A 140529-nucleotide genomic window follows, 5' to 3' on the forward strand; every position below is an offset into this window, starting at 1 on the left:
AAACTATGGATTCTTCAAAGTAGCCAGCCTTTGACAGCTTTGCACACTCTTGGCATTCTCTCAACCAGCTTTACCTGGAATGTTTCCCAACAGTCTTGGAGGAGTTTCCCCATATGCCGAGCACTTGTTGGATGCTTTTCCTTCACTCTGCAGTCCAACTAATCACAAATCTGAATTGGGTTGAGGTTGGGTGGTTGTGGAGGCCAGGTCATCTGATGCAGCATTCCATCACTCTCCTTGGTCAAAATGTCACACCTGCTCCCACTCCCCTCTCTGGTGCTCGAGGGTGCCAGGCGGCCCATCATTATGCACACCTGTCACCATCGTTACGCGCATTAGCACTTCATGGGACTCACCTGGACTCTAGTACCTTATTAATTGCCTCCCCGATATCTGTCACTTCCTCAGTTTCAACCCGGTGTCTGCATTGTCATTTTGTTCCCCTTGTCCAGAAGCTGTCCTTGTTTTGTTTCACGTCTATTATTTATAAAATATTCACTCCCTGTACTTGCTTCTCGCCTCCTAGCGTCTGTCCTCACAGAATAGACACCAAATATTGTAAGCATCAGGGAGTGTTTTTTGTTTGGGTTGGTGACGTCGGGTCCGGGTGCCACTGCCAAGGCACCGGGGATGCCTCAGCCGGCAAGTCGGACTCCCATGTCATGCCTCGGCCGGCTCCCATCCAATGTCCAATGGGGGGGGGGGGGGTACTGTCACACCTGCTCCCACTCCTCTCTGGCGCTCGATGTGGCCCATCATTACGCACACCTTTCACCATCATTACGTGCATCAGCACTTCATGGGACTCACCTGGGCTCAATTACCTTATTGATTGCCTGCACTATAATATCTGTCACTTCCTCTGTTTCTTCCCGTGTTTGCATTAATGTCATTTTGTTCCCCTTGTCCAGACGCTGTCCTTGTTTTGTCATGTCCGTTATTATAAAATGTTCACTCCCTGTACTTGCCTCTCGTCTCTGTCTTTCCTCACACAAATAGCACTTACACAGCCTGGAGGTGTGTTGGGTCTTTGTCCTGTTGAAAAACAGATGATAGTCCCACTAAGCGCAAACCAGATGGGATGGCGTATCACTGCAGAATGCTGTGGTAGCTATGCTGGGTAAATGTGCCTTGATTTCTAAATAAATCACAGACAGTGTCACCAGCAAAGAACCTGCACAACATCACTCCTCCTCCATACTTCACGGTGGGAACTACACGAGGAGATAATCCGTTCACCTACTCTGCTTCTCACAAAGACACAGCGGTTGGAACCAAAAATGTCAAATTTGGACTAAAGCACAGATTTACACCGATCTAACGTCCATTGCTCGTGTTTCTTGGCCTAAGCAAGTCTCTTCTTCTTATTGGTGTCCTTTAGTGGTTTCTTTGCAGCAATTCAACCATGAAGGCCTGATTCACTCAGTCTCCTCTGAACAGTTGATGTTGAGATGTGTCTGTTACTTGAACTCTGTGAAGCATTTATTGGGTCTGCAATTTCTGAGTCTTGTAACTCTAATGAACATATCTTCTGCAGCAGAGGTAACTCTGGGTCTTACTTTCATGTGGCGGTCCTCATGAGAGCCAGTCTCATCATAGCGCTTGATGGTTTTTGCGACTGCACTTGAAGAAACTTTTAAGTTCTTGAAAATGTTCTGTATTGACTGACGTTCATGTCTTAAAGTAATGATGGGCTGTTGTTTCTCTTTGCTTTTCTTGCCGTAATATGGACTTGGTATTTTACAAATAGGGCCATCTTCTGTATACCACCCCTACCTTGTCACAACACAACAGTTTGGCTTAAAAGCATTAAGGACAGAAATTCTACAAATAAGGCACTGTTAATTGAAATGCATTCCAGGTGACTACCTCATGAAGCGGATTAAGAATGCCAAGATTGTGCAAAGCTGTCATGGCAAAGGGTGGCTACTTTGAAAAATCTCAAATATTTTGATTTGTTTAACACTTTTTTTTGGTTACTACATGATTCCATATGTATTATTTCATGGTTTATGTCTTCACTATTATTCTACAATGTAGAAAATAGTCAAAATTAAGAAAAACCCTTTAATGAGTTGGTGTGTCAACTTTTGACTGGTACTGTAGGTTTCAAGCATCTCGAACTAAACAAAAAACAGATACGTTCAGGACAATTCACTTGTTTTTTAGTTTATTAGAAATGTACAGATTATGAGATTTCATTACGATTACCTTTATTTTTTTACTCTTTACAGTTTTTGCCTGTGTTAAAAGATATTCTCCCATCACTGATCTCCCAGGTGAAGAGGTGTATGATACACAGAAAACAGCACGGGGCACAACGCCACTGTCCGAACCACACGAGTGTGTGTTCGCTGTGCATGGCATGCGGGATGCATGTGTGTCTAACATTCCCACTAAAAAGGGACCCTATACTAAAGTGTCCATTAAGATGGGGGAAAGGCGTAGCATTGTGAAACAGCCCTTTCCCCTCAGACTTGAGATGAGTTTAGTTCTAACCAGTGGCAGACTTCAGACCCTATTCACGTACCCCTCAGACCTGGAACCCACCGTGGGTAAATAGCTCTGACCTCCCAAGCACAATATGAACATATAGCTTTAAAAAAAATAGCATGAAAATATGTTTATATATAAGCCTCTATTCTATAAACAGGTTGACTGAGAGGTAAAAGGAGGACATTGTAACGGGGAAGAAAGTATTTTATACTGGCCCAGTGTGTGTGTAAGAGCTGGCGATAAATAAATCAACGGAGGGAACCCAAACAGGTACAACATCACTACGCATTAAGCCAGTCTAGCAGGACATGTGCAAAGGCAATCATGATTGGAACGTTGCATATGACAATCTTTTGGACATGATTCGACTGGGAAAAGATCAAAGATCTCATCCCCTACAGGTTCATCAAATATCGATCACACAGTCAGGCGGATAGTGAAACGACGGGACCCGGTGGATAAATGAACATGGAAGAGCTTCCTGGTGTCCAGGATCACACAAGCCATGTGTGTGGGTCCAAGTAGTCCCTCCCTGTTTCAGTTCATTTTCATCCGTTTAGTTCCTAATTAACATGACCCAGATCCGTCTGACAGACGATCACCGAAGTCCTTGAAGCTAAGAAATCAAACTAAATACGTGGAGTGCCATGGTCAGCCTGTGTCACTTAGCTAAGTGTTTAGCTAAGTGTGACCGTTACTTTGTTTAGCACAATATATTTTAAAAAATCAGGGAAACGTTCCCCAGTGCCCCCACAAACCTACAGCAAGTGCAGTTTGTCGTTTTCACAAAACATTTGTTCCCAATCTAGCTAGTCTGCTTCGAGTTGGCATATGTTGAAGAGCGAACTTTGTATGGATCCCACTGTAGTGCCATTGAGATGAGCTTTGTCTAGCGACTGAAGCAGCCAGTGGCTGCAATAATATATATCATGCCACTTCAAAGGCTTTTCCCACTGATAGCAGATCATACACCTTCCCCTTTGGCATCTGTTCAACACCTTGGCTCCTGACATATTAGAACATGACAGGCAGAAGAAATAAAATGACTGAAATGTCACCTGGGAGGAAGTGGACTGCTGTGTTTGAGGACCATTTCACAAGTTAGTGAGTGTGTGTGTGTGTGTGTGTGTGTGTGTGTGTGTGTGTGTGTCAGTCCCAGCCAGACAGAAGGCAAGTGAGTATTCTCACAGCTCTCCCTGGTCCTCTGAACAGGAACCATCATACATGAAACAACGTCAAAATAAGCAAACATACATGATAATGTAATTCATGACAATAATAATAATACAAAACAATGGGCATAATAATAATAATCACAATTATTCCAGTGTAAGTGTTTTTTTTCTTAAGTCAGTAATTCTTGTCCCCAGAGGTACAGGCCAACGGATTGGCATAAAAAAAACTAAACAAAAAAAATACATTAACAATACAACATCACCTAGTCGTCAGTCCACGATGCCAAGACATGCTGTAGTGTACCAGGGTGTCTGAGGGAGTAGCAAGGGCCCTCCTTAGCAGAGCCTGGGACTACAGAGGAGGTGGTGTCTGAGGGACAGAGGGGTAGAGCAGTGTGTGTCTCTCTTCCAAGGCCTGGCCCCCTTGTAGGCCACACTGACTGGCCCCAGCTCCGGGCCCAGCCTACCTCGGTCTCATGAGGGTTTGAGGCGCTGCACAGAGAGGGGAGTTCCCCCCAAAAGGAACAACGGAGTGAGATCATAGTGAGATGATGAGAGCTGAGCCGCTGTTGTTCTGTGCCATATCCATCCCCCACATGGTCCACACTCCTCTTCAGAGTCCCCTCCCCCGCAGAACTGCACTCTCTCAGTCCACTCAGGTATAGTAGCGAGAGCTGAGGCATTTCTCAGCTTCGTTCTATTGTCATATAATATTACCACATGGTCTTTCCACGCTCTTCATTCCCTACTTTCAATTCCTCTCATTTCATCTTTATTCATCCTCAGAGATCTTCTTTTCGGTCTGCAGCCAATATAGCTTCTCCCGTTGGCTGGTATTTCGCTCTCCCTTGTGATGCCAACCTTCCAAGTCACGTTCATCACATGACTAGGAAGCTTGGAAATCGAGGCTTCCTCCATCCCTCTCTTGCTCCCTCTCCCCTCCCTCTGTCAGTCTTGCAGCTCCCCTCGCCACTCCCCTGTCCGTCCCCTCTCTACCCCCGTCACTGTTTCTTCTCGCGGGTGGTGATGGTGACCAGCTGCTTGGCGGCCTTGGCGATGTCATAGGCGCACTGGATGACCTGCTGGGTGAGCAGCTGGTAGTCGACGGCGGGCGCTGAGGAGTCCGAGGGATCCGCCTTGCGACACTCCACCTGGAGGCGGGAGGCGCTGGACGCCAGGAGGCGCAGGGAGCAGTGCACAGCGTCTAGGGCAGGCCGCTGAGACGGAGAGAGAGGGATGGGGGCCACAGTCAGACACAGAGGCGACAACACTTACTGCTCAAAGCTAGAATCTGTATTTGGTCCCAAAGAATGTGCAGTATATATTCTGCTGTTCTATTTCGCATGCACCAACAATTTAAACGGTTTATTGTTTGAAGCAACTTCTTTGTTGTTGCAACGATAACTGGCGGTGTCAGCGTCACACCATACAGAATCTAGAAAGAGAGCAAAATCTTACCTTGGGAAAGAGAGAGGCCATTTCAGTGACAGCAGAGTGGATCTTCTCAGAGCATGGAACAAAACTGGGGAAACACAAGACAACCTCTCGTTACCACCAGATACAACCTCTCGTTATCACCACAGATACAACTAAAGCCAAACTATTGTTACCACCACAGAGCCTCCCTGGACTGTGTCATGGAGCGAGTCTTGTAGTCGGGGCCCTACCTGTCGTGTTTGAACTCTTGTGCGGCCCTCAGAAGCTCCTGGATGTTTTTGGTCACCTGCTCCGTCTTGAGGATGACGTCTTCGGTGCAGGGCAGGGTCGGGTCCGGCTCACCCCCTTCACCCCCACCCCACTCCTCCGAATCCCCCCGGCCCTCCTCTTCACTGCTGCGCCCCCTACTTTAGGAAACACACACAGTACAATCTCTACATTAGCCTGCATTTCACACATTGAGCAGAGGTAAGCCTCTCTGAAGTAATAACCACAGTAAATACGTCCTTGAGAAAGACAAACAGTCTGCTAGATGTCTAGGTACACCCTAGAGCCCGGCCTGTCTGCCCCTCCTACATGTTGGGAGACTCCAGAATGACCCGGTCACTGGGCAGCAATCTGCTCCAGATATCCCCCGCCTTACCTTAGCGACAGCTCATACATCTGAGTGTTGTCATAGTCACTATCAGTGCCACTGCCGTGCTTCTCTCCTTTAGGACCCTGTGCACAAACAGAACACCTTATCAGCGTCAAAAAGGTAGCAGTAGTGATTCTAACATCAGTGAGAGTATGGTAAGGCCTTTATTGACCAACCAAAAGCAAGCCATTCACACAAACATTTCCACTAAGCCACAATATACAACCCTCGGCAATGCATCAGCTCACATTGGTCTATAAAAACAGTGTCGGCCAGCATTCATATGACGCCACTGATTGTTTCAGCTGGTCTGGGGTTGGTCGCGAAGTAGCCTGGAAGTCACAGATGAGTTGACCAACTGTAAAGGAGGGCGACAGTCAGCCAGTCTTACCATGTATCTTCCCATCTCCATGGAGCCAGAGAGGTGCGACCCTCCATAGGGTGTTGGACCGCCAGGACCCCCCTTCCTCACCTGGAGGTGGGACAGAACAGGAACTCAGAGGAGGATGAGAAGCAACAGAGGAACCGCAGAAGGAACACTGCCTGACAGAATGTTTCTTTTTACATTTTTGTAGGAAGATTCCGAACAGACACTGGGATGCGATATACGTGCTTGAGCAGAGTCAGCTCAGCTTCGTGCGCGGAGATACTAGCCTATATGTCGAGGTCAAATTAGATTTTTTTTCTCAAATAACTTAAACTCAACAGCCAAACTGCAGAGTAACTTTCTCCAGGACAGGCCTATACTGAAAATGTAGTTAGTGATGGAGTACAGCCCAAGTTCACTGGAATTTAAAGAAAATGTGTCTTGACCTAAGTCCTGCCAAGTAGTTAGTGAGCCACTATCCCAGACAAACTCACACACAGGAGTACATCATTAACATTACCAGACACACAAACATACGGTCAGACATACACAGAAGACGACAGAGGAGCCGGTTAACTTCCATTAGCTTGCCTCACATCACGTCTCCTCTCTAGCCACTTTCACAATAGATGACCTCCAGTAGCCAGGGCCCGTACTCATAAAGCATCTCAGACTAGAAGTGCTGATCTAGGATCAGTTTAGGCTTTTAAAATTAGATCAGCACAAATCAGCACTCCTACTCAGACACTTTATGCAGGTCCATACAGTCAGCACAGTTATAGACACTTTTTAGATACAGGCTCACTGACATAAGGGCCTATGCTGTGAGTTTTCCCAGAAAGTATGGCCAGTAGGCCACTCTTGGACTCACTGTTCCCTAGTGGAGAGCTAACTAGATGAAGACATCTATGTGAATATTTGTATGCTGGCATATGCTGTATGATACACAGATCATGTCCATACAATGAAGTCATCGTCATCTGTGGTTTTCAACAGAGCACTGGGTTTTACCACTGTGTGGTCCAATATCTATGAAGGGATTCAAACTGTACAACTTAAAAGGGGCAATCTGCAATTAGTACATCCATTTTTGAACTTTTAAATTAATGATATACAGTATCACCATGTCATCTTAAAAAAGTACTTATAAATGTCTTATTAGCAACAAATGTGAGACATACACTACCGTTCAAAAGAAAAGCACATTTGTTTTGTCCATTAAAATGACATCAAATTGATCAGAAATAGAGTGTAGACATTGTTAATGTTGTAAATGACTATTGGAGCTGGAAACGGCTGATTTTTAACGGAATATCTACATGGCCAGAAACAATTAACTGTCTTCTGAAACTCGTAAGTCTATTATTGTTCTGAGAAATTAACTCTAGTCCATGCAAGAAATTGCCAAGAAACTGAAGATCTCGTACAACGCTGTGTACTACTCCCTTCACAGAACAGCGCAAATTGGCTCTAACCAGAATAGAAAGAGTGGGAGGCCCCGGTGCACAACTGAGCAAGAGGACAAGTACATTAGTGTCTAGTTTGAGAAACAGACGCCTCACAAGTCCTCAACTGGCAGCTTCATGAAATGGTACCCACAAAACACCAGTCTCTAAGTCAACAGTGAAGAGGCGACTCCGGGATGCTGGCCTTCTAGGCAGAGTTGCAAAGAAAAAGCCATATCTCAGACTGGCCAATAAAAATGAAAAGATTAAGATGGGCAAAAGAACACAGACACAGGAAGATGGTAAAAAAGTGTCATGGATCGACAAATCTAATTTTGGAGATGTTTGGATCACAAAGAAGAACATTTGTGAGACAGAAAAAATGAAAAGATGCTGGAGGAGTGCTTGATGCTATCTTCCAAGCATGGTGGAGGCAATATGATAATCTGGGGGTGATTTGGTGGTGGTAAAGTGGGAGATTTGTACAGGGTAAAAGGGATCTTGAAGAATGAAGGCCATCACTCCATTTTGCAAAGTCATTGGAGCCAAATTCCTCCTACAACAGGGTAATGACCACAAGCACAGCTCCAATCTATGCAAGAACTATTTGGGGAAGAAGCAGTCCGCTGGTATTCTGCCTATAATGGAGTGGCCAGCACAGTCACCGGATCTCAACCCTATTGAGCTGTTGTGGGAGCAGCTTGACCGTATGGTACGTAAGAAGTGCCCATCAAGCCAATACAACTTGTGGGAGGTGCTTCAAGAAGCATAGGATGAAATCTCTTCAGATTACCTCACAAATTGACAACTAGAATGCCAAAGGTCTGCAATTGCTGAAAATGGAGGATTCTTTGAAGAAAGCAAAGTTTGAAGGACACAATTATTATTTCAATCAAAAATAATTTATAACCTTGTCAACATCTTGACTATATTTCCTACTCATTTTGCAACTCATTTCATGTATGTTTTCATGGAAAACAAGAACATTTCTAAGTGACCCCAAAGTTTTGAACGGTAGTGTACACAGAAAAATAACATTGTAAACAACTTATCTAGATATATTCTAGCATATAGAACTCTAGGGTCTATTAAAAAAAAAGATTTGCAAACTACACAATAAGAAATTGTGCATTTGCTAATGCCCTACAAAATACAAACTAAAGAGAGACATGGAAAAATGCACAGATAAACCAAACTGAAATACAATGCCTTTGGAAATGATTCAGAACCCTTGACTTTTTCCACATTGTTAGGTTACGTATTCTAAAATTGATTCAAAAAATACATTAATATTTGCCTCATATAATTTACTTAAGTATTCAGACCATCTACTCAGTACTTTGTTGAAGCACCGTTGGCAGCAATTACAGCCTCGAGTCTTCTTGGGCATGATGCTACAAAGTTGGCATGGGGAGTGTCGCTGCACAGCTATTTCCAGGTCTCTCCAGAGATGTTTCGATCGGGTTCAAGTCCGGGCTCTGGCTGGGCCACTCAAGGACATTCAGAGACTTGCCCCGAAGCCACTCCTGTGTTGTCTATGTGCTTAGGATTGTTGACAGGTTGGAAGGTGAACCTTCGCTCCAGTCTGAGGTCCTGAGCGCTCTGGAACAGGTTTTCCTCATGGATCTCTCTGTACTTTACTCCGTTCATCTTTGCCTCCATCCTAACTAGTCTCCCAGTCCCTGCAGCTGAAAAACACCCCCACAGCATGATGATGCCACCACCATGCTTCACCGTAGGGATGGTGCCAGGTTTCCTCCAGACATGACGCTTGGCATTAAGGCCAAATAGTTCAATCTTGGTTTTATCTGACCAGAGAATATTTTTCTCATGGTCTGAGAGTCTTTACGTGCCTTTTGGCAAACTCCAAGTGGGCTGTCATGTGCCTTTTACTGAGGAGTGGCTTCCGTCTGGCCACTATCATAAAGGCCTGATTGGTGGAGTGCTGCAGAGATGGTTGTCCTTCTGGAAGATTCTCGCATCTCCACAGAGGAACTCTAGAGCTATATCCTAGTGAACATTGGGTTCTTGGTCAGTTTGGCCGGGCGGCCAGCTCTAGGAAGAGTCTTGGTGGTTCCAAACATCTTAAATTTAAGAATGATGGAGGCCACTGTGTTCTTGGGGACCTTCAATGCTGCAGCAATTTTTTGGTACCCGTCCCCAGACCTGTGCCTCAACACAATCCTGTTGAGCTCTACGAACAATTCCTTCTACCTCATGGCTTGGTTTTTGCTCTGACATGCACTGTCAACAGTGTGACCTTATATAGACAGGCGTGTGCCTTTCCAAATCATGTCCAATCAATTGAATTTACCACAGGTGGACTCCAATCAAGTTGTAGAAACAGCTCAAGGATGATCAATGGAAACAAGATGCACCTGAGCTCAATTTCAAGTTTCATAGCAAAGGTCTGAATACTTAAGTAAATGTTATCAGTTTTTACATTTGAATACATTTGCAAACATTTCTAAAAACCTGTTTTCCTTTTGTCATTATGGTGTAGTGTGTGCAGATTGCTGAGGATTTTTAAAACATTTAATCCATTTTAGAATAAGGCTGTAATGTAACAAAACGTGGAAAAGGTCAAGGGGCCTGAATACTTTCCGAAGGCATTGTATGCATTGTGAATTTGCATCACCCGCATGGACAATGGAATGTAAAGGTTGGATGCAACAATGAGCACAATAAAAGACAGACAGGACAGGTTGAGAGACAGACTGACTTTACCTCCTGGCTTCCTATGCACGTTCCATACCAGTCAGAGTAGCTGGAAGCAGGGCTGAGTGAGTGAGTGTGTGCGTGCGTAAGTAGTGCATTAGCTTAGAGCGCCGACAGACTAACAAGAACGGCGGCCGTGCGCAGCTGGTGGCCATCCTAACGTCTTTGACCACAGAAGATCGACCGCCATTTTCTGTTGATTTCCACTGTTTGTCAACACACCCAACAGGTGATCCAAGCACTGCTGACATTCGTATAGGTCTGCCTGCCCTCTTAGTTCCACTGTGACCGAGTGGGTTAGTGACTGACTGACACATTGCCTTGAAGGATCCATTGTGAAGTGCGTATGGCTAACAGGGCAGGTCAAACCACTAACACCTCGTGCTTGTGCTGCATACACTAGAGGTAGGGAATGGGAAAGCTATGATTGGGGAGTGTCTAAGTTCAGGACATCTTCACTCATCAATGGCGGGAAAGCTACCTACCATCTTACCTTGACAACATGACCTTCTACACTCAAAGAAGCCTCAGAGAAACTCATGTGAAATGAATGGAGGCGAAGAGTGATTTGCTACAGTGCCGAAGGCTCAGTAGAGGGGCTAGGCAGTGTGTGTGTATGTATGCATTTTGGGCAGGTGCGTGCGTGCAGCATCTGGCCCAGAAAGCATAGTGCCAGCGGTAGAGGCTGGGGGTCAAAGATTAGGGGTTAAAGTGGAAGAGCGCTCCACTGGTGAGCGGTGTATGCATGCCAGACAGCAGTAGAGGAGGAAGGCAGCAGTAGAGACAGAGAGGGCAGGTGGTGTATATCACCATGACCACGGCCACCTGGGGGCCGTAGCGCGTTGCTCACACTTACACTGGGGTGCAGAGGCTGCAGGCGGCCCGTCAGGGAGTCCAGGCCTGGGGAGTGGGAGTGGGGTTTGGGGGTGGCGGCCCCCGGCTCGTACATAGAGAAAGCCTGTCTGTCCCTCCGGTGGGAAGGCACAGCTGAGGACACAGCTAGGCTGGAGTGGTCCCCTCCCCTACCTCCCCCGCCTCGCACCCCCCCTGGCCAATGTGCAGGGCTGCCTCCTCCCCCGCCTCCCAAACCGCCAGCTCCCCCTCCTCCTCCGACCTGGCCCCCCCGCAACGCACTGTTCTCCGTCTGCATCCGCGAGATCTACGGGGAGAGGTGGGGACGGGGGGAGGAAGGTCACCTGAATGTTTCAAAGGTCACACGGACACACATCCACATACACAAGTACTGTACAGGGAGCTTCATTTAGCTAACCACATACTAGATATGGATGGAGGTAAGACTAACAGTTTATAGGGAGTCTATACTGATGGGGGGATATAAGGGCTTAAACTGGCTTGCATGTCAATCTAGTGAGTATAACGACATGCTGGGTTCTCTTAACCAAATAAACATACATATTGGCAGTACTGGGGGTTGATCTTTCGTATCTTGGAAAATAAGAGCACTACACATGCATTGTTTATTGAGGTGTACGACGGGGGTGCTCTAGCCCACACCGTTTTACCTGTATGTACCTGTCAAACTATCAACACTGGAAGAGAACTGCTGTGCATTTTCCAAGTGTGTGTGCAGGGGCTGGTATTTCTCCTTGTGTTAGACATGAGTGATGACAGACATGGGACAATAGCTCAGGCATTCATGAGAACAGAATAACAGCACCATGGTGAGACGGAACGGAAACAAAGTGACTACATATGGCGTAACAGATGGGAGCGAAACCTGATATTTGACACAGTGAAGAACAAACTGCAGTGCTTACACCAACAGATACTGTTCTGAGCTGCACAACTTGCTTACTACAGTATAAGGACAGCTCTGGGAACAGAGTAGACCAACACTGATAGTGACAACACACTAATATACTGAGGCAGAAGAGATACATCTTCCACTATAATTAGTAAAAGCACATCTTGGGAGCATAACAACACAAACTTTTAGACATATTGGAATTCCTCCGTCTTTCCATCATGTAGGCTTCCCTCCCTCCCTCCTCTCCCTGCCATCCTCCCTGCCTTTTTATCTCGTCTCCCTACCTCTTTCTGCAGCCGGCGCAGCTCTTCACTCAGGTTGTTGTTGACCTTCATCAGCTGCTGGACTTTAGCCTCGGAGGATGCCAGGGCCTTCTTAACCTCCAGGTACTCCTGCAGAGTGATGGGCCCGTCCGACAGGTCTGACGAGTCCATGCTCTGAGGGGACACACACACAGAAATAGTTTTAATTCTATCTACAAACACACACAAGTATTCGGGAGTCGTTTATGTGGGTTATTGTCTGTGCAATAAGATGCACTAGATTTCATCATCCCTCTTAGCAGTAAATGGAGAAGTCTGAGCGCAGCTTAAAAATAACTACCGTTTCACATTCAACACAAACCATTTTTGAGAAATCTCTTTTCAACTGGAAATGACTTTGAACAGCATCCGCGTCCATTCACAGCTCAGCCATATCTGAGAAGCACAGAGCTTCTGTCTGTATGAGACCAGAACAGAGCTTCGTCACAAAGTGGACCTTAAATTCTCATTTTCCAGCAGCTTTTCCACCACGTCCTGTCTGTGGGTGCCTGCTTTAACAGGGTTTTCACCCCCCTCTCCTCTCGCTTGCCCTCTCCCCTCCTCTTGCACTCCCTCTCCTCCCCTGCTCGTGGAACAATGCTCCTCTGATTGGAGACTCAGAATAGCTGTGATGTCACTGTGGAAGTATGTGGCAGCAGTAGCAACACTGCCACTCCCGCAAGGCATGCTGGGACAGGCGGGGAGCAAGACACTGCTGGGGATAATACTGCAATCACTAGAAGAAGCGAAGAAGAACATTGTTCTGATTTAGGATCAGTGTTGCCTTTTAGATCACAATGAATATGATTACATGGACAGGGGGGACCTGATCCTAGATCCTGATCAGCACATCAGTGCCTCTAATAACTCCAAGCAGGGACCATAGCACCACTTTCTGGTCACTTCGTTCCATCCCTTCCCTCCTCCATGTCTCTCAGTACACATTTTATCCATCTATTTACTAGGTTAAAGGGGAATACTTAGGCTGTTCTCTGGTACTCTATGGAAAAACAAAACAAGCACTTTCTTATTAGGCCAGTTCCGAATAGTACCTCCCCCTTTCACTATGTTTCAGGTTGCTTGGTGCCTAGTGAACACAGCCCTGGGGGTGTATTCATTAGTGCAAACCAGTGCAAAACGTTTCCCATTGGACAAATTCAGGTAGATCCCTGTTTGCTTCCGTTTGATGCCTAATGAGCACAACCCTGCCGTCCTTCTGTGCCCTTCTCTCCTCACCTTGGCCCGGTTGTTGCGCTGCGCGTTGTTGTTGTTCTGAGTGGTCAGCTCGCTGTCCGTGTCCTCGTCCGACGCTACGCTGTCGTAGTCATGCTGGTCGTCGTCGGCCGCCAGGTCCAGACTAGAGTCTACAGTGTTGGATAAGAGCAGAGCAACAACATAGGCCCTGGCTCAGGAGGAGATAGGATGTAAGGAATCGGAGAAAGACGCACTGAGATTGAGCCACAGACATATCTGGAAAACTACAGCTCAACTAGCAATGACAACCAGGCAACCCCGCCATTTAAAATACATCTCAGTAGCTTCTCCGTTTCACTCATGGATGGATTGACTGAAGTGCGTGCTAAAACACATTCATATTTGAACTGGCTCAGTCCCTGCCCTCTCCTCTCCCCTCTGCTCCCCTTCCCTGTCCTCTCGTCCTCTCCCCTCTCTCACCAGTAGGGCTGCTCAGGCCTTTCCCTTGTTGTCTCCTCTTGGCGTCACTCAGGATGTCGATGATCAGCGTTGCGAACTCACGAGCGTTAAAACGGGCCAACTTCTGTCTACCCTGAAAGACAAAGACAGGCAAGGGACACATTCAACAACCCACCGACACAGACCTATGTCTACAGGAGCAAAACGAGGTCAGACATTTTTGGTGTATTATTGAAGCAAACACCAAATTAGAGCCACAGTCTCTGGTATTGCAGTCCTGTGGTCACTGGTCATGTGGTGTGGAAAAGCACAGTCATAGGGGCTACAGTAGATCTTAGTAAGAGAGGCACACACTAAACATTGCACCTAGCAATTCGCATGCTTGTGTTGGCATAAAGAGCCAAAAATGCAGGCTTTGTATCCATGTGGTTTCAATTCTAAACACGGTCCAACCGTGAGCACACCATCATCACAATCCATTCTCCTCAGCCTGTGTGTGTTTTCTCCCTCAGTCGCTCTGGCATGAAACAAAACACACTACTACTGACCAGTCAGCTGGCTCCAACGCTATTCAATCCAATCCTAGCTGGGGATCTCACTGTGGTGAGGGTCCTGACGTGTTAAGGCCTATGTTTACACTAACAAGCTAGCCAACTGAGGGAGGACACACAATCAAAAACAACCCCTTTAAATTTCCCCTCACCCTCCTCCACAGCTGGAAAATCTCTCTCGCTCGCCGTCTCTACATCCCACTGGCCAGTGCAGAAGCTCAGACATCCCAGTGCAGCCACAAAACTATGAATAGAATTTCATCCCTCGCTCTCCATTTCAGTCCAGACGTTCTCTTTCTTCGCCTGCCCTTCTGTTCTCCCCTTTTGTTCCCGTTTTAAATCTGTCGTGCTCCAGGAGGATTTCCCGATAGTCCCTTCTACTGCCTGCCTGTGTCACTGTGATTAACATTGCCTTCAGCCTGCTGGTATCACTAAGCTTATACAGCAGTTGGAGAAGGAGAAATACACATGGGAACTAAGATAGTCAAGCTTTTGCTGGCAGTCAAATTTGTATTCATTTGTTGTGTGTGTGAGTGAGTGAGTGAGTGAGTGAGTGAGTGAGTGAGTGAGTGAGTGAGTGAGTGAGTGAGTGAGTGAGTGAGTGAGAGAGAGATAGTAGTAGAGTGGTTACCTGGTTGCGTGTGGCTGAGTATTCGGGGTTGACAGGCAGGAAGGGCACCGCGCTGCGCTCCGTCACCAGAGTACTGTGGTTCTGAGTCGTCAGCCACACTGGGGAAACGGGGAGGAAGGAGAGAAAGAAAGAGATACATTATCCATCGATGAGTGAGAGAGAAACAAGGTCATTTCAGCTGGAAGTTGGAACACACACAGCAACACACCCTGCCTGCCTCCCACACAAACACGGTGCACAGCTCCACTGGAACAGACCACAGAACGGTTACAGACTCACACAATCTCTCCTCCTAAAAATGCCCTGGTATACCTTGAGCTGTGTGTGTGCGCGCGCTTGTGTGTGTCCAGCTCTCTGCCTCTACCCCAACCTGCTTACCTGCGGAGAGTATGTCAGACAACGCAGTCTGTGACTGCACCTCCTTCTGAGAGAGAGAGAGAGAGAGCGAGAGCGAAAGAAAGCGACTCCAGAATTCCTGAGGCACTTCTTCACCAACTCGCTCTCTCCTCTCTAAATTGCCTCTCTCTCTCTCTCCCCCCGTCTTTCCCACTCTGTCTCCCCCTCTAATTTTAGACCTCACCCAGTGCCCTTTAGCAGACTTTATTGATGCGTTTCCTTTCTAAACAGTGACTCCTTCTCCCGGGGAACAGCCTACACTACGTCCCACATGGAACCCTATTCCCTTTATAGGGCACTACTTTTTTACCAGGGCTTGGTGAAATGTAGCACACTATATAGGGAATGGGACTTGGACCCAGAGTGGCCCAAACAAATTGCATGACTCAAAAAGGGAAAGACAGAAAGGGGCGCAGGATGGAGAGATCTAGAGAGAGATGGAGGAGAGGGAGAAGCAGGGGATGGGTTACACAGGAGAGGATGAGGGGGTGTCTCACCTGCATCGTTCTCCCTGCGGTCCACTTCGTCATACACATCCATGGCAAGCTCCTCAAACAATCGATTGTTCAGCTGTCACACACACACACACACACACACACACACAGTGTACACAAGACCAAGACAAACATAAGCAATGCACACCAAAAGAACAAATACCAGCGAGGGAAAAATATACACAACTCACACGCTTAGAATAATAGAGCAAACTGCAGGACAATCATGAACAGCAATACTGTCAACACAAACAATAGCACTACACTAAAGAGCTCGGCCCTTTTGCTGCCTGGGCCAAAGGAGAATCGATTATATCATACACAGAAAATGGAGAAAGTCATACTCCTCTTGTCATAGACAATTAGAGTCACTGATAGACATGGCCCACTGCTTCAGTTTATTATCAGATTAGCTTGTGCTCTGGGTCATGTTCATTAGGCACCAAATGGAAGACAACAGATTGAAAATGGGAGTGATACCTGGACTTGTTTTCCATTTCCAAACATTTCAAAATGTTTTCCCTTCTGTCCTAATGAACACAACCCACGAAGTTTACCAGAAATATACAGCTTTAACACTAACCCATGACCCCAACCCTTTGACCACCCAGCACTACTCACCGCTTGCAGTTTCTTCTTAGCTGCCTTGGCCAGTTCTGAGAGGTCCAGGCTATGCAGGGACACAAACAGACACAATGAAACAACAACAGACACGAACAGAGGGGTGAGGAGAGAAAGGTGAGGAGGTGGAAAAGATGGAACAGGGGTGGGGGTGGGGGGGGGGGGGGGGGGGTTCAGGGCGGTGGGAGAGGTGAGACAGCAGGGGTGTCAGGTCATGAAGCAAAGGCCATGGCAGATAATCAGGTGAAATATATAGGTAACTGACAAAATAATGAAAACACTTGAGTAAATGCTTCCATACAGGTGTGGTTCCTGAGTTAATTAACATCCCATCATGCTTAGGGTCAGGTATGAAAATGCTGGGCAGGCCATTATTTTGGCTACCATGGCTATGCCCCATGGGATGACAACGCCCCATCCACAGGGCATGAGTGGTCACAATGGTTAGATGAGCATGAAAACAACGCCCTATTAAGACACTTTATGTTGATGTTTCGTTTATTTTGGCAGTTACCTCGTTCCATTTTGGTTTGACAACATGCAAAACGATAGGCCTAAGTACTTGTATTATCTACAATAAGTACTGGTGGTCGAGATACAGTAGCCAACCTGATAATGGGATAAAATACCAGCCTCCTATTTAAAAGCAAAGGGCTCTCATCACTGTTTATTGAATCAAGACCTCATAAAAGGTAATACTACTATATAAAAAGGTAGACAGAATAGTACAGCAATTCCTCCCTCCTTCCCTGACACCAGCAAGATGACGGGCCCATGGGATAAAAGAGGAAGGGGGGGGGGGTGTTGAGGGAGTGAGGGAGAAAGAGAGAAGCGAAAGATACCTCTGTGTCGGACACTTAGGGCGAGCTCTGCCTCCACAAGCGCAGCACAGACGGAGAGAACAGAAAACGAGTGAGCGAGACAAGAAAGAGACGGGCAGAAAGCAAAAGAGAGGGCCCATATTCACAAAGCGCCTCAGAGTAGGAGTGTTGATCTAGGCTCAGGTCCCCCTCGGTCTATATAATCGTATTAATTATTATCTAAGGTAATACTGATCCTGTAAGTCGCTCTGGATAAGAGCGTCTGCTAAATGACTTAAATGTAAATGTAGATCAGCCACTCAGACACTTTGTGAATACCGCCCACTAGTTCTCCACTGCTCACAAGGGTAAACTCCAAGAGTACGGTACAGTATAGTACAGAGTATAGTACAGTAAGAACAGTGTTGTAGAAGTCTTGTAGCTCAGCAGACAGACAAGCAGTCAGTTTCATTAGTGTAACAGGGGCCTTCCTCTCCTATCTAACAGTACAGACTGACTAACGGCAGGGCACAACATACTGGTCAAAACACTGCAATACATCTAGCCACTTCACTTGTGCCAGCATATTACAAGGTACTCCTAACATTTCCAGAAAATCAAAAGGCATTGCCAGAATATCATGTCACGTCAAAGACAATAATGCCCCGTAGAGCATCTCATTTGAAAACACTTTTTAGTCCAGGATTAGCCTTAAATCTGTGTCTGAAAAACCACCCCCATGTATGATAAATATCAACCACCGTGCAGATGTATAAATATACTCCCCCCCCCACCCTGTTGACCCTGAACACATGACCCTTTGACACTTACCTGTCAGCCATCTGAGGAATGATATAATGCCCATTCTTGTGATCTACAGGATAGAGTACAATAGAGTGAAACAATTGTATTGTGTAAAACAGTCATTGGGTGAAAGATGCCTTACTAGTTAGGCCTAACAGTGGGTCCATACTTGGAGCGATAATCAGCGACCACCAACCAGGCATGTTCAATGCAAGGAGGAGACACAAAGAGACACACAGGGACTTAGCGGCCGGCGACGAGAGAGCTAGTGACCATAAGTGAAAAATGGCCCAATGTTATTCAAATGTAGGGAGGGCAGCTCTTGTTAGCAAGCTTTGACATTGGCTAACAACAAAACTGCAGTCATACTAACTGCTTGAAGGATACACCCACCCAGCGAGATCTCAACGACTTGATTGCTGATTATCGCTTCAACTCTGAGCCCTCTGTAAGATCCTTGGCAGGGGTAAAAGGTCACCTACCAGGGCGTCGGCCACACAGGTAGAAGGCCAGCCTGTCTGTGAGCTCGTACTGACACTCAACCAGCCGCTCTGCCAGCTCCACCTGGCCCGCTTGCCTGCCACACACACACACACACAGTACAACAATCAGATCCTATAACTGTACATATGAAAAAAGCTTACTGACAATGCAGCAGCAACAAAAAAAAACTGACTACCTTGATAGTCACACACAAAATTGTGTGTGTGTGTGTGTCTGTGTGTGTGTGTTCAAAAAGAGTGAGCCAGGGGTGTATTCACAAGTAACAAAAGCAAACATGGCCAAAACAGAAAGGGACTACCTGAACTTGTCCAATGAGAAGCCCTTGTTTTCCGTTGCAAAACGTTTTTCTGCTACAGTGTACACTAATGAATAGACCCCTGGTGTAGCCTACCTGGCGTAGTCCATGGGTGTGCGTCCATTGATGTCCAGAGCTCCGGGGTCGGCTCCGTACACGACCAGCAGCTCTGCCTGCAGAACCTGGCCTGCCTTGGCTGCCACGTGGAGTGGAGTGGTGCCCTTCTCCTGAGAGGACAACCACACACACACACACAGACACACCACATTACTTAAAATAGGGATTTAAGGGAGTATGGACACAGCATAGACCGTTTGGACCGATACTCTACAGGTGGGAGGGTGAGTGGTGAGAAAGTGGGTAATTTGTCATAACAGGGGATGGGAGGGTGAGTGGTGAGAAAGTAGGTAATTTGTAGTAACACAGGTGGGAGGGTGAGTGGTGAGAAAGTGGGTAATTTGTAGTAACACAGGTGGGAGGGTGAGTGGTGAGAAAGTGGGTAATTTGTCATAACAGGGGGTGGGAGGGTGAGTGGTGAGAAAGTGGGTAATTTGTAGTAACACGGGGTGGGAGGGTGAGTGGTGAGAAAGTGGGTAATTTGTCATAACAGGGGGTGGGAGGGTGAGTGGTGAGAAAGTGGGTAATTTGTCATAACAGGGGGTGGGAGGGTGAGTGGTGAGAAAGTGGGTAATTTGTAGTAACACAGGTGGGAGGGTGAGTAAGTGGGTAATTTGTCATAACAGGGGATGGGAGGGTGAGTGGTGAGAAAGTGGCTAATTTGTAGTAACACAGGGTGGGAGGGTGAGTGGTGAGAAAGTGGGTAATTTGTAGTAACACGGGGTGGGAGGGTGAGTGGTGAGAAAGTGGGTAATTTGTCATAACAGGGGGTGGGAGGGTGAGTGGTGAGAAAGTGGGTAATTTGTCATAACAGGGGATGGGAGGGTGAGTGGTGAGAAAGTGGGTAATTTGTCATAACAGGGGATGGGAGGGTGAGTGGTGAGAAAGTGGGTAATTTGTAGTAACACGGGGTGGGAGGGTGAGTGGTGAGAAAGTGGGTAATTTGTCATAACAGGGGATGGGAGGGTGAGTGGTGAGAAAGTGGGTAATTTGTCATAACAGGGGATGGGAGGGTGAGTGGTGAGAAAGTGGGTAATTTGTCATAACAGGGGATGGGAGGGTGAGTGGTGAGAAAGTGGGTAATTTGTCATAACAGGGGATGGGAGGGTGAGTGGTGAGTAAGTGGGTAATTTGTCATAACAGGGGATGGGAGGGTGAGTGGTGAGAAAGTGGCTAATTTGTAGTAACACAGGGTGGGAGGGTGAGTGGTGAGAAAGTGGGTAATTTGTAGTAACACGGGGTGGGAGGGTGAGTGGTGAGAAAGTGGGTAATTTGTCATAACAGGGGATGGGAGGGTGAGTGGTGAGTAAGTGGGTAATTTGTCATAACAGGGGATGGGAGGGTGAGTGGTGAGAAAGTGGCTAATTTGTAGTAACACAGGGTGGGAGGGTGAGTGGTGAGAAAGTGGGTAATTTGTAGTAACACGGGGTGGGAGGGTGAGTGGTGAGAAAGTGGGTAATTTGTCATAACAGGGGATGGGAGGGTGAGTGGTGAGAAAGTAGGTAATTTATAGTAACACAGGTGGGAGGGTGAGTGGTGAGAAAGTGGGTAATTTGTAGTAACACAGGTGGGAGGGTGAGTGGTGAGAAAGTGGGTAATTTGTCATAACAGGGGGTGGGAGGGTGAGTGGTGAGAAAGTGGGTAATTTGTCATAACAGGGGATGGGAGGGTGAGTGGTGAGAAAGTGGGTAATTTGTCATAACAGGGGGTGGGAGGGTGAGTGGTGAGAAAGTGGGTAATTTGTAGTAACACAGGTGGGAGGGTGAGTAAGTGGGTAATTTGTCATAACAGGGGATGGGAGGGTGAGTGGTGAGAAAGTGGCTAATTTGTAGTAACACAGGGTGGGAGGGTGAGTGGTGAGAAAGTGGGTAATTTGTAGTAACACGGGGTGGGAGGGTGAGTGGTGAGAAAGTGGGTAATTTGTAGTAACACAGGTGGGAGGGTGAGTGGTGAGAAAATGGGTAATTTGTCATAACAGGGGATGGGAGGGTGAGTGGTGAGAAAGTGGGTAATTTGTAGTAACACGGGGTGGGAGGGTGAGTGGTGAGAAAGTGGGTAATTTGTAGTAACACGGGGTGGGAGGGTGAGTGGTGAGAAAGTGGGTAATTTGTAGTAACACGGGGTGGGAGGGTGAGTGGTGAGAAAGTGGGTAATTTGTAGTAATACGGGGTGGGAGGGTGAGTGGTGAGAAAGTGGGTAATTTGTCATAACAGGGGATGGGAGGGTGAGTGGTGAGAAAGTGGGTAATTTGTAGTAACAGGAGGTGGTATGGGTCTCACCGGGTGGAAGAAGTTGGCCTGTGCTCCCAGGGACAGCAGCCTTAGACATGTCTCCAGACTCCCCGTCCTCACACTGGAGTGCAGTTGCTGAGACAGAAAGAGAGAGAGAGAGAGACCCTGTGAATCCCCTCATTAGTGGTGTTTAATAGGTCCACACAGAAGCATCCAATAGTTATTCCTGTGGTGTCATTAAGGTGCTTCCTTCCTGCCTACAGGGGAGAAAATAAGAAAGGCAGGCTCTGTGTGTAGAGCCTCAGTGGAGGTAGCCCGGCCCACCAGGCATTGCCCACCCTGTGATGGACGTCACCCTCTGACCCCTGACCTGAGGGGGCGGGGCCTCACCTTACTGAGGTCCTTGGTGGTAACACCGTCGTCATCGCGGCACGGCAGCTTGTGGACGAAGGATAGCATCTGGTACTTGGCGCGGATGAACTCGGACTTGGTGGGGCTGTTCGCACACACGCGCACGGACACACACACACACACACACACACACACACACACACACACACACACACACACATAGATAGAGAGTAGGGACAAACTGGGTAAGACATCAGCTCTATGTATAAATCATTGCAGCAGGAGACACCGAGGGCCAAATCCTCTCTGATCCCATAACAGTCTGATACTAGCTAATGACCCAAGGCTGAGCTGCATCTAACACATAAGCTTATTAGCCTGATCAGACTATAACAATTGACCAAGTGAAAGTAAATCTCTTGGTGGGGGAGAGTTCCACAAACAGAGACTATAGGTAAGTGGGAATGTTCCCACCCAGGTCATCATCAATTGGTTCTCATCTGACGTTTCGTGAAATCTGTTGTGAAACAAAATAAACTTACTGGACTTTGTCCTGTGGGTTGGGTTTCCTGCGGCCGCTCTGCACCTGCGCTGGGTCAAGCAGGGAGTGCTCCCAAATCGAGTTAGCCCCATTACTGGCCAGGGTCTGCACCATCTAAAACACACACACTGGTGAGACACACGACAACACCGCCCTAACATGAAAGGATCTAATGTTTGCTTGGAACGTCCTCTTAGAGCTAATCAAAGCCTCTTCCTGTGCCTGAGGCTGGTCTGAGGCTGGCCAGCAGCAACTATACACCACCAAGCGTGGGTGCGAATACCAACCCCTGCGCCACTCTCTGCATCTACCTCCCCACTCATTTCCATCCTGTCCAAATAATGTGAAAATACAATTTTTTTAAAGCCAGTTCCTAACAAAAGTATTCTCAAATCATATCTGTCCAGCTGCTAGGTAACACTTACTTTATATTAGTGATGGGGGAGAAAAAAAGGGTGAAAAGAATTAAATAAAAATCTATAGTTACATATCGCAATATTATTTTGGACAATAAATGTATTTAATTGTTTTTCTAGGTAGCTTTAGTCGGCTGTGCCTGCACCAAAACGCCAGTATTTTTCCATCCTATAGCTTGACTGCCATCTTTTTAAATAATGGGCCAACATGTTTTCAGTGCTTTTATTTCCATGCTTGCTCGTCTCTCTGCAGCAGACATATAGTGAGCAATATGTTTGGAACATCAATTCTCAATAAAATCACAATATATATATAGAATCTAAATATCGTAATATCGTGAGGTCCCTGGCAATTCCCATGTAGTTTATTAAGTGTTCATTTTTAGTTTATGGATATACATGTTATAAATCCGTAATAAACAGGTATAGGCCTAATACATTGGTTGAATTGGTTTACTTGTCATTTAGCCACTGGGTTGCTAGGCTACGTGTACACCCATCGGTAATGATCCCCAGTGCCCAGTACCCCTCCAGCCCAGACCCCTATCTTGTCCCTTCCCAGGTACCTGCAGCAGTGCAGGGGGCCAGCCGCTGTGCCGCAGGTGCTTGACGATGGAGATGTGGCGTCCCAGACTGCGGTGCACAGAGCAGCACTCGTCACAGATCAGAACGCCCCTGTTGATGCTGGTCCAGCCCGGATCTGAAAACACAGAGCAAGAGATAACGTGAGAGAGAGGACGGAGAGGGGTGGGGTGTGTACAACTTAGGCTATTTAGCAAAGACCCACCGCTGACTGGCTACTCGGCCATCTCAGGTTCATCATTAGGCCTATAGCTTTGTTTTACTGGTAATAAAGTTAGGCCTAATATATGACATTATTGTTTACTGCATACATTTAAAATGATCAAAAAGACTACTGTGAGAGTGGCAAATAGGCTGACAGTTGGCCTGACATGTGGAGTTTACAATGACACTTAAAAAGGAGTTCTCGGGACCATAAAGATCAACAAAACGCCATTATTATTAGCGTCATACTGCATAGCCTAAATACAAGTGTGACCTTTAAAAATCCAGTACCACCCAATTGTGCCTTTAGGTGGTAATGAGCTCATCATACTAGACAAGTCCAGAGTTCAATGGGCACAGAGAGAACCATGGGCCACAAAGTCTAGTCAATAAGTCTGGCTGGGGCAAGGTTAGCCTACACCCTCAGGATCCTGCTACAATTAAGCTAAGCTAACTGTGTAAGAGGTTCAAACAACACATTCTGACCGAGGAACTAGATGGCACATTCATTTTTCTCTCAATTGGTAGGCCTAAGAGCCTAAGAGACTGGGCTGGGGCGGAGCAAATGCATGCAGAGAGAGATCTGTTCTTGAGGGACAATTTTGAAACAAATAGCTATTGGCAATACTCAACAAAGCATGCCTACTGTTTTCAAATATTGTAATCTATGAAAAGCAGCAATTCATTGTTGGGTTTGTACCCATGGCAGAGCAGGACAAAGCAGAGCGCTAAACCAAATGTGAAGAGACACAGGGCTCTTCATCGGTATAGATTCCATTCATTGACACTAAAAGTTCAATCTTGTCATAATCCAAGCTTCACAGAACAGCTCCATTGCTCTTCCTCTCCATTTTCACTTAGTGTGTGCAGCGCCTAATGTGATTTCATACGCATGCACTCACACAGACACTGACCTAGGCTACACACACAGCGCATATGGGGCCACTCTAGTCTCTTTTACCACTATATCTACAGTCAACATTACTGAAGGATGTAGCCCCCTCTTTAGTCTAGCATTCTACCACATGCTGTGGTGCCCATCACAATCCATAAAACTTTGATCATATGACAGAAAAACAAAAAGGCCTTATGAGCATACTGGCAGTAACAAATAGCCTATAGTGGCTATATGACTTCTTCCACAATATGGAGGTTGTTTAGGTGTTTCCGTAGCTATTCCAGTGTGGAGTGTTGCAAGGAGTCACACACTAGTGGCGTGGTCAGCAGCTCGCTGGGGCCGCAGAAAGCTGACGGTAGACTGCAAGTAAGAAACTGCACAGTGCACACACAGAGTAGGTATACAGGCAGGCCAGGCTAACGCAGGTAACTGCAGAGGAGTGATGGTCAGGAGTGTCATAAATCAGCTGGGATGGTGCAGAAGAGGCTCACAGAGCAGAATCACATTCCTGAAAGGAGAGCAGCTGTGAGGGAGAGCGCAGCTGCCATGCAACCCACCCCAACCAACCCCCATCCCAAACTCTCCTCTCCAAAACATTGAGGCAGGTGGGGCTAAATGTGCAAGGCCAAGGCTATGCCGGCCAGGATGCCATCACATCAGAGTTGTGGGGGCACAATAATGTTGCAGAAAAACAGTTGGAGAATGTAGCCTTCATTATTTGCAAGACCATTTAGAATTTTATGAGCAGGAGAATTAAGCTAAAAGTGTTTGTCTTTTTGCCTACAGATGGAGCCGTCTAAACATGGCAGGGGTCCAGAATACAGGCACTATTCACATCCTCTACTAGTGCTACTATCAACGCCGCACTGTTTGCTAACCCATTGGCATTGGTTAGTTGCAGGCAGCTAGCTAGCCAACTAGCTTAAACTACTATTTTTATTAGAATTGAACTAGCTATCTATCTCAGTAACAACGTTCAGATAATCTTCTCGACTCTTAACGTTAGCATACTAGCTAACTATCTACACGCTACAACATGGAATTGATCACATTTATAAAAACATTTTTAAAACATAAAGTATTATAGAGGAAGACAAGCCAAACTAGCTAGCTAATTAGCCTGGCGTCTTCAAAATGAACTAGCTACCTAGCCAGTTAGCCCGTGTGGCCAGCTCAGTTCTAGCTGCAGAGACAACTTCACTGACAGAAAGCTGTGATAGCAAGCTATTCAAGTTAGACAAGACAGACGCCCTCCCTCATGTGTTAGCAAGCTAGGTAAGTAGTTAACCGCCACGTCCAGCTGGTAGTTAACACACCTAACGTTCGCTAGCTACCAAGAGAAACGCAAACAAACGTCTGACGTTGGCTAACGTTAGTTGCGCTGGGCAGCGAGCTAGTCAAAGCAGGCGAAACAAATCTGCCACACTACAATTCATCCAATAAACCAAAGCAACTAGACCAAAGTAACCTTCTAGTCACTTAATTTATCGACACGTACTGAAAATGCAAATGTAACTCCGTTTAAATGCCTGACTGACTAACTGCCTGGGAACCTGCGCCGTTTTCTTGTACTACTGACAGCGGGCACACAGGCCTCCGCCGTCCCACCTAAATGTCGCCAGCTAGTCCATCTCAAAGACTAAAACAACACATTGTTTCCGTTAGCATTGTACCTGATGCACTGCAGTCGGCACATACTTCGGTTCTGTGGACCTTTCTTGACATCTTTAGGGTTCCACTGCAGTAGTGGTTGTTTATCCAAATTATATATTGATGCTCGCCCTTCCGAAGACCGCCGTCTACCGTTTCTCGATGCTGCCCTGAATCCCCGGAAGCCGGCGATGTGGTCGTCGGCTCTCCCGGCCCGAAGCTACCCCTTTTCCTTTTCTCCCTACGCGGTTTCAGTCCTAAACGTCTGCTGTAGTGAGTCGCAGGCCTCGTCAGTGGAATGATTATTACTGGCTAGCTCATATCTAGAGGGGTGTAAAAACAATAGCTCACACAGCATGGCAAATATCGAGACCTAACTAGGCTAACTGGGATCCTTCCTGCCTGTCACTCGACTCGCTCTCCCCCCCTTGCTCTGATCGCCACTCTCTCACCAATGCCACGGGAATAGAGGTATCTCTAAAATAATATTTAACCTTTATCGTATTCGTCAAAAGCTTGGAATCTCATCAATATCCATGCACGTAGGGGTACACCCATCTTATTCTAAATGTTCATACATTTAGCTAGTTCTCTGGATATGGTTTATTTGATTATGTTTTGTAACGCTTTATAGTGGTTTAAGGCTAGCCTATATCACAAGCGAGGCTGTCGAAGCGAAATAGTGTTGGCTGGCAGTTCTGATGTTTTAGAAGTTGACTAATTTTTACCAAAACGGGGATAAAAGCAGGCTCACAAATAGCCTAAGTAAATGTTCAGAGAGCTTCGTGTTGCAAAAACATTTCTGCGCTATAGCCTAGCCAATAGACAGCATCAAAGGTGTCGGCTATTTGGATGTGATTATGGCACAGACTGACTGTTTAGTTTATTAATATGAAGTGAATTACTAACTCCTGATGACTGGTAGGTGGCGTGTGTAGCCACTCTACGGGCGTGCATCTTCTACATCACGCTCATCAGCATCCCTTCTATTTGATTGGCTGCTTACATTTTTATTTGCGGACTGTCACCACTGTCTCACAACAGTGCCTTCGCTGTGATGGGAGGGAGCGGAGAATAGATGGGCGACTGCCTCGCTAGTTTATTCAAGGAGGAAGATAAAGGTATGAGAGGGGCAGGGCATGGAGAACAGAAGTAGGCTAGATTAAATACAAGTAAGGGATCTCTTGGTGATTCATAGATCTAGGGCTGTTTATTGACGAGTGTGTATCATAACCAACTGACTGCAAGGGAAATAATTTACACGTTTTATTCATACTATCATTATAATACGGAAGGCATGTCTTGTAAAGTGACATGTCACGACAGAGCGGTAATATCAGCGTAGTCGGTCAATAGCGAAGTATTAAGTGATAGGCTTATACGGAACAAAATAAACAGAGGAGAAGGCGAACTATGAACCGAAGATGATTTCTGCTAAGAAAACTCCGGAAAAGAGTCGTTATCCTATTCACGATATGGTGTGGCACAACAAACATCGGAAGCTGGAGAAAGCGCTATCCGCGAACGAGCAGGTGAGGAGTCTTCCGGCGACAAGTTCTCGTCTATCTGATTTTTAAAAAAGCGTGGGCCGTGCCAATAACATTTGGATAGGTTTAGGTTAGGTGTACCATCTAGTGTGACCACAGTTCACCGAACCGTGAGCTCGTTGATTGAATTGAACGGTAGGAGGTGGTGGAAGTGACATATGTTTCAATAGGTGGCTACCTGCCATGACTTTACCTCGAGAAATTGCCATGAAATAGCGTAAACCTCGTTTGAAATGTGTTTCCAGCATTGTCGTTCAGTGGGAATCTGAAAATGTGTCGAGGCTTTGCTACAATTTCTTACGAGGTCATTGTATTTGGCGAGCACATCATGAACTTGCAACATTGTAACGTTTATTATTCTTGAAATCATCTCCTCTAGCCTACTCCAGGATTCCATTACTATTTCCTTGCTATTTGTTACATTTTTGCAAGCTGTGGCTGTGCGTGTGTAAAGCTGCTTGTAATACTGTTTCGTGTTGTGTCCAATACTGTATCTTCCCACCACCTAAATGAAGAGGAGGAAACCGTGGGAGACAATGCAGATAATGTGGGCGAATTGATGCACAGTGATGGAAATAATACCAGCCTTGCCTTGGCTGTCAGAAGAGGATGTGTGGTTATGCCATGTTTACTATTTCTATGATATCTCCATACCTACAGAATGAAATTGCATAGGCGTTCATGTATTCTTTCTGGGATGCACAGTCGGAACATTTCAGCCAGTCCCTCCAGTTATTTGAACCCAGAAATATGTAGAAGATGATGCATGCGTGCAATGGAAATGGGTACTACAGTCCGATGGACACAAGGCAGGACAGACAGACATCTGAAAAAATACTATCTTAAATGAACAACCTCTGCAAGAATATGGGATACCTAACACATTACATAAGAGGTTTCATGCAGTTTCCAAGCCTCACAGACAATTCGGTGGGATGAATAAGACGGAACTGAAAACCTCGTAACCTGCACACTATGCACAGATTTGAATTCAGATTTCTCGCGAGGATCTGCATTATTTCCAGAGGCGTATTATTTCCAGCGCGGCTAATCACATGCGTTTATTATACAAAGCCTATCATGCTAGGAATTGTATATTGACAAGACATGGTAAGCAATGGCGAGAGTGCAGGTTTTAAAGGACAGTAGACTGAAATGCCAGTTCCCTGTTCTGCTGCCTATTATACACCAGGTTGATGTGCAGAACAGGCTTGGCTTCCCTACTGTAACACTGTCACATCAACATAAGGGATGTGGTTGTTTTTCCACTCTGAATGTGAGCCAAAGAAACTGTTTAAAGGGGAATATTTGCATGTCCTTCATATGTCCGGTCACTGTGACTGACACATTATTTACACATATAAACATTGATCGGACGTTCGTAAGACTAGTTTACTCTCGCTCACGTCGCCGAACCCGACTCAAATGTCATACACTCTCATATTTATGTACAAATCCAAATGCAACTTTATTTGACAGTGCACACCGTTAAAAGGTAGGGTACACACTCGGACCTAGCACCTCTTGGCTCGGATGCAATGCTATGCAGAGCACTGTGATGCTGGTGATGATTCAAGCCTGAGCCCCGTGGATTATGACTACATAAAGCACCCCCAGTTGGTGTCATTTACAGGGTGCTGACAGATAAATCCTGGCCTCTCTTGGCAAAGCCTGCAGGCTTATTGAGGTGTGTTTATGGCTCCATCAGGGGAAGAGTTACACTGGTTGGCCAACTGTCTGTCTGGAACTCCCAGACTGACTGGCTGGCTGTATGGACGGTCAAGTGTGCACGCGTGGATTGGATATGGCCGACGGTGGTTGCACATGTGTCAAGGATCAATGGTATCCAAAGGAGTGCAGAACGCAAGAAGTGCACAGGGTGTAGGGAGCAAGTGCATGCAGGGTAAGCAATGCTCTCACCGGGAGAGACAGAAAATGTTATTGGTATTGGGTATCAATGTAACGACCGCGCAGTGAAAAGGGAAGCCGAGAAGAAGAAGCACTTAAAAGAGCAAAAGTAAAACATATAAATTGAGCAGGGAGGAGAGTGAAGAGGGGGAGCTCAATTTGCAGCTTTCTTTAAGCAGTGTCATAAAACAAAGAGGGATTCTGTGAAGAGAGAGAGCTGACAACAAGGTAGAGACAAAGAGGGATAGCCAGAGGTTGTAAAGTAACATGAGGATGCAAGTGGGATAGTGAAGGGAGGGAGGAGGGAAAGGGAGGAAGGAATAACAGCACTGTGCAGCAACATATCACGATATCCTGATCCAACCACTAAAAATGCATCCCAGATATGATTGAAATGGAACACGGCCCTTTTCTAAAAATGACTTCCCCATCCTTCCTCCAAAGTGAGGCGAGGAGGGGACGCCACCGCCGTCAGCTCTCCCCCACCCCACCACCCCCCTCCCCTGCCCACTTTCCTCACTAATGTGTACGATGCTCACAGGCTCAGCTGGGCGATCATGTTAACTCAGCAGTCTTAAAATCTGATTATATCATACTGGGTGGAGACTGGTCTCATAAATGACATTGTCTTCCTTCCTCTTTTGTCTCTGCTATACCATCTGTCTATCCCTGCCTGTAATCTCCAGTACATTTCCCTGACCCGGTATACTGACCATCCATCCTCCCCTCTGTCTGTTTCTCACTCACGCACCCATCATATCTTAGTTTTCCCCTAGCTGTCCCCTCTTCTTACCTCTACAGAGTAATGAAACTCTACACTAATTGCAGCAGTGCAGTGTCACTAGGGATAAGGATGTGATGGGAATAGATTTAGTTCAATTGTGGAAAGCTTTTAACCGAGAGAGAGGACAGAAACAGACAACAGTATTCCTTAAAGATTGAAAAGATGTCCCTGTTAATATTGTGTTGCATTGTGTGCCTGAAATGGAAAAGAGGAAATGAATGATACTTCGAGGACCATATCTGATTTCATTACTGTCTGCCCTGTCACATAAATGGTTAGCAAACAATGTTGTAAGGTTCTGTATTTTCTTAGTCAACCTTGTGTTCTGTTTCTTTGTGTTCTTGAACGTAGCCCTGTCTTTCATTTTTGTTCATTGATTTCACCTGTTAGTTACTCACCTGGTCTCATCAGCTCCTTATTTAGTTCAGTTCATTCTGTTTGTGCCTTTTGTGAGGTATTGTTCGTTTTGACTCTACTAAGCCTTTTCCCAGCTCGTTTGTGAGAACCAGTTATAGCCTTCAGTCCTAGTTCTGATTCACCTGCCTGTTTGCCTACCTGTGTTTGACCATTGCCTGCCTGTGACCATGATTCCTGCCTTCTACGAAGGAGAAATAAACACCTGCCGCGCTCTGCTCGTGAATCTACACCTTTTTCTCCCTGAGTATTCATTACAAATGTAGGGACACACATGTAGGTACACACTTACAGTACACACACACACGTTGTAAATAGCTATGCATAAAACTGAGGTTAGTACAGAATTCAACCTGCAATTCTCCCCAGATCACGGACATTATTTGTGATATCCTAATCTATATCAACCATCAGACATGAAAAGAGTTGTTAGCCATGTTGTTTCCTGAAACACACAAGCCCATAAGACAGTCCAGTTTCTGTTCCGACATTGTTGTATTGATGTTTGCTTAACCACGTCATCTTGTTGTCATTTGATTATGCAAATCCAGGGTATTTTCATCGTCTATTCCGTGCATGAGAACAAATGTGAAGTTCCTACCTTAGAGATAATAGGTTCCTCCTCGCTTTACATTGTGGGGGACTTTCCTCTATCCGCTGTTTCTCTATTCACAACTTCCCCCTCCCTTCACACAGAAATACCATCTGTTGTCTCCTATCGCAGAGCAAAGTAATGCATGTCATTACATTAGTCTTATGGTGGTCTGACAAGTGACAACAGTGGTTACGAGACACGTTGCCAATATAATGTGTCTTAAAAGTTTGAGAGATTTAACAGTGAAACGTGTAGCATAATGGTGGTTTGACTCTGCTTTGAAAACACAAGTGTGAAAACATCAATAGACGGATTGTGAGGTTTAGTGGTGATTCAACACTAAAGGCTGTAGCCGACTGGTTTTCTATTTGAATATATCCCAAGTATAAATGTCGAGGTGATCATTTCACCCCCATTCTTTAGTGTTGGAGTCTCTTCAGTCGGACATGTATCAGAGACAAGTGCTGTCTGAGGCACTGCACCGCACAAGTCGCGTCTGTTCTCGAGGAGCAGGAGGGAGGAGGAGGGAGAGACACACATCTCTCCCCGCCCTGCCTGTGACAGGTTCACTGACCAAGGCAGAGTTATTTCACCCAGCTCCATCCTCCTCCATCCTCCCTCAGTCCCTCTGCTGCTTTCATCTTGTCTCTGCCCAGCCATCCTTCTCGCTCAGACTCTCAGGCTCCAACTACTCACTCCTGCTCTGGCCTCTTTTTCTCTCTCTGGCCTGCATTTGGTGGTAGAGAGATGGCAATGATATTTAGTTATTTTGAGATATTTATAGGTCGATCACACACATGCATCTGATGGTGTGGTCTCATTTGTATATGCCCCACTTACACCATACACTCACATAGAGAATGACTACATAAAGATACATTATCCCAAGCACGTGTATAACGTTTGGCTATAACTCTCCTACGCATATTGAAAATGGATCAATCACAGTTGTACATGTTAACCCCTGAATTGAAAGAGGGTAACACTGAAAATAAGGGGGACAAGTTGACCCCCCCCCCCCTCTCTCCTCCCAATGAGCACACATGATTCTCATGCATGCATCCTCCACCCACCACAAACACATTTTGGTCTCCAAATGAAAGATTGATGTTGGTTTAAGTAGCTGCCAGAGAACATTAAGGCGAAGTACAGGAGTAGATAGTCCAGACAGAGATGTCTATCAATTATGCAGTTTCCACTGAGAGGGAGAGAGGGGAGGACCGAGGGATGGAAGGAAGGATGGCGGAGGAGGGAGAGAGGGGAGGACAAAGGGAGGGATGGAATCAAGGATGGCGGAGGAGAGGGAGAGAGAGGAGGACCAAGGGAGGGACGGAATGCAGGATGGAGAGAGAGGGGGGGGGGACCAAGGGAGGGACTGAAGAATGAAGGATGGATGGAGCCAATGAGAAAGTGAGAGAGCAGGCACTACAAGGCAGTCAGTGGATAAAGAGGATGAGCAGAGAGAATGGGAAGACCCAGTATGACATAATATCCTTACTATAACTACCTGGGCCAGTTGATTCTGTAAGTGCCTCAGAGTAGGAGTGCTGATGTGGGATAAGGCCCCCCCCAGGTGTATTTCATAGTATTCATTATGATCTAAAAGGCTATAAACTGATCCTAAATCAGCACCCGTACTGAGACTTTAGCTAATGCCTGGCCTGTGGGTGTGTGGGTCTGTACGTGTTTGTGTGTTCGATAGTGGGGCTCTATTTGTGGGCTGTTTGTTGGTCAGAACCACATTGTTCACATGTGAATGAGTAAGTGTGCCACTGTGTTTCAGGGTTAATGTGTGCACTAGTGTGAAGACGTGAGGATGAGGAGGTGTGGACCCTGAAGTGACATGTCTGTGTACCACAGCAGAAAAGTGTTACATTTGAGTGCATTGGTTTAGCGTGTCAGTTCTATACCGTAACTGACCAATCATGTTATAAGAGTGTTATTGTCGAGTGGTTTCCTTTTCTAGTATATCTTTTTTAAATGTCAAATGTTACTGAACGGATAGAGAGAGAGGACTTGTGATTGTGTGTTTGTTTTCTGTGGGAAAGTGTCTGCTGTTGTGTTTCTATTTGAGTGTCTCAATGGTGTAAAAATAACATCAGACTGGGTCAATGTGGGGCCACTTGTCTTAAACAATAGGAGGTTCCTGAACACTCCCTCTCTATTCTCTCCCTTACTTACCACACCTCTTTGCCTCATAGTCAAGCCTTCTTAGAAGGCTCTTTGCTCTCCTACTTAATTAGCTTTATACAACGGGTGGGTCTAATCCTGAATTCTGATTGGTTAAAACCACATTCCAGCCGGTGTCCAGTCCACAAGTTACCACCGATTAATCTATGACGTTAAAATGCCTATTTACTCTGTTCCATCTGACTTCACAATCCACTGTCTCATCAGCCCAGCCAGGCAATTTATAAACTTGATCTTCACTATAAAAACATCGAGACATTATCTCACATTTCTTTTAGAATAACATTTAGTTTTCAACAGCAGACATTTGTATAATCCTTGCTGTCTTTCTCAATGACATTTGCAACATTGATTCAATATTCAAATTCGATCTCCTGCTGTCCCATTGTAATGAACGTGTCGGGAGTCGTGACGAGACAGACAGGCAGCTTTTGTCAGCCAGTTGAAATCACGAATCAGCATAATTTCTATGAATGTACTGTATAGAAAACAGGTCAAACGAAACGAAGTGGAGCTAGTTTGCAGTCTTTCCAGCTTCAGTTTGAAGTGATTGTGCTAGCTGTGTTGTTGGCTAGCTCCTCTGAACAACAGTGCCCTGACAAAAGAGCACATTTTCTATGCCAGGCAAAATCACACATCATTAGCTCATTGTTGTGTATGTATCCAAATAAATGTCACTAGAAAACAGCTTAAACAAACGCAAATGCAGCTACTTTGCTGTTATTCTGTTTGCACTGTTTGACATGATAGTAAGTTAGCTGTAGTTGGCTAGCTAGCAATCCAGGGATAAGAACGTTGCCAGCCAGTATGGCAATAGAACATTTAGAATGAACGACTGGGTCGAGTCCATAGATCCAGAACAGAAAGACTGAACGACTGGGTCGCGTCTCTGGCAACTGAACAGATAGAACAAACGACCATCCGGCTTGGGTAGAAACCCTAGATTTGTGTGTGGACTATATCTTGTGGAAGGATGAAATAGTATGAATGAATTCATCAAAATAACGTTTTTAATGAAAATATATAAATCATTATTTGAATATGTTGGTAACCCGTTGTATAAAAGTGTTAATGCCCTCGAAGCTGGTGATAATGCCCTCAAACTTCATCTCAGGCCTAACACCTGTGCCAATATATCCTCCAAACACCAGCTTCTTGGGCATTATCACCTAAATATTGTAGCGAATGGTGACCGTGCAACTCGCCTTGTGGCTTTTGAACCCGGGCCTCCCAGCCTGTAGGCAATCTTACTAACCACTGGAACAACACACTTGCAGAGGTTGTAACGGGCCTAGTTAGACAACAATCGTTACAATAGTCCCCCTCAAATAATCAGAATACTACCACCATTTCTTGCTCCTTGGCTCTTACTGTTTATGTACTTTTCACTGTTATCTGCCAGTGTCACTCCATCTTTCGTATCCTTCCTTCCATCCATCCATCCATCCATTCTCTCTCTCTCTCTCTCTCTCTCTCTTTCCCTCTTTCTCTCTTTCCTCAGTGTCATCCCCAGGGCCACTTGGAGGGCCCTACAAAGCTACTCTGACATCAATCACTCACTACCCATTATTCAGTACACACACAGCCTACGCTACCACCACTCTCTCTATTTCACAGAGCAGTTGCCGCCACTCAACCAGCCCTGTCTGCTCCAACGCATAGCACACCTTCCTCCTCCTTCTCCCTCTCTCCCACCTCTTCTTCTCATCCCTTCGTTGCTATAGCGATACACCTCTATTCCCTCCCTCTATTCCCTCCACACCTCACCCTTCACCTCCGACAGTGCCTGTGTGGATTCCTCCTTCTGTTTTTCTGCCGTTCCATTCCTCTTCTCTCCGCCCCCCCCCCCCCCCCCTTTGGGATTAGGAGCCCCAGTTGTTGCTTACGATCAAGCGGTGGCATCACTAACGCTAATGCTGGGCTTGCTAATTACAGAGCAGGGCGTGGCCCCCGGGAGGCCCCTGGAGAGAGAGGGAGAGCAGCAGGGGAGATGAGGAGGCTCCACGTGGGAGGAGGGAGGCTGCTCCTGGTGAAAAACAACCCAGCAGCATCCCTCTGATGTACTGTACTACACACTCGACAATAACACACTGCAAAGTACACTTGACACACCAACACCAACCGTCAGGACCGCACTGACCTGCACTGAGGCACACGTGAACCAAAACACAAGCCCTCACACAACACAACAGTGTATGTGTTTTGTGATTTTGAAACATTTCCAATGCAAATATGAATAGACGTAAAGCTCGGATGGAAGTGTACCATGAAGCAATTCCGCTTATTCCCTGTTACAACTGCTCCTCCCCTCACAACAGCACGCTTTATCCATCCATTTCCACGCGCTATCATTTCACCTATACATTTTCCACATGTGCCAGTTATGCAGATTCTGATTCATCATTGTCGCTCCTTGGTTGCATCCCAAATGGCACCCTATTCCCTTTATAGTACACTGCTTTGACCAGGGCCACCACAGAGCTCTGGTCAAAAGTAGACCACAATCGAAGGAATAATGTGCCATTTGGGACGTAGCCTCAGTCGTCCTCTATCAGCCTCCCTCATTAGGATGCCAGCATGTGGTTGGTTTATTCTTGACCTTGGATCCTGCCAGGAGCTCAAATGAACTTTTTTTAATCACAGGCCAGAGATCAGATTTATAGACATAGAGACTTGCTTATTTAGACCAACTAGACTGCAGAGCAGAGAAACTACATCAAACACACCGCAGTAGGCTACTAGACTATGATAGCTACTGTATCAAAACTGAGGCAGGAAGAGACCGAGAGAGAGATCAACTCTAGAGAATGACAGAGACGTTACATCGAGACACTTGTAGTGTAACTCGCTATATAAAGCCGACCCATCTAGAACACTGGCGTGCCCGTCATGTGAGGATGTGATAGCTCAATTATCACCTGTCTCTTCTCCTTCCATCACTCTCTCCTCCACACCTCCTCCACCCTCTCTCTCTCTATATATTTTTATCTCTCTCTTTTTGCCAGATGAGCACCATGCCATACAATGAACCCACTTCTCTCCTCCCCCTCAGGTGGATGTGGAGACCCTGGACCCCCGGGGTCGGACCCCCCTCCACCTGGCTGTCACTCTGGGTCACCTGGACTGTGCACGCCTGCTCCTCCAACATGGTGCCGACGTCAGCAAGGAGAACCGCAACGGATGGACGGGTGAGACAGAGAGGGGTAGGAGTAGTAGTACTGATAGTAATAGTGATAGTAGTAGCAGTAGTAGTAGTAGTACTGATAGTAATAGTGGTAGTAGTAATATAAGTAGTAGTATTATTATTAGTAGTAGTAGTAGTACTGATAGTAATAGTGGTAGTAGTAGCAGTAGGAGTAGTACTAGTAGTACGGATAGTGGTAGTAATAATAGAAGTAGTAGCAGTAGGAGTAGTGATAGTAATGGTGGTAGTAGTAATAGAAGTAGTAGTATTAGTAGTAGTAGCAGTAGGAGTAGTACTAGTAGTACTGATAGTAATAGTGGTAGTAGTAATATAGGTATTAGTAGTAGTAGCAGTAGTAGTAGTACTGATAGTAATAGTGGTAGTAGTAATAGAAGTAGTAGTCTTAGTAGTAGTAGGAGTAGTACTAGTAGTACTGATAGTAATAATGGTAGTAGTAATATAAGTATTAGTAGTAGTAGCAGTAGAAGTAGTACTAGTAGTTCTGATAGTAATAGTAGGAGTAGTACTAGTAGTACTGAAAGTAATAGTGGTAGTAGTAATATTAGTAGTAGGAGTAGTAGTACTGATAGTAATAGTGGTAGTAGTAATAGAAGTATTAGTAGTAGGAGTAGTAGTACTGATAGTAATAGTGGTAGTAGTAATAGAAGTGGTAGTATTGGTAGTAGTAGCAGTAGGAGTAGTAGTACTGATAGTAATAGTGGTAGTAGTCATAAGTAGTGGTACTGATAGTAATAGTGGTAGTAGTAATAGGAGTAGTAGCAGTAGGAGTAGTAGTACTGATAGTAATAGTGGTAGTAGGAATAGAAGTAGTAGTATTAGTAGTAGTAGCAGTAGTACTGATAGTAATAGTGGTAGTAGTATTATAAGTAGTAGTAGGAGTCACAGTAGGAGTAGTACTAGTAGTATTGATAGTAATAATGGTAGTAGTAATACAAATATTCATAGCAGTAGGAGTAGTACTAGTAGTTCTGATAGTAATAGTGGTAATATAAGTAGTAGTAGCAGTAGGAGTAGTACTAGTAGTACTGATAGTAATGGTGGTAGTAGTAATATAAGTATTAGTAGTAGTAGTAGTAGTAGGAGGAGTAGTAGTACTGATAGTAATAGTGGTAGTAGTAATAGTAGTAGTAGTACTGATAGTAATAGTGGTAGTAGTAATAGAAGTAGTAGTAGCAGTAGTATTAGTACTGATAGTAATAGTGGTAGTAGTAATAGAAGTAGTAGTATTAGTAGTAGTAGCAGTAGTAGTAGTACTGATAGTAATAGTGGTAGTAGTAATAGAAGTAGTAGTAGTAGTACTGATAGTAATAGTGGTAGTAGTAATAGAAGTAGTGGTAGTAGTAGTAGTTCTGATAGTAATAGTGGTAGTAGTAATAGGAGTAGTAGCAGTAGGAGTAGTAGTACTGATTGTAATAGTGGTAGTAGGAATAGAAGTAGTAGTATTAGTAGTAGTAGCAGTAGGATTAGTACTAGTAGTACTGATAGTAATAGTGGTAGTAGTAATATAGTTATTAGTATTAGTAGTAGGACTGATAGTAATAGTGGTAGTAGTAATATAAGTAGTAGCAGTAGTTGTACTGATAGTAATGGTGGTAGTAGTAATAGAAGTAGTAGTAGTAGTAGCAGTAGGAGTAGTACTGATAGTAATAGTGGTAGTAGTAATATAAATATTAGTTAGTATTAGTAGCAGTAGGAGTAGTAGTACTGATAGTAATAGTGGTAGTAGTAATAGAAGTAGTGGTAGTAGTAATAGAAGTAGTAGTATTAGTAGTAGTAGCAGTAGTATTAGTACTGATAGTAATAGTGGTAGTAGTAATAGAAGTAGGAGTAGGAGTAGTACTAGTAGTACTGATAGTAATAATGGTAGTAGTAATAGAAGTATTAGTACTAGTAGTAGTAGAAGTAGTTCTGATAGTAATAGTAGGAGTAGTACTAGTAGTACTGATAGTAATAGTGGTAGTAGTAATAGAAGTATTAGTAGTAGTAGCAGTAGGAGTAGTAGTACTGATAGTAATAGTGGTAGTAGTAATATAAGTAGTAGTATTGGTAGTAGTAGCAGTAGGAGTAGTAGTACTGATAGTAATAGTGGTAGTAGTCATATAAGTAGTAGTATTAGTAGTAGTAGTACTGATAGTAATAGTGGTAGTAGTAATAGGAGTAGTAGCAGTAGGAGTAGTAGTACTGATAGTAATAGTGGTAGTAGTAATAGAAGTAGTAGTAATAGAAGTAGTAGTATTAGTACTGATAGTAATAGTGGTAGTAGTAATAGAAGTAGTAGTATTAGTAGTAGTAGCATTAGTATTAGTACTGATAGTAATAGTGGTAGTAGTAATAGAAGTATTAGTAGTAGTAGGAGTAGGAGTCGTACTAGTAGTACTGATAATAATACTGGTAGTAGTATTAGAAGTAGTAGTATTAGTAGTAGTAGCAGTAGGAGTAGTAGTACTGATAGTAATAGTGGTAGTAGTCATATAAGTAGTAGTATTAGTAGTAGTAGTACTGATAGTAATAGTGGTAGTAGTAATAGGAGTAGTAGCAGTAGGAGTAGTAGTACTGATAGTAATAGTGGTAGTAGTCATATAAGTAGTAGTATTAGTAGTAGTAGTACTGATAGTAATAGTGGTAGTAGTAATAGGAGTAGTAGCAGTAGGAGTAGTAGTACTGATAGTAATAGTGGTAGTAGGAATAGAAGTAGTAGTAGTAGTAGTAGTACTGATAGTAATAGTGGTAGTAGTAGTAGTGATAGTAATAGTGGTAGTAGTAATAGAAGTAGTGGTAGTAGTAGTAGTTCTGATAGTAAAAGTGGTAGTAGTAATAGAAGTATTAGTATTAGTAGTAGTAGCAGTAGTATTAGTACTGATAGTAGTAGTAGGAGTAGGAGTAGTACTAGTAGTACTGATAGTAATACTGGTAGTAGTAATATAAGTAGTAGTATTAGTAGTAGTAGGAGTAGTAGTACTGATAGTAATAGTGGTAGAAGTCATATAAGTAGTAGTATTAGTAGTAGTAGTACTGATAGTAATAGTGGTAGTAGTAATAGGAGTAGTAGGAGTAGTAGTACTGATAGTAATAGTGGTAGTAGGAATAGAAGTAGTAGTATTAGTAGTAGTAGCAGTAGTACTGATAGTAATAGTGGTAGTAGTATTATAAGTAGTAGTAGGAGTCGCAGTAGGAGTAGTACTAGTAGTATTGATAGTAATAATGGTAGTAGTAATACAAGTATTCGTAGCAGTAGGAGTAGTACTAGTAGTTCTGATAGTAATAGTGGTAATATAAGTAGTAGTAGCAGTAGGAGTAGTACTAGTAGTACTGATAGTAATGGTGGTAGTAGTAATAGTAGTAGTAGTAGTAGTAGTACTGATAGTAATAGTAGTAGTAGTAATAGAAGTAGTAGTAGTAGGAGTAGTAGTACTGATAGTAATAGTAGTAGTAGTAGTAGTAGTAGTAGTACTGATAGTAATAGTGGTAGTAGTAATAGAAGTAGTAGTAGCAGTAGTATTAGTACTGATAGTAATAGTGGTAATAGTAATAGAAGTAGTAGTATTAGTAGTAGTAGTAGTAGTACTGATAGTAATAGTGGTAGTAGTAATAGAAGTAGTAGTAGTAGTAGTACTGATAGTAATAGTGGTAGTAGTAATAGAAGTAGTGGTAGTAGTAGTAGTTCTGATAGTAAAAGTGGTAGTAGTAATAGAAGAAGTAGTAGTAGGAGTAGTAGTACTGATAGTAATAGTGGTAGTAGTAATAGAAGTAGGAGTAGTAGTAGTAGTATTAGTAGCAGTAGGAGTAGTAGTACTGATAGTAATAGGGTAGTAGGAGTAGTACTAGTATCAGTAGAAAACTTTATCATCCCTCAAGTGGAAATATTTTTGTGGCGCAGAATCATCAATAGAACACAACAGGCATGTATGTGTATTGGGAAAGCATATGTAGATACATTGGCTAGGAGGAGTCTAATAGTGACTCACCTTTAAAGGCTGGAAGGATATACTGTATAGAATCTATATAGAAATAGATTGAGGGGATTGGATTCTACGAATAGGAACCATTTGTTTGTGGATTGATGGTGAGCCAAATGGCCATTGTGGATAGATAGATCTAATCAAGTAATTAGACACACTTGCTTTTAAATGCACTTATTGATAATTTAAAATGAAATTGAAATTGATTTGGTAGGTTAGTCAGAGGTTCCTTAGAGAGTTGGTTAGTCAGTTTCCTTAGAGTGTTGATTGTGGACTGAGCACTGGGAAGGGACCTGTATAGTGTATTTTTTTACATTTTATTTAAGTCCGTTAAGAACATTCTTATTTACAATGACGGCCAAACCCAGACAACACTGGGCCAATTGTGCGCCGCCCTATAGGACTCCCAATCACGGCCGGATGTGATGCAGACTGGATTCAAACCAGGGACTGCAGTGACGAAGCAGTGGCCTCTTGCACTGAGAAGCAGTATCTTCAACCACTGCGCCACTCGGGAGCCCCAAAAACGTTGCTATGCTGTATAGCACAGCGTAGCATAGTTCAGAGCAGCACAGCACAGCACAGCACAGTACAGCATACACTCACTAGACAGTTTATTAGGTACACCCATCTAGTAACTGGTCTGACAGCCTGAATTCTTCAGGGCATGGAAACGTTGCTCAATTGGTATCAAGGGTATCAAACATTCCTCACACCATTACACCACTGCCACCAGCCTGTACCGTTTACACCAGGCCGGATGGGGCCATGGACTCATGCTGCCTACGCCAAATCCTGACTGCTCTCAGCATGACGCAACAGGAACTGGGATTCGTCGGACCAGGCAATGTTTTTCCACTCCTCAATTGTCCAGTGTTGGTGATGGGGGTGCACACTGGAGACGCTTCTTCTTCGTTTTTAGCTAATAGGAGGGGAACCTGGTGTAGTCGTCTCCTGCAATAGGCCGTCCGTGACAAGGACCGACGAGTTGTGCAGTCTGAGATGCCGTTCTGCACACCACTGTTGTACTGCGCCGTTATTGGCCTTTCTGACCCGCCTGTTAACTTGCACCATTCTTTCCATTCTCCTTCGACCTCTCGTCAACAAGCTGTTTTCGCCCACGGGACTGCCGCTGACTGGATGTTTTTTGTTTGTCGTACCACTCTTGATAAACCCAAGACACTGTCGTGCGTGAAAAGCCCAGGAGGCCGGCCGTTTCTGAGATACTGGATCCGGCGCCCCTGCCACCGACAAGTCTACAACGCTCAAAGTTGCGTAGCTAACTAGTTTTGCCCATTCTAATGTTCAATTGAACAGTAACTGAATGCCTGTCTGCCTGCTTTATATAGCAAGCCACGGCCACCGTGACCACTGTCTGTAGTTGCGAACCATTTTTGTGAACGCGGTGGTGTACGTAATAAATTGGCCTCTGAGTGTGTGTCTATATGTGAGGTGAAGATTGCCTTTCTCTCTCCCATAGTGCTCCAGGAAGCAGTCAGCACACGAGACCCAGAGCTGGTGCGCTTAGTTCTGCATTACCGTGACTACCAGCGGACCACTAAGAGACTGGCGGGAATCCCTGTCCTCCTGGAGAGACTGCACCAGGTGAGAGGCGCTGACACCGAACACAAGTACAGAGCACAACAGCAACTACCGACATGTAGGAAACACTTGTAGATATGTTTTGTGTTAGCACCAGTCTTCTTGAACCATACTGTTAAAAAAATAAAAATATCAAGCTGTTTCAACTAAATATTATTAAGTAACTGATTCCACAGCCTTTTCTTTTTGTTTACTCAACTTTTCAGTCAAAGTGATACCCAGAACTTTTAGTTGGCCCGAACTTAGCTCCAACATGAGAAAATGTAGGCAAAAATTCAGTCCACTTAAAATGATGTGTTTGCTCAAATTGTTTCATTTTCATTCAACTATAAATTATTATTTGGCATCTTACCTAAAACAAAAGGCTGTGGAATTAGTTACACGCACAGTGCTTTCAACTTACATATTTGACACATTATACAGTAATTCATATTCAACATTTCCTCACCTGGGATTTGAACTCACAAACTCTTTATTCACAGCATTCCTGCAACACCACACCATGTCTGCCTCAAAAGCTGATTTCACCTGTATTGCTACACTTGAACTTCAAAGTACATCTTAGCTCTGTTAAAAGTACACTTTAATTATTTTTTAAAAAATGTATCATAATGATTAAGGAGTGACATTAAAGCATAAAAATATGCCCCACCAACATTAGACAACTATACAGATGTTTTTTTTACATCAAGTACATCAAATCAATGATGAGAGAATAGTCAGAGTAACTGATAATTGATAACAGACATGGTGGAGTAGCAGAAAGATCAGAATGCCATGAACCAAGAGGTTGTGAGTTCAAATCCCAGGTGAGGACATGTTGAATAATAACTACTGTATAAATAAGCATGCACAATGTAATAACGTTTGTCAAATATGTACATTGAAAACATTGTATGTTAAAAGCACTGTGTGTAACCAGTTGCACAGCCTTTTTTAGTTATAGATCTAATAATTCATAGTTTAATGAACATATGAGACAAGTTGAGCAAACACCAATTCTCATGTTTGGGAAAACATTTTTTATTTTTCAGATAACATTTGGACAGAAAAGTTGCCTTTATAGTACTTCGTTGAAACAAGTAGATTTGTGGGTGTATATATATGTTTTTTACAGTGCACTAGTTCCCAGCTAGTCTAAGGGGTGGTTCCCGGACACAGATTAAGCCTAGTCCTGGATCTGTGTCCGGTAAACCACCCCTTACTGTTTTCTTTGATTTAATTGACCATTTAAAAACATAATTCAGCCACACAACCACTGCTCGACTGTAGCTAGACAGTCATCAAACTGCAGTATCTGCTGCCAGATCTCTACTCTCCCTGAGCCACATCTCTCCTATTGTTTATTTGTGGTATTTGGTTTTTAGGAGTTGTAGAGTTACAAAGAAAAAGGCATATCTCAGACTGGCCAATAAAAAGAAAAGATTAAGATGGGCAAAACAACACAGACACTGGACAGAGGAACTCTGCCTCGAAGGCCAGCATCCCTGAGTCGCCTCTTCACTGTTGACATTGAGACTGGTGTTTTGCAGATACTATTTAATGAAGCTGCCAGTTGAGGACTTGTGAGGCGTCTGTTTCTCAAACTAAACACTAATGTACTTGTCCTCAAATCTGTACAGAAACCCAGCCTAAAACCCCAAACAGCAAGCAATGTAGGTGTAGAAGCGCGGTGGCTAGGAAAGACTCCCTGGAAAGGTCAGAACCTAGGAAGAAACCTAGACTCAGATTAAAGATATGATAGATAGGAGTGGCCATTGAGTCAGCTACCATCTTCAGTATCTTCCCATCTAAGTTGTCAATGCCAGGAGGTTTGTAAAAAATATATCTCCCTTTCCCACACTAACTTTTTTTATTTTTTTATTTATGAATACGATGGTTCACTCTTCGTTGTTGGCATTTCCTGTCTAAGTTTTCCCACTTTACCAATTAGGTAATCATTAAAATAATTGCTAACATCAAATGGTTTTCTGATGAATAAGCCATATGATTCTATGAAAGATTGAATTAGAATTTGTCTTTCTGCCCATAATTTCATTTAAAAGTAATATTTAATGTACTCCAAAGTTCATCGATTTTGGCTTCATAATACAGTTTCTTTTTTATTTTTGTTGAGTTTAGTTACATAATTTCTCAATTTGCAGCAAGTCAGCCAGTCAGAAGTGCAGCCAGACTTATCAGCCACTCCTTTTGCCCCATTTCTTTCAACCATACAGCTTTTCAATTCCTCATCAATCCATGGAGCCTTAACACTTCTAACAGTCAGTTTCCTCATCAATCCATGGAGCCTTAACACTTCTAACAGTCAGTTTCCTCATCAATCCATGGAGCCTTAACACTTCTAACAGTCAGTTTCCTCATCAATCCATGGAGCCTTAACACTTCTAACAGTCAGTTTCCTCATCAATCCATGGAGCCTTAACACTTCTAACAGTCAGTTTCCTCATCAATCCATGGAGCCTTAACACTTCTAACAGTCAGTTTCCTCATCAATCCATGGAGCCTTAACACTTCTAACAGTCAGTTTCCTCATCAATCCATGGAGCCTTAACACTTCTAACAGTCAGTTTCTTAACAGGTGCATGTTAATCAGTAATTGGAAGAAGCAATTTAATAAATTCATCAAGTGCAGCGTCTGGATGCTCCTTATTAATCACGTCAGACCAACAACAAAAATTTTTTATACATCATCCACAGCAAAATATATACTATTTTAGGCCCAGCTTTTGGAACTTTGGCTTTCCTGGATATATCCACTATATTGTGATTACTGCATCCAATGTGTACGGATACAGCTATCCAATGTGTACGGATACAGATATCCAATGTGTACGGATACAGATATCCAATGTGTACGGATACAGATATCCAATGTGTACGGATACAGCTATCCAATGTGTACGGATACAGATATCCAATGTGTACAGATACAGATATCCAATGTGTACGGATACAGATATCCAATGTGCACGGATACAGATATTTTTGTATTTTACCTTTATTTAACTAGGCAAGTCAGTTAAAAGAACAAATTCTTATTTTCAACGATGGCCTAGGAACAGTGGGTTAACTGCCTGTTCAGGAGCAGAATGACAGATTTGTACCTTGTCAGCTCGGGAATTTGAACTTGCAACCTTTCGGTTACTAGTCCAACACTCTAACCACTAGGCTACAGATATCCAATGTGCACGGATACAGATATCCAATGTGTACGGATACAGATATCCAATGTGTACGGATACAGATATCCAATGTGTACGGATACAGATATCCAATGTGTACGGATACAGATATCCAATGTGTACGGATACAGATATCCAATGTGTACGGATACAGATATCCAATGTGTACGGATACAGATATCCAATGTGTACGGATACAGATATCCAATGTCCACGGACACAGTTTATGATTGATGTGGACTCCTTTCCTCACCCCTCTCTCTTTTTCTCTCCCTCCCAAGTCCAGAACGCTGCACTCCCCCCACTAGCTCTATTAATCCCTCCTCCTCCACATCTGTCTGGCTCACCACCAGCCCTGGGATGGGATTGGAACAGCTTACTGTCCTTTGTTCCTGGCCACGCCAACAAAATTACTCTCTTTCTCTCTTTTTTTCCTGTGGTGTCTTCCTTTCTCACTCTCTTGTCCCTGTTCTGTGTGTATGGGTGTCTCTCCCTTTTCTCCCTCTCTCTCTCAATTCCATTCAATTCAAGGGGCTTTGTTGGCATGGGAAACATATGTTTACATTGCCAATACAAGTGAAATGAACAATAAAAAGGGAAAAGTAAATATTAAACTCACACAAGTTCCAGAAGGATCAAGCCATTTCAAATGTCATATTATGTATATATACAGTGTTGTAATGATGTGCAAATGGATAAAATACAAAAGGGAAAATAAATAAACATATGAGATATGGGTTGTATTTACAATGGTGTTTGCTCTTCACTGGTTACCCTTTTCTTGTGGCAACAGGTCACAAATCTTGCACACTGTGGTATTTAACCCAATAGATATGTGCGTTTATCAAAATTGGATTTGTTTTCAAATGATTTTTTGTGTCTGTGTAATCTGAGGGAAATATGTGGTCATACATTTGGCAGGAGGTTAAGAAGAACCTCTCTGGGATATGTGGGATGCCTGGCCAAAAGCCAGGGAAAATGCAGAGCTCCAAATTCAAATAAGTTACTATAAAAATCAAACTTTCATTAAATCACACATGCAAGATAGCAAATTAAAGCTACACTTGTTGTGAATCCAGCCAACATGTCAGATTTCAAAAAGGCTTTTTAGCTAAAGCAAACGATGCTATTATATGAGGATAGCACCTCCGTAAACAAAGAGAGAAACCATATTTCAACCCTGCAGGCGCGACACAAAACGCAGAAATACAAATATAATTCATGCCTTACCTTTGACGAGCTTCTTTTGTTGGCACTCCAATATGTCCCATAAACATCACAAATGGTCCTTTTGTTCGATTTAATTCCGTCGATATATATCCAAAATGTCAATTTATTTTGCACGTTTGATCCAGAAAAACACCGGTTCCAACTTGTACAACGTGACTACAAAATATCTCAAAAGTTACTTGTAAAATTTGCCAAAACATTTCAAACTACTTTTGTAATACAACTTTAGGTATTTTTTAAATGTAAATAATTGATCAAATTGAAGATGGGAGGATCTGTGTTCAATACAGGAGGAAAACAAACTGTAGCTAGCTTTCTAGTCACGCGCCTCTATGTAACAGTACACTACAAGTGACCCTCGTTCTGAACAGGGCTAATTCTTCATTACACAAAGGAAAAACCTCAACCAATTTCTAAAGACTGGTGACATCCAGTGGAAGCGGTAGGAACTGCAAGAAGGTCCCTTTAGAAATCTGGATTCCCAATGAAAACTCATTGAAAAGAGAGTGACCTCAAAAAACAAAATCGGAATGGTTTGTCCTCGGGGTTTCGCCTGCTAAATAAGTTATGTTATACTCACAGACATGATTCAAACAGTTTTAGAAACTTCCGAACGTTTTCTATCCGAATCGACTAATAATATGCATATCTTATCTTCTGGGGATGAGTAGCAGGCAGTTGAATTTGGGCATGCATTTCATCCGGATGTGAAAATACTGCTCCCTGTCACCAAGAAGTTAAGTGCAGCTCAGTTTCCACCTGATTTTGTGGGCAGTGTGTACATAGCCTGTCTTCTCTTGAGAGCCAAGTCTGCCCATGGCGGCTTTTCTCAATATCAAGGCTATGCTCACTGAGTCTGTACATAGTCAAAGCTTTCCTTAATTTTGGCTCCGTCACAGTGGTCAGGCATTCTGCCACTGTGGACTCTCTATTTAGGGCCAAATAGCATTCTAGTTTGCTCAGTTTTTTAGTTAATTCTTTCCAGTTTGTCAAGTAACTATGGGGCTGCAGGTAGCCTAGTGGTTAGAGCGTTGGGTCAGTAACCGAAAGGTTGCTGGAACGAATCCCCAAGCTGACAAGGTAAATATCTGTTGTTCTGCCCCTGAACAAGGCAGTTAACCCACTGATCCCCGGTAGGCCATCATTGTAAATAAGAATTTGTTCTTAACTGACTTGCCTAGTTAAATACATTTTGTTTTCTCATGATTTGGTTGGGTCTAATTGTGTTGCTGTCCTGGGGTTCTGTGGGGTCTGTTTGTATTTGAGAACAGAGCCCCAGGACCAGCTTGCTTAGGGGACTCTTCTCCAGGTTCATCTCTTTGTAGGTGATGGCTTTGTTTGGGAAGGTTTGTAGAATTTAAAGGCTCTTTTCTGGATTTTGATAATTAGCGGGTATCGGCCTAATTCTGTTCTGCATGCATTATTTGGTAGTTTACGTTGTACACGGAGGATATTTTTGCTGAATCCTGCATGCATCTTAATTTGGTGTTTGTCCCATTTTGTGAATTCTTAATTGGTGAGTGGACCTCAGACCTCACAACCATAGGGCAATGGGTTCTATAACTGATTCAAGTATTTTTAGCCAGATCCTAATTGGTATGTCAAATTTTATTCTGACAGCATCTGTGCAGATGATCCAGGTGCTGCTGTAGCCCCTCCTTGGTTGGGGACAGAAGCACCAGATCATAAGCAAACAAGTACATTTTTGACTTCAGATTTTAGTAGGGTGAGGCCGGGTGCTGCAGACTGTTCTAGTGCCCTCGCCAATTCATTGATATATATATGTGTGTGTGTGTGTGTGTGTGTGTTGAAGAGGGTGGGGCTTAAGCTGCATCACTGTCTCACCCCATGTCCCTGTGGAAATGTTTTTGTTTTTTGCCAATTTTAACCGCACACTTGTTGTTTGTGTACATGGATTTTATAATGTCGTATGTTTTTCTCCAACACCACTTTCCATCAATTTGTATAGCAGGCCCTCATGCCAAATTGAGTCAAACGCTTTTTTGAAGCCAACAAAGCACGAGAAGACTTTGCCTTTGTTTTGTTTGTTTGTCAATTAGGTTGTGCAGGGTGAATACGTGGTCTGTTGTAAGGTAATTTTTTAAAAAGCCAATTTGAAATTGTTTTCACTGAGGAAATGTACAAGTCAGCTGTAAATGATAACGCAGAGGATTGTCCTAAGGTTGCTGTTTACGCATTTCCCAAGGTTGTTATTGGGGTCAAATTTGGCTTCACTTTTGTGGATTGGGGTTGTCAGTCCTTGGTTCCAAATATTGGGGTAGATGCCAGAGCTGAGAAGGATGTTAAAGAGTTTAAGTTTAGCCAATTGGAATTTGTGGGTCTATATTTCTCTCTCTCTCTCTCTCTTTTGCTCAAGGCTCAGGACTTTTACGTGGAGATGAAATGGGAGTTTACTAGCTGGGGTAAGTCATAATTAATACATGTTTTCGGTCTCTCAGATGTTTACCTGTATGGATTATGGCTTCCTGCTTGACTGTATATGGTGACAGACTTCCTTTCTCTGTGGGTCTGCATTGTCTCCAGAGAAATAGAATCCCTGAATTATTTAGACCCCCCAAAAATCACACTCAAAATGGCCACCAGTCCACCCATCACAGGGCCATTGACTAGAATGGCCATTCTAGGAATTATATTTCTATGGTTGTCTCTCTCTCTTTCTTAGTGCCGCTGGTGTCTCGTATCTGTCCCAGTGACACGTACCGCGTGTGGAAGAGTGGCCAGTGTCTGCGTGTAGACACCACTCTCATGGGCTTTGATCAGATGACCTGGCAGAGAGGAAACCGAAGCTTCATCTTCCGGGGTCAAGGTCAGGGTTCAGGGGCCAGTGTGTATGTTTGTGTGTGCGATAGTCTGTGTGTGTATGTGTGGTCGAGTCCTCTTTTCTATTGTCACAGGGCTTCCTTCCTTCTTTCCCCCTCTCACTGTCATCATTAAGTTAGTCACTGTCTGACAGATCTCTCCATATCTTGTTTTGATAGAACTTCCTCTCACTGTCTTTTAGTGACTCCTCCATCTTTTTAAATGGTCCTCCTCCGTCTTTCTGTTGCACTCCATTTCGGTCTATATGACCTTTCTTTTCAGTCTCTCTCGACTCTCCTCCTCCATATGTGAGTCTGAACCAACTCTTGTCTACCTCTAGTGCTCTCTTTAGTTTAACTGTTCCTCCTCCTTTCTGTCCATGTCGCTCTTACTCTCTGTCTGTCTCTTTCTAACCTGTCTTACTCCCTTCCCGTCTCTTTCTAACCTGTCTTTCTCTCCCTTCCCGTCTCTTTCTAACCTGTCTTTCTCTCCCTTCCCGTCTCTTTCTAACCTGTCTTTCTCTCCCTTCCCGTCTCTTTCTAACCTGTCTTTCTCTCCCTTCCCGTCTCTTTCTAACCTGTCTTTCTCTCCCTTCCCGTCTCTTTCTAACCTGTCTTTCTCTCCCTTCCCGTCTCTTTCTAACCTGTCTTTCTCTCCCTTCCCGTCTCTTTCTAACCTGTCTTTCTCTCCCTTCCCGCCTCTTTCTAACCTGTCTTTCTCTCCCTTCCCGTCTCTTTCTAACCTGTCTTTCTCTCCCTTCCCGTCTCTTTCTAACCTGTCTTTCTCTCTCTTCCCGTCTCTTTCTAATCCATCCATCTTTCAGTCTCTCTCTGTCACTCTCACATCTTCCTCCTCTCCCTCTCTCTAACCCGTCTTTCTTTCTATCTCTGTCTAAATCCATTTCTGTCCGTTTATCAGTGTCTCTAACCCATCCTCCTCCTCTTCCTCGGTCTCTCTAACCCAACCTCTCTCTCTCCCTCTCTATCTAACCCATCTTTCTCTCTAACCCCTTCGCTCTCTCTCTCTCTCTAACTACTCCTCCTCTCTGTCTATCCGTCAGACTCCAGTGCGGTGGTGATGGAGGTGGACCACGACAGACAGCTGGTGTTCTGTGAGACCCTGTGTGTGTCTTCTCTGACGTCTCCCTCGCCTCAGCGGGGCACTACCGGCCTGGGCCTCCTGGGGGCACTACTGCCCAGCGAGGAGCAGGTGGCAGCCCGCCTCTCCGCCCCCGTGGTCACCACCCAGCTAGACACCAAAAACATCACCTTTGAGAGGTGAGAGACGGAGGGAACGAGAGAAAGAGGGTTAGCATTGAGCAAGGTCAGAGATGGGTATGGAAAAGAAAGGGAGTAGAACAATGGTAGTGAGTGAGGGATAAGGGAACGAGGAGAAGAGGAGAGGTAGGGAGGGAGGGGGGTCACTAAGTGCAAGACCAGACACATCTCTCACGCAGGTCAGATTGTATAAAAAAGTGAGAGAGGGGGAGGTGAGAATGTGTAATCATCATGTATTGCTTGCTGAGTGTCACCTCTGTCGTTTTGGCAGCTTCAGCGGTACGCTCGACATGCCAATAATCCATTTCTGAATATGAATTGAAGGGAGGGAGAAGACCACCTCGAAGTCTGACCTGTTGTTTTGTGTCTGGCTATCTCTGTCTGTCTGGCAGGAATAAGACTGGCATCCTTGGCTGGCGCAGTGAGAAGACAGAGATGGTGAACGGGTACGAGGCTAAGGTACAGACATGGAGTCATTAATCCTTCTATCCCTGGCTTTCGATTTGGTTTTGCCCGAATGAAATAAAACACTCTAAAGTTCAAGACGTACAGTATATAATGTGATCTGTTTCCTGAGCGCTGGTTCTAGAGTAAAGCACTATCAATATACATAGACTCAGCAGTGAGCCCACCTCCCTACTACATCACTAACCTAAATCAGTCACCGAATGCGTCCCAATTGGTACCTTCTTCCCTATATAGTGCGCTATTTATCCAGAGTCTCATAACCATGACACGCTACTTGTCCTTGTCGTCTCTGTTAGGTGTACGGCGCCTCCAATGTGGAACTGATCACTCGAACCCGAACGGACCATCTCAGTGAGCCACTCAAGGCGAAGCCCAAAGGTGTCTCTCTTTGCTGAAGTTCTACCTATTTGTTTAAAAATCCCCTTGCGTCATTTCTGGTAATCTTCCACGTCTTGGCTTAGATGCAGTAAAAGGGCTCAATTCGGAGCTGAGATAAGCGTGTGCAGCATAGACTTTGGTGTAAGTCATTCATTGACTTCAATGGGAGGATTGTGCGAAGATTTGAGTTGAGCGCGCTGATCTCAGGTCAGGATACAGCCCTAAATAAACTGGAGTGTATTCACTAGGAAGAAAACAGGCTGAAACGGGGAAGGACTAACCTGAACTTGTCCAATAAGAAACGCTTGTTTGGGTTGCAAAATATTTAGCTATGTTTTGCACTAATAGACACACCCCTGTCGAGAGGCTCTGAATAGGATAATTGCACTGAAGCTCCAACAAGTGGCCCTAAAGCATTTTCCAGTCATTTCCTTGGTCAGAGAAGACTATTGTCCTTGTTTTTCCCTCCCTGGGCTTCCCAGCAAAGTGCTCTGTTCTGATCACCGGCCCCGTCCCTCTCAAAGCCCTCCCTCCAAGAACCCAACTCCCCCGGTCCCTTATCCCATCTCCATCCCTCCAAAATTGATGAGAGACACCAGTCGAGAATTCTTAGGTTAGTGTTGCAGACATAGAAATAGTATTAGTAGAACAGACATTCCCGCCTCCACTACCACGTCAACATTCCAAAATTCCTACTAACCCTATTTCTATGGTCATTGACTTGCTCTGAGTTCCTCTCATGTATGTTCCACTGATGTGACCTTTTCCTCAGGCGGTAAGACGCCCCTTCAGAACTTCCTAGGGATCGCCGAGCAACACGTGGGGCCCAACAATGGGGTTAGTGGTCACAGTCATCATTATCCTCCTCATCACAATCATCAATCCTAATCCTCATCATTGCATATGGATTTGACCTTATTGCTACAGTGAATCATAAGCCAACATAGCTGTCAATATTGATATGAGTAAAGAGGTCCCTGGGCTTCTCTTCTCTCTCAAATATTGATGACCATTTTAATTGGCTTCTGCCGGCAAACCCGCTGACAATCTTTATCCCCCTCTCTCATCCTCTCACTCTCTCTCTCTCTTAACCCTCCTTCCTTCTCCCTCTCTCTTTCGCTCTCTTTCTTCACCCTCCCTCCTTTTATCTCTCCTCTCCTCTCCTCTCCTCTCAACAGGCCCTAGTGACTCAGATGTCAAGTCCTGCCGTGACCAACCCCACAGCCCTGACAGCCGAGGAGTACTTCAATCCCAACCTGCCCCTGGGCACCCGGGATATTGGCCACCCCTGTCAACTCACCACCAAGACTCAGAGGTGACAGCGACAGCCATCACAGCCCTTATAACAACCTCTATGCCTGGGGCCCTTGGCTATAATAGCCCTGTCCAGAACCATACAATATGTATGCATCCCAAATGGCACCCTATTCCCTCTATAGTGCATTACTTTTGACCAGGGCCCAATGTAGTGCATTATGTAGGGAATAGGGTGCCATTTTGGATGCCGTCTACAGTATGTCTCTGGCCCTGTCAAGTGTTTTGGCTCTGGCCCATGCATGTACATGTTTTCCTTCTATCCAATCTACGTATGATGTGTGATCCGGTAATTGACTACGAACCTGGATGTCACATCAATAGTCGTTTAGAATTCTGCTGGTTATTGTGACAAGACAACAGTGAGATGGTGTCCCAGCCCGATCACTAGGCTACTAGTACATTATCTCATCGGTTGAAAGTCAACATGGAATGGCCTGAACAGAAACCCCGCACACACAGTGCTTTAGAGAACAGTTGATTGCCGAGTCAATGGTGAAGCCGATCTTTTGCAGTGCAACAAATTACAAGGCTAAAAATATTCTCTCAGGATTTGATAAATGTTCTAGGATGAGATAGAAGTAGAGTTCCAGTCTCCCAGAGTTTTTCAATATGTCTGCGTGACCAACACAGATGCTTTCTGCGTGACACGTTACTGCATTGTACTGTTTGTAGTACTTGTGTATAACACAGTGGTCTTCATTAGGCACTTAACAGAACAGAAATTAAACAGGGAGGGACTACTCTTCATTTTACGTTTCCAAACATTCTGCAACGTTGACCCTTTCTGAACATGAGTCAGGTGCATTGTATAATATGCATATGCACATGTTTCCCGGTTTCCTCAGGTTCAAGGCTAAGCTGTGGCTGTGTGAGTCCCATCCTCTGTCCTTAGCGGAGCAGGTGGCGCCCATCATTGACCTCATGGCCATCTCCAACGCCCTCTTCGCCAAGCTCAGGGACTTCATTACCCTGCGACTGCCCCCCGGCTTCCCTGTCAAGATCGGTGAGGGAGTAGGGGACACTCTCGTAACCAGATAGTTTGCTTTGCATCCTAGAGACCTGGCATATCATGGTAGTGAGAGTGGAGAGAAAGTGAGAGGTTATCAAAAGTAGACCAGTGGTTTAAAGTGCTTAAGTAAAAATACTTGAAAATACTAATACTTAAGTCGTTTTTTTTAGGGGTATCTGTACTTTACTTGACTATTTATATTTTTGACAACTTTTACTTTTCCACTATATTCCTAAAGAAAATAATGTACTGTTTACTCCATACATTTTCCCTGACACCCAAAAGTACTCTACATTCTGAATGGACAGGAAAAGGGTCCAATTCACACATTTATCAAGAGAACATCCCTGGTCATCTCTACTGTCACTGATCTGGCGGACTCACTAAACAGAGAACATCCCTGGTCATCTCTACTGTCACTGATCTGGCGGACTCACTAAATACAAATGTTTCATTTGTAAATGATGTCTGAGTGTTGAAGTGTGCCCCTGGGTATCAGTAAATTAACAAAACTAGAAAATTGCCCTGTCTGGTTTCCTTAATATAAGGAATTACATTTACTTTTGATACTTTTTTAAATTGTATTTTTTCTTTTACTCAAGTAGTGTTTTACTGGGTGACTTTTACTTGAGTCATTTTCTATTAAGGTATCTTTACTTTAACTCAAGTATGACAATTGGGTACTTTTTCCACCACTGAAGCTGACCCTCCTGTCCTTATGTCAGGGGTGGCTACTCCTTAATTTCATTCAGATGCTGCCTCAAATATGATTCATTGGGATTTGCCCAACTTTTAACATTTGGAATATTTACACCTATTGCACATTAATTATGAATCCAGTGATAATCGTAAATCCTAAACATCTCTCTCACTTCTCTTCGTCTTCTCAGAAATTCCCATCTATCACATCCTGAATGCCCGGATCACCTTTGGGAACCTGAACGGGTGTGAGGAGGGGTCTGTGACGGGGCCGGACCGGGTGGAGGGGGAGGTGGACGGACAGAAGGACAGCAGCCCCAGGACTGACACAGACACCCCCTCCCCAGGCAGCGACTCTTCTAGTGTCTCCAGCTCCAGCTCCACGAGTGAGAAACACACACCTACACACACTAACCCCCTCCCCAGGCAGCGACTCTTCTAGTGTCTCCAGCTCCAGCTCCACGAGTGAGAAACACACACCTACACACACTAACCCCCTCCCCCGAGGGGAGGACGGCTCATAATAATGCTGGAACGGAGCAAATGCGATGGCATCAAACACATAGAAACCAGGTGCTTGATGTATTTGATACCATTCCACTATTCCGCTCCAGCCAATACCATGAGACCATCCTCCCCAATTAAGGTGCCACCAACCTCCTGTGATACACTCCATCTTTACACTACAAATAGGGCCAGGAGTGTTTCCCAATCACATGACTTGACCAGGACAAAGTCAGTGTTTTACCTGGTTGGACAGGAAACACTTTGACTCAGAATAACATAACATAGGGGTCGTTTGTGAATGGAGGTGGGATTTGGGCATGACATTTTGGAAAAATATGAACCTCATTTCTATTTCAATATATTTGGATACATTTTCCCATTCTAAATGCATCTAATACAGCAGCAGTAACACCAATGACGGTAACATGACCAGTGACACATTTTAGGAAATTGAGGATGTTATTAAATGGAGACCACAGCTCAAATCTAACTCTTAGATGTTAAGTCCCCCATATGGTTCTGGACCGGTTCCGACTGACATTTTGGCGTAGAAAGTGTTCTGTTAACGCCGTAGGGTCCGTACCTTATAGCACCGAAAAGGCCCATCTGTCTGCTCTCCTTTCCACTCCCTCAGCGGAGCCATATTTAGAAAGCATTTCAGTCATCTCAAGCTCTATTGCCCCACTTCTGTTGAATAGGGAAAAAAATCAGATATGGTTTTCATATTTTCACAATACTTCTACTCTGTGCTTGAGCTTGTGTCCTCAAAAGTGAGTACACCCCAGATATGTAAAACTATTATTACCAGAAAGGTGAGTTCCAGACCTTTCTAAAACTATGCAGCATTACCAGTTATTGTTTATGGCCAGCTCATGAATAATAATTACGTTTGTGTATGTCTATATAGGCAAAAAATAATAATAATAATCCCCTATCATTCATGAGTAATTAACCTTTACAAAATAATTTACTAAAGTGATATGATTCATATTTTTACTCACAATATGATTTTCCCTTAAATTAAATTGAGTACCACCAATGACACTTTGTATTTAGACATTACCAAATTATCATTGGAGTCTTCAAAAGTATGACATTCTAAAAGGGTGTGATTGGCTAATAATTTTTCTTTAATATAAACCCCTCCCCCTTCTGTTTGCCACTGGAGGGAATACTCAAGGTCCTTGTGTATCTTCATAATGAGTGAATTTATTTTAATAGCTTTCTTTCTTTTTAGTGGCCTTTACAATATATTAAATACTTTAGTTCACTTTTTACCATTCAAAATAATAGATTTTATTTATTTCACCTTTATTTAACCAGGTAAGCAAGTTGAGAACAAGTTCTCATTTACAATTGCGACCTGGCCAAGATAAAGCAAAGCAGTTCGACACATACAACGACACAGAGTTACACATGGAGTAAAACAAACATACAGTCAATAATACAGTAAAAAAAACAAGTCTATATACAATGTGAGCAAATTAGGTGAGAAGGGAGGTAAAGGCAAAAAAGGCCATGGTGGCAAAGTAAATACAATATAGCAAGTAAAACACTGGAATGGTAGTTTTGCAATGGAAGAATGTGCAAAGTAGAAATAAAAATAATGGGGTGCAAAGGAGCAAAATAAATAAATTAATTAAATACAGTTGGGAAAGAGGTAGTTGTTTGGGCTAAATTATAGGTGGGCTATGTACAGGTGCAGTAATCTGTAAGATGCTCTGACAGTTGGTGCTTAAAGCTAGTGAGGGAGATAAGTGTTTCCAATTTAAGAGATTTTTGTAGTTCGTTCCAGTCATTGGCAGCAGAGAACTGGAAGGAGAGGCGGCCAAAGAAAGAATTGGTTTTGGGGGTGACTAGAGAGATATACCTGCTGGAGCGTGTGCTACAGGTGGGAGATGCTATGGTGACCAGCGAGCTGAGATAAGGGGGACTTTACCTAGCAGGGTCTTGTAGATGACATGGAGCCAGTGGGTTTGGCGACGAGTATGAAGCGAGGGCCAGCCAACGAGAGCGTACAGGTCGCAATGGTGGGTAGTATATGGGGCTTTGGTGACAAAACGGATTGCACTGTGATAGACTGCATCCAATTTGTTGAGTAGGGTATTGGAGGCTATTTTGTAAATGACATCGCCAAAGTCGAGGATTGGTAGGATGGTCAATTTTACAAGGGTATGTTTGGCAGCATGAGTGAAGGATGCTTTGTTGCGAAATAGGAAGCCAATTCTAGATTTAACTTTGGATTGGAGATGTTTGATATGGGTCTGGAAGGAGAGTTTACAGTCTAACCAGACACCTAAGTATTTGTAGTTGTCCACGTATTCTAAGTCAGAGCCGTCCAGAGTAGTGATGTTGGACAGGCGGGTAGGTGCAGGTAGCGATCGGTTGAAGAGCATGCATTTAGTTTTACTTGTATTTAAGAGCAATTGGAGGCCACGGAAGGAGAGTTGTATGGCATTGAAGCTTGCCTGGAGGGTTGTTAACACAGTGTCCAAAGAAGGGCCGGAAGTATACAGAATGGTGTCGTCTGCGTAGAGGTGGATCAGAGATAGCTATCTCTATCCCAAAAACATGTAACTACAACTCTACTCATCGCGTCTTGGACAAGCCAAATGTTCTAAGTACTTTAAACAATGCATAAACATAGAGTCTTGCAGTATAAATACTTGCATTATGTATAATAATTGACAAACAGTTAATACAATTTAAAAAAAACATGATGTAAAAAGTATGATGTGTAACTATTTGGCATTTTTAAAGTGTTTTTCATTGTTGCTAAGGCAAGGGACTCAGATGCCACAGCAATACAGGAATGACCCATAACATCCCATCACTCCTGTGCCGTGTCTCTCCCTCTATTCAGCGTCGTGTCGTGGAGGGGAGATCCCCCCGTGTGTGTTCGAGCCCCCTCAGGGTTACACTGTGCTGGGAGGCAACCAGAGGGCAAACAACATGCGTGGTGATGAGGAGGAGGACCTGCTGCAGTTTGCCATCCAACAGAGTCTGCTGGAGGCTGGCTCTGAGTACGACCAGGTCAGACTCACTCTGGCCCCTCATAGGGCTTACTGCCATCTCAAAACCTGGCTCGTCTTCATTAAAGAACACAAAGAAAAACGTTGGAAAACTTTTTGCAACGGAAAATTTAAATGAGCGTTTCTTATTGGGCAAGTCCAGGTAGTCCCTACATGTTTTAGTTTGTTTCCTGCCATTTGGTGCCTAATGAACATGAAGTATGGTATGATGGTAGTCCTCTTGGTTCCTAACTGGAACATAAGGTATGGTAGTCTCGTAACCAAAACTCTAAAGTAATACCATATTTCGGGGGCTCGTTCGGGATGTTAATCAACTACAGGCACATCGCATTAGTAGTGTGTACAGTTGTGCAAAGATCTACAAATACCAGATACACTGTGAAGATGTAGTATAAATCTATCCTATCAGCTAGCTAGACAAACAGTTGACTCAGTATCCTAGGGCATAATCCACTGTCAACACTGAGATTGAAACATTGAAATTACACAAGCCTTTGGTGAGTCTTGTTGAGTGACTATCTCTCTGACTCTGTCTGTCTACTTCCTGGTGTGTGTATAGGTGACTATCTGGGAGGCGCTGACCAACAGCAAGCCCAGCACACGTACTCTTCCCTGTGACCCCAGTCGCCTGCAAAGGTCTGCGCTTTCTCCGCACTCGACTCGCTATCCTACTCAGCCTTTGTTTACTTTAGCCTCGGCTCGCCCTTCTCCAGCACACTGGAGGCCAGGGAGCTTCCTGGCTGCGTTCACAGCACACAATGTCACTGTGGACTCACTCACATTCATGCACACACTGTTGTCTTTGCCTGCACCTCATACAATAGATACACTCTGAGTGACTGGCCCCCACTGATATATAGTAGATCTGCCTCTCTCCTGTATGCCCTCTCTAGAAACAATACACTGCATGCTAAATCAACTCAAACTAGCACTGTGTGTGTGTGTGTGTGTGTTTATTTTATTTCACCTTTATTTAACCAGGTAGGCTAGTTGAGAACAAGTTCTCATTTGCAACTGCGACCTGGCCAAGATAAAGCAGAGCAGTTTGACACATACAACAACACAGAGTTACACATGGAATAAACAAACATATAGTCAATAATACAGTAGAAAAAGTCTATATACAGTGTGTGCAAATGAGGGAAGATAAGAGAGGGAAGGCAATAAATAGGCCATGGTGGCAAAGTAATTACAATATAGCAATTAAACACTGGAATGGTAGGATGTGCAGAGGATGAATGTGCAAGTTGAGATACTGGGGTGCAAAGGAGCAAAATAAATAGATACAGTATGGGGAGGAGTTAGATTGGACGGGCTATTTACAGATGAGCTATGTACAGGTGCAGTGATCTGTGAGCTGCTCTGACAGCTGGTGCTTAAAGCTAGTGAGGTAGATATGAATCTCCAGCTTCAGAGATTTTTGCAGTTTGTTCCAGTCATTGGCAGCAGAGAACTGGAAGGAAAGGCAGCCAAAGGAAGAATTGGCTTTGGGGGTGACCAGTGAGATATACCTGCTGGAGTGTGTGTGTGGTTTTACTAACCTTTACTAAGGATAAAATTCAGACAAGTGGGGACATTTCGACCGGTCTTCACGAGGAAAAAAGCTATTTTAGGCTCAGGGGTTAGGTTTAGTGTTACAATTATAGTTAGAATTAGGGGATAGGTTTAGTGTTACAATTATAGTTAGAATTAGGGGATAGGTTTAGTGTTACAATTATAGTTAGAATTAGGGGATAGGTTTAGTGTTACAATTAGAGTTATAATAAGGGGTTAGGTTTGGGTTTAAGGTTAGGGGAAATTACAATTTTGAAGGCAATCAATTGTTTGGTCTTCACAAGGATAGTAAAACAAATATGTTTGTGTGTGTGTGTCTCTGTGTTGATGTGTGTTTGCATGTACACATACATACGTGCGTGCACATGACAACCTCTTTCTTACTCGAATTAAGTCCGGTCAAAAATAAATCTAGGTCCACCATATTTGTCAACCATTTCCACTGTCACTGTCAATTTCTCTATTTTCCTTATGCAATAACCAGGTTTCCAACCCCATTGTCTCCTCTCCCACACCCTCCTCCTCCTCCTCCAGGACTCCTCAGCACAAGCCTTGCCCTCCAGCCAGCCTCTGTAACACGCCCACCAAGAAGCCCCCCGCAGCCTGCAGCTACGACCAGCAGCTCCGCCTGGCCATGGAGCTGTCGGCACGGGAGCAGGCAGAGGCCGAGCTACGGCGACGGCAAGAGGAGGAGGAGCTGCAGCGGACCATCCAGCTGTCACTCATGGAGAAATGAGAGCCTGATTGGCCAGATGGGCTGTAGGAGGTATGGGAAAGGAGGAGAAGGAGGAGGTGCAGAGAAGGTCGTCAATAGGAGCACCCTACTCCTGGCTGTGACAGCCTTGCTCCTCCGACCGTCCCATATCCCCTTTCCCACTGCGCTCCTTCAATAAGAGCCTATCTGTGTGGCACAACAGGGCTCTACAGTGCTGATACAGCTACAGTACAGACTCACTACTCTCTGGTGCCACTCTGCACTCGCAGTCAGTGCAAGTTTACAACAAGAAACAAGAAGAAATACTTTAATGGAATGCTACATTGACCGACCACATCAGTGGTGCTAGGGTAATACAAATTGTGTTTGTGTGTGAAGGCCATGCGTTAATAAACGGTCCTGTGATTGGGGGATGGGGTTTGTGTCCACTTCACAGACCTGGGTCTTATTCATTAGTCACCAAATGAAAGAAAATGTAATGAAACAGGGACGGACTACATTCCCCCCCCCCCTCCTTTGATTTGCGCAAAATCGAAACGTACTGTATTTACACTGGATGGAATCTTGATGACTGTTTGTGGTTCTAATATGTAGATAGAATAATAACCCTGTAGAGTTCATGTTAATATGATAACACTATGACAGGAGTTCATATTGATATGATAACACTATGACAGGAGTTCATATTGATATGATAACACTATGACAGGAGTTCATATTGATATGATAACACTATGACAGGCGTTCATGTTAATATTATAACACTATGACAGGAGTTCATATTGATATAACACTATGACAGGAGTTCATATTAATATATAACCATGACCTACACTATATGGCTACACATGAATGAATACATACTGAACAAAAATATAAACGCAACATGCAACAATTTCAAAGATTTTACTGAGTTACAGTTCATTTGAGGAAATCAGTCAATTCAAATAAATTCAGTAGGTCCTAATCTATGGATTTCACATGACTGGGAATACAGATGTGCATCTATTGGTCACAGATACCTGAAAAAAAAGTAGGGGCATGGATCAGAAAACCAGTCAGTATCTGATGTGACCATTTGCCTCATGCAGCACGACACATCTCCTTCGCATAGAGTTGATCAGGCTGTTTGGCATCTGCCCGGTACAGTTGAAACCGGGATTCATCCGTGAAGAGCACACTTCTCCAGCATGCCAGTGGCCATCGAAGGTGAACATTTTCCCACTGAAGTCGGTTACGACCCTTGTGAGGACGACCAGCATGCAGATGAGCTTCCCTGAGACGGTTTCTGACAGTTTGTGCAGAAATTCTTCGGTTGTGCAAACCCACAGTTTCATCAGCTGTCCGGGTGGTTGGTCTCCAGACGATCCCGCAGGTGAAGAAGCCGGATGTGGAGGTCAAGGACTGGCATGGTTACACGTAGTCAGCGGTTGTGAGGCCAGTTGAACATACTACTAAAAAAAAACGTGTGACATTGGAGGAGGCTTATGGTAGAGTAATACACATTACATTCTCTGGCAAGAGATCTAGTGGACATTCCTGCAGTCAACTGCACGCTCCCTGAAACAATGAAAACAGATGTCTCAGGTTGTCGTGACAACACTGCACATTTTAGAGTGGCCTTTTATTCAAATCAAATCAAATTTATTTATAGCCCTTCGTACATCAGCTGATATCTCAAAGTGCTGTACAGAAACCCAGCCTAAAACCCCAAACAGCAAGCAATGCAGGTGTAGAAGCACCTATTATTGTCCTCAGCACAAGGTTTTGTAATGAGCATACTGTTTAATCAGCTTCTTGATATGCCACATCGATCAGGTGGATGGATTATCTTGAAGAAATGCTCACTAACAGGGATGCAAACAAATGTGTTCCCAAAATTTGAGCGAAATAATCTTTTTGTGCGTATGGAACATTTCTGGGATCTTTTATTTCAACTCACGAAACATGGGACCAATACTTTACATGTTGCGTTTAGATTTTTGTTCAGTGTAGGTCCATCTTTTTCACAGAGGTTATTACAGGGAGCACATATATTGTAGGTTTCTGTTGTGAAGGGAGAGGTGAGACAGAGAGAATAGGAGATGACATAAATGGGGACTGGTGGAGATTAGTTTCATGGTGAGCTTTGTGAGTTTATTTTACTGAAAAAAAAGCCTCTGCACTCGATATGAATGGAGCTGTGATGTGTTTGTCTGCGTGGGGAGTGGAGTGGTACTTGTGTGACATTTCAGCATGGCCGACACTTGTGTGGGTGTTCATTTCTTTGTCACAAGTTGCTTGTTTTTTTAAACTTTGAAAACAAAGAACATTAGGACATCAGCACAAATTAGGAGTCTGGTCCATACTCCTATTTATTGTTTAGCTTGCCAGATTATTATTTTAAGTGGCTGGTTTTCACAAAGTAGGAGCTAAAGGCAATGAAACATTTTGTGGCGTATGTAAGGAAGTCAATAAAACTACTCTCTTTTTTTGGAACGTCTGTGGTATTCCTGTTACTTTCATTAAACATTCACAATTTATCAGATGACTTATCTCCAGGACCAAACCAGTGTCTAAAAGTGATGTTCTACGTTCTGTTAAAATTATACGATAAGAAAAAGTCCTTAAGAATTACTCTGGATGTCATCATGGAACAGGCAATACTATAACCTGTATAAACCAGCATAATCTTCACTGCAGTTGAAACATTGGTGTAAAGTACTTAGTAAAAAAAAAAAATCCTCTTGATTTCAATAAGGAATCACAGGAGTCATGGTATAGGTACTTTTGTTTCTTTAATAGTCACAGCTAAGAACAGGATAAAAAAAAAAAGATGAACGTTGTCTTGTTGAAAAGAAGAATAAAAGATGTGACTTACACACAGACAGGCTACCATATAAAATCAGTGCAAAAAGACTCCTCGGAAGAAAATAAAAAAATAAAAAATAAAATAAAAGATCAAAATAAGAGTAAAGTGCATGTTCTTTGAGAAACAGCCCCCTCTTTTTTAGTTGTAGAAATTACAACTGTTTAGAAACTATAAAAAGGGGGAGGGGGGGTAAGCACCTACAGTAACACAAACATCCAGAGTCAGCATTCACCTGAACACTAACAGATTACATAGAGTCCAACACAGCTAGTCAGTGCACACACACATACTACAGACAAGGGCCCAAGGGGGACAGTCTGGACCATAATGCACATGTAGGGCCTAGGACACCACACACTCGCACGCATACACACACTCATAGACACCCTCGGCCTAGGGCCGAGTGCAGTGAGGTCACATGGTGTGGTAGAGAACAGTGGCAGTCCGTTTCTTGTCGGCAGCCTTGCGGAGCCGCCGCAGCGGGTGACTCTTCCCGCGGGGCTGCTGCTGCGCGGTTGTCATAGTGACGTCAGGAGCGCTCGCCGGGGACTGGGTGCGGGTGAGCCGGGGGGAGGGGTCTGTCTCTAGCTCCTCGTCCCCTTGAAGAACAAGACATGGAGGTGAGGAGAGACAGGGGGGATCACTCCCTGCTCTCTGGGAGCCCCTATCAGTCCTGTCTGAGTCCAGTGGGTACACCCCCCCTAGGGGGGCCCTGGACAACACCCGCTGCTTCTTGGAAACATCGTCTGGACTGGGGTGATGGTGGGAGCGGGGGTGAGGGGTGGGCATCAATTGGGGTCCGTGAGGGCTGGCGGTGGTGGGCCGTTGGTCCCAGTCATTCAGGTCGTTGGCTGACAGCTCCAGGCAGTCAAGCTTGGCCAGCGAGGCTGAGCGCTTCATCAAGGAGGGGGGCGTGAGGCCCGCCTGGCGGATCCGTGCCTCGATCTCCATGGCCCTCTGCCACACGGGAGTCTCCCCGTGATGCTTCCCCTGACCAGGTCTCTCTCCAGCCCCCAGGCCCCCCGCATCGTACAGGAAGGCCTGCAGCTCCCTCAGAGTCTCCTGGATCTTCTCCAGTTCCTCACTGCTGCGTGCCAGGGCCAGCCTTCCGTGGTGGGGAGGGGAGGGGCCATCCGTGTCTGAGTCAAGGGCCGTCATCCCCTCCAGCCACAGCAGTGCAGGGGGGGCCTGGGGCTGGACCCTAGAAGGCTCTAGGGAGGAGCACACGATGATTGGGATGGGCTTATGGGTGTGGCGGGCATCTGGGTAGTGAGAGAAGGAAGGGGCAACGTCCATGTCTGAGACGACAAACCCTCCCTGCTCAGTCTCTCCTTTGGGCTCTGCAGACACAGTGAAAGCCTCGTTCAGAGGTCTTCCTTGCTCAGGAGCAGGGGTTGGCATACGCTGCTTGAGGCAGTCTGTGGTAGGAGCGAGGAGGGGTGGGCAGTCCGTGCTTGGCGTATGGAGAGGGGAGCCCGTGGGGTGGAACTCTGCACTGGGGGAGTGGAGAGGGGAGCCCGTGGGGTGGAACTCTGCACTGGGGGAGTGGAGAGGGGAGCCCGTGGGGTGGAACTCTGCACTGGGGGAGTGGAGAGGGGAGCCCGCGTGGGGTGGAACTCTGCACTGGGGGAGTGGAGAGGGAGCCCGTGGGGTGGAACTCTGCACTGGGGGAGTGGAGAGGGGAGCCCGTGGGGTGGAACTCTGCACTGGGGGAGTGGAGAGGGGAGCCCGTGGGGTGGAACTCTGCACTGGGGGAGTGGAGAGGGGAGCCCGTGGGGTGGAACTCTGCACTGGGGGAGTGGAGAGGGGAGCGTTGGGTAGACATGTTGCTGAGAGTTAAGTCCAGCTCCTGCCTCAGCCTCTGCTCTAGCTGTTTGGTGGCCCTGCGCACCGAGCCGGCCGGCCAATCCGAGGGAGGCGTGGAGGGGGATTGTGGGTAGGAGGAGGGTGAGGTCAATGGGGTCTCCTCGTCCCGGTCGTCTGGGCGCATCTGCTGTGGGCCGTGGGGGGCCGGCTGGGTGGAGGAGAGGGGCGCCGCCACCGGCGGGTGGGATATGGACTCTATCTCTGTGACAATATGGCGGACTGACACGCCGTTGTCGTGATGGGGAGGTGACGAGGCTTTTTCTTGACTGGCTCGGTCGCTACCGTCCTCCGTATGGGGGGAACTCTGAGATGGAGACGGAACACAGAATGGTTTGGATGATAGCTAAGCACAGTTAGCTGTGTATTGATGCTGGGGAGCGTCACTAAACGCTACCAAATTACATTTTATAGAAAGAAAGAGAATGACACCACTATTACAAAGTCCGTCGACAATGGCCTTCTCAAAAGGTCTGGGGCCGTATGTATCAAGCGCCTCAGAGCACTGACCTAGGATCAGGTCCCCCTGACAAGATAATCTTATTCATTGTGATCAAAATGGCAGAACTGATCCTAAATCAGCACTCCAAGTCTGAGACATTTGACACGTAGGGCCCCGATACTTCCAATAGGTGGCAGTATTGTACAAACCATCCCCAAAGACATCATTGTGTTGCTCGATCACAATTCATTCGATTGACTGTCTCCATTGAGGATCTTGTTTAAAATCACTCAGTAACTCTCAGCAGGGCTGTGGAGCTCTGAAGGCATTAGATAGATGGCAGGAATTCATCAATCAAATTTCAGTGTAAATAAAATAAAATGGCCGCCTCACCTTTCCCTGCTCCTCTTCCTCTGTGCTTGGCAGTGGTGGCAGTGCTCCAGCAGGGTTCTCGGGGGACAGCGGCTGCAGCTCCTGGCTGGGGCACCGCGACTGAGGCGTCCGTTGAGCCATCTGCTCGGAAAGAGTCCGGGTCTTTCCGTCTTGGGACAGGCCCAGGAATTTCTCGCGGGCGCTGAAGAAGTCGATGCTGTCCGTTCCGAGGTTGGAGGACGTGGTGACGCATGTGGCGTCGACGGGGTTAGCGAGGATGGTGTCTGTGTCGCCGCAGGGGTTGTTGTTGTCATCGTTGGCGTAGGGTCCTAAAGACCCAGGCGTTGTTGGGGTGAGAGGGCTCACGGCCATGGGGATCCCTGGGGACATCATACTGACACTGTCCCCCCTCTCGCTCAGCGGGTCTGACAGGGAGCGTCCCAGGGTGTCCGAGTCGTCGCTGGACTCCAGGGTGTCCTGAGATACGACCTCGGAGCTGCTGTGGTCAGGCAGATCCAGGGTCAGCTCTACACTCTGGGATTTCTGTTTAGGCACAGGACTGGACAACTGTGTGCTCAAACCTAGATGGAGGGGTTTGGCCAGTGGCTGGGGGAAGGGAGAAGGAGGGAGGATATGCAGTGAGGGAGGAGGATGGGAGACGGCGGTGATTGGCACAGTCACGGCCACCCCCGCCAGAGCAGAGTTGTCCGTTCTCTCCTCGGGCACCACCGTGACCGCCCGTGGGAGGAAGGAGTCCTGGCGGGGTCCTCGCCCTCGAGAAAAGAGTCTCTCCCGGGAGTCACACAGACCGTTGGAGGCTGGCGGACCAGGAGAGTGGGAGAGTGAGCGGGTGAGTCGGACGGGCTCCGACTGTGTGTCTGAGATGTGGGAGCCCTTGGACTTGTTGTCGGGGTCATTGGCAGCACCAAGCGCCTGGAGCAGGAAGTGTTGCAGGGAGGGCGTGGGGCCATTGTTGTTGTTGTTGTTGTGTGGGTCCGAGAGGCCCAGGGTGTGGCTGGGAGGGCCCGTCTTACACAGCGGAGACTCGTGGCGCTCTGAGAGGTCGCTGTCCGAGTGGGAGCGCCACAACTTGTTATGCCTCTGTTTACTACGGAGAAAGGAGGAGGAAAGGTGTCTGTGTGAGAGCTGTGTGTGGGGCCCAAAATGTGAGAGCTGTGTGTGGGGCCCAGAATGTGAGAGCTGTGTGTGTGTGTGTGTCTACCTGGCCAGCAGGATACCCTGGTACTCCTCCAGCTGCTTCATGAAGGAGGGGTTGGGCTTGGTGACGCCGCGGCGCTCCTTGACGTAGTCGAAGGCCCTCTCCAGGTCCCAGCCGTACTCCTTCATTGCGTAAGCGATCACCGTGGAGGCCGAGCGACTCACACCCATCTTACAGTGGACCAGGCACTTAGCCCCTGCTTTCCTAATAGGGGAACACAGGGCACAGGTTAGAGGGAGTGAAGAGGACAAAGGCAGAGATGCAGAAGACAAACTGATTATGATATACAGTATTGTATCTTGTATTGATATAGGGTCTTATGGTTATGGTATAGAGCCTTCAAACTCAACTCTGGACCTCAAAGCCAGTTCTACTGCTTGTTGCCCTTGTTCCTAATCAGGGACTGAATTAGACCTGGGACAACAGGTGGGTGCAATTAATTCAGGTAGAACAGAAAGCCAGCAGGCTCCGGAACTCGTAGGGTAAGAGTTGAATACCGCTGTTATAGATCATTCAGAACGTCATAAAAATAACAGTGCTAAAAACAAAAATACAAAAAAATTATACTTAACAAAAAAAGTTGTAAATTGAAAGAGAATCCCCTAAAACCTATTTAATAATAATACATTTTCTTTGACAGACGGCTTTCAAGACACTCAAGGACACCTAATGAAGTGCATCAAATCAGAGCTCTTACCTGGCCTTGGTGATGAACTTGTAGGTGTCGTTCCAGTACTCCAGCAGGTTGGTGGCCTCCTCGTCGTACACGCGGATGTTGTGGTACTCAAACATGCCCGGGAAGAAGTTGTCGATCTCACGCGTCACGTTGAGGATGTACCTCACACTGAAGGAGTGAAACGGAGAACGTCACTCGCTGGAACTTCGACTACGTATTGAAACTGTGCTGCAACTATCACAGCAACCAACAGTCTGACATGATGATAGACAAGTCAGAATGGTCTCTTACCCGCTGGTCTGCAGCTCCTCCAAGTTTGAAGCGTTCCACTCAGAGCCCTGGATACAAAAACAGAATTAAAGTCAAACTCGACAGAATCTTACAGATATCAGCAGACAGACAAACAGGCAGAAAAGGGACAAAAAGAGGAAGGCGACATAAAAGTAGTGCACTATATATACGGAATAGGGTGCCAGTCCTTGTCTAAAGTAGTGCACTATATAGGGAATAGGGGCCATGCAGTCCTTGACTGTGTTCTTACCAGGTAAACATGGTCAAATATCTCTGTGGGGCTGTCCATCTGACCCAGGATGACGATCATCTCGTTGTCAATAAACTCCTTGAACTCCCGAAGGTTGCACACCATCTGCATCTCCAGCTCTGTGCGAATCTGAAGAACCAGTAGAGAACCCGTAGAGAACCCATTAGAACTAGAGGTCGATCGATTAATCGGAATGGCTGATTAATTAAGGCCGATTTCAAGTTTACATAACAAATCGGAAAATTTTGGACACCAATTTTTTTTTCTTACACCTTTATTTAACTAGGCAAGTCAGTTAAAAACACATACTTATTTTCAATGACGGCCTAGGAACGGTGGGTTCTGTCATTCTGCCCCTGAACAAGGCAGTTAACCCACCGTTCCTTAACCTCGGGGATTCAATCTTGCAACCTTACAGTTAACTAGTCCAACGCTCTAACCACCTGCCTCTCATTGCACTCCACGAGGAGCCTGCCTGTTACGCGAATTCAGTAAGAAGCCAAGGTAAGTTGCTAGCTAGCATTAAACTTATCTTATAAAAAACAATCATAATCACTAGTTATAACTACACATGATGATATTACTAGTTTATCTAGTGTGTCCTGCGTTGCATATAATCGATGCGGTGCGCATTCGAGAAAAAGGACTGTCGTTGCTCCAACGTCTACCTAACCATAAACATCAATGCCTTTCTTAACCTCCCTAGGGTAGGGGGCAGCATTCGGAATTTTGGATGAAAAGCATGCCCAAATTAAACGGCCTGCTACCCGGGCCCAGAAGATATGATATGCATATAACTGGTGGATTTGGATAGAAAACATTCTAAAGTTTTCAAAATTGTTAAAATAGTGTCTGAATATAACAGAACTGATTTAGCAGGCGAAAACCTGAGAAAAATCCATTCAGGAAGTAGTCTTTTGTTTTGTAGTTTTGCCATTACAGTATCCATTGACTTAGGACTCCATTTGCAGTTCCTATGCCTTCCACTAGATGTCAACAGTCTTTAGAAATCGTTTCAGGCTTGTATTCTTATAAATGAGGGAGTAAGACAAGTCTGAACGAGTGGACCCTAATGTGACGGAGTTTTCAGGCGCATGTGCATTTCTTGTTTACCTTTTATATTGATGACGTTATTGTCCGGTTGAAATATTATAGATCAATTAGGCTAAAAAAACAACCTGAGGATTGAATATAAACATAGTTTGACATGTTTCTATGAACTTTACGGATACAATTTGGATTTTTTTGTCTGATTGTTTTGACTGCGTTTGAGCTTGTGGATTACTGAAGAAAACGCGCTAACAAAACAGAGGTTTTTGGATATAAAGAGACTTCATCGAACAAAAGGAACATTTATTGAGTAAATGAATTAATTTATTAATTTCATCTCCATTTCTGAGTTTTGTAACGCTTCTGCTTGGCTGGTTACTACTTTGCAGACAGAGTTCAGTGTGTCAAATCGGAGGGCATGTTGTCCGGTCCTCTGGCAGTCTCTATGGGGGTGCCACAGGGTTCAATTCTCGGGCCGACTCTTTTCTCTGTATATATCAATGATGTTGCTCTTGCTGCGGGCGATTCCCTGATCCACCTCTACGCAGACGACACCATTCTATATACTTCCGGCCCGTCCTTGGACACGGTGCTATCTAACCTCCAAACGAGCTTCAATGCCATACAACACTCCTGCCGTGGCCTCCAACTGCTCTTAAACGCTAGTAAAACCAAATGCATGCTTTTCAACCGTTCGCTGCCTGCACCCGCACGCCTGACTAGCATCCCTACTCTGGACAGTTCTGACCTAGAATATGTGGAGAACTACAAATACCTAGGTGTCTGGCTAGACTGTAAACTCTCCTTCCAGACTCATATCAAACTTCTCCAATCGGAAATCAAATCTAGAGTCGGCTTTCTATTCCGCAACAAAGCCTCCTTCACTCACGCCGCCAAACTTACCCTAGTAAAACTGACTATCCTAGCGATCCTCGACTTCGGCGATGTCATCTACAAAATTGCTTCCAACACTCTACTCAGCAAACTGGATGCAGTTTATCATAGTGCCATCCGTTTTGTCACTAAAGCACCTTATACCACCCACCACTGCGACCTGTATGCTCTAGTCGGCTGGCCCTCGCTACATATTCGTCACCAGACTCACTGGCTCCAGGTCATCTACAAGTCCATGCTAGGTAAAGCTTCGCCTTATCTCAGTTCACTGGTCACGATGGCAACACCCACCCGTAGCACGCGCTCCAGCAGGTGTATCTCACTGATCATCCCTAAAGCCAACACCTCATTTGGCCGCCTTTCGTTCCAGTTCTCTGCTGCCTGTGACTGGAACGAATTGCAAAAATCGCTGAAGTTGGAGACTTTTATCTCCTTCACACGGTTCCGTACCAACTTCAAACATCTGCTATCTGAGCAGCTAACCGATCGCTGCAGCTGTACATAGTCTATCGGTAAATAGCCCACCCAATTTTACCTACCTCATCCCCATACTGTTTATATTTATTTACTTTTCTGCTCTTTTGCACACCAATATCTCTACCTGTACATGACCATCTGATCATTTATCACTCCAGTGTTAATCTGCAAAATTGTAATTATTCGCCTACCTCCTCATGCCTTTTGCACACATTGTATATAGACTCTTTTTTTCTACTGTGTTATTGACTTATTAATTGTTTACTCCATGTGTAACTCTGTGTTGTCGGTTCACACTGCTATGCTTTATCTTGGCCAGGTCGCAGTTGCAAATGAGAACATGTTCTCAACTAGCCTATCTGGTTAAATAAAGGTGAAAAAAAAAAAACTGTAATAATTTGTCAACTGGGCTGTTCCGGGCTAGATATGTTCTGGGCTAGGTATGCTTTCGCCGAAAAGCATTTTATAAATATGACACTGTGGTTGGTTTAACAAAAATATGTTTTGTTTTCTGAATTTTTATAATGAGCATTTCTGTAATTGAATTTGGCGCTCTGAAACCTCACTGGATGTTGGCCAGATACCCTAGAGAGGTTAAAATTAATACACAAGTATATCTTTTTAAACCTGCATATTTAGTTAATATTGCCTGCTAACATTAATTTATTTTAACTAGGGAAATTGTGTCACTTCTCTTGCAACAGTCTGGGTATATGCAGCAGTTTGGGCCGCCTGGCTCGTTGCGAACTGTGTGAAGACTATTTCTTCCTAACAAAGACAGCCAACTTCGCCAAACGGGGGATGATTTAACAAAAGCGCATTAGCGAGAAAAAAAAAAGCAATCGTTGCACGACTGTACCCAAGCATAAACATCAATGCCTTAAAATCAATACACAGAAGTATATATTTTTAAACCTGCATAATTAGCTAAAATAAATCCAGGTTAGCGGGCAATATTAACCAGGTGAAATTGTGTCACTTCTCTTGCGTTCATTGCACGCAGAGTCAGGATATATGCAACAGTTTTGGCCGCCTGGCTCGTTGCGAACTAATTTGCCAGAATTTTACACAAATATGACATAACATTGAAGGTTGTGCAATGTAACAGCAATTTTTAGACTTATGGATGCCACCCGTTAGATAAAATACGGAACGGTTCCGTATTTCAGTGAAAGAATAAACGTTTTGTTTTCGAGATGATAGTTTCCAGATTCGACCATATTAATAACCTAAGGCTCGTATTTCTGTGTGTTATTGTGTTATAATTAAGTCTATGATTTGATAGAGCAGTCTGAGCGATGGTAGGCACCAGCAGGCTCGTAAGCATTCATTCAAACAGCACCTTTGTGCGTTTTGCCAGCAGCTCTTCACTGTGCTTCAAGCATTGAGCTGTTTATGACTTCAAGCCTATCAACTCCCGAGATTAGGCTGGTGTAACCGATGTGAAATGGCTACCTAGTTAGCGCGCTAATAGCGTTTCAAACGTCACTCAGACTTGGAGTGGTTGTTCCCCTTGCTCTGCATGGGTAACGCTGCTTCGAGGGTGTCTGTTGTCGATGTGTTTCTGGTTCGAGCCCAGGTAGAGGCGAGGAGAGAGACGGAAGCTATACTGTTACACTGGCAATACTAAAGTGCCTATAAGAACATCCCAGTCAAAGGTATATGATATACAAATGGTATAGCGAGAAATATTCCTATAATAACTACAACCTAAAACTTCTTACCTGGGAATATTTAAGACTCGTGTTAAAAGGAACCACCAGCTTTCATATGTTCTCATGTTCTGAGCAAGGAACTTAAATGTTAGCTTTTTTACATGGCACATATTGCACTTTTACTTTCTTCTCCAACACTTTGTTTTTGCATTATTTAAACCAAATTGAACATGTTTCATTACTTATTTGAGGCTAAATTGATTTTATTGATGCATTATATTAAGTTAAAATAAGTGTTCATTCAGTATTGTTGTAATTATCATTATTACAACTATATATATAATTATTGTTTTTAATTTATCTAAATAAAATAAAAAATAATAATAATAATAATAATAATAATAATAATAATAATAATTCGGCCGATTAATCAGTATCGGCTTTTTATGGTCCTCCAATAATCGGTATCGGCTTTTTTTTTTGGTCCTCCAACAATCGGTAACGGTGTTGAAAAATCATAACCGGTCGACCTCTAATTAGAGTCAGTAGAGAACACAGTAGAGAACCCAGTAGAACCAGTAGAGAACCCAGTAGAACCAGTAGAGAACCCAGTAGAGAACCTGTTAGAACCAGTAATGGTGTGTGAGACAAGGTCTTCAACCCACCTCTTTGGAGGTGACATTCTCCAGGTCTTTCTGCATCATGATCTCTCTGAGGCGAGTCTTGATCAACCTCTCCGTGCGCTCCCTCTCTGTGGGCCTGTGGACACACAAAAAACACCCTCAGTACACCTCAAGACACAACCCTTAGTCTACCTCGGAGAGTTGTGGGGGACTCTCTTGCCCAGAAGAGCTTCACACAACACTAAATGTGACTAGTGAGGAATACACTAAAGCCACTAAGTGCCTCTGGTTTGACAAGAGCAAAGAGTCTCCACATCATACAAAACCACAGAACTCAGTTGAAGTCTAGGTTGTTCTTGTTATAATGACGAGTCCCTGCCCTCGCCTCTCTCTAACTGCATCTAGAGGACACATTTAGCCACTTGTGCAGCGCTAAGGGCAACATGCCCTGATTAGGTCCCTTGAGACCCTTTTCCGTTTCCCCCCTCCCCCCTCTCCTACCAAATCACCTCTCTTCACAATCACATCACAATGTAGGTGAGTAGCTATGCTCCCACAACAGTCAGCATGATTGTGCAGCAGCAGGAGTGTGTTGGGACTTTGTGTTGTTGTCCCAGTCTGATGAACCGTCATGCTTATTATTATTATGTTGCGTCCTTATTGGAACATCGGAAAGAGCCAGGGGCAGCTTGTTTATAGAAACAAAGACTTGATTGGCCTCTTGAGGAAAGGGTTTGGGGACTTGGGGAACTTGAAACATGTTGCATCTTCCAAGAGACCGAGCTACTGCCGGGGTTAGGTTACTGGCTATGTCAGAGGTGCCTGACCTCTGACATAACACTCACCCACGTGCCAATGAACACAAGGGTAGAGGTCGATTTCATTTGAACTCAATTCAGGAAGTAAACTCGGAATTGGAATCCATTGGCGTATCAGTTGAACACCTGAATTGAAATGGAATTGACCCCAACACACTACAGTTGTAAGCACTACAATGTATGCAATTGCACACGTTCAACCTATACACACACACACACACATATTTGCGGGTGACAAATGTGTGTAAAATCCTCCACCTCAGAGTGAGCCCTCAATAGTGAATAAAATGAATGTGCAAAGAGCAAAGGCAAATATGATGTGCGTCTGTCAGACAGGTCTCACCTTCGGCAGTGACCCCAACAAGGTTGACTAACACTCGCATTGTCTGCCTTCAAGTGTGTGTGCAACGTACTCAAGCTTAACCAGGGTGTGTGTGCGCGCACGTCTTTCCACTGTACCTGCATGGTTAGGCTTAAGGCTTACTGGGCCGTTGGATGTCAAAGCAGAGGCTTTACCTCTCCTTATCTCTCCAGTAAAATACCTTTCAAACGGTTTGGTTTTGACCTCTTAAAATGTCTTCCAACATGTCGAGTGCTATTATTTCAACTCAATTACCCCTCCATCCATCCTCTCCTTCGCTACGACTGCCCTCGGCCACCTGCTTCCGTCCATCTGCCCGCTCGTCTACCTATCTGTCTAGCAACTCTTTCCATGCATAACTAAAGCGGTCACGGAGAGGGGGCTATTTTCGACTGCTGGCATGCAAGCAGAGTTCTGGCGTTATAGACAGCCCCCCCCTAAACGAGCAGGCACACGTGACCGCGTCTGGGTGGGGAATTTCCCCCGCTAATACAGACCTCGCTGAGCTGCATCCTCCTGCTACAGCAGATTGATACCTCGGTCATGACATGGTAACGCTCAGAGCTCTGTGCGTGTGACTCGGGGTCTCTAAGGCAAAGGTCGCAGGGGGTCTTGAGAAGTCTGCCTGAAGCTGGGTGTTGTGGCAACAAGGGAAGCAGATGACACTACACTGGTAATTGGGCAATGTTGTTTTCTGTGGGAGAGAAGTCCATGTGACTTACCCAACACAAGACTTTCCCAGTTGCTTAATGTGGAAGTGTGTGTGTGTGTGTGTGTGTGTGTGTGTGTGTGAGAGAGACTAGCTGGTGCACTCACACGTCGGTGAAGAGGATGGGCGAGTCGGCGCGGTGGGACTGGACGTCCTGCATGGCGTTCCACTCGTTGATGCAGACCTGGTCAGAGGAGACCTGGCTCTGATAGTAGCTGACCCAGGTCAGGAACAGGCTGCCGGGGTAGTAGTTGTGACAGCGGGCCACCTCGCACGCCTTGTGGAGCGACTGCAGGGCGGACCTGGGGGGGCACAGGGGGAGGTGGAGAGGTAAGAAGAGGAGGGAGGAAGGAGAGAACGGGAGAAAGAGATGAATAACAGGATAAACCAACAGATAAAAGAGGGGACAAGTCAAAAAAGAGAGGGGGATGAGATGGCAGGAGAGAAAGGAGGAGCGCTCACCACATGGCCTGGACAGAGACCGGTTTGAAGACATGGACCCTGTTGACCGTGGACACACTGAAGCCCCTACAGAGACAAACAGACAGGTTGTGTGACAGTCCCAATGGGCAGAAGAACTACAGTAAATGCAGGGAGGAGGAAACAGGTGACGTATCGCTCTTCTTACCCGTCTCCGTCCAAGTGGATCAGTGTGTCGCTCCACAGGGGTAGAACCAGCCCCATTGTGCATGTGCTGCAGGAGGAGACCGCTGTTAAAGAGGTTACACACACACACACACCTCCAAAAGAGGTGGGTCTCTAACACACTCAATGCATGGAGTGTTACTAACTACTAACCTGTCTGAGGAGCCAAAGTCCAGGCCCAGCACCACGCTCTCCTCTGTGTCCTGTCTCCCATTGGTGGACACCACCACCATGTAACGCGTGCACTGAGGCTGAGCGTACGCACTCTCCAGGCGCACAGCCTTATGGGAAGACGAGAGAGAGGGAGGGAGGGTGAATAATATCCTCTGGTCAATCAGTCTGCATTTGGAAGTATTCATCAGAATAGTCCTAGACTCATTTGTCTGCCATGTGAGTGAAACATCTTGAATTTGACATTTGCGATGAGACGTACCAGGCGGATGTTGTCTTCTGGACGCAGCACGGTGAACATGGTCTGCAGGTGCTGCTGGAGGTCACCTGGGGAAGGAGAGAGAAACAGATCAGTACACATTGCACGCCATCTGCTCCTACTCATGACTCTTCTGGGTGAAGTTAGTCCACATTATGCAGACATACAAAAATGACAGTGTGTCTGATTAAACGCTTCTAGAAACTCCAAAATGTAGCTCGGATAAACATTTACATTCAAATGCAGCCGAAGTAACAGAAAATGTCCGACACTTGAGAGCGTTTTCCCACACTTAAGGGCCAAAAGGACATTTGTCAGTGAAAACAAGACAGACAGTGGGATGTACCAGCCCTAGATAACAGAGTTGGTGAAAAACTACTAGAAAACCCAGCAGAGCAGAGAGTAGCCTTCCCACAAGTACACATACTTACAACAATTATCTCTGCCCTTGAGCACGAGGACACTGGTATGGAAAAACACACGCCTAAATAGCAACTCTATGGCAAAGCAACGTGCAGTCAGTGGCCCACCGGTGTCATTTTGTAACAGCTATGGGGTCAATTGAACTGGACAGCTTTGCTCTGCCTTAAACAACAGAACTGGACAGTGTTGGTTCCCTCAACACTGTAGAATGCCTGCTGCATTCCAATGATAAGCAGTACTATGGTTTGGCCTCCTGTTGGGGCAGTGTCAGTTTCCCACGAGTCTGTGTTGAGAATTGAGGCGTGTTCAGCAGGACAACGTTGTGGAACATTTCTATGTTGTAAAGAGCTGAACAGACAGGCTTCTCTGACATGTGAAGTAAAGAATCATGTTGGTTCTATTTGGGACATCTGCAACGTTCCACAATGTTTGCCTAATGAACTCACCCCGGTCCTATGGCTGTCTGTTGGTTGATTTGTTGTTAGTCAGTCAGTGAGAGGGCATACCTGTGTGTTGGTTGATTTGTTGTTAGTCAGTCAGTGGGAGGCCATACCTGTGTGTTTGTTGGTTGATTTGTTGTTAGTCAGTGGGAGGGCATACCTGTGTGTTTGTTGGTTGATTTGTTGTTAGTCAGTGGGAGGGCATACCTGTGTGTTTGTTCCACTGCTGGCTGATGCGGGGTGCCGAGGAAGGGGAGGAGCCATTTCCCCGAGGCAGGAAGACAGCGGCGCCCTTCACCGTCAGGAAGCTCTCACTGATGCTGATTGGAGAGAAAACACAGGGTCACAGAGGGGCCAGAGACCGATGCTAACAGAACGGTCCCGGGCTAGAGGTTCACACACACACACACACAGCTTCATTCTTCATAAGCCAATCTGAAGAGGAACAGCAGCATGTGATCCAGGCGGCTACATCTCATAAACAGACAGAGCCACGTGCACTCCAACACAACATTCCCCTCTGGCCAGGCCGCATCCCCCTAGCAGCTGGAGGCTAGGGGGTAGAGCAGAGGGTCAGTTAGAGCCCGCCCCCCACACACAAACTGGCTCACACCTCTCTCCGTGGTACCACATAGTCAAATTAACTATAGTACCCAGCACACCATCACCACACTAGAACAAGTGGAGAGGTCACGTGATCTACAGGGGATACTAGCTGATGGATATGGTGTGTGTGTGTGTGTGTGTGTGTACGTACACGAGCGTGTAGCCTATATCTCCACAGCACAGAACATATACTCTACAGAATCTCACACGGTGGCACACTGACCTTAGCGCGTCTCATTAAAGGGCGAGGAGACCTACTGAAGACTAAAAGTGGCAGGTGACTGATTCAGGCCTAGGCTACAAAAACAATGTGCCTCATTGACCCCCATGTGAAGTGTGTCTTGAGCTGCTACTAGGGTAAACCTTCTGTAACAACCCTGCCCTGAGTTCTGCTCAATATCCACACCATCAAATCTAGCGTGGGTTGACTGGGCAGCAGTCAGTACCGTCCGTCTGTGTCCTCCGGTCTTTCCTCACAAACAGACGCGGGATGGGGAAATGAGCAACGATGAGCCGAATAGCAGAAGCATGGGGGAGACGTGCAAAGAGACGCTGTGCAATCTGAGGAGTGAGGGGACACGCCTGGACCAGAATAAGAAAGAAAACAAACAAAGCGAGTGAGCGAGAGAAAACTCTCGGACGGGTTGAGTTCATTTCCCATCCTGACCCACTCAACCCTGACCCAGCTGTTTCCTCCTACTTCACAATCTCCCTCTTACTTCATACCCCTCGCTCTCTCACTTTCTTCATACCTCTCACTTCCTCTTTCTTCATACCCCGCTCTCTGTTTGACTCAACTTCTCTCCCCTGCTGTACAGCTGTGTCTAATCATGTCTGAACCATGGTGTGTAGCACACGCCCACACAGGGCAGGAAGGAGGAGAGCAGCACCTCACATGGTTTGTACAGTATATGTGAGTGAGAGTATAGGATTCACCTTGTGTTTTCAGCTACTAGACACTTGAAAACAATGAGTAGCTTTCAGAAACAGACAGACAGGACAGTGCTCCAGCTGGCAGCAGACAGGACAGGACAGTGCTCCAGCTGGCAGCAGACAGGACAGGGCAGAGCTCCAGCAGGCAGCAGACAGGACAGGGCAGAGCTCCAGCAGGCAGCAGACAGGACAGAGCAGAGCTCCAGCAGGCAGCAGACAGGACAGAGCAGAGCTCCAGCAGGCAGCAGACAGGACAGAGCAGAGCTCCAGCAGGCAGCAGACAGGACAGAGCAGAGCTCCAGCAGGCAGCAGACAGGACAGAGCAGAGCTCCAGCAGGCAGCAGACAGGACAGGACAGGACAGGACAGGACAGAGCTCCAGCAGGCAGCAGACAGGACAGGACAGAGCTCCAGCAGGCAGCAGACAGACAGGACAGGACAGAGCTCCAGCAGGCAGCAGACAGGACAGGACAGAGCTCCAGCAGGCAGCAGACAGGACTCCAGCAGGCACAGACAGGACAGGACAGAGCTCCAGCAGGCAGCAGACAGGACAGGACAGAGCTCCAGCAGGCAGACAGGACAGGACAGAGCTCCAGCAGGCAACAGACAGGACAGGACAGAGCTCCAGCAGGCAGCAGACAGGACAGGACAGAGCTCCAGCAGGCAGCAGACAGGACAGGACAGAGCTCCAGCAGGCAGCAGACAGGACAGGACAGAGCTCCAGCAGGCAGCAGACAGGACAGAGCTCCAGCAGGCAGCAGACAGGACAGAGCTCCAGCAGGCAGCAGACAGGACAGAGCTCCAGCAGACAGACAGGACAGAGCTCCAGCAGACAGACAGGACAGAGCTCCAGCAGACAGACAGGACAGAGCTCCAGCAGACAGACAGGACAGAGCTCCAGCAGACAGACAGGACAGAGCTCCAGCAGACAGAGACACATCGTCAAGTGTAAAACACTGACCCCTTGGTGAAGAGCTTTGCACCTCCTGCCAGCGTAGGAATCCAAAACCAGGTAGTCAGACATACGTCACTGTCAAGTGGCTCTCTACTGTTGCTAAAAATATATTGTTATTTTCTAAATGACTATAAATAACTAGACTGCCTTGATCAGCCACTGTACTTCACATTCAAATGAAGCACATTAAATCCCGTTCAGGTGTATCTTTACTGTGTAAGATAAACCCAACAGTCAGATCAGTAGACAAAGGGGGCATTTGTTGTCCACTAGCTAGAACACCTCGGTGTGACTGGTTCCAATGTGAAATATTACCCAAACCTCAACAACTGATAAGGCTACCTGCTGATCATTTCCCCAATATAGTTTGAAACTCATACACAGTCCGTCAAATTATGGTAGAACTATTCTGACGACGCTAGTGTTCCGAATCACCACTGTGTGCGTCCCAAATGACACCCTATTCCCTACACAGTGCACTACTTCTGACCAGAGCCCTATGGGTGCAGGCCCTAACAGTGGAAATATCGAGTGTGGCTGTATGATGGTAGAAAGAGAGCCACTCTAAACTAGAGCCACGTTGGCCCTGATTCAGGTCTATGGGCAGCAGGTCAGCAGCAGAGGGCATTGAGGCCGAGTCTGAGGCGACACGCAGGAATTTTGCCCTGGCTGACATTTTACTGTGCAGACATGTAAGGGAATACTCTCCTCTTCCCACAGGCAGACAGACGTGGGGACAAGAAGGGAGGGAGGGTCATCGTTTGGCATGCAGCACAGGGCAGTACTTGTTAGGGTACAGACACAATCATCACTATGTAAGGGGCCCTTCTCTGATAGCCTAGCACCCCACTCTCCTCCCACTCCTAAAAAGACGTGTGTGGGACTGACATGCCCCCTCCCCTCCCTGTAGCTGCCCATATTAGTTCCACTCTAACTAGGGGAGAGATAAATATAGGCCCAGGCTGCAGAGGCCTGGCCGGCGCTGCTGAAGGCTCTGTGTTCAGCCCAGAAAGATAAGGGCAGTGGTGGTGGGAGAGGGGGGTGGATAGCAGGGCTGCATTCTAGCACTTCCTACGGTACAGATTAGGCAATGAGAGACCTGTGCATGCACACACACAGAGATGTGAATTAGCGAGCTGTTTAAATACAGAGCAAGAGTAGCCGAACGGACAAGGGGAGATAATTATGCCAGAGACCATGAAAGAGAGAGCGGGAGAGAGAGAAAGAGTTACAGGCCAAGGCTAAAGATAAACTGACAACCTGTGAGTGTGTTTCTTAGAGCTGGATTGAAATTGGAGTCTCGACTCAGAGTTTCCTTGTAAGTACAGTCAGGCTCGGGACCAATTCCGGTAAGCAGACCTAGCTTCCTCAGAGCTGCATCACAAGGACAGAGGCATTCAGTTAAAGGCCTTAGGACTATTCTGAGAGGAGGAAAATTCCACATCAGTACTACCACCTACATCGAACTCCAATCCACTGGAATAAAGATGGGGCTCCATCAACGCTGAGATGTAAGAAAGGAGCCTGTGTTCAAACCAAAACTATGCCTGCGTTCCGAATGGCACCTTATTCCCTACACGGGGGTGTAAACGTTTAAAAAACACAGGGATCTTTATGGTTAACCAAAAAAAATCCCCAAACTAAATTTACAATTATTATTATTTTTTTTAAAGTGCATTAATCACAAAACTACCACTAACAGGTCTCGATCATTATCATAAAAGGGAAAAATTCAATACATTTACATTTAACATTACATTTAAGTCATTTAGCAGACGCTCTTATCCAGAGCGACTTACAAATTGGTGCGTTCACCTTAAGACATCCAGTGGAACAGCCACTTTACAATAGTGCATCTAAATATTTTAAGGGGGGTGAGAAGGATTACTTTATCCTATCCTAGGTATTCCTGAAAGAGGTGGGGTTTATACAATACAAATCTAATGCAACAAATAGGGATGCACAAGCTTTCAGGTGAACATATTGGAATCGGTCGATATTAGCCAAAAATGCCAACATCGGTGTCGGCACGATGTTTAGTTTAACGCCGATGTGAAAAACCGGATGTCAAAGCTGACATGCATACCTACATAACAGAGGTACATGACGTAATGACGCCACGTAAAACGTTGCGCTACACAGCATTCCTATCTTAGATCACAATGTCTGCTGGGTGGATCGAACAGTCAACAAGTCAAGCAGTAATTTGAAAGAGTAAGAACATTTCAGTGAGACAACTCAAAAGGCGAGATCCATTAACGCCAAGATAATGGAAATCATTGCCCTTGACAATCATCCGTTCTCTGTCGTGGGTGATGTTGGCTTTCGCCGACCGGAGTTACACAGTAATAGAGTCACTGTTATTAGCTTCATGACATACATACTATGGAACGCCGTTTGAGTCTTTGCGTGTCAAAAATACAGTAGCACTGTCAAAGCTGTACAAAAAAAATGCAAACAAGCAAACACCGTCCACGAACGATGTGTTTACAATAACGCATTGGTAATAAAGCATAATTTGCTTGACCGCAACTTCTGGGGTAGCTAGCTAACTTTAGCTTGGTACCTAGCTAGCACCAATACAACCAGCCTGAAAACAATGACCAGTAGAAACTGCAGTCATTTTCATTATTCTTAGCAATTATTTAGGAATCCTTGTGAGTAAGTATTAGCTAGGTAGCCACAATAGTGGAATTTGTGGGTTGCCTTCAAAATAAAAGTATGTCATTGACAGTGACGCAAATTAATACAAAATGGTAGAATTATGCCACACTTTTATTTTGAAGGCTAGCTGCAAAGTCCACTATTTTGGCTAATCCTTATTGTGGCTAGCTTCACATAGATGGGTGCGACAACCAATAAGAACGGTCTTATAAATTAGGGTTAATTTAGATGACACCTAGCTATATAGTTAGCTAGCTAGGTAACTATATAGCTACTGAAACAGATGCCGTTTTGCTATGTTTCTGGGGAAGAACATTGTTTGCATCCATGAGCTAGCTATTTAAAAAAAAAAATATGACCAGCACTGCAGTTTCGCAAGACAACTTTACCAGCATCATAGCATACGTATCAATGAATCGTTGTGACATATGAAATACAAGTGACAGTGTAATCAATGTGTAATAACTAGGTAAAAAATGAATGAACGTGTTAATTGTGACGTGCAGTCATATTCAGGTCCTGATTGATCAACAAGATTTGACACGTCAAAGTGTATCTTTTTTGACATGCGAAGACCCAAACGGCGTTCCATAGAAATCCTGGTTGAGAATGAAACGACTGAACAACGAAACAGCACAGCAAGTAAGCGAAAGAAAAAGGTTTTGATTATGTTTTACTGGTAATGGGGACATATGTAAATGCCAACTAAATAACTTTTTGGTCAGTGTGGTGTGTGTAACCTTTATTTAAGTAGGCAAGTCAGTTAAGAACAACTTCTTATTTACAATGACTGCCTACCCTGGGCAAACCCGGCGACGCTGGGCCAATTCCCAACTATGGGACTCCCAATCACTGTATGTGATACAGCCCGGATTCGAACCAGGGCCTGTGGTGACGCCTGTTGCACTGAGATGCAGTGCCTTATACCGCTGCATCCATGTGTGTTAACTATACTAGAATGCTTAAGGCCGCGAACTAAAAATTTTTTATATCGGTATAGAGTTTTTGGCAAGGAAAATGTCATATCGGTGCATCACTAGCAGCAATGATGTAACATTACTAGGAGATACGCATATTTTAATTGATTTGTATGCTTTTGAGACAGGGAAGTGACAGCAGCTGTATGGTAATACTTTGATAAAGTTCAATGAAAAGGTGGTGAAATAAATGCACACTTTGCTAGGTGAAATTGAGCTACAGCTATGAGAACCAACCAGTTTCTGGCAGCAGCGAGAAAATCACAGTGCTGATTACAGGAATGAAGCAGTTTATGCGCAGCCATTGTCAATGATAGAGGATGCCCTCTTCACTGCCCTGATAGCATACCTAGAACAAACAAGACGCCATTTCAAAAAAACGTGACGGCCTGCATGGAGAAATTATACAATGATTGTTCTGCAAGTATAAAGCGCGAGCTTTCAAACACCATATGTTGCATTAACAACAGATTGTAGGATTGCTGTCATACATCCCCGCAACGAGCCGTCACATTGACGAGAAGTGGGATATGAAGTCCTATGTGCTGACAACTCAGAACATGGAAGAGGGACACAGCAGAGAAAGGTCACACGCGGGATCATATCTGAATTGTGAATTCACGTCATTTTCTTATTGTTTAAACGATAAGGGGGAAAAAAATTGCAGTTTAAACATTAAGAACAATGGTACATTTGTCACATCCCCATTCTCTACATGGTGCTACTAGTAGCACCGTCATGGTATTGTCTCACTAGACTGCTGATGAACCAGACCTATAGCATCTCTTACCAACATCAACGTCTCCCGTTCCATTTTGTGTTTACCAATGTTATGAATACTAATCACACACCAAATCTGGCTTCCTTGTGTGGCTGCCAATCTTTACACACTTAAAGAGAGTCAGATTCATATTCTTCAAAACGCTTTTCCCCAGAATAACAGCAACGCAGCACGTGTGTGTGTGTGTGTGTTCAGCGAAGTGGGGTAGTATTGTAAATTAGTGGGACAACACCTGTTTAGATTTCAGGTTTCCAGCAGTTAGCCACACTGTAAACCTGTAATTAGCCCAGCCCATGGTGAAACAGTCTCTGACACACAGGTATTCCTCTGTCTATTTTTAACATGGTCGCACACCAATAACAAAATCGGTTCGTAAATACTGTCATAACGCATAGATTTTCTGGATCGGTTTGACAGAGTTGTCAAGGAAAGGAGGCCATGATATAGTCTATAGGTGGTTGTTTGCCCACCCTGAAAAGGCTAAGAGAATACATACTAAAACCGGACCAAATCTTTCCTCCAAAACAAAGTTGGTTCTCTTACATCTGATTCCGTTTATGGCATACAAGTACCTGTGCGCACCAGCGAGAGAGTGTGCATGCATGTGTGTGTGTGTGTGTGTCTTTCAGATTAAGACAAACAAAGTCTAGGCTATTCAAATGACTAACTAGTCTAGGCCATATAATAAAGTATAACAGCCCTTGTCAAACACACACACAGTGAAATAGTGAGTCAAGAAATACAAGGCATCCACTCATGGAGTAGCCAATGATATCTAATATCCCCCATAAGCAAATAAGTAGCACCACTACCCATGTAGCCATAGAAACCAGTGCAAAATGAGTATATGGACAGCAAACAATACATTTGCATGTCTTCATTGAGCAGCCTCTCAGAGGAAAATGGTCAATCAATGCAAAATCAGTCAGGGGCAACATCAGGGTTGTGTAACATGCAACATGGTCTGGACAGCCAGTCATTGTCACAGGGGAATGTGATATATAACCATTGCATCTTTGATGGTACGGTATTTGCAACACAGATATGGGCTTTTTGATTCAAGCATATAACATTGGTTCATCCAAAACACTGATCAAGTCCACATTGATGGACTGCTACTGCCCTGAAACATGCAGTAGGAATACACTAAAAAGGGTGTCAAGGCTAGTTCCAACATATTAAACACTAACAGCTTCACTAAACTTTTATTCATCTGATGGACTTACACCTGGAAATACAGGTGCCCTTACATGAGTGCCTTCCTAAACAACATACAGATACAACCCACTAACTACCCTTCATCAGGTAGGCTATTTCTCAGTATTCAACGCACTCTCTTTAACAGCTATCAAATCAGTCTCTGGCCGGCCACCTGGACCTGACGACTGGCCTCACACGGTTTCATACAGAGGCCCAGGTAAGAACACCTCAGACGATTAGCCTAGTTAGAATGGCTGCAAGCTTCAGAGCCTTCACTCAAAAACATGGATGGACGGGCTATAGAATATTTTCTCAGGAGACATAATATAACAAAATCAGAAAACACAACAGCCAAAATATAATTGAAAATAAATGATAAATCAAGTTGATTTAATATATTTCTATGTGCTATTAAAGAGCACATTTTAAAAAGGGACTGCCATATGGGGGGTCCAGGGAGACTGGCAGGCTGATTCTCTGGCATTAGTTCATAGAGCAGACTGTTGCTTTATATGGATATCTGACCGACAGGATTCGTCAGACCAGTTTGGAGACAGCCAGGTAGATGATTCTCTCGCGCCACGCAATGATCAAGGATAACCCTTTGTGCCATTATTTCTCAACCAGGAGAGGAAGCTGTCAAGATTACTTACATCCTGTTACGTCACTAACGGGAAATACATGTAGTCAGGATTCCTACACAATAATGTTGCAACGTCAGACTACTGACAACTGAGCTGAAGTAAATAAATCGTAAATGTATGCATACATATCTCATGTCCACTACATGGGGAAATGAATCCGGTGGGGAAATGTTCTTCATTTTAACCACAAAAAAATATTCGTAACAAAAATGTACAACTCACAGTTGGTTGATCTGGTTCTGAGACACGACTCCGTTGTCGGAGAAGTAGGGCATCATCTTCACTCCGCAGCAGGAGCAGAAGCAGCCCTCCGCCGAGCTCCCGGTAGCGGAGACACTACCGAGAGTCATGACCGGACCACGGAACAGCAGACCGATAGCGCAAAATATCTTCGAAAAGGCTCACTCTACTCCGACCATTGTCAACACTTATTAGTACAACGAATCCGATAGGTCGACAAAAACATATTGTCGAATATCTATCTCCTTCGCGACATTATAAAATAGGCAGCTGGCAAATAAAGTAAACTGTTAGTAAAATAAAAACGTTAAGCCTATCATACAATTATTTAAAATAAAAACATATATATTTTTTTACTGTGTATTAAGTACAGTATCCTCTAATTGCAAGACTGTTCCAAATTCTGTAACACCGTACGGAGTTATTCTTGCGGTGGGATCTTTCAAACGACCTATAATCAATATTTGTGAAGAGCACCCGTGTCCGTCCTACTGTAAAAGCTTTAAACATGTAAACGGGACACCGGTAGGAGCTACAAACTCAACTCGTGAGAGGGAGGAGTTGCTGACACATGCTTAGAACGTCCCAATTGAAAGACGAGGGGAGAGCGACAATGTGGCACAACAGATTGGGCACTCCTTCAGCGACAAGGTTGGGGAAGCGCAAGACACAGCCATATAATGTGATGACTGACAAATTCAGGGAGGTGTTGAAGTAAAGAGTTAAAGTACAGATGGAACATACAGGTAACTGCAAAAATCAAGGCAACACCAAAGTGTCTTAATAGGGCGTTGGGCCACCATGAGCCAAAACCGCGTCAATGCACCTTGGCATAAATTTACATTGTGTCAGGAACTCTATTGGAGAGATGAGACACCATTCTTACCCAATAAACTCCATCATTTGGTATTATGTTGATGGTTGTGGAAAGCTCCAGAATCTCCCATAGTGTAAAAATGGGTTGAGATCTGGTGACAGATGGCCATGGCATATGGTTTACATCGTTTTCATGCTTGGTAGCCTATATATTGGCCTGCCCAGCATTTTTATACATGACCCTGAGCATGATGGGATGTTAATTGCTTAATCAACTCAGGAACCACACCTGTGTGGAAGCACCTGCTTACAATATACTTTGTATCCCTAATTTACTCAAGCAGTTCCATTATTTTTGGCAGAGCTGTGCATACCTATTGCAACCACATGTTCTGTGACAGCAGTGTGTTTACCAACAACTGAATTCTTGGAATGTGCTCGTGCACCCTGCTTTGCCTCACTGAGTACACCCAGACAGCAACTTGACAAAGTCTCAAATAACAGCTGAATTACAGAGTAAATTGGATTTGGGAACAGACTGCAAAATGAGAATGTACCTTTGCCATTCTGATCAGATATTAGAAGGTGAACTATATCATATGGTTTATGGAGTGGGAGCTCATTCGGTTCATGGAGTGGGAGCTCATTCGCACACTGACCAGGAGACCGTGACGTTAACGCAAAGGGGCCACATGAGAGGAAAACCAGGCACTCTCAGTGTCGGTAAGGATACGAGTGCACAAAACTTCTACCTGGCAGCTCCAGACAAACCAAAGTCTATGTAATAAACCTATGTTATAGACATTGTCCATGGGGTGCATCTCAGTAGAAAAGGGCCATCAACCATTTGGCACCACACCTGTAGGTTAACAGGCCCAGTATTATACAAAACAACTCTTTTGTAATGTTTATCTAAAGCCAGACTCATGTGTTGGCCTGTTATCTGGATCAGACTGGCAAGCGATATACAGTGTTTAAATAGGAAAGGGAGAGGTCTATGAAGCAGTGTAAATAGGCTACATGAGGGAACCGTGTTTACTACTCCACTGGGGGTGAGATCATTCACATGGATTTGGGCTCCACTCTGCTACAATAGATGAATCTCGATTGTGTTTCCTTACGTCCTCTCTCCTCGCTTCCTTTTCAAAACGCATTGAGGAGAAGTTCAGATTCCTCCAATGTGGTTTGAGGAGGCGGCAAGGAAGAAAGAGGACATGAGGAATCAAGGAAATACACATTTGAAGCACCCAATGTCATATAAAAGGCTAGCTAGTTAAGGGATTGTTATTACCAACAATGTACTTGTTTTTCTTAATTAGACTTGGTTTGTGCCGATTTCAGACTTGAGATAAGGGTGCAACTTGGACTTTTGCATATATCACAAATTAATGTCAATGGGAGAAGTTACAATTAGAGTACAGACCTCAAGTGTGAGTACCGATCTTCACCACTGATCACAACAGTATCACAAGAGCCAGGTGACAAAGCAGACTCTATGGAAGCTATTTTAGTGTGTTTAAGTCTTTGTACTAGTACTGTACAAACAAGGCAGACAACCATACAGTATTTTCAAGGACTGCTCTACAATGAGTCCCTACAAAGTCAACAGCTCAGTCTCCTCTTCCTGCTCCATTGTCCCTCGTCTCCGAACGATTATAAGCCAGTCCTGGAATTTCACTTAACACGACCTGGCCTTGGATAAAGAATGAAAGCGGTAATGTGTGTACACAACAAAGATGACGGTTCTGAGAACACAGCTCTTCCTCTGTCCTTTACTTCCTTCCTGGTCTGCTTGAGCCAAAACAAACATTATATAGGCCAGGCCTACATGGCTAAAATGTCCACCTTATAAAACAGGCCATAGTCTGTCTGGTCATTTGGTCTCACTCATACTGGAAAGCTTCAAATGGTGGCGGCCAGTGTAGTTTCACATGCTCCTCCATGGGAGCTAGGTCTATAGGCTGTATTATGCAAATGTAGTGCTGCTTGGGGCAGAAGAGGTCAGACGCCAGAGGTCAATTACACCTGACGACAGGGACTCAAAATCAGAGGGCTCTTAGTCAAAACACTCCATTGATGTTTCCAGTCCCCACGGCCCGCCATTACCCAAGTCACTACATAACACAGGCTGCCGGTACACACAAACAGGCAGCTACTACGCAAGTTGCCCTCCTAAAGTTATACAACTTAAGTGGCCAAAGAAAAGATGAGAAGGCTGGCCGCGATAGCATGGGACATGGTTACACTCAGTGTTTACAAAGCGTGTGTGTAACACTCGACTCCTCTCGTGCACTCCAAATAACATGACGGGGAAGGAGACGTAGAAACTCACACATACCTGGGTGTCTTCGGTTACAGGGCATCGTCACATGGTCTCCTCCATTCCAGTCCGCCTCCTCTCTAGTTATGAGGTTTAGCTGGTCACCCACTGGGTCATCATAGCAGGCAACGTTCAACCAACCAACATGCATCAAAACAACATCTGTGTGACCAGCATCTGTGCTAGTTATGTGGCACAGAATGTTTTGGACCTCTTAATAGGCTAGACCACTACTAAATCACATTGTTTTGACTCTGGTAATAGGGTCCGACATGCAGGGGGGGGGCAACACGTGGGTCCGATTGCACAATGGCTCGTGTCTCTCTCTCGCTCTTTGAATGAGAGTTAGCAGAAAAAAGGGTCAAAGTGTTGCAGGCAGCAGTCAGCCACTGGGTCTCTGTGTACTCCAAGTTACCCCTTAACATCCTGCTCTCCACTACAAAGTGAGCAGCTGTTTCCTATAGGCCTGCTACACTGGAGCTAGTTGGAGGAGTAGGGGGTCTGAAATGAGACCAGCCAGAACACATAGCCTACATTAACTGCAGCACTAGTAATAGACATGGACGCTAAGGCCAACTGTAGGGCAGGCTAACGCCCTTTTATTTTTTTTTACCTACCATGTCACCTATTTAGTTGTGATTTGAGCACCTTGGGACTTAAGTGAAGGGCTAAAATACGAGACACAGAAGATACCAGGAATTAGGAGGAAAGCGGTGATATGATCAGGAAAATTGTCAGCTGAGGTTAGAAGGGTAGTGCTGGTAGCCAGGACAGGTGTTCCCTTTGATAGACAGGCGTGAGAAAACACGCTGCAATGAAAGACGATGACTCCAGGCCATGGGTTTGAGTTGGCTTGCATAGCTGCCCATTTCCTTTCCTTCCCGCAACCGGTAATGGGAATTCGTGAACACTGAGCACAGGGTAACTCAAATCCAGAATAACCTGCTCTGACAGCCACATCAGAGACGCAGCAGTAGGCAAAAACACAGATGGGAGTCAACCTGTACACCTCCCACTCGCCAAGTGCCCTTTTGGGTGGTGGTAATTTATATAATTTTTTATACAAGTTTGTGTCGTCAAGTTCGCCACCCCATCCGTTGGTTGCACCTGTTGGTCCGCCCTGTACGAAGGTGGCGCACGCCCAGTTGTACCGGTTTCCAAGTCTGCCCCGTACTGGGATTGTGCACACCCATTATTCAAACATGCATGGCTTGAGATGTGGTCACTGATCAAGTGTGTGTGTGTAGCTAGCTACCTAGTTGTGTGTAGCTAGCTACCTAGTTTGAAATATCAACAGTACTGCCACAGAAGCACAACATTTGACACTAGGATTGGCTGCATCAACGACCCTCCGACCCATCCCTTCTTCAGTCTGCAGCAGCAACAACACAGGTAGTCTAGACTAGCTAACCATCATGCAGTGCCCTTGGAAAGTATTCAGACCCCTCAACGTTTTCCCACATTTTGTTAGGTTATGGATATCATATTGTGAAGGTATTTTGATACGAGCATTGAAAATAAATCACAATCAGTATAATAAATTGAGCTAGCCGACTTGCAGATTTCATCAGCTGATCGCCCACCCTCTTTTCAAGATGTCAATCACATCTTTAGGATGCACTGTAACTACATGACCAAAAATGTGGACACGCGCTTGTCTAACATCTCATTCCAAAATCATGGGCATTAATATAGAGTTGGTTCCCCTTTGCTGCTATTACAACCTCCACTCTTCTGAGAAGGCTTTCCACTTGATGTTGGAACATTGTTGTGGGGACTTGCTTCCATTCAGCCACAAGAGCATTAGTGAGGTTGGGCAATTTGGCCTGGCTCGCAGTTGGTGTACTAATTCATCCCAAAGGTGTTCGATGGGGTTGAGGTCAGGGCTCTGTGTAGGCCAGTCAAGTTCCTCCACACCAACCTCGACAAAGCATTTCTGTATGTACCTCGCTTTGTGCACAGGGGCATTGTCATGCTGAAACAGGAAAGGACCTTCCCAAAAGTGTTGCCACAATGTGGGAAGACACAGAATCGTCTCGAATGTCACTGTAGGCTGTAACATTAAGACTTCACTTCACTGGAACTAAGGGGCCTAGCCCAAACCATGAAAAACAGCTTAGACCATTATTCCTCCTCCACCTAACTTTACAGTTGGCACTATGCATTGGGGCAGGTAGCGTTCTCCTGGCATCCGCCAAACCCAGATTAATCCGTCGGACTGCCATATGGTGAAAAGTGATTAATCACTCCTGAGAATGCATTTCCACTACTCCAGAGACCAATGGCGGCGAGCTTCACACCACTCCAGCCGACGCTTGGCATTGAGCATGGTGATCTTAGGCTTGTGCGCGGCTGCGTGGTCATGGAAACCCATTTTATGCAGCTCCTGACTAACAGTTATTGTGTTGACGTTGCTTTCAGGGGCAGTTTGGAACTCTGTAGTGAGTGTTGCAACCGGTCCCATTCTGTGAGCTTGTGTGGCCTACCACTTCGCAGCTGAGCTGTTTTTGAGCCGGTTGCTCTTAGACGTTTCCATTTCACAATAACAGCACTTACGGTTGACTGGGGCAGCTCTCACAGGGCAGAAATTTGATGAACTGACTTGTTGGAAAGGTGGTATCCTATGACGGTGCCAAGTTGAAAGTCACAAAGCTCTTCAGTAAGGCCATTCTACTGCCAATGTTTTTCCTATGGAGATTGCATGGATGTGTGCTTGATTGTATACATCTTTTAAAAGGCTTTTTTTGGTGTATTTTTTGCCCCCTGAAAAAGGTCTGTGTACGGCCCTGCACATCAGTGTGTGTGTGTGTGTGTCTACAGACTCAAATCTTACCAGAGCCATGTTGAAGCAAGCAGTTGAAAGGAAATGCCTACTGAAAACAATGAATAGACAAGGTCACAGAAAAGACCCTGAACATCCTTTTGCCTTTCCCTTCTCCCCCCTCAATAGGTCTGCAGCCCAACAGCCCTCTCCTTACTATGAACGACAATCAAGTAGGCCTGTACTAGAAAGTATGCTGTCCTTGACATTCCTTGCAGTGCATACACGTCGCAAAGCCAGATCACAGATTAATGTATTACAGTATGTTGCACTTCAATCAGAGCCGTGGGAACAACAGCTGTCGTGTCTTTCTTGTGTGTGCGGCACAGAATAGATGACAATAGCACTCTTACCATAACTGGTAAGCACTGAGCAAAACACTGAACATGGAGTACTGCACAACCTTCACCCTCAAAGGTTGCTTTCTGATATCCAATTAGATGCAATATATTTCTAGCACTGGAATCCTTGTGGTGTTCATTTGGGCTTCTTGTTACATAACCAACGGGAGGGTTGGGTGAGTAGCAGATGGGGGGGGGGGGGGGTAATTGAGGGCTCCAAATGACAAACTAGTCCAAGAGCTGAAGACATTGAATGGGCAAGGTGGGGGGGGGGGGGGTGACCTCACCATCGCCATAGTATTACCTAATAGATAATTGAGCCCACATGTCCTGCAGCATTGGAGTTGAATGGTGAAGGCAGTGCAACACATAATGGACAGTAAATTATTCTGTTATGGGGTTGTGCTGGCCAAATGCACATCATGTCATGTTTGTTCCTTCTCAGCATGAAGCCAAACAGTTTGCTGTGGTGGACCCAGTGTTTGCAAACTATCACCAACTGTACTGGTATGGAGAACTCTGACTTCTACCTTGCATTAGCACAATTCAATAGACTAAATCCTGACCAGAAGTCAAGTTAAATCAATGTACAGAAAATACCCTACATTATAAGGGTTAGTTCAACACAGTCATAACACCACACAGTCATAACACCAACGCAACAGTCATAACACCAACGCAACAGTCATAACACCAACGCAACAGTCATAACACCAACACAAGGGAACAGAACATAATAAACAGCCATGATAGCTGAATAGGCATATAAGAAGTTAATACAACAGACTTTATAGTGCTGTTTTGATGCAAGCCGACTAGCTTACCAAAATAATGGTGTCTGCCATGACTGTGTAAAGTTAGGCTTGTCACAACAATCAGCTCAGTCATCAAGTAATGCTATGTAATATCATTACCCTAACGCTGTTATGAATACATGAAGGTCCTATGATTGAGAGTTCAGGTGAAATGCGACTGACAAGAACAATACTTGACGTTAGACCAAGCCAAGGGGAAGTGATACTCAAACTCAGACAAACACACGCCCTTGTTTATCAGTTCCATGTTTACTACAGCCAGGTCCCTTAACACCCTACAGCAGGGTTCAACTGGCATTCACTAACCATTCCATCACCCTCCTTCTTGGTCAACTAGCCTGACACTGTCAGCAGGAAAACATTTAAATAAAGAAAAACCCTGGAATAACTGGTACTGTGTGTGTATACATGTATAAATAAAAAATAAGTCCTTTGATCTGATGAGTTCAAATTTGAGATTTTTGATTCCAACCGTGTCTTTGTGAGAATCAGAGTAGGTGAACGGATGATCTCCGCATGTATGGTTCCCACCGCGAAGCATGGAGGAGGTGTGATGGTGTGCTTTGCCGGTGACACTGATTGATTTAGAATTCAAGGCACACTTAACTAGCGTCGCTACCATGGCCTTCTGCAGCGATACGCCATCACATCTGGTTTGCGCTTAGTGGGACTGTGTTTTCCAACAGGACAATGACCCAAAACACACCGCCAGGCTGAGTAAGGGCTATTTGACCAAGAACTAGAGAAATGGAGAGCTGCATCAGATGACCTGGCCTACACAATCACCAGACCTCAACCCAATTGAGATGGTTGGGGGGGATGAGTTGGACCGCAGAGTGAAGGAAAAGCAGCCAACAAGTGCTTAGCATATGTGGGAACTCCTTCAAAACTGTTGGAAAAGCATTCCAGGTGACTACCTCATGAAGCTGGTTGAGAGAATGCCAAGAGTGTGCAAAGCTGTCAAGGCAAAAGGTGGCTTCTTTGAAGAATCTCAAATATATTTTCATTTGTTTAACACTTTTTTGGTTACTACATGATTCCATGTGTTATTTCATTGTTTTTTATCATTAATGTAGAAAATTATAAAAAATAAAGAAAAACCCTTGAATGAGCAGGTGTGTCTAGACTTTTGACTGCTACTGTATATACACTAAACACACTTTTTCTGTGGAGTTTTCATTGTTGGACAACAAAAACATCAGAAAATTAACTCCAAGTGATTTTAATTGAAGAAATCTGTTCCCAAGTACTTCCACGCATAATAGGGAGACACGTGATCGCATACAAATGTAAGCATGCTTTGAAATGATTATGTTTTAGTCAAACATATCTGTTTGGGCTTCTTGTGGTCAATTTGCAGTCTACAAATTATTTGTAATTATGTTACGGCCCCCCTACCATCCACTCCAGAAAAGAAAAATCGTCCCGCAGCTGATTCTAGTTGATGATCCATGGCATATAGACTATACGTTAGCCTATTAACCTATAGGCTAACCCATATTAACCTATAACTATTAGTATGTCCTGTATGAATAGGCATTAATCCAAGAGATCCACACTGAAACCCAACTGCCAAGACAAGTGAAACAACAGTGACGTCTTGTCCTTCTATAAAACACACACACGGACGTCAAGCGACAGGTAACACAGATAACAGATACAACCATGCAAATAGATCAGGAGTAGACAACTGGAGTAGTCATACACGAGTACTACAAACCAACCCAAATACGTACATAGGCTAACTATTTTGCATTTCCAAAATAGCCTAGTGTTTTGAAGATGCAAAATGGCAACCATTAGTCCTTTTCTACCCTTCTCCTGTAATGACCTAAAACTAAGTGTGAATAAAAATTCTGACAATAATGCTAGTCAAGAGCGAGTCTACATGTTGATAGAAATGTATTTTTCAAGATATTTGAAAATATATTGTGTGATATACTGTAAATTGAAACGAGCTATGCAGTCACTCTTGTTTTGTGCACGGGTGTGTGTGTGTGTGTTTTTTTAACAGCCCAACTGGCAATGTACAGCCATTATAATGTTCCTGTGTTTGCTTGCGACCCCTCTATCGGTCATTTTGCTGCCTGGGTCTGAGACTAAATAAGAGTCAGTTGACTCTGCAACAGTATATGTGAGCTGAGTTGACCCAAGAGACAGTATTGATATCAACCCAACAGCCAATACAGCAAATACACTCTTGTCAACACACTCTCTCTGGTGGACAGTAGCTGGAAGTACAGCTGAGCTCCCAAGGGTCCAACAACAGACGTTTGTCTCAGCTGATTCAGGCACTGAACACAATAATTGAGAAATTCAGCAGGGCCTGGAAGGTTGTCTGTGCAATGCCCAAAAATACTTCATAGTTTTTCGATTACAATACTTTGAGATTATTTTACTGCTAATTTACCTCCGGGGCTGGGAGTGTCGGTCATCCTCACCACTGTCTGCCTCCTGGGGAGAGAGCAGAGAACCAGTCAGAAACCAACATGCACACTAATGTATCCATAAACGGACTATAGTAATGACACATTATACAGACAAAAAGCTGCGGTCACATGAATAGACAAGGTTGCTTGTTCACAATAATCGGCCTCAACAAGGAGAGCATATGAATATGAATGAAGTCAAGTCTGAATCAAGTCAAGTGCATCATGACTAACAATGAGCCAAACAAATTCATACTACAGCAATATTAGGAGGTGTGATGCTGCCAGACCTTTTGAACAAGAATTCCACACCCAGTCAAAACAAGATGTCCATATTTGGGCTTGTTAGACATAAGTGTATAGCTATCTATTCAAGGGAGATTTTGCAACACTTTGCATCGGGCACCGAGGAAGAGCGAATTAATATTATTTTAAAGAGGATAATGAATTCCACATCGGCTAAAATGTGCCGCTAAATATCCACTTTCATCCATGTCATGGGATTGGCCGTAGTGATATTTCACTAAACCCAGAACAAGGCAGAATAGATAAGGGTTGAAATGGCTGCCGGCCTGTTTTGAAGCATCCCTCTCTCTCCACCCTGGCCCGGCAGTCTGTTGTCCCTGCTCAGACAGACAGGCAGGCAGACCCTAATCCCAGCCTGTTCTGCTCCAGTAATCTCCAAACTCAGGGAACTTTCTCCCAGGGATCAGGCTGTCAATCCTGGACAAGGGAACCCTAGCAGATCCCACCCACCTCTGCCCAGTCACATAGAGATACTGAACTGGGTTAATAAAGCCCAATGCACCACACACTGGCTACATTCACCATGTCCTATGCAGACACACGATGTACATGACACACGGGATGGGATGAAGTGATCCAGCCAATGTATCTTCATTGAGAAGAGCACACACACAAACAAAATCCCAGACAGAGCCCAGACCTATACTCAAGAATACAAAAATGCTTACAATTAGGCCTAATCTATGTAAAGAGTTCTGCTTGTTGGGCTTGTGTACACGACCATGATGGCACACAAACTAGAGAAAACATGAGCAAATCAAAAAGCTTTCGCCTGGACATAAATCCTCACACATCAGGTGATGTAAATCAGATGCTGCCACAGCCAGGCATATGACATTTGAAAAATGCATTTAAGAAACATGGTGGCACAGGAGAACCTTGACTCGAGGGAGCCACCCATCCCTTCAACGAGACAAACTTTCCAAAACACTTCACCCACTGTCTTTTCAATGGCGAAAGCAGCAGAGGCCAATAGGCTGCTATAGGAAGGTGTTTATTAAGTAGCAAAGTGGAGGAGAGACCACAAGCTTCCTCCTCTCCCTGTGGTTAAGTCACCATACATGTAATACTATGTAAAGGCCCGTCTCCATGGTCACCATGCCACCACATGGAGGAAGGAGGTACAGGGGATTGCATCAAGCCAATGAGAGGGGAGTATTTAGTGTGCTACTAGGAAGATTCCCCCGTCCAGCAATCCTTCTCTCAGGTTTGATGTTCTGAATACAGAGTAGGCTTAATTAATAGGCGAGACGCTTCAGTATGAGCCGATACTTGCTTAAACAATAGTCAGTGTTACGCCTAAATCTTCCATCTGTCACCCCTATCTTTGTATGGTGTTAACATCTTTGCTTAAAAAAAAATGCACTTCAAGTTGGAGTATCACTGTCCAATGGGATATAAGACACATGGAGCTAAAGGATATGACAGCACTATATCCACTCCACACACAACAAAGGCAGTCAACCATAATGCTTTGTAATCATGACCATCCATCGTTCCGAGGATGCCAGCCATAATAACCCTGACCCGCATGGCATCTTGCTGTGGTAATGGCCTGCAAGTAGAACATAGCTGAGGAGGCTCTTTCTCAGGAGAAGAAAGAGCCTCACATGGGTGCCTCTCATAAATCACTTGACAGGCAGCTGGTGCCCTCAAAATAAAGGAAACACTTGAGTAAATGAGGGATGCAAAGTATATTGAAAGCAGGTGCGTCCACTAGAGGTCGACCGATTAATCGGAATGGCCGATTAATTGGGGCCGATTTCAAGTTTTCATAACAATCAGTAATCGGCATTTTTGGACACCGATTATGGCCGATTACACTGCACTCCACGAGGAGACTGTGTGGAAGGCTGACTACCTGTTATGCAAGTGCCTCAAGGAGCCAAGGTGCTAGCTAGCATTAAAATGATCTTATAAAAAAATCTATCTTAAAAAAATATATATATAAAAAAAAAGTGATTGTTATTGTTTTAGGGGTAATCACTAGCTAAACTAGTAATATGATAAACCATGTGTAGTTATCTAGCTTGTCCTGCATTGCATATAATCGATGCGGTGCCTGTTAATTTATCATTGAGTCAGCCTACTTCGCCAAACAGGTGATTTAACAAGCGCATTCGTGAAAAAAAAGCAGTGTACCTAACCATAAACATCAATGCCTTTCTTAAAATCAATACACAAGTATATATTTTTAAACCTGCATATTTAGTTAATATTGCCTGCTAACATTAATTTAATTAATGTTAATTAATTTTTGGGGAAAAATCATAATGGGTTGACCTCTATCATCCACACAGGTGTGGTTCCTGAGTTAATTAAGCAATTAAAACATCCCCATCATGCTTTAGGTCATGTAGAAATAAATATTATTTTGGCTAGCATGGCTAGAAAAGATCTCAGTGACTTTGAAAGAGGGGTCTCAAAGGAGCATAATAGGGATAGGGAAAAGGGGATACCTTGTCAGATGCAGAACTGAATGCATTCAACTGAAACATGTGTTCCACATTTAACCCAACCCCTCTGAATCAGAAAGGTGTGGGGGGATACCTTGACCCCTTTTTCATGATATCCAAATTGCGTCCTCCGAAACAAGACCCTGCCAAGCCGCCAGTGTCGCCAACTAATTTTCAGGGGAAGTTGCTAGAGGCAGGTTGATTTGTTGCTAAATGATGTTGTGATGTTATTGCGTGATGACGTCATTACGTAAAACGGTGTCATTATGTAGAATACACAATAACGTTACTCAAATTGACTGGCCATCTCAGCGAAAAATATGATTTGACATGTTAGTTTCGATTTGTTTGTTTATTATCATTTTGATTGAGACATGTTGATTGATGTCAAAACGTTCAAGATCAAACATTTGTGACCAACTATAGTCATTGGGTTTGTATCGAACGCATACTACTGCAGTCAGCCAACAATGATTTGCAATTTGCTGAAATTGCTGCTGGCCTGCGCACGAGCGGAGCACCTGCTGCTAACGTCATTCACAAAGCACTTTTGCAGCCAGGCACGTGTGTTGTGACCGAGTGTGTGACAGATAAATAATTTTTATGTCATTTAGGTCGAAAAAGAGTGCATTTTAGCATTTGAGTCACTTTTCAAAAGCTAAAAGTTCCAAATAAATATTTAAAAGTAACTAAATTTGCTGCTAGGTACGGTTTGAAAAAAAAAAAAGTTGCCAGGGTAGTCTGAAAAGTTGCTAAATCTAGCAACAAAATTGCTAAGCTGGCATCACTACAAGCCACACTGCTTCTTGACACACTGCTCGCTGAACCCGATGCCAGCCGCACCAATGTGTCGGAGGAAACACCGTACAGCTAGCGACCGAAGTCAGAGTGGGATGGGACAAGGACATTCCAGCCAGCCAAACCCGGACGGCGCTGGGCCAATTGTGCGCCGACTCAAGGGTTTCCCAGTTGAGGCCGAGATCGAACATGGATTTCTAGTGCGATGCAGTGCCTTAGAACACTGCGCCACCCAGGAGGCCCTGCAGGGGGAGGGGCGCAACTACCTTAATCATCGGCAGTTGTTGTTGGGGGTTTAAAGGGTGTGCGTCTCAGCCACCAGAATTCAACCCAACTGAACACTTATAGGAGACTCTGGAGCCCTTAACACATCATTTCTGTGTTGACCTTTGCTTTAATTGTTTTCATGGCTGTTTGAGAGAAACATAGTTCATCTCTCACATTCATCTTTCCCATTTATACTGGCCATTTCTCTTTCTCTAGCCAACAGACCTCAGACTGCCCTCAATGGATACGTCCCAAATAACACCCTAGTCCCTATATAGTCCACTATATTGAATTTAAGCGATCACAGAACTGATCCATTAGCTCTGCTGGTCAAGCACTCCAGGAACAGGGTTGTCGACCACTGGGCTAGGCTGTCTAGCTACAACCCTTATGTGGAATCATCCGCTGGCATATCAGCCAGCCAGGCAACCCTCGATATGTCATATGGAATCTTTCCCAGTGCGGGTCATAAAATGTAGTTGGACAGCCATGTCATACTAACCCGGTTTTCATGCAAAACATTAACAGAATAACTTGAGCCTAGTTGATGTGGAACTGTTGTGAGAGTCCATGACATTGTTTTGGCTAGGTCTGTTGTAATAAATTGTATGAAAAAAAAGTACCCAAATGGCATATTTGAGTAAAAGTAAAGAAAGCTTAATAGAAAAAGTAAAAGTTAACTATTAAAATACTATTTGAGTAAAAGTATTTGGTTTTAAATATACTTAAGAATCAAAAGTAAATGTAATTACTAAAATATAAGTATTACAAGTTATTTATTTACAGATAGCCAGGAGCACACTGCAACACTCAGACATAATTTAGAAACAACCAGATCAGAGGCAATAGGGATGACCAGGGATGTTCTCTTGATAAGTGCATGAATTTGATCATTTTCCTGTCCTGCTAGCCATTCAAAACGCAACGAGTAATTTTGGGTGTCAGAGAAAATGTAGAGTAAAAAGTATATCTTTTTTATTTATGAATGTAGTGAAGTAAAAGTCAAATATAAATAGCAAAGTACAGATACCCCCAAAAACGACTTAAGTAGTACTTTAATGTATTTTTTTGCACCACTGTCTATACATTTATGTCAGTGACTGAGTAAACAGTAAACTCGCCAACCAAGATTGACACTGACAGATAGCTAAGCTATGATGAGTTGGCTTCTTTGAGTTCTTTTAGACCATTTATATAATTGACTTGGGGATAAACAGGTCAGATTTGCACTGGAATCATTTGCATTGCAAAACAGTCACTATACCAAGCTAACTAGCTAACTACAAGTTGAGAAACTTCACTGGCTAGCTGGCCGACCAGCCATCGACTGTGGTAGCTAAGCGACAACTTCCCTGGACACTGGAAAGTTTAACTGTGTCCATGCAAAAGTCAAACGTGTATATTTATACATAACACCACGCAGACAACTAAAACACGTTTCCGTTTAACAATTTATTAGGAACGCATGCACACACAAAAAAAGCAGGGCATAACCAGCTATAGTGTAGATAGCTGGGACACACTTTTCACCCCACTTCGCTACAAAAGTGATTTTCGTGGCAGGTCCTAACCTGCCACGAAAATCACTTTTGTAGCGAAGTGGGGTGAAAAGTGTGTGTATGCGCTAACCCTTTTCCTAACCTTATCCTCAGTCTCCTGCCACGAAAAGGTCACTTCGGTATCGAAGTGCTGTGAAAAGTGTTTCCCCTAGCTAACTACCGCATTGGGACAACAACCTACATGTTAGCTAGCTACAGCCACCCTAAACAATACCAGTAGAATTGAGCCTTAAATCCCGTGCTATGACAGACGAACAGGCTCGACAACTCACCGAAACGCAGGGACTGGAGCTAACGCTGGGTGTTGGCGAACGCTGAACGGTGACCAGAGCCATTCAAGGTCCAGGAAACAGATATTTTAGTTAGAGAAAGCAGAGGCGGCGAGATGGTCATAATTTGAGCAGATGACATGTAAGGCGCCCGATATTATTGGGTCGTTGGTGATTTCCCTCCTATTCATTCAGCAGCGTCTTTTGGCGCATGCGATCCACTGGCCAGCTGTCAAACGACATTGTCTAATGCTGCGTTCATAACGGCTAGTACATTCGTAATTACCAGTATACGACTGGGGAAAATCCAATTGACGGCCCTCCAACTCGTAATTACAAATGGGAAATAATCTCTGAACTCCGATTTCTCCCACATGTTGAACTCTGACGTCACATACTAAGGAAATTACTTCGATAACAGCATTTTCGACAAATAAATTAAACACAAATTAATTTAAAAAATATATATATTCATGTGCCTTTTTAACACCAGAATTTGTTTGGAAGCATGATAGCTGTACTTATAGTTTATGGTTGACATTTGTCAGTCGAGTTCAAAGCATATGAATGCACACAACAATCCCATTCTCAAATTAACAAATAGACCTAGTATATTCCAAGTTTCCCACTTGTTATGAACGCAGCAAAACCATGCTGAACTCAATCAGGCAAGGATGGAAGAAAATAATGCGGTCCTACACGTTTGAAAATTACGTTTTGACATGAGGCTCCTCGCACCAAATATAGCTAATTACACAAGTCTATGGTTTAAACAATATGCAGCTGAGTGAATTCTAATGGATATGAAAAGGCAATACCATCTGGAACAAACTGGTTGAACCAACGTTGTTTCAAGGTAATTACAACCAATACACTCAATGTGATGACGTTGAATCAACGTGGAAAACAGATTGGATTTGTAAAAAAGTAATCAACAAGGGATTTTAGTTTTTTTTTCACCACACTTTTAACCTAAATCCAATGACATGGTAATTTTTTTGGGGGGGGTTACATTAGTTGACAACTCAACCAAATGTAAATCAAAACTAGATGTTGAACTGACATCTGTGCCCACTGGATAGTTAGTGGGCACTGTAAATGTACAGTGCCTTCCAAAAGTATTCATACCTCTTGATTTTTTTTGTGTGTTACAGCCTTAATTCAAAATATATTAAATATATATTTTTCTACACACAGATGATGACAAAGTGAAAACATGTTTTTAGACATTTTTGCAAATTTATTGAAAATGAAATACAGAAATATATCATTTACATAAATATTGAAACCCCTTAGTCAAAACTTTGTAGAAGCACCTTTGGCGGCGATTACATATTTGAATTGTCTTGGGTATGTCTGTATCAGCCTTGCACATCTGGATTTGGGGATTTTCTTCCTTTCAGATTTTCTCAAATTAGATGGGGAGCGGTGCTGAACAGAAATCTTCAAGTCTTTCCAAAGATTTTCAATGGGATTCAAGTCTGGACATTGGCTGAGCCACTCAAGGACTTTCACATTCTTGTTCTGAACCCATTCCAGAAGTTATTTTTTTACTGTATGCTTGGGGTCATTGTCCTGTTGGAATGTAAAGCTTCACTCCAGTCTAAGGTCATTTGCACTCTGAAGCAGGTTCTCATCAAGGATTTGCCTGTTTTTGGCTCCATTCATGGTTCCCTCTATCCTTATCAGTCTCCCAGTCCCTGCTGCTGAAAAGCATCCCCATAGCATGATACTGCCACCACCATGCTTCACGGTAGGGTGATGAGCTGTGTCTGGTTTTCTCCAGACATAGGGCTTTGCATTCATGCCAAAGAGTTGAATTTGTCTCATTAGACTACATCATTTTTTGCGTTATGATCTCAGAGTCTTTAAAACCTGTTTGGGATAGGGGTCAGCATTTTCACGTTCGGATGAAAAGCGTGCCCATAGTAAACGTTTTGCTACTCAGGTCCAGATGCTAGGATATACATATTATTAGTAGTATTGGATATGAAACACACTGACGTTTCTAAAACTGTTTGAATGATGTCTGTGAGGATAACAGAACTGATATGGCAGGCGAAAACCTGAGAAAGATCCAACCAGGAAGTGGGAAATCTGAGGTTTGTAGTTTTCCAACTCATTGCCTATCAAATATACAGTATCTATGGGGTCATATTGCACTTCCTAAGGCTTCCACTAGATGTCAACAGTCTTTAGAACGTTGTTTAAGGCTTCTATTGTGAAGGAGGGGGGAATGAGAGCTGATTCAACCAGAGGTGTGCCAGAGTGGCATGAGCTGATCACGCGTGCACACGTGAGAGCGACCTGCGTTCCATTGCAATTCTAAAGACAAAGAAATTCTCCAGTTGGAACATTATTGAAGATTTATGTTAAAAACATCCTAAAGATTGATTCTATACATCGTTTGACATGTTTCTACGAACTGTAATATAACTTGTTGAACTTTTCATCTGAACTTTCACCTGGACTTGCCCGCACCTCGTGAGTTTGGATTTGTTTACCAAACGCGCTAACAAAAGGAGGTATTTGGACATAAATTATGGACTTTATCGAACAAAACAAACATTTATTGTGGAACTGGGATTCCTGGGAGTGCATTCAGATGAAGATCATCAAAGATAAGAGAATATTTATAACGCTAATTCATGACTTTTACTGACTCCACAACATGGCGGGTATCTGCATGGCTTGTTTTTGTGTCCGAGCGCCGTACTCAGATTATTGCATGGTTTGCTTCTTCCGTAGGTCAAGCTTTTTAAAAATCTGATAGCGGTTGCATTAAGGAGAAGTATCTCTATAATTCTGTACATAATACTTGTATCTTTTATCAAAGTTTATTATGAGTATTTCTGTAAATTGATGTGGCTCTCTGAAAATTCACCGGATGTTTTTGAGGCACAACATTACTGACAATAAAGCGCCAATGTAAACTGAGATTTTTGGATATAAATATGAACTTTATCGAACAAAACAAACATGTATTGTGTAACATGAAGTCCTATATGAGTGCCATCTGATGAAGATCATCAAAGGTTAGTGATTAATTTTATCTCTATTTCTGCTTTTTGTGACTCCTCTCTTTGGCTGAAAAATGGCTGTGTGTGTTTTGTGTTTTTGTGACTAGGCTCTGACCTAACATAATCATATGGTGTGCTTTTGCTGTAAAGCCTTTTTTAAATTGGACACGATAGGTAGATTAACAAGAATTTAAGCTTTAATGTGGTGTATTGCACTTGTGAAGGTTCCCCTAGCCGTAATAAGTTTTTAACGTGCCTTTTTGCAAACTCCAGGAGTGCTGTCATGTGCCTTTTTCTCACTAGGATCCCTCACCCTTTACCCATCCTCCTCTACTTTCTTCACTGCCTCACCATACAACACCTTATGCACTAATCTGACTATGACCACTTCAACCTGCCTCTCTCCCACCAGACACTTCCGATCCCCAGCAACATGGTTACCCCTACAGTTGACACACAATTTTATCCACCGGAACTACTCAATCCTCTATCCCATGCCCTCCTGCACACTTCTCACATCTTGGAATCTTCGTCCTACACACTGCTGCGACATGACCATAAATGTTGCACCTGAAAAAACGCAGTGGATAACTGATATATACTAACACGACTTTGTCTGGTAGAGACTCTGACTCAAAAGGACTGACAGTGACTCCAAACAGTGGGTGTCACAAACACCAGGAATTTTCTAATTCAATTGCTCTCCCTCCACACTTAAGGCTACCCCAGAAATCACTCCTTTCAATGGTGCCCAGTTCATAAGAGCAAAGCAAGAAACAGATCCTGAAGTTACGTGACACGGAGTGCCTGCTCCCTCTGGGCTGAAGAAACAGAAGCAAATATCACAAGTCCACTACAGGTTACCGTCACTGTTTCATCTACATTTACATTTACATTTAAGTCATTTAGCAGACGCTCTTATCCAGAGCGACTTACACCCAACTAATTTCCAGTGGTCTAAAGTACTTAAGTAAAAATACTTTAAAGTATTACTGAAGTATTTTTTGGGGGGTATCTGTACTTTTTTATTTTATTTAACTAGGCAAGTCAGTTTACAATGACAGCCTACCCCAGCCAGTTGTGCACCGCCCTATGGGACTCCCGTTCAGGGCCTGTTGTGATACAGCCTGGGATTGAACTACGGTCTGTAGTGACGCTTCTAGCACTGAGATGCAGTGCCTTAGACTGCTGCGCCACTTGGGAACCTTCCTATTTATATTTTTGACAACTTTTACTTCACCACATTCCTTAAGAAAATATTGTACTTTTTACTCCATACATCTTCCTTGACACCCAACAGTCCTCGTTACATTTTTGAATGCTTAACAGGACAGGAAAATAGCCCAATTCATGCAGTTATCACTCTGTTTGAACTTGACACCAATCTTCTTCGATACCCTATATCCATTTTTATCGGCATTTTCCTCGGATTTAAATCCAACCCCTGTTTTTCTAATTCAATTCAACTTCCTCTTCCTCTTTTTACGCGTCCATTCCTCCTCAGAAAACCATGTTTCTGTGTCCCTGTCCAAATATCAAATCAAATTTTATATTCCAGTTGTTGTTCCATGATTCCTTATATGACCTTCCCGCAGACGTCTCGCATACATCTCTCGCCGTAGCAGCACACTAAGATTTTTTTTCTTTTTCTGTGGGTTTTATGGCGGCCTACAACCCCAAAAGGTGTATCACCACCACCAACTGGATGGGGTTGAACATTTAAAAAAAATAAAGATCATAGGTGATAGGGAAAACTAACTTAATCCACCCAAATAAAAATACTACATTGACAAAAACAAAATTCCCACTTCCTTCCTTCAAATCTCCATATTTTCCTTCTCAGGCTCTAGGGCCAGTCCAAGTAACCACTTCACCGCATCCACAATTACAGTGGGGCAAAAAAGTATTTAGTCAGCCACCAATTGTGCAAGTTCTCCCACTTAAAAAGATGAGAGAGGCCTGTAATTTTCATAATAGGTACACTTCAACTATGACAGACAAAATGAGAAAGAAAAATCCAGAAAATCACATTGTTGCAAATTATGGTGGAAAATAAGTATTTGGTCAATAACAAAAGTTTATCTCAATACTTTGTTATATACCCTTTGTTGGCAATGATTTCTTCAAACCAAGCTGCTTACCTGTTGCAGATTCAGTCTTCCCAGCCTGGTGCAGGTCTACAATTTTGTTTCTGGTGTCCTTTGACAGCTCTTTGGTCTTGGCCATAGTGGAGTTTGGAGTGTGACTGTTTGAGGTTGTGGACAGGTGTCTTTTATACTGATAACAAGTTCAAACAGGTGCCATTAATACAGGTAACGAGTGGAGGACAGAGGAGCCTCTTAAAGTGGTACAGGTCTGTGAGAGCCAGAAATCTTGCTTGTTTGTAGCTGACCAAATACTTATTTTCCACCATAATTTGCAAATAAATTCATAAAAAATCCTACAATGTAATTTTCTGGATTTTCTTTCTCATTTTGTCTGTCATAGTTGAAGTGTACCTATGATGAAAATTACAGGCCTCTCTCATCTTTTTAAGTGGGATTACTTGCACAATTGGTGGCTGACTAAATACTTTCCCCCCCAACTGTATCTATTTTCCTTGACTTCCTCTCCAACTTGGTAGTGCCATTAATCACCAAGGTTCCACGTTCATCTGTACAAACAAAGGTACGCAAGTATAAACACCATGAGATCACACAACCGTCATACCGCTCAGGAAGGAGACGCGTTCTGTCTCCTAGAGATGAACGTACTTTGGTGCGAAAAGTGCAAATCAATCCCAGAACAACAGCAAAGAACATTGTGAAGATGTTGTTTGGCCATAATGACCCTCCTTATGTTTGGAGGAAAAAGGGTGAGGCTTCCAAGCCGAAGTTAGACCATCCCAACCGTGAAGCACGGGGATGGCAGCATCATGTTGTCGGGGTGCTTTGCTGCAGGAGGGACTGGTGCACTTCACAAAATAGATGGCATCATGAGGAAGGACAATTATGTGGATATATTGAAGCAACATCTCAAGACATCAGTCAGGAAGTTAAAGCTTGGTCGCAAATGGGTCTTCCAAATGGACAATGACCCCAAGCATACTTCCGAAGTTCTGGCAAAATGGCTTAAGGACTACATAATCAAGGTATTGGAGTGGCCATCACAAAGCCCTGACCTCAATCCTATAGAATATTTGTGGGCAGAACTGAAAAAGCGTGTGCTAGCAAGGAGGCATACAAACCTGACTGAGGAATGGGCCAAAATTCTCCCAACTTATTGTGGGAAACTTGTGGAAGGCTACCCAAAACGTTTGACCCAAGTTAAACAATTTAAAGGCAATGCTACCAAATACTAATTGAGTGTATGTAAACTTCTGACTCAATGGGAATGTGGTGAAAGAAATAAAAGCTGAAAGAACTCATTCTCTCTATTATTATTCTGACTTTTCACATTCTAAAAATAAAGTGGTGATCCTAACTGACCTGAGACAGGGAATTTTTACTAGGATTAAATGCCAGGAATTGTGAAAAACTGAGTTTAAATGTAATTGGCCAAGGTGTATGTAAACTTCCGACTTCAACTGTATATAACACATGACATTACATTCCTACTACCTGGACATCTCAGCTTATCCCTTCTGCAAACACCTGAAACATGTCCAAAAGCTTTACAATGATTGGTCTTGAGATAAATGCTCTGACTCGGTAGTTTATATACCCCAACCGCACTTGAGTAGGGAGAGACTCTATATCAAAAAACAGAAGAACAGACTTCACTTTTTCTTCATTCACCACACGAATCATCCGACGTGCATCAATCACTCCAGGAACATTTTTAATCTCTGTAACGTCGACTTCCCACGAGACGCCAGATATTACCCCCTTGAGGGCTGCCTTGTTCCCGAAAGAGACACACACAACACGTCAAACCTTCGGGTGAGACGCAACACACTTTCCTTATGATCGTCAGAAGTACAAAAAGATCTGAACAAACGTGCCTCTCGTAATCCTCACAGCTTTCACTTTACCCAGCACTCTCTCCACCAGTTTGGATATCTTACATGGATTCTTCAAGATTGGTAATCCGATCAGCTGCTCCTCATGAGTAAACCGCAATCCTACAAGACAAGTAAATACATTCTCAGCACTGTATGCTACTGTGCTGCATTTTCCATTCTTTTGGACAATAGTCCACTTCTCCTTGACTCAACCACCATTATGTTCAAGCTCCACATCACTTTCCGTCATCCTCCAAAACTCCCACCTCTGACATGCACTGTCAACTGTGAGACCTTATGTAAAGAGGTGTGGTCCATTCTAAATCATGTCCAAACAATTGAATTGGCCACAGGTGGACTCCAATCAAGTTGTAGAGGCGGATATTCGAAGGAAATTGGATGCACCTGAGCTCAATTGTGTCACAGCAAGGGGGTGTGAATACTTGTTTTCACTTTGTCATTATGGGGTATTGTGTGCAGATGGGTGAGAAAACAGAAATCTATCCCATTGAATTCAGGCTGTAACACAACACAATGTGGATGAATACTTTTCTGAAGGCACTGTAGCTCTTTCAGGAGGATTTTTAAAGAGAGCTTTTCAGGGAGCTTTTATGCAGAGAGAGCTTCAGGTCATTTTACAGAATATTGGTTTGAAAAGGAAATGTGACTTCTGTCACGTACCAAATACCATGACCTAGCCTGCACTTCCTCTTGTACACAACCGAGGGGAAGAAATGGGAAAAGAAAACACAAGAACATTTAAAGGCGCCAATGTATTTTCCATTGTAGACTCCATTGTAGACTCCATTGTAGACTCTATTGTAGACTCCATTGTAGACTCTATATTGTGAAAAGGCCTCCCAATTAACTGTCAAAATAAAAGGGAGGGAATCTATCATATGAAACACACACTGCTCTGCAGTGAGCTGAGCTGAGCGATGAGGTCATGTTTCAGTGGCTGTGGCCCCTCCCTCCCTCCTTTTGCATCCTCTCATTTACAACAAGTGATCTTTCTCCTTCCCTTAGTGACCATCAAACAGAGACCTGTGCAGCAGGTGCAACCAGCAGACCCCACCCCTACACACACTGGGGAGAGTGTTGTTGGTTACAGGGGTAGATTGAGATTTAAGGTGCAGAGATTCATTTCCACAGGGCTGTTTATTGACTGCCTGCATTGCCTCCATCCTTTGGGAATTGTACTCAAGGGGAGAGAAAGGGGAGGATTGGAATGTTGTCAATCCGTTTCGCACAGAAGTAGAACGGGAAAAGGTAAACAAGGAGTCTGATACAGAAGGCAAAGGGAAAAGGTAACTAACAGAAAACATGAATACATTTTAGTCTTGGTCAGGGGGTTATTTGTGTGTTTTCCATAAATTGATCATATTTCTTAGGGTAGTTTATTATGCATAATTTAGTCTTTTGACATTTTCGTTTTTTTTGTGTTGAATATAAATATTGTATTGCACATACATATCTGTAACAATCAAAAAAAAAAAAAACGTAAATACCTATCTTTAATAACTTCTGTCTCAGAGAAAATTAATAGCCTACAAGGTCCACCCCCCTTTCTGTCAAAGATACCCACCAATCAGATCAGTTGCCCTAGTTTTCTCCTCATTTGTACATTTTACAGCAGACCCTCTATCCTCTATCTGAGGAGGGAAAGGGGGGATACAAATGAAAGGGTCTCAGGAGGACAGAGAGGGGTGGGAGAGCACTCTGGAGAGACAGATCATCAGCCGAGGGTCAAAGCTGGGGCGCAGACTGGACTCCCACAGGGAGTGTGTCCGCAAAGTTCAACTGATCCAAGGGGCGTGGGCCTTGACGGACACTCTTACCCAGTGCTGGCTCAGTCAGGATGGAGAACAATCCATGGATTCTAGGTTAGAGCATTCATCTCCCCATTCCCCAATCTGATGTAGCTCATTTAGCAAGAAAATTACCCCTACCATGTGTCATTCATGAATGTGTGCTCTGCTCTGTCTTTGCAGGATTTACCTGCTGGAGAAGGTCTTACCGTCTCTGGTCCCATGTGTCGGGCAGCTCCTTAGAGAGGCAGAGCGGAGGGGAGAGACTGAGGGAGAGGGAGAAGAAGGGGAAAGGAGGAGGCGTGAGGTTGAAGTGGGTTCATCTCCCTTCAGTCCCCTGCTTTATCTGGGCCATTGCTTGATAAGGTCCTCCTCTGCCCCCTCTCTTCATCCCCCTCTCTATTCCATCCCCCTCCCCTCTGACCGAGAAGAGGCAGAGGCAGCCCAGTACCGCCTGAGGCTGGAGCTCACTCTGCAACTGCTACATGCACCATGCAGCCGGTGGGATATATTCATCACCCCTGAGAGAGAGAGAGAGAGGGAGAGAGAGAGAGAGAGAGAGAGAGAGAGAGAAAATCACAGACACATGGGGCACAATACCAAGTGAAGGGGACGAAGAGAGAGGAGTGGGGAGAGGTGATTGTGTATAGAGTAATGACAGAATGATTGATGGCATCTCCCCCCAAACTGTATTGCTCCTCCTCCATCAGTGCAGGCTTGGTTAGGATGCTACTCTACCCTAAAGAAGAACCAAAGGCGAGAATCTATTCATATGCCTAAGTCTTATACCCCATTTCATTAAATTGGTAATTGTATTTTATAGAATAGCAATATGCTGGTGGAGATTGTTGATGGTGGAACATACAGTGTATCTGGGCCTCCATGTGCCTTTATCCTCATTCCTTGGCTCAATGATTTTCACAGCCCATGAGGCTGCTCTCACCCCACCAGAAGTACTGTAGTACCTATTTCTCTCATGTCTCAAATAATCTGGCACACCATTATTCAATAATAATAAATATTTACGGTACCCCTCATTTGGTTACGCTCTCTCTCACACACAGAAACAGAGAGAATGAACAATTGAAGACTGATGATTATACAACATTTTCATGAGTAAGCACTCTAAAGACCATAATGAAGCCCAGTGGTGGAAAAAGCACCCAATTTTCATACTTGAGCAAAAGTAAAGAAACCTTAAAAGAAAAGGACTCAAGAAAAAGTGAAAGTCACCCAGTAAAATACTACTTGAGTAAAAGTCTAAAAGTATTTGGTTTTAAATGTACTTAAGTATCAAAAGTAAAAATATAAATAATTAAAAATGTCTTATATTAGGCAAACCAGACTACACTATATATATTTTTTTTTTAATTGAAGGAGATCCAGGGTCACAGTTCAACACTCAGACAAAATTCACAAACAAAGCATGTGTCTTTAATGAGTCCTCCTGATCAGAGGCAGTAGGGATGACCAGGGATGTTCTCTTGATAAGTGCGTGAATTAGACCATTTTCCTGTCCTGCTAAGCATTCAAAATGTAACGAGTACTTTTGGGTGTCCGGGAAAATGCATGGAGTAAAAAGTACATCATTTTCTTTAGGAAGGTAAAAGTAAAAGTAAAAGTTGTCAAAAATATAAATAGTAAAGTACAGATACCCCCCAAAAACTACTTAAGTAGTATTTTAAAGTATTTTTACTTAAGTACTTTACACCACTGATGAAGGCAGTATCCTACTGTATCCTCCGTCAACAAGAAACCAAAATAAAATACACAGTATGTCATCAGTTCTATCAGTGGCAGAGCAATGGGTCACACTTTATTTGGATAGTCTGGATAGTCATACTATCAACAAACTATCTGTTGATAAGCAACTGCTTGCTAAGGTTATAGTTAGGGTTAGGTTTAGAATAAAGGTAAGGGTTAGGGTTAGGTTTAGAATAAAGGTAAGGGTTAAGGTTAGGTTTAGGGATAGGATAAGGGTTAAGGTTCGGGTTAGGGTTAGGTTTAGAATAAAGGTAAAGTTTAAGGTTTGGTTTAGGGATAGGATAAGGTTTAGGCTTACAATAAAGCTTAAGGTTAGGTTTAGGTTTAGGGATAGGATAAGGCTTAAGGTTAGGGTTAGGGTTAGAATAAAGGTAAGGGTTAAGGTTAGGTTTAGGGATAGGATAAGGGTTAAGGTTAGGGTTAGGGTTAGGTTTAGAATAAAGGTAAGGGTTAAGGTTTGGTTTAGGGATAGGATAAGGGTTAAGGTTAGGGTTAGGTTTAGGGATAGGATAAGGCTTAAGGTTAGGGTTAGGGTTAGGTTTAGAATAAATGTAAGGGTTAGGGTTAGGTTTAGAATAAAGGTAAGGGTTAAGGTTAGGTTTAGGGATAGGATAAGGGTTAAGGTTCGGGTTAGGGTTAGGTTTAGAATAAAGGTAAAGTTTAAGGTTTGGTTTAGGGATAGGATAAGGGTTAGGGTTAGGATAAGGCTTAAGGTTAGGTTTAGGTTTAGGGATAGGATAAGGCTTAAGGTTAGGGTTAGGGTTAGAATACAGGTAAGGGTTAAGGTTAGGTTTAGGGATAGGATAAGGGTTAAGGTTAGGGTTAGGTTTAGAATAAAGGTAAGGGTTAAGGTTTGGTTTAGGGATAGGATAAGGGTTAAGGTTAGGGTTAGGTTTAGGGATAGGATAAGGCTTAAGGTTAGGGTTAGGTTTAGAATAAATGTAAGGGTTAAGGTTTGGGTTAGGGTTAGTAGATAGTTAGTTTAAATGTTACTAATAGTCTGTAGAGCATCTACAGATGGACTATCCAAATAAATTGTTACCGAGCAATATTGTAGGAATTGAATGGATATCTGTTCAAAGTCCAGGGAAAAACATACCATTTTGCAAACGTCCTTATTTAACCCATGGTTAACCCTTCCCATTTGTCCTATATTGTCCCAGTTTTTCTGAGCTGAAGAGGCAGGTGGGGCAGTGCAGGGTGGAGCTGCAGAGGGGAGAGGAGATCCAGAGGCGTACCGTGGAGAGACGGAGGGAGTGTCTGGCACTACACTTCACTGACTGGAGGCTCCAAGCCGACCACACCCTCTCTCTGTACCTGGTAGGAACAGACCACACCCTCTCTCTGTACCTGGTAGGAACAGACCACACCCTCTCTCTGTACCTGGTAGGAACAGACCACACCCTCTCTCTGTACCTGGTAGGATCAGACCACACCCTCTCTCTGTACCTGGTAGGAACAGACCACACCCTCTCTCTGTACCTGGTAGGAACAGACAACACCCTCTCTCTGTACCTGGTAGGAACAGACCACACCCTCTCTCTGTACCTGGTAGGAACAGACAACACCCTCTCTCTGTACCTGGTAGGAACAGACCACACCCTCTCTCTGTACCTGGTAGGAACAGACCACACCCTCTCTCTGTACCTGGTAGGAACAGACCACACCCTCTCTCTGTATCTGGTAGGAACAGACAACACCCTCTCTCTGTACCTGGTAGGAACAGACCACACCCTCTCTCTGTACCTGGTAGGGACAGACCACACCCTCTCTCTGTACCTGGTAGGAACAGACCACACCCTCTCTCTGTACCTGGTAGGAACAGACCACACCCTCTCTCTGTACCTGGTAGGAACAGACCACACCCTCTCTCTGTACCTGGTAGGAACAGACCACACCCTCTCTCTGTACCTGGTAGGAGCAGACCACACCCTCTCTCTGTACCTGGTAGGAACAGACCACACTTATAAAGCAAGGAGGGGTTGACATATGAGGAATACAAAGAGCCTCAAGGTAGGGTGTTGTATGATGAGGTCCAGGAGTTTTTCCTGATCATAAAGGGTCCAGAGTTTTCCCGTAGTCAGGAAGACCTCCTGACCCTATTCATTGTGTATATCAGACCAGTACAGTACAGACTTGTACATTGCACCTCAGTGTTGATCTGAGCTAGCTATCTACCTCCGTATGGATTAGTGGATTGGAGAGAGTAAGAGAAAATGGGATTAGGATTAATGGTGGGGATAAATGCTTTGGGGGTTTAACGTCAAGACAGACAATAAGACTACAGAGAACCCAGCTTTTAATTAAAGCTGTTCTGTGTTTGGATCTGTGACAGGGACTGGGAGCAGGGCGGAACTCAAAGATGTACTGTACAAAAGGGAACAGAGGAGACAAGCAATATTTCTCTATGTTTTAATCCAATTCACTCAACTAACATCAAACAGCACGAAAAATATAAGTAAATCCATGTCATTTATATTTGTGAGGATCAATCCAATAGAATAAACCTTTTTGGTTCCAGGTAGAACCATTTTGGGTTCCATGTAGAACCCTTTACACGGGGGAAAAAAAGGTTATACCTGGAACCAACAAGGGTTCTTCCCAGGGTGCTCTCCTATAGGGACAGCCGAAGAACCCCTTTAGGTTCTAGATGGCACCGTTTTTTCTAAGAGTGTGTTTGACGTCTGTAAGCCCACTAACACATGGCTATGTTGCAGGTGCAGAATGCTCTACTCAGCTTCAAGGAACTCCTTCATTCCAAAAGTTCAGGTATGTTCTGGTCATGATGCAGTTTGTAGATGTTCAGGCATTAGGACCAGTGTACAGGTGTAGGATCTTCACCTTTTACTTTCAGTGGGCTAAATCAGGGCCACACAGAGTGATTCTTGGTAGTCTTAATCAAATCTACTTTGAAAACAAAAGTATACACCTCACACACATGGTTATGGGCTTACAAAAAAGAAGACCCCTTTACCATGTCAGATATAAAACTGTTTGAAAAAGACAGATGGGATTTTTATTTAAAATGTTTAAAAAATGTTATTAATGATAAAAATTATAAAAAATATGAATAACATTCCACTCATGAGGCCAAAGAGGGCGCTTTTGGTCATTGACTGCAAGAATGGGTTACTTTGACCAACGCTGTGGCAGCAATATACAATCCTGCAGCAACATGATTTTAACATATAGTCCATAATGTTGCTTGATCGGTGGATAAGCTATTAGCTAGCTAATATCACACGACATGAAAAGTGCAATACTGTTAATCTAACTGTGTGTTTGTGAGGGTTTTCAGGGAATTTATGTAAATCAGGAAGCTCATCTGCATATTCTCAGCAACAAAAGAGTGATGGAAATCAAGATCCTGCCTCTTTATTTAAGAGTGATCCTTTTTCAGATGATCAGTTGGCCTGGGACCTGAACACCAATGATTCTGGCACACCTGACTCACTACAGCAAGACCAATTTGTCCATGTGAGAAATGCTTTTTAATTTTTTTTAATCTTCCCCCTCGTTTGTGATTTCTATAGGCGGAGCAGTGCTCAGTATTTCTCTTCTGTTATTTTAATCTCTGTCTTTCTGTCCGTCCGTCCGTGTCCCAGTATGTGTCCCAGTATGTCTCGGGGCTCTCTGAGGAGCAGTTCCAGCTGTTTCTGGAACATCTCTCCCTGTGTAGCCGGGAACACGGCTGTGCTGAGAATTTGAGGCTGTGGACAGAGACGCTCTCTCAGGCCTTCTCCCACTGTGACTGTGCTAAGGTGACTGACTGCTCATCTGCTCATCTATCACTCCAGTGTTAATTTGATAAATTGTAATTACTTCGCTACTATGGCCTATTTATTGCCTTACCTCCTCACGCCATTTACACACACTGTATAAAGACTTTATTTTTTTCCTCCTATGTTATTGACTGTATGTTTGTTTATTCCATGTGTAACTCTGTGTTGTTGTTTGTGTCGCACTGCTTTGCTTTATCTTGGCCAGGTCACAGTTGTAAATTAGAACTTGTTCTCATCTAGCCTACCTGGTAAAATAAAGATGAAATTAAAAAATATATTTTTAAATAAAACTGACTGAACCATGTCTAACCACCTCCATTAACACACTTAAAAAAAAATTCCATTCCCCATTAGCTGCATAACGGATTGTAGTTTGTGATGAAATGATCGCAGAGAATCCCATCAGGATTAATGGAGGAAGTCATTTAACATAATAAAAGTGCTTTGAGATCTGATGAAAGAATCTATTTGTTGGTTTAGACTGGGTGTCTGGACAGACAGAGAGTGTTGGTCCTTCTGCTGAGTTTCTACCATGATCAGAATGAGAGCACACAGGAGTCCATGCATGATCCTAACCACTGTGAGTAAACATACACACACACACACACACACACACACACACACACACACACACACAATGATGGTCGCATAAGGCCTGCAGAGTAACAATCAGGAGTTAATGGTTCTGAACATCTACAAAACTCACCTGATATACTACAATGTAATGACGTTGTCCCAATATGTCCGTGTAGCTCTAGTCCATCTAGTGGACAAGTTGTGGTATTACTGACGTACTGCCTTCACGTTGAAAAGCGTGTGCTTACTGACAGAGGGGACATAGACATGTCATTGTTACCGTACTTCAGCTTGAATGTTCAAATCTAAGCTAGGAAAACAATACTCATTGGAGAATCAGTAGTCATCAACAACAACAACAATAACAGCAACAACCACAATTGCTCTACAGGGCCGTTACAGGGACACAACCACATGACTTGTGGTCTCCTTGGAAGCCCTGTAGCCATGGACACAGAGAAGACCTGTATGCCATGTGATGCTGGACAGGGGGACATGCCGCATTCATGCCATGAGATAAAGGGGGGAGAAGAGAGGAAGGGAGAGGGGAACAGGGTTACCCCCACGGAGAGCCTGGAGCTGGGGCACCAAACTGCCATAAACAGCCCAGAACCTCCAGAGGACCGGGGGAACATAGAAGAGGTCATGAAGGGGACAGGGTCAGACACCCCAGCACTGGACATAGAAGAGCTATGTGTTGTCATGGAGTCTGGTCCCCTACCTGAAGGTGAGTGTGTTGAATTCCTTGGTTGTTTACATTTGCATTTTAAAAGGAACTAACACATAATGTGAAAGAGAAACCTGCACATTGCTCTTGCTCGTATCACTTTAGTCAGAGCAAGAGGCTTACCTGTAAGCTTGAATAAATAATGTGATACGAGCAAGACCAGTGTTCGGGCTTCTCTTTTGTTTGAGGTGTACATTTGACAAGACACAGAGCATAAGACTACAACGGAGACTTTAGATACAGTTCGAGAAACAAAAAGCTCTGAAATAATGTCCTAACAGAAGCAGAGGATCCTGGGTCACGCTGGACCATGTGTGCCTATGACAGTCAGACGGTGAGCCGAGGGCAGTTCCTGCAGCTTGTGCTCAGCTTCCTGGGCAGAGCATCCAGTGGCGCTATGGTGGACAGCCTGGCTGAACACATCACTGCTGGCTACAGAGAGAAAGAGAGCGAGAGACTGCGCCGGCTGCAGCAGGTGATAAGAGATTTAAGAGAGACGAGAGGAGACGGTGAAGGAGCTGTCTGTGGCCCGTAGAAATGGAATGACTAGTGTGCTGTACTGTGCTGTGCAAAAGCCGTGGTCTGAAGGTCTATCCCCGGTCTTCTATTTCTATCCTGTAAACTGTGCCCAACTGTGTGCTTAGGCCTTATGGGCTGTGTCGAATTAAAATAATGAAGGCTACTATGTTGTCTTTAGTGTAACCAGCAGAAAGAAGAAGACAGGAGGTCAAAGGAGGTGTCGTCTCTTTTCCTCTCCTGGGACAGCGAGGGCAGAGGAGCTGTGGACAGAGAGGAGGTGGAGCGAGAGCTAAGTCTGTACAAGGATGGAGCAGAGGAAGGGGCCTTACAGAGAGGTCAGAGGTCACAGGGACTTGGCTGTGGGGGCTAACCAACATAGTAGACCCACCCGCAAGCAAAACCGGCTGAAATGACGTCATTACAACCACATTACAATGAGAACTACCGCTAATCGGCTTGTAATGTTAATCTGCTGTCCCCACAGCTAGTCTCTCTTAAAGTAGTTGCTGTGCTATGGGTGATGATTAAGTCCACCACCTGTGTGTGCTGTGAAGACGTTAGCTGTCCATTTCGTACAACCTTAACCACACAATCTCTCTTACCCCCCCCCCCCGCCCTGTTCAAGCCTGGCAGCATGGTGATCCACCTCTCTCCAGCTGCTCTGTCCTCTCTCTAGGACAATTCCAGACCTTACTGAGGGCTTTCCTGGTGGAGCTGCCTCCAGAGGAGGGCTCAGGGGTCTGGGCCTTCCAGGAGCTCCTGGTCTACCTGCAGGAGCGGGCAGCCCTGCGAGGGGGCAAGGACAGGGGTAGAGGGGCTACCAGGCAGGCCTGGCTGCAGGAGATTGGGAGAGCAGCCCAAAGAGGTGCAGCCCAGATGGAGCCTGTTTATGGGTCTGTGTTTAGCGCCGTGCTCAGAGTGAGTCTGACACGTGTAGAATAGTGGAACAACACCTTACATTTCAGACATGACAACATTACTGTAGTTTCACTTTAACCAAATGGCTGGTCAGTAGCTTACAGAAGCATAAAACAATAGTCAACAGTCGGAAATAGGTACTATTGAATAATTATTGTATAATATGTATACCGCTTAAAATAAGTTGCTTCGGTGATTTGTGGTTCTATAGAGATCATCTTTTTATCCTTTTGGTCATAAGCATGCCGTTGAACCCTTTTTGGTTCTATATTGCTTCATTTCTTCTTAGACTCTTATGGTGAATGTGGATTTGTTCGAAGACAGTTTGTGTAGTTTGTCCAGCTGATCACAGTATAGCACTTTGTTACTGTAAAGCATTTTGTGGCAACTGCTGACCTAAAAATAGGCTTTATGAAATCAATGTGATTTGAAGCCACGCTTGTCTGTGTGTGGCAGGATGCAGAGGTGAATGCGGAGGGGAAGCTGTTGAGTGTCTCTGTAGCCCTGCTGGAGGAAGGGGGCTCTAGGCTGCGTTACGTGGCCTGTACTACTGAGGATGCCCGTCTGGTCCTCAACAAGATGCTCCAGCCACACCAGGCCCCTGTCAGGTCAGTGTCAGGAGATAGCTCTGCCCTTGTTAGTGACACGTCAATCAATCAACCAATCAATCACACAATCAGTCGATCAATTTAGCCTTTAGTGTAACCGTCTTACCCATAGCAACATGTCAGCGAGCGGCAGCTCGCGTCTATGTTATTTGTTGGACTAGTCGTTTTGGCCTTTAAACCATCCCCTCTAACCCTGTTGTCCCTCTATGCTCTCCCTCCCTCCCTCCCTCCCTCACTAACACCATTTCAGTTTCAACTATAGGCAGATCTGAAGTGCTACCGTTTCTTATGGTATTTGGGAGCACAGGAAATTCTTTCAGAGCCTTGTTGCCCGTTATTGTAGCTATCTTCTCTCTCTCCCATTATAGGATCTCTGACTGTCTCTTTTACTGTTGCTCCCTGCTGTAGTTTCTCAGCCATAGAGAGCTGTAGTCCAGTGCACGTGCCCAGAGTGGGAGCTCACGGAGGGGTCTACCTTTTCGACGAGTCTCGAGCCTCTTCACAGTGTTATGGCTCGTTTATCGCCATTCCCATATTGGACCCCCGAGAGCAGGGACGAGCTATTGGGGTGCTGGGTCTCGACACACTCCGAGATTCAAACGACACACACCTGTTCTCACGCCATGAGATAGACTTCTACCAGGTGAGAGGAATGGCTGCTCCCAGATCTGTTTGTGCTGTCTTACCAACTTACCAGCATTTGGCTGACAATGACCATAGGAGTTAGCAAGATAGCCCAAACAGATCTGGGACCTGGCTAGAATGGCTGTATTGTGCAGTGTAAAACCCAGGGCGATACTTCTATAACGCTCAAGGAGTATTCAAAAAAAGTAAGTATCCTAAAAACACCATTCATTAGCTTTGACTCAGTATTAATATCCTATTTTTGCCCAGGGCGTGAGCAGTGAATTCAGCAGAGCTCTCCAGCATGTGGTGACTCGCTGCAGCATACTGCACATTGTGGAGAGCGCCTCACTCTGGCTACACAGCAGAGTCTCTGCCGTTCACAGTATCACCACCTATCTGATGGAGCCTTCAGACGGACAGGTAACTGAAGAGAAGGCGGTGACATCAATCCTCTGTAGGCTACGTTCTGTACACAGCACTCGTACACCAAATAAACCAATTAAACAGATATCTCAACGCAGCATTCGCTTAGCCACGCGCCCTAACCATTCAAATTCAGCTACACAGAGGTTTCCGAACAAGATATCAAACCAACTTTAAGTCGGCTAATGAGCACCCTTTGCAGGGCAGTGACTGCTCTCTGAAGAAGATGATGGTGATGGAGGGAGGTTCTCGTCGCTCCCATTGGCTCTCCCCTCCTCCTTCCTTACGGCGCTCAGATCACATCCCCAGGTAAATCATTGGACCTGTTTTAATCTGCAATGTATGGCTTTGCTAGTACTGCAATGCAATGTCCAACCTACTCTAATGACACATTGATCTACCAGCCTATGACAGTCTATGGAACTGCTGTGCTATTTATCCTCCAGAGTCCACATGAGGTTCTAGCCTGATCCTAGATCTGTTCCTGCTGCGTATACCAAACAAGACAATGACCATAGGAGTTGGCAAGACAGCCCAAACAGATCTGGGACCAGGCTAATGTAGATCCACCCTCTGTTCCAGAGACTACCTGTTCCAGTGCTGTGACACCTCCCAGGCTGGGCACTATGTCGCATTTGGGGCGTACAGACTGGTGCTCCCTGTGAGGGACTCAGCTGGGTGGGCCCTGGGGGTGGTGGACATGGAGTTAGAAACCCTCTCATCGGGCCACCAGAGGGGGCTGCAGCCCCACGAGCGCCGGGACCTGTCGTCTGCAGGGAAGGCACTGCAGGCTGCCTGCGTTCAGCTGCACAGAGAAAGCACTGGGCCGAGCAGGCAACACACACAGCTGGGTGAGAGGCATGGTGTTAGGGAACGGGGAAAGCTAAGAGGCCAAACCAGATTATAATAGGACCATACTGATTATTATTGGTTCTAAGTCATACATACAGTGCATATTACATACGGTTCTGCAGTTTTCCATGTAACCAATTGCCATTCGCAAAATCCACAAAAGTTTAATGACCAAGACATGCCAAGAAATTGGCATATTAATCTAAGACAATATTTCTCTTCTACAGAGGCGAAGGCCCTGGGAGGGGAGCGGCGGGCGTCCATCTTGTTCCTATGTTTCATGCTGGAGCACCTGCGCGTTCGCTGTGTGTCCGGATTGGACCAATTAATTGTAGCGGCGCTCCAGAGCTCCCAGGATGCATCTCACCACTTCCATGTCAGTCAAGTCGTGAAGGCGGTGCTTCTACTGCTGTACCCTGAGAGGGAGGGTTCTGTCCATACAGACAATTGGGACCAAATGAAGATGGTGAGAATTTCACTAGGTTTGAATGCAAGCTTGTCTCTATTTGCATAATGGAAGACAATGGTCCTATTCCGAGAGCATACATTTTCCTTAATCGCAGATCACCAGCGGAGCAGACTGACTGATCTAAAAATAATAATGAGTAGTTATTTATCATGAAAGGGGATTTGGAGATCAGTCAGTTTGCAGTAGCCGACTGCAATGTAATTGATCTCAAACATGACCAATGTGTTTTTAGTAGGCCTACTTGATACATTATGAGGATATGTATCTCTTTTGACTTCCACTTACCTTTGACCTTTCACATCAGATGCTGAGCACTGACCTGGGCTACAGGCTGGCCAGGTTTGAACCCTTAGCCAGGGCAGTGACAGTGGACAGGGAGCTGGTCCACAGCTGTATAGCAGGTATGCCTATGGAAATGAATCCACCTCTGACAGACACACTCCGGGGTGAAGTTTCCCATAGATACAAATCTAGGATCAGCTTCCCCTACCCTGATACTAGCATTAACCATCACTGGGGGAAATTCAAAACAGACCCCAGATCAGCATCTAGAGGCAACTTCACCGGTTCACCCTACACCTGCAGCCTCGTCTCATAGACCAGACATAACATAGTAAATGAAAATCCAGGACACTCAAATTAGTTTGATATGTTACTTTTGGTATGGTTATATAAGAGGGTGATCAGTCAGGGTTGCTTGTTCACATCTCATCACTGACAACTTTAGCATTTTAGCTCATTAGCAACTTTGCAACTACTCACTACTTTTTAACTACTTTGCATCTACTTAGCATGTTAGCCAACCCTTCCCCTAACGCCTAACCTTAACCCTAACCTGACTCCTAACCCTAACGTTAACCCCTAACCCCAAGCCTAGCTAACGTTAGCGTTAGCCACCTAGCTAACGTTAGCCACAACATTAGCAAATCGTAACATATCATTCAAATTGTAATATGGAACACATAATATGAATTGTAATTCGTAACATATCATACAAAATGGATGACGGACATCTCCAAATGAATACATACCATACCAAACGCAACATATCATAATAATTTGAGTTATGTCTACCCCTGAGTCCAGGTTGACACCTGAAAGACCTGTAACATAAACAAAACCAGTGTCATGCCCTGGCCATAGAGATGCTTTTATTCTCTATTTTGGTTAGGCCAGGGTGTGACTAAGGTGGGCATTCTAGTTTCTTTATTTCTATGTTTTCTGTTTCTATGTTTTGGCCGGGTATGGTTCTCAATCAGGGACAGCTGTCTATCGTTGTCTCTGATTGGGAATCATACTTAGGCAGCCTGTTTTGCCACCTTAGTTGTGGGTAGGTGTCTTTGTTAGTGGCCTGTATAGCCAAAGTAAGCTTCACGGTCGTTTTCCTTATTCTTTGTTTTGTTGGTGACATTTGTAAATAAAAATAAATGTACGCTCACCATGCTGCACCTTGGTCCGGTCATTTCCACCCTGACGATGGTCGTGACAGACCTACCCACCACAAACGGACCAAGCAACAAGGCCAGGAGGAGGAGCGTTTTCTGGAGAAATGGACATGGGAGGAGATCATGGAAGGCAAGGGACCCTGGGCAACGGCTGGAGAGTATCGGCGTCCAAGGGAGGAGATCGAGGCGGCGAAAGCAGAGCGGCGACAATACGAGGAGTTGGCACAGCGGAGCAGGCACGAGGAGGGGCACATGAGGAGATTGGCTGAGTCAGGTTGGAGACCTGAGCCAACTCCTCGTGCTTACCGTAGGGAGCGTGGTACCGTTCAGGCACCGTGTTATGCGGTGGAGCGCACGGTGTCTCCAGTGGGCGTTCACAGCCCGGGGCGCTACATTCCAGCTCCCCTCATTGGACGGGCTAAAGTAAGCATCCAGTCAGGACGGATGGTGCCGGCTCAGCGCGCCTGGCCTCCAGTGCGTCTCTTCGGCCCAGGATATCCTGCGCCAGCTCTGCGCACTGTGTCTCCGGTGTGTCTGCACAGCCCAGTGCGTCCTGTGCCAGCGCCCCGCATTTGCCGGGCGAAGGTAACCATCCAGCCAGGACGGGTTGTGCAGGCTCTACGCTCGAGACCTCCAGTGCGCCTCCACGGCCCAGTGTATCCGGTGCCTACGCTAAGAACCAAGCCTCCAGTATGTCTCACCAGCCTGGAGAGTAATGTGCCTGCTCCCAGAACCAGGCCTCCTGTATGTCTCCCCTGCCTGGTAAGCCCTGTGGCAGCTCCACGCACCAGGCTGCCTATACGTCTCCTCACTCCAGTGATGATCCATGGCACGAAGCCTCCAGTGATGATCCATGGCACGAAGCCTCCAGTGACGATCCATGGCACGAAGCCTCCAGTGACGATCCATGGCACGAAGCCTCCAGTGATGATCCATGGCACGAAGCCTCCAGTGATGATCCATGGCACGAAGCCTCCGGTGATGATCCATGGCACGAAGCCTCCGGTGATGATCCATGGCACGAAGCCTCCAGTGAGGATCCATGGCACGAAGCCTGCAGCGAGGGTCCCCAATATGAGGCCTGCAGCGAGGGTCCCCAGTCCGGGGCCTGCAGCGAGGGTCCCTAGTCCAGAGGTGCCACCAAAGTGGGGGGAGCCAGAGGTGGAGCGGGATCTGCGTCCCGCACCGGAGCCGCCACCGAAGTAGATGCCCACCCGGACCCTCCCCTATAGAGTCAGGTTTTGCGGCCGGAGTCCGCACCTTTGGGGGGGTACAGTCACGCCCTGGCCATAGAAAGGCTTTTATTCTCTATTTTGGATAGGCCGGGTTGTAACTAGGGTGGGCATTCTAGTTTCTTTATTTCTATGTTTTCTGTTTCTATGTTTTGGCCGGGTATGGTTCTCAACCAGGGACAGCTGTCTATCGTTGTCTCTGATTTGGGAATCATACTTAGGCAGCCTGTTTTGCCACCTTAGTTGAATAAAGGTGAAATAAAAATAAAATAAATAAAATTGAAGGGGAATGTGTCTGTGTTGTATCCAATCCATGCATTGTATCCACAAAGTGGAGGGCTTTTAAGTGATATTTAAAGCTGGTTCTTCTTCGGTTTCAGGAGTTGAAAGGAGGGAGTTGGGGCAACATGGATCATTACCACTGGAGGACCTGTATGACTGGGTATCCATCTGTTTGTCTATATGTTCCTACTAGATTCAAGTTTGAAAGTTTATTCACCACGTACACAGGATACAACAGGCATAAAACAGAACAGTGAAATTCTTTCCTTGAGAGGTCTTTCCCAACAATGCAGAGATGATATAGATAACAGAACATTAAAAAAAAAATCAGTTTTTGATTTGTTAAAAAAATGTGAAATATCCAATAAATGTCGTTCCACTTCATGATTGTGTCCCACTTGTTGTTGATTCTTCACAAAAAAATACAGTTTTATATCTTTATGTTTGAAGCCTGAAATGTGGCAAAAGGTCGCAAAGTTCAAGGGGGCGAATACTTTCGCAAGGCACTGTATGTAAGGTCCCTCAGTCAAGCAGTTAATTTCAAACACAGATTCAACCATAAAGACAAGGAGGTTTTCCAATGCGTTTCAAAGAAGGGCACCTATTGGTAGATGGGTAAAAAAAAAAAGAAGCAGACATTGAATATTCCTTTGAGCATGGTGAAGTTATCAATTACACTTTGGATGGTGTATCAATATACCCAGTCACTATAAAGATACAGGCGTCCTTTTTAACTCAGTTGCTGGAGAGGAAGGAAACCGCTCAGTGATTTCCCAATGAGACGAATGGTGAATGGGTGTACAGTTACAGTTTAATGGCTGCGATAGGAGAAAACTGAGGATGGATCAACATCATTGTAGTTACTCAACAATATTAACCTAATTGACAGAGTGGAAAGAATGAAGCCTGTACAGAATAAAAATATTACAAAACATCCTTCCTGTTTGCAACAAGGCACTAAAGTAATACTGCAAAAAATGTGGCAAAGCAATGACATTTTTGGCCTGAATACAAAGTGTTATGTTTGGGGCAAATCCAATACAACACATTGCAGGGTTGGGGAGTAACGGATTACATGTCAACCGTTACATGTAAGGGATTACAAAAAACAGTAACTGTAATCCATTATATTACCAGCAAAAATATTGTAATCAGATTACAGATACTTTTGAAAAACTAGATGATTACTTAGAGGATTACTTTTAAATTCAGAAAGGATGTTTGCAAAAAAAAATCTTTGACACTTCTCTGTTTTCTCAATTACATTCAAATCAGCATTGAACAAAGGCGCACCTGAGCGAGTCTGACCCCAAGTCAGAGACCACTATGATGACACACCAGATGTGATTTATGGATCGTGGGAAAAGAGCAGGAATTGGCTTTTGTAGGCTACAGTCCAAGCTACGTCTTCCAGTGGTACAACTGTTGTCGGCATCCAAAAGATTATCCAACTTGAATAAACACTTGGACATAAGGATGACAGCAGTGTTCGGGGCAAAAAAATGGTAACTGTAATCCGTTACGGATATCACTTATTATTGATATCTACATCTACTCGCTCTCATTTATCTATTTACGGATTGTGGTTGTTGTGGATGGCTGTTCCCCAAATCTAAATGTGTATTTGAACCCAATAAGGGTTGAATTCGAGAAGTTGAAGATACCTATCAATCATTATTATTTAAACCGTTGGACAGCCAGTGAAAAATTTGCTCTTACATCAGCTGCATAGTGCGGATCCCAGCCTATGGAATAAAAGTGGGGCTTTTATTGCTCAATCTAGTTCATGCTGATAAAAAAACATAGGCCTAATGGAGACATACTCAAACTCATACACTTTTGACATAAAGGGGCAATCTGTAGTTGCTCCATCCATTTTTGGACTTATAAATTATATATATACAGTACCGGCCAAAGGTTTGGACCCACATACTCATTCCAGGGTTTTTCTTTATTTTTACTGTTTTCTACATTGTAGATTAATAGTGAATTCATCAAAACTATTAAAATAACACATATGGATTCATGTAGTAACCAAAAAAGCGTTAAACAAATGAACATATAATATATACTTGAGATTCTTCAAAGTAGCCACCCTTTGCCTTGATGACAGCTTTGCACACTCTCGGCATTCTCTCAACCAGCTTCGTGAGGTAGTCACCTGGAATGCATTTAAATGAACAGCTGTGCCTTTTGTTCATTTGTGGAATTTCTTTCCTTCTTAATGCGTTTGAGCCAATCACTTGTGTTGTGACAAGGCAGGGGTGGTATACAGAAGATGACCCTATTTGGTAAAAGACCAAGTCCATATTATGGCAAGAACAGATCAAATAAGCAAAGAGATAGGTCCATCATTACTTTATGACATGAAAGTCAGTCAATTTGGAAAATTTCAAGAACTTTGAAAGTTTCTTTAAGTGCAGTCGAAAAATCATCAAGCGCTATGATTAAACTTGCTCTCACGAGGACCGCCACAGGAATGGAAGACCCAGAGTTACCTCTGCTGAGGAGGAAGTTCATTAGAGTTACCAGCCTTAGAAATTGCAGCCCAACTAATAAATGCTTCACAGAGTTCAAGTAACGTACAAATCTCAACATCAACTGTTCAGAGGAGACTGCGTGAATCAGGCCTTCATGGTCGAATTGCTGCAAAGAAACCTCTACTAAAGGACACCAATAAGAAGACACTTTTTTATTTTTATTTTTAAGGGGTGGGTCAGCTTAACATTGCGGAAAGAATGTTGCTTCCATCAATGTAATTGCATCATTTCCAATCCCCCATATCTTTTTTTGGTAAGTATATATATCCATATACATACACGTATGCATACATATACACATATAAATACACATACCTATATAGATATACATACTTTTTAAGAATATATCTTTATTATTCCCTGCAAACCCTACCACCCTTCCCCCAATTGGAGTAAACTAATAAACACTTAAGCTTCTACCTTCAGTTTATACATCTTATACACATTTTACAGACACAATCTATTTTACAATAATTATATTTTGTTTGTTTTTAGTCCTTCCTCTATTTCTGATGTCCATCCAGTTTGATCTCTATTTGTAACTGTGCTATTTCACAGCATTTCTGAACCTATAAGAAGACACTTGCTTGGGTCAAGAAACACAAGCAATTGACATTAGACCGGTGGAAATCTGTGCTTAGGTCTGATGAGTCCAAATTTGAGATTTTTGGTTCCAATCGCCGTGTCTTTGTGAGACGCAGAGTAGGTGAACGGATGATCTCCGCATGTGTGGTTCCCACTGTGAAGCATGGAGGAGGAGGTGTGATTGTGTGGGGGCGCTTTGCTGGTGACACTGTCATCATTTATTTAGAATTCAAGGCACACTTAACTAGAATGGCTAACACAGCATTTTGCAGCGATATGCTTAGTAGGACTATCATTTGTTTTTACATTTACATTTACATTTAAGTCATTTAGCAGACGCTCTTATCCAGAGCGACTTACAAATTGGTGCGTTCACCTTAAGACATCCAGTGGAACAGCCACTTTACAATAGTGCATCTAAATCTTTTAAGGGGGTGAGAAGGATTACTTTATCCTATCCTAGGTATTCCTGAAAGAGGTGGGGTTTCAGGTGTCTCCGGAAGGTGGTGATTGACTCCGCTGTCCTGGCGTCGTGAGGGAGTTTGTTCCACCATTGGGGGGCCAGAGCAGCGAACAGTTTTGACTGGGCTGCGCGGGAACTGTACTTCCTCAGTGGTAGGGAGGCGAGCAGGCCAGAGGTGGATGAACGCAGTGCCCTTGTTTGGGTGTAGGGCCTGATCAGAGCCTGGAGGTACTGAGGTGCCGTTCCCCTCACAGCTCCGTAGGCAAGCACCATGGTCTTGTAGCGGATGCGAGCTTCAACTGGAAGCCAGTGGAGAGAGCGGAGGAGCGGGGTGACGTGAGAGAACTTGGGAAGGTTGAACACCAGACGGGCTGCGGCGTTCTGGATGAGTTGTAGGGGTTTAATGGCACAGGCCATTTTTCAACAGGACAATGACCCAACACACCTCCAGGCTGTGTAAGGGCTATTTGACCAAGAAGGAAAGTGATGCATTGTGTCCAGCCACCCGCCAACCCCTCCTTACGCTACTGCTACTCTCTGTTCATCATATATGCATAGTCACTTTAACCATATCTACATGTACATACTACCTCAATCAGCCTGACTAACCGGTGTCTGTATGTAGCCTCGCTACTGTTATTCACTGTCATTTTACTGTTGTTTTTATTTCTTTACTTACCTATTGTTCACGTAATACCTTTTTTGCACTATTGGTTAGAGCCTGTAAGTAAGCATTTCACTGTAAGGTCTACACCTGATGTATTCGGCGCACGTGACAAATAAACTTTGATTTGATTTGAGCGCTGCATCAGATGACCTGGCCTCCACAATCACCAGACCCCCAATTGACATGGTTTGGGATGAGTTGGACGGCAGAGGGAAGGAAAAGCAGCCAACAAGTGCTCAGCATATGTGGGAACTCCTTCAAGACTATTGGAAAAGCATTCCAGTTGAAGCTGGTTGAGAGAATGGCAAGAGTGTGCAAAGTTGTCATCGTGGCAAAGGGTGGCTACTTTGAAGAATCTCTGCATTTAGCTGCATTTTATCAAGATATCAAAATGTCACCGACAAAAAGGTAAACAATAGGCCTATAGCAAATGCAGCATATGACATTCCTTTTCCACATGTAAATACGGTAGCACTTTTCAGTAGTGCTCAAAGCATGCCATTCTATGAGCGCAGCATTTATTTTTCAACTGGAATCAATGAGCCCAATCAGTCCTCCATGACAACAAAATCCTAAACAACAGAGTAGGGCTGGCTAATAAGTCCTTAGTTTTGGGGTCATGTTAAGGTAAAACAATTTGGCTAATCTATACCTCCATATTTCCAAGTCCTATTCTTGAAGATCAAGGGGTATAACATTTATTGGAATGACTGTAATACTGAGAGACTTTGGTTTTTAATGTAAATATATAATTTAATCGTATTATTATATGTAGTAGAAAGCGATGGGTTAGAATAAGCCTACATAACCTACCCATAAAGTCAAATCCATATATGACCAGCTATGAAAACTTTAACATTGATTTATCCTGCAAAAGATGTAATTCAATTGGTAACATACATTTTTGTCTTCTTCTAGTGCCTCTTAAATTGAAAGTAATCTAAAAGGAACTGAATGTAATCTACGTTACTGAGTTTGGGTAATCTAAAAGGTATGTTACTAATTACAATTTTGGACAAGTAACTAGTAACTGTAACAGATTACATTTAGAAAGTAACCTACCCAATCCTGCACATCACTGAGTACCACTCTCCATATTTTCAAGCGTAGTGGTGGCTGCATCATGTTATGGGTATGCTTGTAATCGTTAACGACTGGGGAGTTTTTCAGGATAAAAAATAAACGGAATGGTGCTACAGTAAGCACAGGCAAAGTCCTAGAGGAAATTGTGGTTCAGTCTGCTTTCCAACAGATACTGTGATATGAATTCCCCTTTCAGCAGGACAATAACCTAAAATTCAAGGCCAAATCTACACTGGTGTTGCTTAACAAAAAGACAGGGAATGTTCCTGACTGGCTGAGTTACATTTTTGACATAAATCTACTTAAAAATCTATGGCAAGACTTGAAAATTGTTGTCTAGCAATGATCAACAACAAATTTGACAGAGCTTCAAGAATTAAAAAAAATAATAGTTTTTAATTCAGGCTATAACATAACACAATGTGGAATAAGTCAAGGAGTATGAATACTTTCTGAAGGCACTGTAAATACTAATGGCAATAAATAATCAGCAGGTAGCCTAGCAGCAGGTAGCCTAGCAGCAGGCAGCCTAGCAGCAGGCAGCCTAGCAGCAGGTAGCCTAGCAGCAGGTAGCTTAGTGGTTAAGTGCATTAGGCCAGTGTCGAAAGGTTGCTGGCTCGAATCCCTGAGCAGACTAGGTATAAAATCTGTTCATGTGCCCTTGACCAAGGCACTTAACCCTAGTCGCTCTGGATAAGAGTGTCTGGTAAATGACAAAAATGTACTCAATGGGTAGCAGTTACTACATCTGATCAATTATAATTTTAGCAGCAACGTAGGTTGTGTCTCAGTGGGTAGAGACCTGTGGATGGGCATAGAGTCAGTGTGGATAGTCTGTGGGAGAGGGAGAGGGAGAGCAGTTCTTATCCATTTAACAGTCTTATGGCCAGGGGATAGAAGCTGTTTAAGAGTCTGTTGGTCTGAGCCTTGATGCACCGGTACCACCTCCCAGACGGGAGCATGGAGAACGGTCCATGTCACAGGTGGCCTTTCTCGGTCCCTTGTTGGCATGTACGTCCTGGATGGCTAGGAGCTGGCCCCCAGTGATGCGCTGGGCCATCCCCACCACCCTCTGTAGGGCCTTCCATTGATACAACCAATGGAGCTGCTGTAGAAGTTCCTGAGGATCTGAGGGGCCCATGCCAAATCGTTTCAGCCTCCTGAGGGAGAAGAGGCGTGGCCGTGCCTTCTTCACGGCTGTCCTTGTGGGTACTAAAGAGACTGACCATGTTAGTAAAGGTAAAATAGCCTAAAGCATTCTCGACACATATTGTACATGTAGATTATCAACTTACTCTCTCTCTCTCCCCCTCTTCCTTTCTTTGCTTGAGAAACTACAGAGCTGAGACCTCTGGCAAATGAGCAGCACTGTATTGGCAGAAACAGTGACTTTACCACAGTGCCAGTATTTGAACAAGCTCCCTTGTGATGTCCTCCCAATCAAAAGAAAGAGTTTTGATCAGAGTTTATTGCAGATTGCCAATGTTACATGAAACTTACAATAACAAAAATACACGTACTGTAAGAACGTATGATTTGACATTACACTTTGAGAATATTTTGAGCTGAACATTTTGATCATGAGACGTTCTGTTTGCTTTTCTGTTATCATTTAATTGATGTGCTTACAACCTCCAGGTTATATGTGTAGGAGTAATAACCTGGTAACAGGTCCGGCTATAATTAACAAAAGTAGTTAATTGCAGATATAAATACAAATCTCTCCCAAGTAATGAGAAATTATTGGCTTTAATCAAGCTACTGTTTAAGAGCCAAAGACTGCCTCAAGTCATAAAACCCAATGCCATGTACGGCTCCTCTCACTCCTGCGCTCTCTCTGTATCCTATCTCCCTCCCTCCCTCTCTGTATCCTCCTATCTCCCTACCTCCCTCTCTGTATCCTCCTATCTCCCTCCCTCCATCCCCATATCTCTCTCTCTCTCTCTCGCTCTCCCTCCCTCTCCCTCACGCCTTTAATGAAAAAGCAGATAGGGGGAAGTTCTTGTCATTCTGGAAACAATAATATGACCTGTGGATGGAGGATTGAGGAGGCAGCATCAGAAGAGGAGAGGAGAGGGGGACGCGTGTGGAGATAAGATGGCATTCTCAGTGTGCTAAAATGAGTTCATTAGGTAAGCGGTGGGTCTGAGAACCAAGCCGCGGCCTGATAAAGGGAACGGCGGTGAGGGGAAAAAGGTTTAATATCCTGCCTTCACAGCTCCGACATATCAGGGAGGATCTAGAGGAGCCAGGGCCGGGTATAACAGCACCAGAGGAGAGGCACCAGGAGCCAGAAGAGAGAGGGACGGAGAGAGGAAAAACACAGGAAGACAGAGAGAGAGAGAGAACTAGAGAGAGAGAGAAAGATACCAAGATTCACAAAGCAATCAAATAGAAACAAAATGGGAAAAAAAGATAACTCATCGGAAAGGGAGTGAGGAGAACTCATGTCAAACAAGCCTGTCATTCTAGTCTTTTAGTGAGAACGAGGGCTGTCGTGTGAGGTACTGCCAGGAGAGGGCTGTCAAATTAACATATGTAAAAGCCGCAGGAGAGTCTCTGGCAGCCTTGTTCACAATCCAAGGTGAGAGGTTTTAAAAGAAGACAGTGATACGGTGGAGAAAACGTCACATTGAACAGGTCCAAATGCAGAAAAGGAGAATATGAGATGAGGATATAGAAAGAGGGACAGATGTAGAAAAGGAGAATATGAGAGGAGGATATAGAAAGAGAGACAGATGTAGAAAAGGAGAATATGAGAGGAGGATATAGAAAGAGAGACAGATGTAGAAAAGGAGAATATGAGAGGAGGATATAGAAAGAGAGACAGATGTAGAAAAGGAGAATATGAGAGGAGGATATAGAAAGAGAGACAGATGTAGAAAAGGAGAATATGAGAGGAGGATATAGAAAGAGGGACAGATGTAGAAAAGGAGAATATGAGAGGAGGATATAGAAAGAGGGACAGATGTAGAAAATGAGAATATGAGAGGAGGATATAGAAAGAGAGACAGATGTAGAAAAGGAGAATATGAGAGGAGGATATAGAAAGAGGGACAGATACAGAAAAGGAGAATATGAGAGGAGGATATAGAAAGAGAGACAGATGCAGAGACGGCAGGTAGGTAGACTGGTAGGGAGGCGGTATGGTGTTTAATATAGATCCAGTTTGATAACGCCAGACATTGAAACAGGAAGTTTCCATCACTCAGGGGATTGGAGCCCAGAGGAAATTGCCTCAATAAAATACACAGAGAGGAGACTAGGAGTTTCTCTTTCTCTCTCTCTGTGTGTGTGTGTGTGTGTGTGTGTGTGTGTGTGTGTGTGTGTGTGTGTGTGTGTGTGTGTGTGTGTGTGTGTGTGTGTGTGTGTGTGTGTGTGTGTGTGTGTGTGTGTGTGTGTGTGTGTGTGTGTGTGTGTGTGTGTGTGTGTGTGTGTGTGTGTGTGTGTGTGTGTGTGTGTGTGTGTCCTGTCCTTCATCTCATTTTGCAAACAGGTTGGTCTGTATCAACTGAAATGTATAGCAATGGGGTGTAGACAGGACATAACTGTGAGTGTCCTTAAGAGTACATGTACTCTACTCTGTGGTACAGGGATCAGGAGACACAATCGTGAACTAAAGCCAAACTAACAATCCGGGTCATATTCATTAGGCACCCCAATTATCCAAAACCTAGCGAAACAGGAAGGGACTACCTGAACTTGTCCAATAAGAAACCCTTGTTTAAGTGTTCCATTGCAAAGTGTTTTGCATACGGTGTGCCCTGACTAATAAGAAACCTGCACCTCAGATCATATGCCACCCGAGCCACTGCCTGTTCACCCCGCTATCATCCAGAAGGCGAGGTCAGTACAGGTGCATCAAAGCTGGGACCAAGAGACTGAAAAACAGCTTCTATCTCAAGGCCATCAGACTGTTAAACAGCCACCACTAACATTGAGTGGCTGCTGCCAACACACTGACTCAACTCCAGCCACTTTAATAATGGGAATTGATGGGAAATGATGTAAAATATATCACTAGCCACTTTAAACAATGCTACCTAATATGTTTACATACCCTACATTATTCATCTCATATGTATACGTATATACTGTACTCTATATCATCGACTGCATCCTTATGTAATACATGTATCACTAGCCACTTTAACTATGCCACTTTGTTTACATACTCCTCTCATATGTATATACTGCACTCAATACCATCTACTGTATCTTGCCTATGCCGCTCTGTACCATCCCTCATTCATATATCTTATGTACATATTCTTTGTCCCCTTACACTTGTGTCTATAAGGTAGTAGTTTTGGAATTGTTAGCTAGATTACTTGTTGGTTATTACTGCATTGTCGGAACTAGAAGCACAAGCATTTCGCTACACTCGCACTAACATCTGCTAACCATGTGTATGTGACAAATAACATTTGATTTGATTTGATTTGCTCACTAAGTAGGTGCTCATGCAGCTTGAAACTCAACACTGTGTGTATCAGTGTGTTGTTGACTAAGTGTGTGAACATCACGGAGCGTTTGCTGAAGCTAACGGCTGCAGGATTAAGCCTTGATGACAGAGACCCCGCCCGGGCCTGCAGGCTGCAGCCATCACACCTGGCCAGCCCCAGGTCAGGTGGCTCCACAATTAGATGATGTTACCGCAATGGTTCCTCTTTGAACGTCATGCTTTGTGATGGACAGACGGCATGTTGAATATGTTCTATGGCCGATACCTGTTTTTAGTACACATCAATAGAGGATTGAACTTCGCTGCCGATGCCGCGTAAAGCCACAATCCTTGATTCGTCATTATTCTTCATCAGTCAATGGATATATCATTTCAAATCAAATCAAAGTTTATTTGTCACATGTGCCGAATAAAACAGGTGAAATGCTTACTTACAGGCTCTAACCAATAGTGCAAAAAAGGTATTAGGTGAACAATAGGTAGGTAAAGAAATAAAACAGTAAAAAGACAGGCTATATACAGTAGAGAGGCTATAAAAGTAGCAAGGCTACATACAGACACCGGTTAGTCAGGCTGATTGAGGTGAGTTTGTTGAATAGGCAGCAAGTATTGCTGGTTGCACCTTTAAATTGTATTCTGTAGCTTTTCTCTTGTTCTCTACACTGTGGTGTTGAGCTGGTCCCATTCAGGACAACAGTACAGAGGGTGAGAATAATCAAGCATTATCTTCAAAAAACAAAGCAGCGTATGCAAACACATCGGTCAAATACAAACAAACCTCATAATCATGTAGTGTGAGCCCTAGAATAGAGGGGAGACAACCGTGAATGAAAGTCATCTCTACCACTTTTTTTGTAGCCTAAGGACCAAGGTGTAAGGTGTCTAGGTGTAGCAGGTCAGGCGGAGTCAGGCGCAGGGCACAGAGATTAGTAATTCACGTAACATTACTCAAGACAAACAAATGTTCCAAGAAGGAAAATAATCAAGCTCACCAATACAGACCAATTTACAACGAACAAACTCGCACAAAAATGGAAACCAGGTGTGTGCAATGAAGACAAAACAAATGGAAAATGAAATGTGGATCTCTTTGACTTCCGGGTTGGAGCGAGCGGTCGCATCCGCACTTCGGTCCGCAGGTAGTATAACTTTTCATTACATTTCATTACATTTCATTATAGTACAACGGTTTGATTTGTCTAATCTTAGCAATTTCTTCTTAGCTAGCTACATAGCCGTCATTGTATCAAAGATAATTGCGTAATTATCGTATTTCGTCGTCCTAACGTAGTCTACACTGCTATCTGCCCAGCAGCTAGCCAGCTAGCAAACGTCCACCGTCTACCGAATAGCAGCACTGTAGAACTATTACACTCAACTGAACGACTGAACGTTCCTGTAGGTTCATGCTCTACAACATCCGCAGAGTACGACCCTGCCTCACACAGGAAGCGGCGCAGGTCCTAATCCAGGCACTTGTCATCTCCCGTCTGGATTACTGCAACTCGCTGTTGGCTGGGCTCCCTGCCTGTGCCATTAAACCCCTACAACTCATCCAGAACGCCGCAGCCCGTCTGGTGTTCAACCTTCCCAAGTTCTCTCACGTCACCCCGCTCCTCCGCTCTCTCCACTGGCTTCCAGTTGAAGCTCGCATCCGCTACAAGACCATGGTGCTTGCCTACGGAGCTGTGAGGGGAACGGCACCTCAGTACCTCCTGGCTCTGATCAGGCCCTACACCCAAACAAGGGCACTGCGTTCATCCACCTCTGGCCTGCTCGCCTCCCTACCACTGAGGAAGTACAGTTCCCGCTCAGCCCAGATGTCAAAACTGTTCGCTGCTCTGGCCCCCAATGGTGGAACAAACTCCCTCACGACGCCAGGACAGCGGAGTCAATCACCACCTTCCGGAGACACCTGAAACCCCACCTCTTTAAGGAATACCTAGGATAGGATAAAGTAATCCTTCTCACCCCCTTAAAAGACCTAGATGCACTATTGTAAAGTGGCTGTTCCACTGGATGTCATAAGGTGAAAGCACCAATTTGTAAGTCGCTCTGGATAAGACCGTCTGCTAAATGACTTAAATGTAAATGTAGTGTTAGCTAGCTACATAGTTGTCTTTGCTGTCTTCGTATCCAAGATAATTGTGTAGTTTAGAGTGTGTAGTTTTAGAGTGATTATCTTAATTTACCGAGGTTGGCCAGCTATCAGTCGTCCTTAACGTAGGAGACACTGCTAGCTAGCCAACAGCTAGCCAACGTCTACCGAATAGAACTTCCGCACTCAACAACCCGGTCGCATTCCGCTTCGCTCCACAGGTAGTATCACATTTTCATTTCATTTCATTACAGTACAACAGTTTGATTTGTTTGATCGTAGCTAGCTACATAGCTAGCTACATAGCCGTCTTTGTATCAAAGATAATTGTGTAGTCTAGAGCGATTTTCTAGGTTAGCTAGCCAGCTATTGTCGTTCTTTTAACGCAACGTAACGTAATCAACACTGCTAGCTAGCCAGCTAGCCCCCGAATAGCAGCACTGTATCATTTTAATCATTTTAGTCAATAAGATTCTTGCTACGTAAGCTTAACTTTCTGAACATTCGAGACGTGTAGTCCACTTGTCATTCCAATCTCCTTTGCATTAGCGTAGCCTCTTCTGTAGCCTGTCAACTATGTGTCTGTCTATCCCTGTTCTCTCCTCTCTGCACAGACCATACAAATGCTCCACACCGCGTGGCCGCGGCCACCCTAATCTGGTGGTCCCAGCGCGCACGACCCACGTGGAGTTCCAGGTCTCCGGTAGCCTCTGGAACTGCCGATCTGCGGCCAACAAGGCAGAGTTCATCTCAGCTTATGCCTCCCTCCAGTCCCTCGACTTCTTGGCACTGACGGAAACATGGATCACCACAGATAACACTGCTACTCCTACTGCTCTCTCTTCGTCCGCCCACGTGTTCTCGCACACCCCGAGAGCTTCTGGTCAGCGGGGGTGCCACCGGGATCCTCATCTCTCCCAAGTGGTCATTCTCTTTTCTCCCCTTACCCATCTGTCTATCGCCTCCTTTGAATTCCATGCTGTCACAGTTACCAGCCCTTTCAAGCTTAACATCCTTATCATTTATCGCCCTCCAGGTTCCCTCGGAGAGTTCATCAATGAGCTTGATGCCTTGATAAGCTCCTTTCCTGAGGACGGCTCACCTCTCACAGTTCTGGGCGACTTTAACCTCCCCACGTCTACCTTTGACTCATTCCTCTCTGCCTCCTTCTTTCCACTCCTCTCCTCTTTTGACCTCACCCTCTCACCTTCCCCCTACTCACAAGGCAGGAAATACGCTCGACCTCATCTTTACTAGATGCTGTTCTTCCACTAACCTCATTGCAACTCCCCTCCAAGTCTCCGACCACTACCTTGTATCCTTTTCCCTCTCGCTCTCATCCAACACTTCCCACACTGCCCCTACTGGATGGTATCGCGCCGTCCCAACCTTCGCTCTCTCTCCCCCCGCTACTCTCTCCTCTTCCATCCTATCATCTCTTCCCTCTGCTCAAACCTTCTCCAACCTATCTCCTGATTCTGCCTCCTCAACCCTCCTCTCCTCCCTTTTCTGCATCCTTTGACTCTCTATGTCCCCTATCCTCCAGGCCGGCTCGGTCCTCCCCTCCCGCTCCGTGGCTCGACGACTCATTGCGAGCTCACAGAACAGGGCTCCGGGCAGCCGAGCGGAAATGGAGGAAAACTCGCCTCCCTGCGGACCTGGCATCCTTTCACTCCCTCCTCTCTACATTTTCCTCTTCTGTCTCTGCTGCTAAAGCCACTTTCTACCACTCTAAATTCCAAGCATCTGCCTCTAACCCTAGGAAGCTCTTTGCCACCTTCTCCTCCTCCTGAATCCTCCTCCCCCTCCCCCTCTCCTCCCTCTCTGCAGATGACTTCGTCAACCATTTTGAAAAGAAGGTCGACGACATCCGATCCTCGTTTGCTAAGTCAAACGACACCGCTGGTTCTGCTCACACTGCCCTACCCTGTGCTCTGACCTCTTTCTCCCCTCTCTCTCCAGATGAAATCTCGCGTCTTGTGACGGCCGGCCGCCCAACAACCTGCCCGCTTGACCCTATCCCCTCCTCTCTTCTCCAGACCATTTCCGGAGACCTTCTCCCTTACCTCACCTCGCTCATCAACTCATCCCTGACCGCTGGCTACGTCCCTTCCGTCTTCAAGAGTGCGAGAGTTGCACCCCTTCTGAAAAAACCTACACTCGATCCCTCCGATGTCAACAACTACAGACCAGTATCCCTTCTTTCCTTTCTCTCCAAAAATCTTGAACGTGCCGTCCTTGGCCAGCTCTCCCGCTATCTCTCTCAGAATGACCTTCTTGATCCAAATCAGTCAGGTTTCAAGACTAGTCATTCAACTGAGACTGCTCTTCTCTGTATCACGGAGGCGCTCCGCACTGCTAAAGCTAACTCTCTCTCCTCTGCTCTCATCCTTCTAGACCTATCGGCTGCCTTCGATACTGTGAACCATCAGATCCTCCTCTCCACCCTCTCCGAGTTGGGCATCTCCGGCGCGGCCCACGCTTGGATTGCGTCCTACCTGACAGGTCGCTCCTACCAGGTGGCGTGGCGAGAATCTGTCTCCTCACCACGTGCCCTCACCACTGGTGTCCCCCAGGGCTCTGTTCTAGGCCCTCTCCTATTCTCGCTATACACCAAGTCACTTGGCTCTGTCATAACCTCACATGGTCTCTCCTATCATTGCTATGCAGACGACACACAATTAATCTTCTCCTTTCCCCCTTCTGATGACCAGGTGGCGAATCGCATCTCTGCATGTCTGGCAGACATATCAGTGTGGATGACGGATCACCACCTCAAGCTGAACCTCGGCAAGACGGAGCTGCTCTTCCTCCCGGGGAAGGACTGCCCGTTCCATGATCTCGCCATCACGGTTGACAACTCCATTGTGTCCTCCTCCCAGAGCGCTAAGAACCTTGGCGTGATCCTGGACAACACCCTGTCGTTCTCAAATAACATCAAGGCGGTGACCCGTTCCTGTAGGTTCATGCTCTACAACATCCGCAGAGTACGACCCTGCCTCACACAGGAAGCGGCGCAGGTCCTAATCCAGGCACTTGTCATCTCCCGTCTGGATTACTGCAACTCGCTGTTGGCTGGGCTCCCTGCCTGTGCCATTAAACCCCTACAACTCATCCAGAACGCCGCAGCCCGTCTGGTGTTCAACCTTCCCAAGTTCTCTCACGTCACCCCGCTCCTCCGCTCTCTCCACTGGCTTCCAGTTGAAGCTCGCATCCGCTACAAGACCATGGTGCTTGCCTACGGAGCTGTGAGGGGAACGGCACCTCAGTACCTCCAGGCTCTGATCAGGCCCTACACCCAAACAAGGGCACTGCGTTCATCCACCTCTGGCCTGCTCGCCTCCCTACCACTGAGGAAGTACAGTTCTCGCTCAGCCCAGTCAAAACTGTTCGCTGCTCTGGCCCCCCAATGGTGGAACAAACTCCCTCACGACGCCAGGACAGCGGAGTCAATCACCACCTTCCGGAGACACCTGAAACCCCACCTCTTTAAGGAATACCTAGGAAAGGATAAAGTAATCCTTCTCACCCCCCCCTTAAAAGATTTAGATGCACTATTGTAAAGTGGCTGTTCCACTGGATGTCATAAGGTGAATGCACCAATTTGTAAGTCGCTCTGGATAAGAGCGTCTGCTAAATGACTTAAATGTAATGTAAATGTAAATGGATCGGTGGCGGTGAGAAAACCGGTGATGTCGACCGAACACCGCCCGAACAAAGAGAGCGACCAACTTCGGGAAGTCGTGACACAAGGGGTGACCAACAGGACCGTGTGTTTTTACTTGAGAATTCATCTCAGAAAGCCAGGACTAAAATCTTGCGTAATTGCTTCAGATGCTTAATCTGTTCTTGGTGAGAAATGTAACGCATCGTTCATAAGTGGGTATGTGGTAGTTACCACATACGACTGGGGGAAATCCACTTGGGCTTCGCTTCAACTGGTAATTACTAGTGGGAAACTATCAGCCCTGAGCTCCGACTTCTCCCACATGCTGTCCTCTGATGTCACACCTACTAAGGAAATGACTTCGATAATTTATTTGTCTACACACATGATAGCTGGGGGCATAGTCGTTAAGCCGATTTGTTGCAAAACGAAAGCGAACGAAACAAGGAGGGGCCTACCTGAATTTGTCCAATAGAAACTCTCCTTTGCAAAATGCAACCGTTTGCAACTATTTGGACTAACTAATACTTTTATGCTTGTTGGCCATTAGCCAATCAATTTGGTCAACAAAAAATGGTATTGCTCATTTGCTACGTGAAGCTTGTTTGATCAAATAGAAGTTTTGTGATGGTTTGTGATGGTTAGGTTGTAAGGAATGCACTGAACTAAGTGGACGTGGGGTAACCTGTATGCACTATAGTCAATTATGGTGGCATGTCTACTTACATTAAATATCTCATTATTAACATACACCTACTGTATGATA

General features: G+C 44.6%; 5 protein-coding genes across 6 annotated transcripts; 3 read left to right on the plus strand and 2 right to left on the minus strand.

Annotated features, from left to right (window-relative positions):
- Positions 1-2153: 2153 nt before the first annotated feature.
- On the minus strand, positions 2154-26386 carry LOC115136985 (ARF GTPase-activating protein GIT1-like). 2 transcript variants are annotated; one of them, XM_029672938.2, is made up of 21 exons: positions 26108-26386; positions 23317-23450; positions 22336-22448; positions 21833-21938; positions 21491-21577; positions 19191-19321; positions 18778-18872; positions 18323-18365; positions 17534-17560; positions 16692-16740; positions 16074-16146; positions 15181-15278; positions 14020-14131; positions 13582-13709; positions 12328-12480; positions 11132-11434; positions 6137-6217; positions 5752-5828; positions 5339-5515; positions 5130-5193; positions 2154-4888 (listed from the first exon to the last, which is right to left on the minus strand). In XM_029672938.2, exons 1-21 carry the CDS (start codon positions 26157-26159, stop codon positions 4673-4675), a joined length of 2319 nt encoding a protein of 772 aa, XP_029528798.1. In that variant the 5' UTR covers positions 26160-26386; the 3' UTR covers positions 2154-4672. The 2 variants fall into 2 exon arrangements, with proteins under 2 accessions (XP_029528798.1, XP_029528796.1); XM_029672936.2 differs by lacking the exon at positions 17534-17560 and having other exon boundaries at positions 26108-26255.
- A 1094-nt stretch (positions 26387-27480) lies between these two features.
- Positions 27481-62958, plus strand: LOC115136986 (ankyrin repeat domain-containing protein 13B-like). The gene is made up of 15 exons (XM_065024588.1): positions 27481-27616; positions 36575-36710; positions 42167-42291; positions 49078-49123; positions 49384-49527; positions 50581-50797; positions 51190-51256; positions 51562-51643; positions 52416-52480; positions 52822-52958; positions 53806-53963; positions 54860-55081; positions 58036-58208; positions 58767-58843; positions 60296-62958. The coding sequence occupies exons 1-15, from the start codon at positions 27509-27511 to the stop codon at positions 60495-60497; spliced, it is 1959 nt and encodes a 652-aa protein (XP_064880660.1). The 5' UTR covers positions 27481-27508; the 3' UTR covers positions 60498-62958.
- Positions 62959-63234: 276 nt separating this feature from the next.
- Positions 63235-86474, minus strand: LOC115136987 (protein phosphatase Slingshot homolog 2-like). Its single transcript, XM_065024587.1, has 15 exons — positions 85947-86474; positions 77173-77285; positions 76106-76170; positions 75826-75953; positions 75656-75721; positions 75490-75555; positions 75135-75329; positions 73182-73275; positions 68441-68569; positions 68191-68237; positions 67921-68067; positions 67227-67427; positions 66026-67112; positions 64986-65497; positions 63235-64945 (listed from the first exon to the last, which is right to left on the minus strand). The coding sequence occupies exons 1-15, from the start codon at positions 86072-86074 to the stop codon at positions 63742-63744; spliced, it is 4182 nt and encodes a 1393-aa protein (XP_064880659.1). The 5' UTR covers positions 86075-86474; the 3' UTR covers positions 63235-63741.
- A 22724-nt stretch (positions 86475-109198) lies between these two features.
- Positions 109199-117907, plus strand: LOC115137642 (EF-hand calcium-binding domain-containing protein 5-like). The gene is made up of 11 exons (XM_029673966.2): positions 109199-109470; positions 109797-110046; positions 110155-110472; positions 112899-113055; positions 114453-114504; positions 115136-115212; positions 115341-115496; positions 115998-116097; positions 116485-116820; positions 117102-117295; positions 117518-117907. Exons 2-11 carry the CDS (start codon positions 109841-109843, stop codon positions 117707-117709), a joined length of 1788 nt encoding a protein of 595 aa, XP_029529826.1. The 5' UTR covers positions 109199-109470; positions 109797-109840; the 3' UTR covers positions 117710-117907.
- Positions 117853-124567, plus strand: LOC115137812 (EF-hand calcium-binding domain-containing protein 5-like). Its single transcript, XM_029674123.2, has 10 exons — positions 117853-117856; positions 117965-118257; positions 118714-118865; positions 119274-119508; positions 119760-119912; positions 120118-120224; positions 120498-120766; positions 120995-121233; positions 121541-121637; positions 124294-124567. The coding sequence occupies exons 1-10, from the start codon at positions 117853-117855 to the stop codon at positions 124386-124388; spliced, it is 1644 nt and encodes a 547-aa protein (XP_029529983.1). The 3' UTR covers positions 124389-124567.
- Positions 124568-140529: the final 15962 nt, after the last annotated feature.

Source organism: Oncorhynchus nerka, linkage group LG11 (genome assembly GCF_034236695.1).
Source record: "Oncorhynchus nerka isolate Pitt River linkage group LG11, Oner_Uvic_2.0, whole genome shotgun sequence".
NCBI lineage: Eukaryota > Metazoa > Chordata > Actinopteri > Salmoniformes > Salmonidae > Oncorhynchus > Oncorhynchus nerka.

What these genes read in the sequence shown, in the direction of transcription:
- LOC115136986 (XM_065024588.1), top strand. Translation starts at nt 27,509, where the DNA reads ATGATTTCTGCTAAGAAAACTCCGGAAAAGAGTCGTTATCCTATTCAC. An exon ending in GAACCGCAACGGATGGACGG is followed by an intron (nt 36,711 to 42,166) that starts GTGAGACAGAGA and finishes TCTCTCCCATAG; the next exon opens with TGCTCCAGGAAGCAGTCAGC. An exon ending in ACGTGGGGCCCAACAATGGG is followed by an intron (nt 52,481 to 52,821) that starts GTTAGTGGTCAC and finishes TCCTCTCAACAG; the next exon opens with GCCCTAGTGACTCAGATGTC.
- LOC115137812 (XM_029674123.2), top strand. An exon ending in ATGAGATAGACTTCTACCAG is followed by an intron (nt 119,509 to 119,759) that starts GTGAGAGGAATG and finishes ATTTTTGCCCAG; the next exon opens with GGCGTGAGCAGTGAATTCAG. An exon ending in CAGGCAACACACACAGCTGG is followed by an intron (nt 120,767 to 120,994) that starts GTGAGAGGCATG and finishes TCTCTTCTACAG; the next exon opens with AGGCGAAGGCCCTGGGAGGG.
- LOC115137642 (XM_029673966.2), top strand. Translation starts at nt 109,841, where the DNA reads ATGAAAGGGTCTCAGGAGGACAGAGAGGGGTGGGAGAGCACTCTGGAG. An exon ending in CTACATGCACCATGCAGCCG is followed by an intron (nt 110,473 to 112,898) that starts GTGGGATATATT and finishes ATATTGTCCCAG; the next exon opens with TTTTTCTGAGCTGAAGAGGC. An exon ending in GACTGCGCCGGCTGCAGCAG is followed by an intron (nt 117,296 to 117,517) that starts GTGATAAGAGAT and finishes TGTTGTCTTTAG; the next exon opens with TGTAACCAGCAGAAAGAAGA.
- LOC115136987 (XM_065024587.1), bottom strand. Translation starts at nt 86,074, where the DNA reads ATGACTCTCGGTAGTGTCTCCGCTACCGGGAGCTCGGCGGAGGGCTGC. An exon ending in GCAGTGGAACAAACACACAG is followed by an intron (nt 76,171 to 77,172) that starts GTATGCCCTCCC and finishes CTCCTTCCCCAG; the next exon opens with GTGACCTCCAGCAGCACCTG. An exon ending in TATTTGACCATGTTTACCTG is followed by an intron (nt 68,238 to 68,440) that starts GTAAGAACACAG and finishes TTTTGTATCCAG; the next exon opens with GGCTCTGAGTGGAACGCTTC.
- LOC115136985 (XM_029672938.2), bottom strand. Translation starts at nt 26,159, where the DNA reads ATGTCAAGAAAGGTCCACAGAACCGAAGTATGTGCCGACTGCAGTGCA. An exon ending in CCTGTGTGGCCGACGCCCTG is followed by an intron (nt 18,366 to 18,777) that starts GTAGGTGACCTT and finishes TCTATCCTGTAG; the next exon opens with ATCACAAGAATGGGCATTAT. An exon ending in TGGAGATGGGAAGATACATG is followed by an intron (nt 5,829 to 6,136) that starts GTAAGACTGGCT and finishes GTTTGTGCACAG; the next exon opens with GGTCCTAAAGGAGAGAAGCA.